Below are 122,430 nucleotides of genomic sequence, written 5' to 3'. Positions count from 1 at the left end.
GACCAGCCTCTTACGCCTTTCTGGACACATGGATGAACTTTTGGATATTATTTATTTTGCTCCTAAATTCACCAAAATTTAATTAACTGCACTTCTTATAAGTCATAAGAGGACTAACCACTTATATTTAACGAAGTTCCTGCTATATTTAAAAATTAAAAATATTGGTTTCAAATTTTTTATACATTTTTTAATGTTTCCGTTTGGTATATTAAAGCTTTTGACTTGCATAAAAATAGAACTGTATGAATAACCTCACGTAGACATAAATTCAAAAAACAAGTTTGCTTTCTTCCGGAAACAGCCCCTCCAGCTCTCTCTGCAACGAACTGCAGAAACTTACTTAGTCCTCTGCTGCCACTGCCGGCTACTGTCTGGCTATCTTACGGGAACCTCACCCCTGAGCTCCCGGGCAAGGGCTGGTGTCTGGTGAGCACTGCTTGGATGAACGGGTAGGTCAGCAGTGCCGTGTGGTTCCAGGACCTCATCACACTCTTACATATTACTGAGAAGCACAGAGAGCTTTTGTTTATGTGGGCTACGCCTATCAATATTCACCGTATTAGAAATTAAAACTTAAATGAGTCAGTAAATACTACAGTGTTTTAAAGTTAACTCTACACCCATTATACGCTAACTTTAAATAATCTTTTTATAAATAACTATTTTCCAAAACAAACTACATGTAGTGAAAAGAGGAGCATTGTTTTCCATGCTTGCAAATCTTTGGCTTTAATAGAAGTCAGCTGGTTCTCATAGCGCTGTCTGCACCCAGTCCGCTGAGCCTCTGGAAAACTCCACCAGGGACTATGGGGAAGGCAAGTAACAGTATTAGTATGAACACTGTTTTGATATAGCGGGGCCTGGAAAGGCACACTTTGAAGACCATTAGAGGGAAGACTTTGCTTTTGGATAAGGTTTATGCTTCAGGATTCCTCCTACACGGCTAGCGTGAGGTCAGTCAGGTGAAGGAGGGAGCGGAACGCCACAGAGACAGCCTTTTTCCCTTTGTGCTGACGCGGAGTCTTGCCGTAACACAAGATGGCCGCCGCCACTGGTGCTCCGTGCCGTACAATGACGTTACATCGCGCCGTTCCACTACATTTCCCAGAATGCTCTACCAACAGCGACGCCATTGGCCGGCGCCGACGGAAGTGTACTTGACTAAGCGGAAGTAGAGGGTCTCGCCGGCTGGGAAGGTGAGGAGGGGAGCTGTGAGGCGGTGAGTAACCGGCTGGGTGTTTTTAGTTGTCGGTGAGGGACGCAGCCGGGGGACGAACCGTCGGGAAGGGCGGCGTGGCCCCTTCTTGAAACTGGGGCCTCAGACTCCTGCGTCCTTCCGGTAGACCTGGGAGCGGGGAGACCGGAGCACTGCTGTGGCGGCGCCGTCTCCCTGTTCGGATAGTGCTGTTATTTTAAGTTTGCTCGGGACGAGCGGGGGCGAATTCGGGCTCTCGTCGCGACCCAAGGGTCGTTGGTGTAATTTTGCTGCTACCGAAAGGGTGGGGCTGCGACGCCTGTCTGACTCAGCTTCTCCCGCAGTGGTTCTCAGTGGGCTGCACATTGGAATCACCGGGGACGTCTTTTTAAAATGACAGATGCCCTAACCCAGCGACACCGATAAATCAGAATCTGTGGGGTGTAAAAGCTGGACTAAAGCGCCCCAGGTGTTACGCTGTGCCCCAGGGTTGAGAACCGTTCTTATTTAGTGCCTGATTTTGACCCTCACGGGGACCCTCATTTGGACCACCTGGGCCAGGGCCCCCCCTTCCACGGTAACCTGCACGGGTTCTGACTCTCGGATTGGGGTGAAGTTGGTGATCAGTTTGCATTTTGAGTTCCACCAGAAACTTACTCTTTTGGGGAGAAAACAAAATTTATGGGGCGCGAGGGGAACCAAGCTTGGGGGGCATATACAGACTTCCTGCTGCAAGGGAGGGGCCCAAAGTGGGTTACCCCAGAAACTTGTTCTTGACCTTCGTGTGGTGGTGCTGGAAAGACAGGGTGTAGTTTCTTATTTAGGGCCTGGGTTTTCATTCTGAATAACCTTCGGGTGACTTCATTTATCTTGCCATTGTTTTAGCTTCTGCCTTTCTTTTGCTATTGGACAACCACCGAGCATTGGAAAGTAGAAGTCACATTCAAATAGGTCCCTATTGTTGCTTATAAGAAGTTCTGAAAGGGATATCAGTTAAAATGGTATTTGGCATTATTCATGGGCTCCTGATACTCTGTTTATATATAATAAATTATAACAAAAGGAAGCTAGAGTGTGTTTTGAGCTTTGATGGAGAAGTTTGCTCGGGTGTGAGAGGATCGTGTTTGAATATAAGCACCATTGCCCAACGTGTGTTCCGTTTTTCCAGAACCAGCTTCACCTCCCTCACTGGTTCAGCATGGGGGAGAAGTCAGAAAACTGTGGGGTTCCAGAGGACCTGTTCAGTGGTTTGCGAGTTTCAGATCCCCAGGAAGCAGAATGTGCTGGTCCTTCAGTTTCTAATCCCAAAGATCACCAGCCCCAGAGCAAGCTGCTCAAGGAGGTGGAGGCCCACCCCCAGGAGGACCAGGGCGAAGAGGAGCACTTTCACGACTGCAGCGCCTCATTTGAGAAGGAGGAGCCAGGAGTGGACAAGGTTGAGAACAAACCTGAGGATGATGTGAATTCCTCCGAACTCGACGAAGAATACCTAATAGAACTGGAAAAAAACATGCCAGATGAAGAGAAACAGGTAAGTATTTTACTAACTGTGCATGATCTGCCACCTAAAGTGCTTTTTAAAGTGAATAAATGGGGCTGACGCTGTGTCAAACACCGCTGTGGTTAAGAATAACTTGCCCATCTGTGTCTTTATTGCTTTAGTAGTGATGCATCTGAGATAAATCAGTAGCATGACAGGGAAGCATAGAGGGTGTCTGCTTAGCAAAAAATTGTATTTTTTTCCTGTGACCTTTGATTTCTTATATTCATCTTGTATAATTATTTTCTAACCTTTTAGTTTTTGGGAGGACCTTATCTATAGTTGGCTGCTGAAATTCTTGGAATGGACATTGTTAGATTTTAAAATTATGGAATGCTACTTATTTATATTAGTACCTTGTTAGCAAAAAATGACTGCCTGAATATCCTGGTGGTGGTTCGGTTACAGAGGGGAGTTTCTGGGGCCTGTATCATTTACATAGTGTTCTCAAGAAACGGAATTGTGTATGATAGTAGCTATAATGATAGTAGCTATAATTTGTTAAGCATCTATAATGTGCCAGCTGCTGAGCTAAAAATGTTACTTGTGTTTTCATTTAATCTTCACAACACACCTTATGAAACAAATACTGTTAGCATCCTTTGTAAGAGAACCGAGTTCAGAGTGGTAAAGTAACTGGCCCAAGATCACCCAGCTAACAAATGGCAGAATTGATTCTCAAACCCAGATCTGTTTGATGCCAAAGAAAATATAATATAGAATTTAATAACAAAATTAGCTGTTTTCTTACAAAGCCAATACACTAATAAAATGTACACCTTCCTGCTTCTTTGCCTCTGGGCCCCCTCCTCTTGGTGTCCTCCATATATCCTTCTGATCTCATGAGCAAGGTCCTTTGAAGAGTTACCATAATATCTGAGCTTGGGAACAGATAAGGAGATATATGTAATATTTTTAAACAGGAAAGAATTTAAACTTAAAAAAAATATCTGAGTTTGTCTGCACAGAACTTGAACAAGACTTGCAATTTAGCCTTGGCCAATGTGGCTCAGTGGTAGAGCATCGATTCTCTGTCAAGGGCATGTACCTGGGTTGTAGGTTCATTCCCTGGCTTTGGTGTGCGGTAGGCAGCTAGGCATGTGGGAGGGAACCAATCCATGTGTCTATCTTACATCAGTGCTTCTCTCCCCCCCCCCCCCTCCTATCTTCTCCCCCTCTCCCTTCCACTCTCTCTAAAAATCAATGGAAAAATTATCCTCGGGTGCGGATTAACAACAACAAAAGACCTGTAGTTTAGCCTCTGAGGAGCTCACTTGCTGAACAGGTTATGATAGATTGGTAATGGGCCGAGATATTAAATCTATTGGTTTTAATATGCATGTGTTAGCTTTTGTGCTAGTGTATGCCACCAGTAGAGGAGGATAAAGGGCAAAAATGAGTCAAGTTCATAAACTACCTCAGCAGAAATGACTCGGAAAATTAAATCAAGTACTATTTGATGACATTAGGGAAATGATTTTCCAGAAAGTGAATGCTTGGTTCATTTTCCATATCACTGGTATAGACTTTAGAAAAATATGTATGTTTAAATGGTAGCAATTTTCTGATGCCTTAATATAATTTGCCCTGATATTACAGTGAATTTTCTAGTGTTGTTGGTTTGACAGTTGAGTGGTTTGGCTCAAGTGTTATACATAGTCTGCACCCCATTTCCAATTTGCAAAACTTTTTGTCTCTCCTGGCCAGGAAATCACATTTTAAGTTCTAGAAATATTTAAAATTTTTATTGCCTATCAATTATATATTCTAAACAGCACATACTTTTTAAACTTTAAAAAATTCAATATAATTTACATATAGTGAAACTGTTTATGTTCTATCCTGTACAGTTCATTGAGGTTTTTTTTAAATATATTTTTTATTGATTAAGATATTACATATGTGTCCTTATCCCCACGTTACCCTCCCCCGCCCCCGCTCATGCCCTCACCCCCCCCCCCTGTTGTCCGTGTCCATTGGTTAGGCCTATATGCTTGCATATAAGTCCTTTGGTTGATCTTTCCCCCTTACCCCCACCCTCCCCTACCTTCCCTCCAAGGCCCGACAGTCCAATCAATGCCTCTCCGTCTCTGGATCAGTCCTTGTTCATCAGTTTATGTTGTTCATTATATTCCACAAATGAGTGAGATCATGTGGTATTTATCCGCTCTCCAGTTCCATCCATGCTGTGACAAATGGTAAGAGTTCCTTTTTCTTTTTCCTCTTCTTAAAGAATACCTTTCAGCATTTCATATAATGCTGGTTTGGTGGTGATGAACTCCTTTAGCTTTTTCTTATCTGTGAAGCTCTTTATCTGACCTTCTATTCTGAATGATAGCTTTGCTGGATAAAGTAATCTTGGTTGTAGGTTCTTGGCATTCATCACTTTGAATATTTCTTGCCACTCTCTTCTGGCTTGCATGGTTTATGTTGAGAAATCAGCTGACAGTGGTATGGGTACTCCCTTGTAGGTAACTGACTGTCTTTCTCTTGCTGCTTTTAAGATTAGCTCTTTGTCTTTTGCTCTTGGCATTTTAATTATGATGTGTCTTGGTGTGGTCCTCTTTGGGTTCCTTTTGTTTGGGGTTCTCTGCGCTTCCTGGACTTGTAAGTCTATTTCTTTGACCAGGTAGGGGAAGTTTTCTGTCATTATTTCTTCAAATAGGTTTTCAATATCTTGCCCTCTCTCTTCTTCTGGTACCCCTATAATTCTGATGTTGGTACGCTTGAAGTTGTCCCAGAGGCTCCTTACACTATCTTCATATTTTTGGAATCTTTTTTCTTTTTTCTTTTTCGGTTGGGTCTTTTTTGTTTCTTTGTATTTCAAATCTTTGACTTGATTCTTGGGATCCTCTTGTCTGCTGTTGGATCTCTGTATATTATTCTTTATTTCAGTCAGTGTATGCTTAATTTCTAGTTGGTCCTTTTTCATATCCTCGAGAGTCTCACTAAATTTATCGGCAGTTTCCATAAAATTCTTGAAAAACCTTATAAACGTGGCCTTGAACTCTATATCCAGTCGTTTGCTTTCCTCCATTTCTGTCATTTGTGACCTGTTTCTTTGTCTCCGCATTTTTTATGCTTCCCTGTGTTGGTAGAGTGGTTTTGTGTGCTAGGTGTCCAATGGGGCCCAGTGGCTCAGCCTCCCCAATGACCTGAGGTGGACACTCTTGGTGCACCCATTTGTGGGCTTTGTGCACAGTCTTGTTGTAGTTAAGCCTTGATTGTTGTAGGATCACTGGGAGGAATTGACCTCCAGGCCAATTGGCAGTGAGAATCAGCTGTGTCTGCAGTTGGGAGAACTTCTGTGCTGAAGACACCCTTCTGGGGCAAGACTTGCGTCAGTGGGGATTTGGTGCTCACTGAGTCTGCACCCTGAGTGTGTCCCTTATGGATCTGAGGAGTTGTAATATGGATGGTCCCCCTCTGACCACTGGGTACACTGGCTCTTGGATCTAAGGAGGTGCTAATTTAGCCTCTGCCTGAGGTTACACAGCAGGAGCTACGAAGAGAACTGCAGATTCCCCTTCCTTTTTTGGAGTTTGGAGGTACCCTGATGAGGCCCAGCTGTGAAGCAATGCAAGCTGCTGTGGGGCCTTGGGCCTTCTCTTGGAAGTTCTGGGTCTGTCTGGCCCAGCTGCAGTTAGGTAATTTTCAGGTTGCAAAGGGCCGGGGCATTCATATGCAAAAGCCTCTGCCGCAGCCTGGGTGCGGCGGGGTCTCAGGGAATCAAAGGACGGAGCAAGCAGCTATGGCGGATTCTCAGCCCTGCCCTAAGGGGCCGCGCGTCTCAGTGTCCTGGTAATTGCTGCAGGCACCTCTGAGGTTGCCGACCTCAAGTTCCGAGTTCTGCCCGCTGCCAGACAGTCCAGTTTCTCCCCGTATGAGTCCTGGGTCCCCAGAGACTTCCCGGAACCGGAGTTCAGAGCAGTCGGGAGCTTGTGACTCCCTCCCGATTTAAAAAGACAGCCGCGTCCTCACGTACCAGCCCCTTTCCGCGTGCGCAAGCCTCCGTACCTCTGCACTTTACTTCCGCAGCTCCTCTGGCTCTCAGTGTGCTTTTCTTTCCTTCTAGTTGTAGAATTTCCACTCAGCCAGCTTTCCTGTAGTTCTGGATGCTGTTCATTTTGTCTTTATGTTGTTTTTTTTGAAGTTGTTGTGGGAGGCAGCAATTTCCCGGTGTTTATCTATGCCGCCATCTTAGTTTCTCCCCCAGTTCATTGAGTTTTGACAGCTGTATGTAACTCACACCCCTATTAAGAAAGAGAACATTTTTGCCTTGCTGGTGTTGCTCAGTGGTTGAGTGTTGATCTATACACTAGGACAGTGATGGCGAACCTTTTGAGCTTGGCGTGTCAGCATTTTGAAAAACCCTAACTTAACTCTGGTGCCGTGTCACATATAGAAATTTTTTGATATTTGCAACCATAGTAAAACAAAGACTTATATTTTTGATATTTATTTTATATATTTAAATGCCATTTAACAAAGAAAAATCAACCAAAAAAATGAGTTCACCATCACTGCACTAGGAGGTCCCTGGTTCCATTCCTGGTCTGGGAATGCCCAAGTTGCAGGCTCAATCCCCGGCCAGGGGTGTGGGGGAGGCAGCTGATCAATGTTTCTATCTTTCTCTCCCTCTCCCTTTCTCTATCAAAATCAATAAAAACATTTTTTTAAAAAAGAACATTTCCATTATGACAGAAACTCCCTTTATGTCCTTGACCATTCATTCCTTCTCCCAACCCCCCCAACCAGGGGAACCACTGTTCTGGTTCCTATCCCATGGGTTGGTTTTTCCTGTTCCAGAGTTTTGTATAAATATAATCACTTTTAAAAAACAAACATTTTATATACTTTATATATCATCCCATATGTTTTCATAGCTTAATTTGAAAGTTTATAACAATATCTCCTAGAAATAATATGCTAGTGATAGCCATTATTTTATAGAAATGTAAACCATTAACTTCACTGTAAGAAAACAACCTATGAGAGTGCAGACAGCCTTTAGCTAACTGTAGTACTACTGTTAGCTATTTTTTACGCTGTTTTGATAAATATCTTTGTGAAATAATTATTAGGAAACCAGCAAAACAGTTGAAGAAATGTCTCTTTGCTTGCTGCACATAGGTTAGGTTTTATAGGTCATTGGGAACAGGATATCTTTAAACTTGATTCTTAAAATGGACGAATTTCAGATAATTCAACAACAAAAATAAGCACAAATAGCCCAAAAATGTGAAAAGACTTTAATAATGTATATGTAAATTAAACATGTCTCATGTATTAGATGAGAACATTGATCTCATATTGACAAGAAGAGGATATAGGAACTCATGTTGGGAGTTAATATTGCTACATCATTTTTATGGGATATGGGTATCATATTTTATATGAACTTAGACCAGGGCTATCAATAGACCCTTCTGCAATGATGGGAATGTTCTATTTTTACACTGTCCAGTACGGTTGCCACTGGCCATCGGCTACTGCATTTTAACAGTCATCTGACCAATGTCATCCAATAAATTTAATTAAAAAATAAGTCATCTGGCTGAGCACTTGAAATATGGCTAGTACAGCTGAGAAACTGAATTTTCCAATTTTTTATTTTAGTTAATTAAAATAGTCACATGTGGCTAGTGAATACCATATTGGACAGCACAGCTTTAAACCTCTGATTCTCTTCTTGTCATTTATTTTAAGGAAGTTATTAGAGATATGAACAGATAGATGTTTATAGAAAGATGTGTTGCAGCATCATAATTTTGGATAACTAGAAATGTTAAATAGAGGGTATCACTTTAAATGTTTTTGCATATTTATGCAGTATGTGCAATGAAGTCATTAAGAAGGAGCCAAATCTTAGAAATGACATGGAAAAATGCCTGTAATGTAGTGTTAAATGAATTAAGTAGGGGTGATAATATGATTTGTAATAAATATATATTTGGTTATTGTCCAGTTCTTGGCACTGAGTACCTAAAACCCTTGGAATTTCCAAAGTTATAAGAGATAAAGGTGTATTTTATTCTTAGCAAGCCCCTTTCAACCACACCTAAGTTCATGTTAATAGGTGACTTTTGGAAAGCTCCTAAGGATGAGGTCTGGTTGTCAGTTTGGAGCTTTCAGTGCCACCACCCCTACCTCTTGAAAGGGAAGAGGGGCTGGAGTTTGAGTTAATGACTGATGACCCAAGATCTGGCCAGTCATTCTTACCCAATGAAGTCTCCATTAAAAATCCAAAAAAATGGGGTTCAGAGAACTGAGTTGATAAACACATGGAAGTGCTGGAAGGGTGACACACTCAGGAGCATATACTAGTATGTTCCCCTTCCCACATATCTTGCTCTATGCATCTCTTCATCTGACTCTTCCTGAGTTACATCCTTTATAATAAACCAGTTATGTAGTAAGGAAATTGTTTCCCTGAGTTCTGTGAGCCACTCTAGCAAATTAATTGAAACTGAGGATTAGGTCATGGGAACCTCCAATTTAGAGCCAGACGGTCAAAAGCAGAGGTCACAGCTTGGACTTAAAGTTATCATCTGAAGTAGGCGTGGAGTGGGGCCAGTCTTGTGGGGACTGAGCCCCTTAACCTGTGGGATCTGCTGCTGTTTCCAAGTAGGTAGTGTCAGAGTTGAGTTAAATTGTAGGACATCAGCTGGTGGTCCTCATAGAGTTGGAGTTACCCGGGGTGGGAGAAACGCTAGTCACAGAAGTGTTCAGTGTGAGTACTGAGCGTAGAGGAGACACAAGGAAGGTGTTAGGTCTTAGGACATCAGTGATGGTTCATTTTAATTAAAGACCTATGTGAAAATATGCTTATACATGAACATTTGGAAGGATATACACCAAATTAGGAAAAATGGGTAGCTTTGAGGGTCTGATTTGGGGGTTTTAATATAGTTTTGCAATAGTTACTTTTTATAGTCAGCATGTGTTACATTTATAATCAACAACAAAAGTTATTCCATTTTGAGAATGTAAATAAAAATTGATTCTTGACAACCAAGATGGACTTTTTACTGAAAGCACATAAAACTAACCTTTGAGGATTTGAGAAAGAAGTGCTATCATAACATCTGTATTTTGTTGAATGTCTCTCTTGGGCAGAATTATCAATAGCCAAAGTCTGAGGCACCCGGCTGGCTCAGTCGGTAGAGCATGAGGCCCTTAACCATTGGTACGCCATACGTGTCTATAGACGCAAGTGGAGGGCCTTTTTTAATTCAAAATATCGTAGCAGTTAACTGGTTAATAGCCTAAGTCTGTTATTCAAGCTGACTCGACTTGACCGATGGCTGAGAAGATAATCTAGGCTCAAGAGTGTGAGTTCTCAGCAGAATTCATTAACCAAGAGGAATTAAGGAAGAGGAAGGCAGTTACGATTTGGTAAAACAGGCAAAATCTCTTAAGGAAAGCACTTGTGAATGTGTGTGTTTATTTCAGCTACAAATTTTAACTGTTTGTGAAAACCTAAATGTAGGCATGATGACCCAGAGGAATGGGATTTTAGCTGACATTTGCGATGTAGTAGATCTGTGAAGCAAATAAATGATTCTGGAAGGCTTGGCTGAGGTAAAGGACAGATCTGGTAGGAAATGAGAATTATTGCTATAATCTTATGACACAAAAAGCTTATAGTACTGGGACCTATAGGATATACTGTATTGTGGTGCTATTGATCCTGCAAGAGACTCGCCTTTTATCGACTACTTGTCACAATGAAGTTCTTAGGCCTCAGTGGGGGGTTCCTGGGTAATTCGTATGCACACTAACAGTTTCAGGACCACAGTCACGGGACCTTGCACATACATAGTCTTTCTTCGTTAAATAGCTGTTGAATGGACCATATGGTTATCTTTCTCATGAGGGCCAGTAATTGGTCTTACAAGTTATAGAGATTTTTATCTCATTCATTTATTCAAGAAATATTTGCATTTCTCCACATGCCAGGCATTGTTTGAGGTCCATAGGGATACAATGGTGAAAAAGATGGAGAGGGGTTCTTTTCACTCATAAGTATATTTCAAGTGATGAAGGGTAGGGAGGGTTGGGAGGATGGGAAGGACTATTCCAGATCAGGAAAGGCCAATCTGGGGAAGGGGCATTTCAGCAGAAACTTGGAGGGAAAAAGGAGTCAGATGTGTTAACAAACATGTAAAGGCTCTAAGGCAGCCGCGGGGAAACTACGGCCCATGGGCCGGATCCAGCCCGTTTGAAATGAATAAAACTAAAAAAAAAAAGACCGTACCCTTTTATGTAATGTTTACTTTGAATTTATATTAGTTCACACAAACACTCCATCCATGCTTTTGTTCCGGCCCTCCAGTCCAGTTTAAGAACCCATTGTGGCCCTCGAGTCAAAAAGTTTTCCCACCCCTGCTCTAAGGTAACTATTAGCTTGGTATACCCTTGGCATGCAAGGAATTAAAGAGCCAGGCCAGTTAGCTGGAGTAGTGATTGAGGAGGAGGGTGAGGTGATGAAGTAAGTGAGGGTCTGATTATGGAACACTGAGTCGTGATAAGGAATTTCAAGCTTATTCCAATAGGAAACAGATGGATAAGCCATAGTAGAGATGAAAATCTGTAAGCAAAATGCAGATTTAGTCATTTTCATGGGTTTGCTCCGTAATGCCAGTTGCTATGTGTTCATTTACACATAGTAGATACATACATAGATCCATGTAAGTAAGGGATACAAAAGTCTTATTTGGTGAACATGGACCCAGAGCACATGGCTTCTGGGATTGTAAAACATTTTCCTTAGGCTCTGGAAAAGTAAAGGATTATTCTTTCCTTTAAGGCTGTTTTATTTTTAACCAGGAACCATTATTGCAGTATTGGTTTAGAACAGACGTTTTATATTCATCCTTTTCCTCCTCTCATTTTTCCTAAATCCTATGGTACTTGATCCTTCTGAATTCCATGTTTCTGCTACCTTACCTCATTGCATTATTTTTATAATGTTATCAGTGCTGTTAGAGTGGCGTGTTTGCAGAGAACATTCTCTTGGTTGGTTTTCTATAGTGGCCTGCATATTTTGTTAACCTCATAGGAAAATCTTTCTGATTTATTGTTTCCCTTTTATTTCATTTGTAATGGGCATTCTTTGGAACTAAGATTGTCTTATTTATTAATTTCTTAGAGTTTACCAGTATTAGGTTTATGAATGCTATTGACAAATGATTAAATGAAATCCTAGAATTTAAGAACTGAAGGGACCTTAGATTTCTGTTCCTGAGTTTAAACCAGGAGAAATAAGGCTTGTTTACTCCAAGACATTTGGAAGTTAATATCTTTAGATTACCTGCTGATGGAAGAGGTAAAATATCCTTCAGTACTTCTCAAACTTTATTGTGCCTAAGAATCACAGGAAACTTTGTAATCGTGCAAAGCCTTGAGAAGTGTCTGAGACCACAGGCTGGTGGGGTGGCAGCCAGATATCTCCTTTGTCAACAAGCATCCCCAAGTCATTTTGATATTGGGAGAACTGTGGCCACACTTGGGAGCCAAAGAGCCAGGTTGATACAGATGACTAAACTTCCAGAGCAAAGTAATGACCTAACCGGTATATTGACTGCATCCAACATCAGAAGAATAGTTTACTAATAGGATTTTTTTCTTTTAACCCTCATATGTGCTCAGTGTCTAAAGAGGACTTATTGGGTAGAATTTAAGCAATACCAAAATAAGGAGATTTATTTCTATTAATTGAGGTTTTGGAAATAGAATTTTTCTGAGTTAAAAAACAAGGGAATATTTCCAAGATTAATTCTTCATAGATCAATTATCTCTCCTCAGCAGAATAAGACAATGAGAGTCAGGTTCCCACTATAGCTTAAATCCAGAGATCCTCCCTCCAGGCTTCCTAGAGGGCTTCATTTGTGGAAAAAACAAATGTGTATTTGGAAAGCAACTGATGTCCAATTTCAAAGAAAACAAGACTTGAGCATTTGTTTATTTTTTAATGGTGAAGAATTCCCTTTCAGAATAATTTGTGGGGCTGGTGTCCTTGCAGTTTCAGTGTATAGTTTTCTTATCCCACCTAGATTGGACTCAAGCAGAAAGTTGTTGCATGTGCCTCCATTTTCCAGCCCTTTAACCAGTATGTATTTTTTTTCAACCCTTCCTTTACCACAGTGGTTCTCAACTTTCTGGCCCTTTAAATACAGTTCCTCATGTTGTGACCCGACCATAAAATTATTTTCGTTGCTACTTCATAACTGTAATGTTGCTACTGTTATGAATCGTAATGTAAATATCTGATATGCAGGATGGTCTTAGGCGACCCCTGTGAAAGGGTCATTTGACTGCCAAAGGGGTCGCGACCCACAGGTTGAGAACCGCTGCTTTACCTAGCTGTGATTGGTCTCTGGGTGACTATGCTGGACTTAAACGTTTCATTTGTAGCAGTTACTTTACAAAGCTGCAGGGGGCAGCAGAAAGCTGCTTATAGATTTACAATATGGAAATTGCTGGTGTGAACCTCTTGGCTTTCTCCCTGTTGTCTATTAAATACATGCTCACTGCAGGATTATTTAAGAGAATATTTTAAAATAAATTTAATGATCTTCCTTAGAATGCAGACTAAAAAATGTCTCTAATTTGGGAATTCAATTCTGCCTCAAAGGTTATTTTTAAATATATATAAAAGTGATAAAAGGCATATACACTTGTAAGCTCCAAGCTTACGATGAGTGAGGAGTACAGAGCCCAGTAAAGTTCTTTAAGTCAGTTGTATTCACTGACCTAAAGCATGCAGACAGACCCAGGCAGAGGCCCATGTAGATCCTGGAAGTGGACTGGGAAGATGTAGGCAGGAACTCCTGGAGCATGGTCTGAAAAGGGCCCATGGGAGGAAGATTGTGGTCAGAAGGCCTTCACAGGGGCCCCTCTTGCCCAGGTCTAAGGAGTGTGCAGTGTTTTACAACCCATGAAACTATTTAAGCATTAAGTACCATTCCAAATTTTTTTTGAGTGCTTTTATTATCTTACAATTAAAAATTTTTTTTGAAGCAGAATTGAATTTCCAAAGTAGAGAAATTATGTACGGTCTGCATTCAAAGGAAGATCATGTAGGAAGTGAAAGGTGGTCCTGGAGAGGAGGTAGATTTTGTGCTAGACTAGGAAAATAGGAAAATTTGGTTTGGACAGTCAGGAGAAGATATGGAAGAGAAACAAGTGCATTGTTTGAATAAACAAAAGAATTGAATGAAAATTAAGCATGGTGAGTTTTGAGAGACAACAAAGAAATCAGTCTGTCTAGAAGAGAGGACTTGTGCAGGGTAGCAGGAGGTGAAGTTGAGTAGGTTGCGGTAGAAGTTTGATGTAGTATAAAGAACAAGTGATTTCTGAATCTTGATTGCTTACCTGTAAAATTGATAGTTAAATACTTCCATGCCCTCCTCTTAGGATTGTCTTAAAAGCAAATGAGTCATGTATGTGATAGCAGATTTTAAGCAGTGAGATGCTATACTAGTGTATGTTGTACTGAACTTTAAATACCAGGCTGAAAAGTTTGAAGTTGTGGTAATAACTGTTGAAATAAACTGCATTTATCAAGGGCATTGTCTTTTTGGGGTTTTCCTTGACAGTTCCTGTGATGATTGTACAGTGCAGACTGATGTCACTATTTCCCCTGAGTTTTCAGTGATGGGGATGAGTGAGGAGTACAGAGCCCTGTAAAGTTCTTTGATTCCCACTGTCATGGAATGGATTTCTAGAGCAGATGTTTCTCTGTGAGGCCTCTCTGGAATGTGTTAAAAGGCATTGTTGAGCCCTTTAAGAGTCTCCTAACCGCATTAGACCAGAGTTTGGACTGATTTGCACCTGATTATGCTGAAGAATATCAGCAGTCATTTATGTGTGACTGCCCCTGCCACTTAGTATGTTAAATAAGACTTAACACTATAAAATCTGTCCTTGGATTCCAGTACCATTACACAGTATGCATGCCATCCTTTAGGAAAAGACTTCCAGCAGCAGAATAAACCCTAGTCTTTGTACTGGAATCAAGTTAGTCTCTTGGCACAGCTGGGAAATGGTGCAGCTTTCTCTGCAGAGTGCTATTTTTAGCTGTTTCCAAGGAGATGTTCAGCATGATATTGATAATTGCATTAATCCTCACTTTACACAATCTGTGGAAGCAGCGGCTTCTTTCCAGTGTTTACTGCTTCATAGGTCACCGAGTTGTGATTGGTCAGCCAAAAAAATGAAATGCCTTCCTGAGAATAATGGCCATAGAAATATGTTATGGAGCCCTTCTGCCAGTTCAACTCTTGGTGCTAGTTATAAAGACTCGGTGAGCTTTTCTTGGGCTGGCTGCTCAGGTTGGCCCTTAATCAATAATTCCTTCTGGGCGTGCCTTGCCCATTGGGGTCTTAATGTTCTAAATTTACTAAAGAATGATTAAACTCTTAACAGACATTCACTCACACACACTTTACAAGAGCCTGACCTGGTAGGCTGAGTGATTCATCAGTAGTCAGAACATTCCTGATGAGTTGGCACTTGAGAACAGATTTAGATCAAAAAGTAGCTGCAAATTAAAGTAGAGGAGATAGAAATTTCTTAAAAGATGGACATTAAACTCCGTTAACTTGAATTGCCCTTCTCTAAAGAATTTGTGTTTTTGAAATAACTTAAAAAATATATTTAAAAAGGAAGACCTATGTAATACTTTCAACAATAAAAATTAAAAGAAAAATCTTATATAATAAAGATGTAATATGCAAATTAACCCTCACACCATCACAAGATGGCTGCCTTCGATCAGGCCGGCAGGGGGTTAGTGAGGGACGACCTAACAACTGAACAGCAGACTGCATGGGGCAACCAGGCCGGCAGGGGGGGCAGTTGGGGGCCACCAGGCCAGCAGGAGGGGCAGTTGGGGGCTACCAGGCAGGCAGGCATCTGAGCAATTAGGAGCCAGTCAGACATCCCCAAGGGGTCCCAGATTGGAGCGGGTGCAGGCTGGGCTGAGGGGACACCCACCACCACCACCCCCCCATGCATGAATTTCATGCCCCGGGCCTCTAGTAAATAAATAATCTATTTAAGACCTGTGGTGCATTTATTCATGAGAACGTATCTTCTCTTTTAACTTGTTACCTTGCATTGATATATTTTCTAATGTGAAACCAGCTTTTCATTTCACTGTTAGAACTTTATTGGACAATGATATATGGTGTGTGTATTTGTGTGTTAAAATTAATGGACTGAATTTGCTAATAATTATAGGGCTTTATTTTTACCTTAATTGAAATTATTTCATAATTTTAAAATTAAATTTGTTGTGGTAACATTGGTTAATAATATTATATAAACTAGAGGCCCAGTGCACAAAATTCGTGTAGGAGGGTGGGGGTAGGAGCAGGTGTGTCCCTCAGCCCAGCCTGCACCCTCTCCAATCTGGGATCCCTCTCACAATCCAGGACTGTTGGCCCCCAACTGCTCACCTGCCTGCCTGCCTGATCATCCCCTAACCCTCCCCTGCCAGCCTGATTGCTCCTAACTGCCCTCCCTTGCCGGCCTGGTCACCTGTAACTGCCCTCCCTTGCCAGCCTGGCTGCCCCTAGCTGCCCTCCCCTGTAGGCCTGGTCCCCCCCAACTGCCCTCCCTTGCCAGCCTGGTCATCCCTAACTGCCCACCCCAGCTGGTCTGGTCACCCCCAACTGCCCTTCCTTGCAGGGCTGGCCCCCCCCCAACTGCCCTCCCCTGCAGGCCATCTTGTGTCCACATGGGGGCGGTCATCTTGTGTATTGGAGTGATGGTCAATTTGCATATTACTCTTTTATTAGATAGGATGTTATATTTCAGATGTACAACATTTAATTCAACATCTGTATACTCTTGCATGCTTACCCCCAAAGTCTAGTGTCCTTCCCTTACCATACATTTTGCCCCCTTTCCTCACTTTGCCCTCCCCCACCTCTCTTCCCTTCTGGTAACTAGCATTCCGTTATCTGTAAATATGAGTTTATTTTTGTTTTGTTTGTTCATTTGTTGCTTTTTGTTTTATATCCCACATGAGTCCATCTGACTTATTTCAGTTAGCATAATACTCTAAGATGCATCCATGTTGTTGCAGATGGCAATGTTTCATCTTTTTTATGGCTCAGTAGTATTCATTATATATATGTACCACATCTTCTTTATCCAGTCATCCATTGATGGACACTTAGGTTGTTTTCATGTCTTGGCTATTGTAAGTGTTGCAGTGAACATAGTGGTACATGAATAAATGTTTTCAAATTTGGGGGATAGATCCCAGAAGCTTGCTGGGTCATATTGTAGTTCTGTTCTTGATTTTTTAAGAACCTTCATGTTGTTTTCCATAGAAGCTGCACCAGTTTACACCAGCAGTGTAAGAGGGTTTTTTCTCCACATCCTCTCCAGCACTTGTTTTTGTCTTTTTGATAATAGCCATTCTAACAGATGTGAGGTGATATCTCATTGTGGTTTTGATTTGTATTTCCCTAATAACTAATGATGAACATCTTTTCATATATCTGTTGGCCATCTGTATATCTTCCTTGGAAAAATGTCTGTTCGGGTTCTCTTAATGAAAATTTGGGGGGGGAGGGGGTTTGCCATTAAGTTGTATGAGCTTTTAAAAATATATTTTGGATATCAACCCTTATCTGATACATGATTTGCAGATATTTTCTCCCATTCAGTAGATTGCCTTTTCATTTTTGTTGACGATTTCCTGTGCTGTGCAGAAGCTTTTAAGTTTGATGTAGACCCACTTATTTATTTTGGCTTTTGTTGTGTTTGCTTTTGATGTCAGATTCAGAAAATCAACACCAAGATCTTTCGTATGTGGCTATACAGTTTTCCCAACACCATTTATTGAAGATACAGTCCTTTCTCCACTGTATAGTCATGGTTCCTTTGTCATAAATTAATTGACCATGTATGCTTGGGTTTATTTCTGGTCTCTGCTCTGTTCCATTGACCTATGTGTGTGTTTTTATGCCGGTTCCATACTGTCTTAATTGTTATAACTTTGTAAAAGAGTTTGAAATCAGATAGTGAAATGCCTCCAGCTTTGTTCTTTCTCAAGGTTGTTTTAGCTATTCAGGGTTGAAATAACTCTTAACTAGATTTATTATGGAGTTTTCTTGGCTTACGCATCCAACCCCCCTTCATATTTGGAGGAATTTTTCTGTGTTGTAATCTTGAGTGACAGTACTCAGTGTCCCTCACTCCATTGTGTGACAGCCAAGGCATGTGACATACACTTGGCTCATTTGATGCCGCTGATCCAGACTTTGAATCTGGGTGGAGCAAAGAAAGAGGAATGGTTAGGATTCATTTGCTGCTATTACAAGCCTGTCTTGTCCAGACTCTTCAGCTAAAGGACACTTAGTGTCTTTTTACTTCTTGACTTAACTGAGCTGCCTTGATTCCTCTCTGTTTTCTACGCTTATATTTGAGTCCCATCACCACCCCCCATTTTATTTTTTTTCTACTTCCTTAGAATAGCCCTTCAGATATATTATATCTAAAAATGAATTATTGTATCTGCTGTGCATCTGGCACATAGTAGAGACCATAAATATTAAATTCAGTGTATACCTACCGTTTAGTCTCTTTATTGAGGTTCATCAAGTGCTCTATTTCATCCGGAGTATAATAACAACAAGGCATTCGGGAAGCACCCAGCAGCATATTTACAGATCTCCAGAGACATAACAGTTTCACTTTGGTTTCTAATCTTAAGAGTATCAGTTATTTAGGCTCCAGGCTTCTCTTGTAAGTGAAATGTCCTGCTAACTGTGTTTCTGCCTTTGGAATTTTTATTTAGTCAGAAGACTCAAGAATGAAGGAGATTTTGTTTTAAAAAAACAAACAACAAAAAAGACCACACTGTCAGAAGGCAGCAAGTGGGGGGCTACTTCTGCTGGTTCTGCTTGTGTTCCCCGATGATCGGGGCTGGAAACATAGAGACTCAACCTGTGTAGTCTTTGCTCTGCCGAGTAACATTCACTTGGCCTTTGAGTTTGATGGGTGCCTGCCATCCGTGTGAATTTCTGAGCTGTTAGAAGAAGCTAAGAAAAGGGAGATTTGTTTATCTGGGTCTCTTCAAATTTCCTCCTGTTAGCCTGCTGGCAGCATACTGCCCTGACCCTGCAGGGGAGGCATGCCCCCCACAATGCACTCTGCCATCATACCTGTGTCTCCTTCATGACACAAACCACAGTTGTAGCTAAGTAAGTATTAAATTACTTATTTTACAGAAAAATCATAGCTCATATTTAGTGAACACTTATTTGCTAGGCATTGTATTGGGAGCATTATGTGCATTATCACATTAGTCCATAAAAGTGTTAAAGCCTCATTTCTTAGGTGAAGAAAGTAAGGCTCAGAAAGATCCGGAAGTCGTCCAAGATCATGCGATTAATAAACACCAGATCCGGATTTTGAATTTACAGTGGTGTGTATACCAGTGGATGTGTTGCTTAGTTTCAGTATGCATAAATAGAAATTAAATGATACCTGAATTACCATTCTGTGCAAAAGATAGGAGCGTAAGAAACCTACGGTTTGCATTTTAAACACAATCAAGAATGTGTTGGTGATTAGCCAGGTAGTTGTGTTTTTTTCTATATCTGTTGAAGATTTAGATAGAACTGACCCAATTCTCAAAAGTTAATTGCTCGCCATGCCGGCACGGCTCCGTGGTTGAGCATTGACCTTTGAACCAGGTCACAGGTTCGATTCCCGGTCCGGGCACATGCCCACGTTGCAGGCTTGATCCCCAGCGTGGGGCATGTAGAAGGCAGCTGATTGATGATTCTCTCTCATCATTGATGTTTCTATCTCCCTCCACCTCTCCTTTCCTCACTGAAATATAAATATATATATATATATATATATATATATACACACACACACACACACACACACACACATACACACACAAACACACACATACATACACACACTCTTTTTTAAAAGTCAAATTGCTGCCTATTAAATAGGCTGATATGTAAAGAAAGCTGACCTTTTTGTTCACTTACAATAATATTGTGACAAATTCTGTCAATCTCTGGTCTCTTTTAGAAAAGAAGAGAAGAGAGCACTAGACTGAAGGAGGAGGGAAATGAGCAATTTAAGAAAGGAGGTAAGAGAACGGTTTCAGCACTGATGTCTTCTCACTCTTCTTTTTCTTTCGTAGAGTCTGGAGAAAGCCCCAAAGAACATTTGGAAACAACTAGCAAATAAACTGCTTTCAATACTTTCTGCCTTCCAGCATTTACAATATTGTTTTTTACCAGGTTCAAATTGTTCTCAGCTGACAGTGACCAGTTACCATGTGTCTCTTGACACAGGCATAGTTCTTCTTTTCTATAATCCAATCTCTATAAATCCAGAAATTGGGAGGAGAACTCTTCAGCTGTGGCTTTGGAGATCTTTAACCTGGAATGTTAAGAGACTCTCTGCTGCACTGCTGCAAAACCAGGGCCCCATTCCTCACTTTGAATAGCCTATAAAAACCAGCCGCGGGCTCTGGCAGGGCCCAGGGAGGAATCCTGCTTGTACTTGGGCTGCGCTTTCATGTGCCTTTTTCTTTGGATGCTGTAAGCAGAGAGGTGCTCTTCATGTCCTTCTGGGTTTCCTCCATAGGCTTAGGAATAAGTCGGGCTCATTCCGATACTTTGGGCAACTGTTTGATCTTATGATAGCCTTTGCCACATCGTAAAGGGTAGATGCTTTAAAAATCTAGGAATAGTAACATCTCTCCCTAGTTATTTTTAGGTTTAAAAATTTGTTTCTTACATCCTGGTTTAATCAGTCATCACTTCTGTTGTTCTAAGAGAACTAATGGTTCTGATTTTGAAAACTTATCTCTTTGTATTTTAGTATTAAGTATTTCTAACCTGAGAAAGGTGTGAATAGACAATTTTCCTTTAGGACCCTGATTATTCTGCATGGCAATGCATATATAAATTTATTACCACTTTCTCTTTTAAGGTCTTTAGTCAACAGGCCATTAATCCCAGACTTCAGTCTCTTTAATCTGTCCAGTTCCCAGACCCCTCTCAAAGCTCCTTACTAAATTGATAAGCCATATGGAAGCTGAACATTTGGAGTATTCTGTTGGAGACCTTTGTCCTGTGACTGGAAGCCTATGCACTCCGAGATCCTATGGAAGACAGTCTATCAGGAATAAAGTAATAACCTCTCACCTTTTACCTTATCCTCAGATTACATAGAAGCTGAACGTTCTTACAGTCAAGCCCTTCAAATGTGCCCATCCTGCTTCCAGAAAGACAGGTCTATTCTGTTTTCAAATAGAGCTGCTGCAAGGATGAAACAGGTATGTGACATTGTTTGGAAAGTGGCTACAGTGTTTGGACAGGTTCAAGCCTCAGACTAATGAGAGGGCACAGTCCTCTCATGGCCACGTGCAAGTCCCAGCTTGGAGGGCAAAGCCCTCCCAGCACAATTATAGCCAACAGCTATAGTTGTAGGCTTGAACCTATGGTCCGCACACGTGGCCCCACGTGTCTGAGTGATGTGGACTTGATAGAGTTCAGGTGCATGTAATTGAGTAGAATCGAAACACACGAGAATGTTGTAAACATCTTGACCACGCCCTTACTTTGTCTCGTGGCATTTGGCTATAAATTAAAGGCATGGCTTGCAGTCTGTGGCGCTCTCGCTAGCTCTCCATCAGAGAGGACAGTGTCCCACCCAAACCCAGCTTTCTTCTCTAGTCTGTCTTTTCTCAATCCTTTAGCGCCCCCTCTCAGGGTCACCGAACCTGGCTGAGCTGGCGTGGCACATAAGGCGCCCAACATGGGGCTGAGTATGCCATGGCCGTGCCGGCCCGGCACAACATTGACCTTTTCTTTTTTTAAGAAGCACACGGACTTGCAGTGTATTTGTAGGATAGCTTCTCTCCAAAAACTCACATAGGGCCTTAACGTTTGTATCTCCCTTTTCCTGCTCATATATTTCCCTGATATAAAGGGCACAAGAAAGATAGAAACATATTTTTAAAGCTTGAGTCAGATTACTGTTAACATTCCTCATTAAAGCGGCTGAGGGAACACTTTACAGAAAGAAGACTGTCAAAGTTTCCACCAAACTAGGGAAGGTTAATGAAGCAAAGACCTAGTGGCGCATGGCTTGCAATAGCTACAGCGGTTGTTTTAGGCTCTGGGATTCTAGATAAAGACTCGAGGGAAGCACTGGTTAAAACTTGGGATTTGTAGATGCTTCTTCCAGAGGGTCTGATTTTCCTGTTGAAAGTATGACGTGGAGAGAAATGTCCACCAGTTGTAATGAGTGGTGCCCTTAACAGCAAGATAGGAGTCAGGGAAAGTTCAGGAACATTTTGCATTTCTAAAGGCTCGAGAACCTAGTGTAGCAGGGTGAATGTAGAATAGAAAAGAGTGTAGTTGTATTTCTTTTGTACCATGTTGGTATTAAAAGTTAGATTTGTCTGATTTCCTATTTAGTTAACATAGTAGATTTTGCTGGATTGAAATGATAGGAGTCTTTAAAAAGCACTACACTTGTTTGGCTACTTGTGTCCAAAGTTCAAAGAGTGGGTTATGTAACATACCTGTACGCAACCACGAAGCAGGCCCTAGCTTGGGCAGAGTGGTCTTTTTATTTGTTTAGATCAGGTATCCACGTCACTTTCTCATTGACGTTGCCTGAAATTCTCTAGTGCTGCTACCGAAGTCTCTTTGGATAACCAGGTTTAAAAAAGGGGGGTGGGGGGAGGGAAATCCAGGATGGTTTAGTTGTGCAGAAAGATGTTGTTTTTTTAAAACCAGAACTTGGTTTGTTTTATTATTGGATGCCGGGAGCCGGTCCATCCTTGCTGTTTCAAGGGACCTGGCATATATGGCATACTGTTCTTAATATGTTTGCTCACCTTCTTGGCACTATGTGTTTTAACCAAGGTCTCTGAGAAAGGTTGTTTCCCCAGGTAGGGATTTTCCCCTGAAGTTAGGGAGGGAATAAAACCTCTTAACTAAGTGCCAGGCGGGTAGTTAATCACTTTAACTACGAACAATCATGCTTAAGCTACATAATCTTATCTCCCTGGAATGGAGATAAGAAACGCCCTAACCTTTGTAATAGAGATTGATAGGATTGAATCAACTGGTATAAATACAGATGTAATAAGACAGCAAGAGTCAGAAATTAGAATACAGAGCTTAGAACACAGAACTAAGAATACAGAACCTACACAGAACTAGAGACAGAAGAACTTCGCTGGAGAGAACATGGCAAAAGATCCTGGACTGAACCTGACTACAGAAATTGGCAAGAGAACCTGACTAGAACCTGGATACAGAACCTGGCTGGAGAACCTGGAGAACCTGGCTGGAGAACCTAGCAAGACAACATGGACACAGAACCTGTCTGGAGATCCTAACCAGAACTTCGCTGGAGATCCAGACCAGAATTTGGCTGGAGATCCTGGCTAGAGATCCTGGCTAGGCTGCTGATGAACTGAATGCTGCCTCCGTGCCCTTCCTTCTTCGCCGACTCCCTCCTCACCTATGGGGAACCCCTGGACCTGCTGGGGCTGGACCCCAGCAATTGGATTCAGTCTCCAAAGTGAAGTAGTTTGGGGGTGATGCATGTGGCATTAGAGAATAATTCCAGAGTATATAAACAGACATATTAGGGGAAATAAAATAATTAAGTGTATTTAAACATTACTCATTAATATATCCAGCATCAGTCAGAACTCACACCTAACTTGGAAAACTCTCCTATTTTGCTTTTGCTTGTTGGAGACATCTTGTCCCATTCTCAGACTGGAAGTTGTCACTGCTAAATGGAATCGAGGGCACCTTCAGTGTCAAAAGAAATGCACCATGCCCATCTGGCTCCTGGGACTGGGATTCTTTGTTTCCACAGTTGCCAAGTTATTGGTATTGCTAGGCTCGGGTAGTATAAGCACCTGGTTCTGAGTTAGGGCAATGTGTGGTCTTTGTCACATGCGAGGAGAACGCAGGAGAGAGTTGCTCTGTGACCATTTCCTTTACAAAAGATAGGTTTCCAGTGGGGTGGGTGGGTGATTGTTTTGTTCTTTTAAGTTGCACTCTTTGATATTTTTAAGAAGATTCAAAAATTGGTAACTTGGAAATGTCCAGGATTAATGCATTTGAACAATTAAGGACCATATTCTGAGTTTATTCACGGAGGTGATGGGTTCACTGCTTTAAGAAGAATTTCTGAAAGGCAAGTTTGCAGGCACAGCATCCCTGACTGAATGCGCCCTGCCAAGCTTTACACTTCATGTCTGGAGAGAGAAAAGGCAGACGGTTGAGGGCAGAGTGTCAGGTCTGTGCCTGCCTCCATAAGAGAGTCAGAGCCCTAAAAGAGCAGATTAAGTTTTTTAAAACTACATTCCTTATATATTATGTACTTTGACTTATATATGTATATAGACTAATAGAAGTTATAGAAGGGTGGTAAAGAAGTTCTGATTTTTTTCCACATACCCCACTTTGCAGATTTTCACTCTAAGCAGCAGGCAACACCTGGGTCCCCTGAGCTGTTAGCAGACTCAGCCTGAAGCAGAGGATTCTGCAGTAAAAGGCCACTGTTCCTGATCCGCAAAGGCGTCAACTGTTCCTAAGACGCACTGCAGCTTAATAAGGCTTACTTAGGGGCACAAAGAATACCATCACAGCAGATGTGCACATCAGTTGTAAAGAGCCACTCCTTTTCAGAACTTTAAGATATGAAATTGTGAGTCCTGGATTTATAGAAAGCTAATATATTGGGGAAATACTGACTTATACAAAGTTACACAGATTTCTTTACTACAAGACTTCTTTGAACTTTTAATATGTGAATTGCTGTGAACATTGGAAGAGATATAATGCCTTGTTTTCCAGATGACTCTGGAACCTTCTGTGTTTATTATGGGTAAAAGGCACCTGACAAAAAATTGACTGTTTTAGCCCTAGCTGGTTTGGCTCAGTGGATAGAGCTTCGGCTTGCGAACTTAGGGGTTCTGCATTCGATTCCGGTCACGGGCACATGCCCAGATTATGGGCTCGATCCCCAGTAGGGGGCATGCAGGAGGCAACTGATCAATGATTCTCTCTCATCATTGATGTTTCTATCTCTCTCTCCCTTCTCCTTTCCTCTCCAAAATCAACAAAAATATATATATTTTTAAAAATTGACCGTTTTGCCGAAACCGGTTTGGCTCAGTGGATAGAGTGTCAGCCTGCGGACTGAAAGGTCCCAGGTTCGATTCCGGTCAAGGGCATGTACCTGGGTTGCGGGCACATCCCCAGTAGGAGATGTGCAGGAGGCAGCTGATCGATGTTTCTCTCTCATCGATGTTTCTAACTCTCTATCTCTCTCCCATCCTCTCTGTAAAAAATCAATAAAATATATTTTTTTAAAAAAATTGACCGTTTTAACCTTTTAAAGCATATAGTTTAGTTCCATTAAATACATTTATAAATGTTATGCAACTATCACCATCTGGTACCAGAACTTTCTCATGACCCCAGAAGGACACCCTGCACCCATTCAGTCTTCACTCCCCATCCTGGAACTGTTTTTAATTAAATCCTAAAATTCAATTTGGTAGACATTGCTCTAAAATAGTCTACAAAATATTTAGTATTTGCTACAGTAGCTATTACAGAATTGTTGGACATGTATTTGAACTAACATTTCTGTAATATTGTAGAATACTAATTGGGGGAAATAGACATTTTAGAACTGGGGAGTTAAACAGCAGGTTGGTGTCAGAGCTGGAACAAGAGTCAGGTTCATTCGACATTGGTCTTCTGTCCGCTGTGCCATGCTTTTCGATTTAGCAGCTCAGTCAGTGAGGGGTCTCGTTTGGTAGGTTGTTGTGTATCTTTGTTTCATCAGTGGATACGTTGAGGTTTTAACTGAGACTGCATGACAAGCCACACTGTGTTATTGTAGACATACCATTTGTATACTTTCTAGAAGATCCTACTTTGGGTCAGCTAGCCAAAGAAGAGGGTTATTAATTCAGTTATCCATATTTTAGTCATTGCCCTATTTATTGATCACAAAGTTTTCTCAGTATCAGCATTTTGACGTAAAGCATTGTGCAAATCAAATAGATCCATGACAACAGTCTTTAAGATATTTAGGAAGAAGCTACTTGAATATTTTGTTAGCAGAAGACTTTCAAGTCACCATATTTGAATTTTAGTTTGGAAGTAAGTTGCATGTTTTTGTGTGCTTTCTTTGAAGAGCATTCTGCATCCCCATAAGCAATTATTAATGATCAGCTTTTTCATTGAGCCTTTGGACCATTAAGACAGAACCAGGGTGACACGTATTAATGTTATATTTCCTTTTAGGACAAGAAAGAGATGGCCATCAGTGACTGCAGCAAAGGTACAACTTTTTGGTCTTGTTACCTGTTAACATTAAGAGCCTCACCTCAGCTAGACCAGCAGAGAGAGAGGCTCTGGGTTGGGTGTGCACCTGTACCTTGCCCCCTTCCTCTGAGGCATTTAAAGAAGCAGCTTTTTGGTTTAGCCCTTCTCAGCGGTATTATGTTGTAGTCACCGTAGTGTAAGTGTGCTCTTGAATGGATAGTTGAGTCCATTTATCTTGGCTTATAAATAAATACGTGAAGAAAAATTCAGAGCTACCTTGGCAGCAGAATCTGCTGGAACAGAATTTACGTCCTATAGTGTCCAAATTACTTTACTTTGAAATTGAAACGGAAGATCTTAGCTGCTATCAGGGCATCTGGATCTGTGTGTTTGGAGGCTGAGGGAGTAAGGGGCAGTTTCTGTTGGGAATTGGTACTCTTCAGATGTAATAATTCTTCTAAATCTACTTGCCATCATTTTAATTACCCTTTCAGGTTCCACACACTGAATCAAGACTTTGCCACTTTTTATCTGAGTTCTAGCAGGGTCTTTCCATCCCACCAACTTAGAGACACCTAGACTTAGGATCACTATTGTTTTGTTTTCAAAAAATTTTTGATGGGCGTTTTTCTTACCTTTCTAACCAGCTTGGTATGGAGAACATACATAATCACTTTCCCTTGCATCTTACTACTCATGGGGTTTACTAGCTAATTATTACTCTTCGTAATTTGTATTTTTGTTTGTTTTCCTCTCTTTAGATAATAATTTCTTTGAGAAAACCATAGGGTTAGAAAGAACCTTATGCTGTCTAGTCCAACTCTCATAGTAAGCATGAGTTCTCTCTTCTGTTTTTTGTTGTTGTTTTTTTTCCTTTACATTAATTCATCATCCTCTATACTGGGTCTTTCTTTTCTTTGTATTTTGTATTTCTTTTTAGTATCTGAATTAAACTATGCTACATTAGAATGTAGCTAACTACTTCTGATCTATTGCTATCTTGGGCTGGAACTAATTCTGAATGTAGTTTTGTTTGGAAGAAGGAATTTAACCTTAATCTGAGTGTGATATGTGGCTTTGAAAAATTTAAATTAGGAACAAACTGCTGATTTTCAGAGTTCCTTTCTCTGTAACCAAATGATGAGAAAATTGTAAGCTTGGTTAGTAGGGTGTACACTGGACAACAGTCATTTCCAGCTGCGGTCCAAAGAGGAGGAGCCATGTCAGGAAAATGAGAGGAAGGGGAAGACAGTGTTTTCCAGATTTGTGTTTGGATTTGGTTAAACCAATATCCATGAGAAATAATATTTTGTGACACATGAGAATTATATGAAGGTTGAATCTCAGCGTCAGTAAGTAAAGGTTTGTGGGAACACACCAGCCTTGTTTGCTCAGGCACTGTCTGGTTGCTTCATGCTACAATAGTAGAGTTGAGTAGTTGTGACAGACTGTCTGTCCTGCAAAGTCTGAAATCTTTAGTCTTTCCCTTTCCAGAAAAAGCTTGCTGGCCCCAGGTATAGCCTTGGACAAATGGCTCTTCCTTTCCAGTGGTTCTCAACCTTCCTAATGCCACGACCCTTTAATACAGTTCCTCATGTTGTGGTGACCCCCCCAACCATAAAATTATTTTCGTTGCTACTTCCTAACTGTAATTTTGCTACTGTTATGAATCGTAATGTAAATATCTGATATGCTATATGTGTTTTCCAATGGTTGCAACCCACAGGTTGAGAACCGCTGCTTTAGACCCTGAATGATAGTTGATTAACCAGTTAATTGCCACGTGTCCAAAACGGAAACCATCCTGCTGTGTCTATAGGCTCTTACGTCGTACAAAGGGTTAAGAAACTTGATATGGCCAAGTATGTATAGGCCCTTTTCCTTCATGGTAACAATGACCTCTTCTCCTTTTACAGCCATTCAGCTAAACCCCAGTTACATCAGGGCCCTGCTGAGGAGAGCGGAGCTATATGAGAGCACGGACAAGCTCGATGAAGCCCTGGAAGACTACAAGTCCATTCTAGAAAAAGACCCATCAGTGCACCAAGCCAGGGAAGCTTGTATGGTAAACCTCATTCTTTTCTTCTTTTCCTTGTGTTGCTACGCAGTGAGTCTGAAAACATCCTTGGGACACAACTGCATTCCGTTTCTATACTTTTGAGGAGCCTATCATAATATATGGGCAACAGAACTTGAAAGTGGTAGCCAGAGACTCACCATTAACCATTTAAACTCCATTCTCAGTGTGTTACCTGTATAAACCTTTCGTCTCTAGGGCAGACAGAAATCTTACTTCATTGTTGGACTAGGACAGTCTTGTGCACTGTAGTACAGTTCACACCAAAGTGAGGCTTGGTGTTGTAGGTAAGGAATGTCTGGTTTCCTGTCATCCTTTTTCTTATTCAGTCACCAAGTTTCTACTTATTGTCATAGGCCTAACATATTTGCAATTGAGTAGATCCTAAACCAGTGGTTCTTAACCTTCCTCATGCCGCGACCCTTTAATACAGTTCATGTTGTGACCCCCAATCATAAAATTATTTTCGTTGCTACTTCATAACTGTAATTTTGCTACTGTTGTGAATCGTCATGTAAATATCTGATATGCAGGATGTATTTTCATTGTTACAAATTGAACATAATTAAAGCATAGTGATTAATCACAAAAACAATATGTAATTATATATGTGTTTTCTGATGGTCTTAGGCAACCCCTGTGAAAGGGTCGTTCGACCCCCAAAGGGGTCGCGACCCACAAGTTGAGAACTGCTATCCTAAACTAACCTTCTTGTCTTTCTTAAAATGACTTCGTCTTATCCCCAACACTGCGTTCCTTTTGCTTCTAGATGTTATAATTTTTTTTTTAAATATATTTTTTTTGATTTCAGAGAGGAAGGGAGAGAGAAACATCAATGGTGAGAAAGAATCATTGATCGGCTGCCTTCTGCATGACCCACATTGGGGATCCAGCCCGCAGGTTTCCTGACCAGGAATCAAACCGTGACTTCCTGGTTCATAGGTCAACACTCAATCACTGAGCCATGCCAGCTGGGCTAGATGTTATAATATTTTCATGTCAATTGTAAATTAGCTAAATGTTACTGCTTCCCCACTTTAAAAATAACTTCAGGTTTGTACTTTACCTTTAAAACCACTCTGTGATTGTCCCTAATGCATAGAGCAGCATATATTCTAAAGGATGTACTACTGAATTGAATGTGCATATGTTATTACCCCATAATAATGGTGTTCAAATCAATTTGAGAAACCTGGTTTTAACTAAACAGTTCTCTTCACTGCCACCCTCTGCAGAGAGCCGTTCGGGTGGAGGGGCCTGTCTTGAGCCCCACCTGGGAGAACATGGGCCAGCAGCAGACAGGAGGTGGGGGATCTACAGACATGTTTTGTTTAAGCCAGCTTTTTGTTTCTTTTTTTAATTGAGGCCACTTGTCAACATTGAAAAATGGGAAGATTTGACTAGATAAAAATCAAAGCATACTCTTCTTGAAAATAAATAGGAAGGCCTGGCCAGTGTGGCTCAGTGGTTGAGTGTCGACCTATGATCCAAGGAGGTCATAGTTCCAGTCCCTGTCAGGGTACATTCCTGGGGTGTGGGCTCGATCCCCAGTGGGGGGCGTGCAGGAGGCAGCCGATCATTGATTCTCTCTCATCATTGATGTTTCTATCTCTCCCTCTCCCTTCCTCTCTGAAATCAATAAAAATATATTTTTTTAAAATTGGAAGATGTGGACATACCGGGTTCTTCTTGAACTCCTGCATGCACCATCTGGCTAGAGCTCTCCCATCCCACTGCTGGCCACACTGCTCCATACTGCCTTCTGCCGATTCCTTCACTTGTTTCTATTTCCTGTCTGCCCTGCTCTGCAGGATTTCTCACTTATCTCTTGTAACGATTTTTCTACCGAGCAAACCGGAGAAGTGTTGACTGATCTTTTCGCATTAATATCCTAGGTGGTTTGCTCTGTTTTTATACTTACTTCCTTCCATAATAACAGATCTCTTATTTATCTAGAAATGGAGTAATGGGAGACAGCCTGGTTTGGATAATTAAAATACATAAGCAATTTGAAACCAGTTTTAATCCTTTATTTGACTTTTAACATATCTCTGAATGGTGGTAAGATCAACTAACTTTGACATGATGAAACGGAATACTTAAAACCTTGGCCAGATTCTTGGTAGCCTTTATCCTTGTCATATTAGCTTTAAGCCTTCTGTAAAAGGAAGCCTTTTATGCTAGTTTTTAGATGTATCAATAATTTATTTTAATTCTTATAATAGAGTTATTACTGGAATCCCAGAGTACTTGGGGCCAATTACAGAGCTAAAAGGGACCAGAGGAGACTCTAATCTAGATCAGTGGTTCTCAGTTAGGAATGATCTGGTTCCCAGGGACATTTGGCAGTGTCTGGAGACATTGTCATGACTAGAATGGTACTATTGACGTCTTAAGTGGGTAGAGACCAGGGTTGCTCTCAACATCCTACAGTGCACAAGACAACCCCCATAACAAAGAATGTCTTGGTCCAAAATGCCAATAGTGCCAAGGTTGAAAAACATCCATTATCGATCCGATTCTTTCTCAGTAAATTAGATTCTTTAAAGAAAGGACTTCAAGGTAAAAAATACATAAATGAGCAAAAATATTTAAAATATCACCCATAATCCCACCACCTAAGTATACATACCATTGTAAAATTCTGGTAGGTATCCTTTCAGACATTTTTTTGTGTATATGTTTGGTCACATCTTTATTGAGGTTTTCCTTGTGCCACTGTTGCCAAAAACTGGACATAGAGCAGTGAACCAAACAAAACTCCTATCTTCGTGTGACTCACCCACAAACAAAGACTTGCTTTTTTATTTAATATCACATATCTGTACTTTACCTTATCTCACATTCACATTTGTTTTTAATGTTTCTCAAATTCAGAATAAAGCTGAGGGATTTTTACCAATCCCGGTTTCTCCTCTTTTCCCTCAGAGATTACCTAAGCAAATTGAAGAACGAAATGAAAGACTGAAGGAAGAGATGTTAGGTAAGTTTGCTTCCCTTATTTCTCTTGACCATAAGGGTCTGGGAAGTGTGGGTCCCAGGGACAGCACCACAGTTTGAAACAACCTCTGGGCCTTTAATTTCAGTTCCATGGGGCTAGTGAGCTCTTAGCTGTTTTCACTCCAGGAGGAGCACTGTGGTTTACAGAGGGTGTCAGCTTTTCAAAACCCAAACTGCTGTTTATTTTTCTTGAAAATTTCCCTGCCTATAAGAATGCAAACACAGTTCCCAACCTGGGATACCACCAACCTGTATTTCAGATCATGAGTGTCATGAAAACAGTTGAGTTTCTTCACTGAGTAAACAGCTTAAGGCTTTAAATTCATTAGGATGCAGTCACGACCAGCCAATACCATGGCAGAATTGAGGGAATTTCTGTTTTGAAAATGCACTGAGTCTCTTTGAGGAGATGTACGTGAGAAGACAGGGATTAGGAGTAAACGGGGACGTGGGGAAAAGGCTGTGAGTGGAGGGCAGGGCAAGTAGATTCTTTGGATCCATGTTTTAGTTAGTTCTCTTGTTTGCCAGATTTATAGTTGGAATCAGAGAAACCCTCTCATGAACAGTCTGCCCAGCATATTCTGCTTATAACCTGATGTTTCCCTACTCAAGATCGAGTATAGGGTCTTCCTTACGAATATTTTCTAAATTTGTCACATGACTTATATTTAATATAATGCAGTCACATGTGCCTAAAAGAAAAATCTTTTATAATAAGTTGAGCCTGGCCTTTTATGAGCTGTAAGTGTTGGGACCCAGAGAATGAGAACAGATTTCCCCACGGTTCACTCTGACAGGAGAGCTGATTGAGAAGAGCCCATTAGCCTAGGCTAGTGGTCAGCAAACTGCAGCTTGGCAAACCATGGCTTGCGAGCCACATGCGGCTCTTTGGCCCCTTGAGTGTGGCTCTTCCACAAAATACTGGCTCTTCCACAAAATACCGACTTCTGCACATGGGCCACAAAGTTTCAATTGCACTGTACGTGCACGCCCGCACGTGGTATTTTGTGGAAGAGCCACACTCAAGGGACCAAAGAGCCACATGTGGCTCGCGAGCTGCGGTAAACTCATTAGTCAACAGAGCCAAATATCAACAGTACAACGATTGAAATTTCTTTTGAGAGCCAATTTTTTTAAACTTAAACTATATAAGTAGGTACATTGTTATTAACTTAATTAGGGTACTCCTAAGGCTTAGGAAGAGCCACACTCAAGGGGCCAAAGAGCCGCATGTGGCCCGCGAGCAGCAGTTTGCCGACCACGGGCTAGGTGATCCACAGCCCTCCGGCTCTGCTGGCTGGACACAGGCTCCAGGGAGAGCTGCTTCAGACTGGCAGTTTCTAGAGCAGGGGTGGGCAAACTTTTTGATTCGAGGGCCACAATGGGTTCTTAAACTGGACCGGAGGGCCGGAACAAAAGCATGGATGGAGTGTTTGTGTGAACTAATATAAATTCAAAGTAAACATCATTACATAAAAGGGTACGATCTTTTTTTTTTTTTTTTTTTTTAGTTTTATTCATTTCAAACGGGCCAGATCCGGCCCGCGGGCCGTAGTTTGCCCACGGCTGTTCTAGAGCCTTCCCCTGTTTCTCCCTAAAAGGCTTTCTCTAATTTACTTATTTAATTGAACTTTACACCATGTTTGAGCAGAAAAATTATTTTGGAGATTCTCCTTTGTCAAAAAAGAGCGTTTCTCTCCTAACGATGATGCTTTATTTTAGCCCCAAAAAAGTAAGTGCATTTAGTTGAGCTAGACTTCCTGCTGAAAGAGATGGCTTTATGGATGACCACAGTGGACATGGGAAAGACAACTAGGCAGTGCTCTCCAGGCTTTGTGCAAAACCGGGAAGGAATGAGTGCAAACTGAGCCTGATTGCGTCGTCAATGGCAGCTGGGATCAAAACTTCCATCTGTCCCCGTCACTGTAAATTCTAATGAACCCTATCTTCATGGCTTTGGATTTTACTTATATTGTTCCCTCCATGTGAAATATTCAAGTTGAATTAATTCCTTCAGTTGCTTCGGTAATGAAATCTCCCATCCGACTTAAACAATTTAAGTTGCTTGGTAAGTAATAACTGGTTTGTTGTTACACATGAATAGTATTAATAGCTGGACTCTTTTTTCTTAATGAATATAAGGGTCATGAACAAAGTATTGCTTGTGGGTGTTACCTGCCATCGGGGAGTGTGAGGAGAGAAATCACTCTGATGGACTCAGCCCCACAAGAGCTTTCTGGGTGTTCTCCCCTCCTTGTCACGGGTGGCGTGGCTGTGGTCTGTGTGCCGTGAGAGCCTTGGAGGGTGGTCATTCTGAGTGCAAAATAACGTCACTTCCTTAGAAGGGGAGCAAGCTTTTGCCATGGACTTGGCATGATTTTTTGTGCGAGTTTCTGTGGGAATGATAGCTTCTGCTGGAGCACTGGTAGTTAAAGATTTTAAAAACTGCATGGTGTAGGAAATTATGTGGTTATTGAACAAAATGAGCTTTTATTCAGGTTTTTCTTTTCTCTCTATAACTTGACTTTCTTTTGTTAGAAAGAAGACTTATATACCCCCCTCCTTAGGGGGAAAAATCCTGATTGAAATTCGGAATGGGTAACACATACTCTGCCCTCCCTTCTTAGCCTGTCATTTATAAATGTCATCAGAACAGGAGTGGGGACCCAGGTGGCCTCAGCCCCAGTGCCACAGTCCTTGCTGAGCACAGGATGATCCGATTGGCTTTATATTTGAGGAAAGTGGTCACAACGGGAGTGTTTGCTTTTGTCCTTTCCTCTGGAAAGATTAACCTCATGGCCACGAAAGCCAGGGAATCTGAGGTTTGAAGGATCTCAGGCATGTGGTCAGTGATGTGATGAGGTGGAAATAGGTGTCCTGGACAGAGCTCCCCAAAGTCAGGCTGAGTGATGGTGCCAGATTTGCTACAGGGGGAATAGGGAAACCTAATTGACTACTGCCCGGATGGCGGGGTGGGGGTGGAATTTGGCCACCAATGAAAAGTGTGGCACATACAGGCAAATGAGCCTGTCTTAGGCACAAGGAAGCTGCTTTTTGTCTGAGTGTCCAACCTGACTTAAACAGCAGGAAAATTCATGTGTGTGATTGTGCATCTCTTTAGGAGCATGATCGTTACTGAAGGTGCTTCTCTGCCATCATCTTAAACAGCAAAAGGTGAACTTTTCAGATGCTAGAAACTTGTTGGTCCAAACAGAAAGTTTTTCGCTGTTCCCTTAGGTTCGACTGGCCCCCTCTGATTTCTTAGTTGCTATATCCAACATCGTAGACATTCAGATGTTTGGTCAGTGAATAAATGGCCTCTTTCCCACAATGTGGCACTGCCTTTCTGTCAGGCCCCTCCAGGCTCTCCTCTTCTGGTCACAGCACTAACAACCCCAAAAGCTCAGTACTTAAGCCATCAGTGGCCTTCCCTATGACACAAGAACCATAGACGCTGGGCCTGGCTTGTGGGAACCTAAACCTGATGCCATGCACCCTCCCTCCTCCCTTTCCGCCCATTGGACACACTGCTCACTCCTGCCTACCTGGGGAGGGGCCTGCAGTGAATCCTCCACCCAGGTAGTCGCTCTGGACAGGGGTTCTTCCAAATGAAATTGCCCTCTTGGGACTCTCAAGATGCGTGCTCACTTGCTGTGTCAGAGGAGCCACAGATTATGCCAGCAGGGACATTTTATTGGGCTTCTTAAAATATTCATTTCCTCCCTCTCCTCAACACCAAGACAGACTGCCAAAGTTCTGGGTGACACTTTCCTGAGGATGCCCCATCTTGTCTCTGCTTGGTGTGGTCCCCAATTCCTGCATTCCTCTACCAATACCATGCTCTGTGCTACCCCCTGTGTGCAGGGACAAGTTCTACGCCAGTGATGCTCCTTAAAGAGAAGCACTGAGCGTGCGTTCCAGGTTTATGTTTGGGAAGCCTGCCTGGAGAATGGTTGCCCTGCGTTCCTGGAGCTTTCTCAGACTGTGATGAGCTTCAGAGGGATAAATCTTAGAATGAAACCAAAAGTTCTTTCCATGAGTTATTAGTACAGGCTGGACATTTGAAGGACAGACATCTTCATGTTCTTTACCTGGGCTTTACTTCAAGATGGGAGGCCTCAGAGGGACAAAGTTGCTAACAGGGATAAGGTGGGAGGACCCTGTACCTCTGGTGACTGGGGTTTCTTTCCTTTTACCCCCATTCTCATCTCCATTGGAAGCAGATCTGCAAGAAAAATTAAGAACAGTTTTAGAAAGGATTGAAACTGCTTTTTCACTCATCCTAGCCAATATTTTCCAAAACACTCCTGGTTTCAAATATTCCATCCCTTTGCCCCATAAATCCCTAAGAATCTCTCAAATGTTCTAGAAACTCCCTCAACTATTGACATACAAGCTCCATGACTTTCTTGTATATAGAATCAGCATAAAATCCCTTGGTTACACCATGTGTCTCAGTTCTGGCTTTAGGACAGGAAGTCGCCGGTAGTTAAAGCCTGAAACTTGGGGAGAGAAGGCTGGACTATTGAGGTTGACAGGCTTGTGCAAATGAACGAGATCACCCCTTCCCTGAGAGTGATGCGTTTGGTGTGGAAGTTGAGGCTTTATGTAGAAAAGTAGGAGGCTCTTGAATTTGAAATCAGGTTCAGTAGAAATCTGCTAAGTGGAATTAGACTCAGCAGGTGGCTGCTATTGTTTCTTAGAGAACAGACGTGGAGAGGCCTGTGTCCCACCGCCAGGCAATGGGGATTGGCAGGGTGCCCTTGTTTACCCGGGAGCAGCAGGTGATTTGGCCACCACTCACCCCAGAGTTTATGTCAGCAGTTCTCAGCCTGAGGGTCCGGACCCCTTTGGGGGTCGAACGACCCTTTCACAGGGGTCGCCTAAGACCATCGGAAAACACATATATAATTACATATTGTTTTTGTGATTAACCACTATGCCTTAATTATGTTCAATTTGTAACAATGAAAATACATCCTGCATATCAGATATTTACATGACGATTCATAACAGTAGCAAAATTACAGTTATGAAGTAGCAACGAAAATAATTTTATGGTTGGGGGTCACCACAACATAAGGAACTGTATTAAAGGGTTGCGGCATTAGGAAGGTTGAGAACCACTGGTCTATGTCCTTTGGTGGGTCTGGCCAGTTTGGACAGGAAATTTTGCTCTCGCAGAAGCCAGCTGGGTTCCCTCCTGCTCATGTACACACAGGTTCCAGGGTGGATGGCATCGAAGTGACTGCACTCCAGAGGGGTAGTTGGGGACTGAGGCCTCATCATTTAAAAGCAGGAGTTTGTCACTACCAAGAGATGCTCTTTATATTTTGTAATCGGATAGTAAGGCGAGCTCAATGGGGGCCTTCCTGCTTCTGTTCATTCCCCATATTTATTTGCGTTTTTGCTTTTACATTGCAGGTAAACTAAAAGATCTTGGGAACTTGGTTCTCCGACCTTTTGGACTCTCCACAGAAAATTTCCAGATCAAACAGGATTCCTCTACTGGCTCTTACTCCATCAATTTTGTTCAAAACCCAAATAATAACAGATAACAGAGATAACAGTAACTTTTAAAGCTGGCTAGAAAATTGTGTGCTGCTTGCTGGTAGCAAGGGGAAAGGCCCTGCCAATGTTTACGTTCTAAAAGCATCTTATCTCAAAGGCCATCCAGTAGAGCCCAGTGCACCCTTCCTTGTGTTTTGTGATCAGGGTGAAATGTACGTCCTGATGTAATGAACCTAATCTGATTTCCATTTTAAGTTGGTGTCTGTGCAGCTCTTGTCCCTGGTTCTGGCTGTCCTTTGTTTTGTCCAGGAGGAGCCTGTTAAGGCTGACCTCCTAAGCCATACAAACATACAAGCCCAGACGCCAGCTCTCCTGGCCCCAGCAAACCTGCTGGTCAGAGACTGCCCAGACATGACTGATGGGGGTCCTGCCTACTGCCCTCTCCCAATCACACACACTGCCCAGGCTGCCAGGCGTGGGCTCCTGATTTCCTCTGTGGTAATAAATGCTTTCTGTGACAGTCTGCGCCTGTGAATTTTGTCCCCATGACAGCTGAAGCAGGCTTCTCTGGCTCTGGGAGCAGTGTTCAGGCAATGTCATTGTTACTGGACTCCACAGATTTGCCCGAAGTCTTAGTTGCCACCTTGAGGATGACCTTGAAAGAGTTGACCATTCTACCCTGTACTTGACTTCAGAAACCACCTCAAGCGTTGGCCCTCCCCAGGTTTCCAGATACTATGAAATCTTTTTTTTTTTTTTTTTTTCGACCAAGCATCTCTTATTTTCAACTTAAAATAGCTTCATTCAGGAATGGTGATATGTGAATCCCAGAATAAAATATTCTTTTAGACTACGTGAACCCAGAGGTTTCAAAGGTAGGTGTTTATTTGGGGTTTTTATATTCATTAGTTGATGCTGGTGAAAAGCTTCCAGTTTTACTGGTTTGTGACAAAGGCAGTGCCACGTTTCATCTCAGAAATGAAGTACATGCATAACTCTAAGTGACATGTTAAGGATTGTGCTGGTTCTTTGATCTCTTCTCAAAGCCCTTTAGGCTGTTGCTTTGTGGATAGTGGAATTATGCACAGTATTGACTTTGATTTGCTAAGCTTATCTCCCAGATTGAAAAGAAATTCTCCACAGAATTTACTAGGGGAGAGGGAGAAAGAATATTGCTAATTTTTTTTTATTCTTTTATGGTAAATTTTCCCCAAAAGGTTTGAGAAATCCTGCGTGTGTACAGAAACATAAAACTGGGTGGTGCAGCATCAGTGGCAAGTGCTGCTTGCACGTCCATGTCAGGCTGGAGTCGTGCTCAGACCCCTTCCCACTCCAAAACATTTAAAGAGTATTCTGTTGATATGTACGTTAGAATTAAAACAAATTTCTTAAATATTTAGTCAATTCTTTAAAAGTAAATACATTTCATGTTAATATAAAAATTTCTAGAAAAAGATCTTCCAAATCAAAACACATTTTAATGAGTGACATCATTCTACATATTTGCAAATCTCTTAAACATTAGGCTTGATAGAAGATTCTCATTGTCACAGTATCACATCATGTCGTCTGGAAAATTCTGCATGCTCATGACAGAATGATGGTGAAAAAAGCAGATAATCCCTTAATATTACTAAGAAAATATTATGGACTATATTTTGCTTAGATTTGACTTGAGTTCAATGGCCGAGACTGAGCAAAGGTTGGGACTGAGATTCCTGAAGGACTAGCTGAGCTCCAAGGAATAGGAATCTTGTTTGCCTAGAAACAGCCCTGGTGAAGACACCACCATTCCTGCAGGGTGTAGAGGTGTTGCTTTTTAGGCCTCCCCCCACCCACCCCAACACACACACACACACACACCCCCTCCTGAAATCATACAGGATACCAAACAAGGCCCACATTAAATGCCTCTAGTGAGTGGGCCAAGTAATGTATATGGAAAGAAATGAAGTTTGCTTAAGCCTAGAAGTTTATATGTACCACTGTTATTTCTCTACTTCCAAAATCTGGGGGAAACGGTAGATTTAAACGTTTTGAAAACATTTGACAATAGAAGAACCTTTAAACTGTTGAAAAGTAGATATTAGTGGAAGGAAAGAAGGTAGCCTGTTTGCCTTCTGCTGCTAAAGTATGATTTAAAGTTCAGTGATGCCTTCCTCCAACCAAAACAAGTATGCCAAAATTTACAGTAATCATACTGTGACATTGCATGTATTATCCCAGTGCTGTTGCAAAGGATCAAAATAATTTTGGATCTCCTTCTAGAGCAGTGGTTCTCAACCTGTGGGTCGCGACCATTGGAAAACACAGCATATCAGATATTTACATTACGATTCATAACAGTAGCAAAAGTAGTTATGAAGTAGCAACGAAAATAATTTTATGGTTGGGGGTCACCACAACATGAGGTATTGAAGGGTCGCAGCATTAGGAAGGTTGAGAACCACAGTTCTAGAGTATTTTTGAAGGCTCAAAGACACTTTGTTTTTTTAACCTATTTGCCTCCATGAATAGACCAAGAGCTCCTAGAAGGTAAGGGTCATATTTACTTTGAAAATAGCACTGCTACTCTACTAGAAACGTAGTAAATTAGTCTGAAAGGACATTGCTCAGTAAGTGGTCTCAATGTGAACTATCACTACCCGAGTGTTCAGATTCTGTGCTCTTTATTTAGTACTGTTTTAAAATGTCTCCTTTGCTGCTAACCAATATGTTATCTCAAGATAAGTAGCAACTAGCTTTTCTCAAAATATTAAGATCCAGCAAGTGATTCAAATGTCAGCTTAGGTTTATGTGCTGCTTGTCACCTCCCAAAGAATGTGTGGGAGGCAATGAAAGACAACCTGTTGTCTTCACCTCGTCAGGGCCCTTGTCTTGGGTTCCAGAGTTCAGTTTCTGCAGTTTTTTGTATGCACAGGTGTGCAGCTGTGGCCACTTTGGAGGGCTCAGCTAGGATTTCTCAATAGTGAATTCAGTAATCGCAGCTTAACTTGTATGCGTGCATATGAGCAAAACCAATGGACACAGATGGTGGGGGGGGGTGAGGGCTTGAGGGTGGCGGGGGAAGAGGTCAATTGGGGGAAAACAAGAGACTCATGTAATACTTTAAACAACAAGGAACTTTAAAAAAGAAGAGTTTGTAAAGAAAGCCCCTTAAAATCAGGTGAGCCCCATCCTGTGTAGCCATGTAGAATGTCCTCAGATACTGAAATGTTCAACCTGGCTTGTAAGCATGTCTTCTGATTTTTAAATTTTCAATTTTGCATCTTAGATATTTGTGAGGATTTGTCTTTGGACTTTCAAAAATCCCCAACTTGTCCTCTAGTGTCAGCTTCCCCCCTTTCTCCCAGGTCACATTTCCATTGAATCTCATGTCCTCTATGTGTCCGCACTGTCAATCACCTCTCCAACTTTCACATGAGCAGCTTTTCCATCCACTGGAGCCTCTGTACAAGGCTTACCCAGGAAACTAGGACTATTACTATAAATTCACACCAGCTAGTGGTTTCTGTAGTTTTCTTCACATCATGGAACCAAAATTCTATTCTTGAAATCCAGCCTCTTCTAGAAACGACCTTCTGCATGCGTTTCCCTTCCATCACAAACAGTTCATCTGGGTTATTTCTATCCTCTGGCTCCACTACCCCTCTCCCCCAATATCCTATGATTTTACAAGTTATTGTGCTTATAGGAAGAGACTGTCACACTGGGTGAGGAAATGCGAGTCTGAGGAGTGGCCGAACCTACTAGCTAATGACCTGGACATCGCAGCCCTGGGCCCACATCTGAGCTTCATTAAAATGACAAGCCCTCACACTTGGACATTCAGATGGCTCAGGTATTGTCAAAGTCACAAATGTTTAATTCATAAATGCCGAGTGTATTTCTAATATTTTGTGTAGTTGAAGTAGGGCACAGCCCCCAGGAAATGTTGCTAGGCCTGGGATTATTTGTGGTGTGCCTCTGGTCTCTGAGCTGATCTCTACACGATTGCTGAACACCTTCAAACAGCTCTTAAGCTAAAATCCAGACAGAATCAGGAAGAGCAGACTTGGAATTTTTTAGTGCATTTTACTATTTGATTAGTTTCCTGGGGGAACCAGCAGCAGGTGTTAAATGTAAACCTGACTAAAGATATATCAGCTCTGATGCCCCAGCTAAGCAGATCTGTAAATCTTGTCTTTTATAAACTGGTTTAGCAAAACTTCCTGTTATCTTAAGCTTGCCCTTTAAATAAAGGGAAAGCCTAGAGCCCCAGCAGTCTCGTGGGTGCAGCCTGTGAACCTGCAGCCAAGGTGGCTGCCGGCCTGGCTGCTGTTCATGTTGCCTTCTGTGACCACTTCCCTCTCGCTCCCTAACTCACCCCTGACTTCTCTAATACTCCTATCGGTCTATGTTGTGTGCTTGGCACATAGCTGCCACCTTCGAAAAACCTCCTTGGAGCAGTTTGAGCAACTTGTCTTTCAGCCTGCCCCCTCTGCACCACAGAAGTCACGGGCTGTCCTCCTGTCATCTGGGTCCTTTAAAAAAGGAAATGTGTGCACGTTCTACCAGAAGTGACTAGAAAACCTGTTCCTTCAGGGAACTGCAAAATTAAAGCTGTACAGAGGAGAGAGGCGATCATTTTCCATTCACTTCCTATGTTGGGGGAGAGCAGCCCTTAACCAACACTAGACTGAGAATTGGAAATGGATGACTTGCTACTAGCCAGCCCAAGTGCTGTGGTAAAAAATAACCACAGAGCCTAAGAATAACTGCTTACAACCCTTCAAGGGGCAAACTAGTTATAAAATTAGTTTATGAAAAGTAGTGACTAGGCTGCCCTCATCTTTCAAAGCATCAGAAATTTCAGTCTTCCTTGCTACAAGCTGGTTGAAACTAGGGATGGGTACATAGTTTGTTATACTGCTGTACCTCTACAAATGTCTGAAATATTCCACAACAAAAATATGCCATTTTATTCTAATTTTCCAACCCTCACATCCACCATCTAGAAATAGGCTCCGCCGGAACCGGTTTGGCTCAGTGGATAGAGCGTCAGCCTGCGGACTGAAAGGTCCCAAGTTTAATTCTGGTCAAGGGCATGTACCTGGGTTGCGGACACATCCCCAGTAGGAGATGTGCAGGAGGCAGCTGATCGATGTTTCTCTCTCATCGATGTTTCTAACTCTCTCCCTTCCTCTCTGTAAAAAATCAATAAAATTAAAAAAAAAAAATAGAAATAGGCTCCATCACACGGGTTCTGTCAGCCAGAACTAGAAATAGGACGCCCCACCTTCTTCTTCCTTTCACTCAAGGGGAAACTGGAAGCTCACATTTTCTTTCCCCTTAGCTAAACGCAGGGCTTGGTGCCCTACTGCCAAGGAAGCCCATAGCTAACAAATTGTGGCCGTGACTCAGTCCCAGCTACTAGTTTCTGGCTTGCTGAAAAATACGGCCTATCTCAATGGGAACTCCTATCGGGCACTGGGGCTGCTATGCTCAGGTATCACAACAGATGTAGACAAGACTTGTAGGAATGGTTTGATGGTCCCAAAATAGAATGCTATTTGCCTTGTGAAGTCAACTGGAAGGAAAGGTCTGATAACTTCCTAGGGCTGTGTAACACTTGTATTGGGTTCTGCCATTGGCGGAGTTGGCATCAAAGGCTGGAGCTTCAGCTGCTGCTGCAAAAGCTTTTCCAGTCCGTCTTCTACAGATGTGAAAGCAGCTGCATTTAAACATGTGAAGGATGGCCCCGTTCACTGCCTTCTGTAAGGTGGTTCTGTCTTACTAAAGGCCAGCTATGCTCTTCTGGGGCCGGACACAGTCGTCTCCCTCCACTTCTTCACGCTGCTGATCCCATTCATCATCTTTAGAGCACAGGTTTCTGCTTTGACTTAGGATCCACAGGAGTTAGGGGATGAGCTTAGAATTCAAAAACACAGGATTGTAGAATATTTCGTTCAAGTAAAGATTCCCTTGTCTCCCATGTTTTGGGCCTTAGCTAAGGAGAAAAGGAAGGGCTTGAGTGAGACACTTCTTTTCCGCACCCCATTTTGGCCAGTGCGGCCAGGCCTGGTTCTTTTGCAGGAAGATCTTGGATAGAACTAAGATTAGAACCCATGTCATCTTTCTCTTAATATCACCAATGTTAGAAGCTTCTACTCACATGCCTCACGAGGGAATAATGAAAGGGCTAACCCAGAAGTGTTTTTAACTCTTAAGGACAATAACCTAGCCTGTGTTTGGCCAGCTCTTCCTTCCTCTGGCACAGTATTCCTGAGTTGTATCTTCTTTCAGCCCAGGTTCATTACCTTCTTGACATCTAAGCAAAGGTGTTGTTAGGTCATGAAATTTCATTGTGAATAAGCAGAGATTTGGCAAGACACTCATCACTAGAGAAAAGTATGCTTTAAAAACACAGCATGCTCTATTTGACTACTGAGGGAGGCATCATTACTTGAAAGAGAAAAATGAGCTATAAAAGCAGTAAAACAGCTTCTAGCCACAGTGCATATTTGCAGTGACATACCCACCATGCCCAGGGAGGTGCTGGTACAGTCCACACGATTCCAGGGCATGAATAAGATCCTAAGTGTATGCATGGGTTGCATCCCTTATTCCCTGTATCTGGTAGGAATTGTGTCTGTAAACATACTGGCACACGTCATGACACCATCAGGTGGTCAGGTGGATACCATGGTATGGAGGTAGGGGGGAGAGATCTCGTGTAGGCCTTCCAGATCCTGAGCTCATGGCTTATTTATCTTCCCTGGTTCTCTCTACCTCTCTTATCATTAGTGAGAAACTTGAGGAAGAAAAGATATTACCAGATTCCAGTGGCCTCCTTTCTACACTCATTTAGATAAGCTGAAATGGGAGAATGTTTGCAATTAAAGACTCCATGTATACTCTGGAAAAACTGGCAGCCTTCCAAAGGATTGCTTTACACAAATGGGGCGGGGGGACACTGACCTAAGTTTTTGGGTCAGTGCAGAAAAACTTCAATTGTCTGGTAAGTTTTAAGAGGCTACTTTTTCCCTGACAGCTGAGTGGTTTCTGATCAAACACTTGACCTCACTTTCACATTGAATGTGCTGGGCTTTTAAAGAAGCAACCAATTATCCGTAAGAGCAGGACTCCTTTAAACAAACAACCCACCAGTAGATATTTGTTTCCATCATTCACACTCCTCCAGCCTTAGACATAAAGAAGTCCCATAAAATCCCTCCAGTGATGAAGAACTTACAGGCTCTCCTAAGGAAGCAATGCTACTTAAAACAGCTCCTTAAAGGACAACTAGTGGTTGAATTTCAATAGCCTTTAAAACCTAACTCCTAGAAAGTAAATAGTTTATAAATAACTAAATTTTTAAAAATATCAAGACTTTATTGGATGTTACACAACATTCTTTTAACATTTATGTCTCAGCATACTTTAGATGAGAAATTTGTCATTCAAGTCTACAAAATGAAATAGGCTTCTGAAGATTTGAAATACAAAGGTAGCATGAAGCATAGCTTAAATATTAAGCAACTAAAGCAATGAAAGTGAAATAGCAACATGGTATGTCCTAGATTTTAAATACCAAGTTTCATTTTTTTTTAAATGAAAAATCTGGTTTATAACAAAACACCTTTTGAGAATTTATCATGAGAAAAAATAGGTCCTTAAAGCCTGATCTCTCAATTTTTTTGCCTTTTATCATTTCCATCACTCTGCACAAATAATGCTAAAGCTTACTTAAAACTCTTGATTATACAACTCACATGGCATGAGTTGTCTGGTTCTTGAAGGGAGTTTGGAAGGTACTGCTGGTGGTAATACAGCTAAAGACAAGATGGGCAGAGAGTCTGGTGCCACTGAGGCCTGTAATCTTTAGACTCCCTGCTGGCATAGTTCCTGAGCTTTTTCAGATTTCATCATATGTATAATGACTTCATGATAAATACTTTCCAAAAAAGACAATTTTAGAATGCAGTCACAACTTTTAATTACTTACAGTGTAATTAGGATTTGTATTCAACTCACAGAAATGAGAGTGCCTACCTTTTCTTCTTTGAGTTGTGAAACAATTCCTTAGTCAGGTATATTAAATGTTCTAAAACTCCCCCCAGAACCTTTTATTAATCCTGAGTGTGGAGTTAAGTAATTCCAAACCTATACAGTAAGATTATGGAAAGTTTGAACACTTAAGCCAAATGCTGTTATGTTGCGTCAAATGAATTGTTTTTTGGCTTTTTTTTTTTGTATTAAGTAATAAGGATTATCTTTCAGGTTTAAAAAATAAATTGGTATTGCCACTAAAAAACTTCAGTATTTATTATTAAAAGTACGGCACCATCAAATATAAAATACCTTAAAAATGTAGCACTAACAGGTCAATCTGGTTATCTCTGCTCATTAAAAAAGAAAAATTAAGGGTTTTTATAATACGTATTTTCCAAAGGTAAGAATTCATGAAAAGCCTGACACCATCTTTTATGGGTCTGTTTCTGCTGCCAGTTCCCCAGGCACAAGCCCCACCTGACACCTGTAAGAATTTCTTGCACTTACACAGAAAGAGGAGCTCTCTGGGGGGAGAGCGTCACATCAGAATTCAGATTTTTCACCTTTTCGGATCTAAATAAAATTAATAATGATAGGAAGAGTAAATGCTTTTTCAGCTCAGTAGATTTCAGAACTAGATCTCAGAATATACATCACTCTGAGATCAACACTAGCCTATCTACTCTGACTCAGAATTTAAAAGTTAAGAATGGGGTTATGAAAATGTGCACAAAATGTTAAAATACTGGTGGCTAATAAATACATCTTAATATGTATTAAGGTAATACAGCCCTGCTTTATGAAAGAAAGGTCCAAATTTTCAGGGTGGGTAGGGTGGGGGTACCTTACCATCCTTTTAGGATGATGTTAAATCTTTCCTGTCGTTTCCAGGGGCACCCTGAAGGGAAACACTGGCCTCAGCACATGTGACCACTGGTTTCACAGGCGAGTCATTTTAGAAATACCTTTGCTCATATCTGAACTGAGTAACATAAACCTCGGAGAAAGAACAAAGTTTTAGTATGAAAGATAATTCAACATTTCTGCCATCATCCCATGCCTTTTAGGTCTGTCCAAACTCCTGATAAGAACTTCACAATCAAAAGAACTGTCTTCGCACATAAAATGAGTTCTTGTGTGCGTATTTCACATCACTTTTCTCCTCATCTCATGCATAATTTATTGCAATAGTTTAGTTTGTTTTAGAAAACATTCCCCTAATACCTCTTCTTCGGTTTACTATAGCACAATTTACAGGTGCCCTTTAGAGACTGTTGGTTTTAACCACTGCCTGAACATTTACTTCTTAGTGCAGCTTTAAAAATCTGAGTCTCCAATTTCATTCAATCCTGGTGCTCTGGTGTTCTCTGTGTCACTGTGGTACAGGTCCACGAAACCAGCAGCCTGCTAATGTCTTTGTGCTGAAATATAGTAAAGAAAAGGAAGAAAATGTAGTTAAGCACAAGTAATTATATGAGAAAAGTGATGTCCTTGTTTAATTAAGCCCTATATAGTTTAATTAAGCCCTATATAGATTTTGTGAGATCACAACTGATTTTTTTCTTTAAAATCAGTAAAACTTGACCAAACAACTTACTGCCACTCTAAACCAGCAGAAGCATTCATGTTCTTTCCAACAGAAATAAAATGGTTGTCATCTTCACATTATCAATCTGCACTTGAAAATTTCTAAAGGGAACTGTAGCTTTGTTCTTTACACTGCATTTCACAGGTTACAACACGAAGCTTTATGAGCCAGCTTAGCTGCTGTGCACTGCTGTGAAGCACCAGCAGCCTGGCTGTAGCACCGGCTACCTGCAGACCTTAGAAGCATTTATATACAAAACTTGGCTATGTCAAAGTCCGCTGCAGATCACACTGTCCAAACAGGTACCAATAGCAAAAAAGAGGAGGGTGGGGGGTGACTCCCCAGAGGTAGACACGAACATCAGAGGCATCAAAAGAGCACCATTGTGTCCTAGAAGACAACTTGTACGCACTGGTTAGACCAGGGGTGGGCAAACTTTTTGACTCGAGGGCCACAATGGGTTCTTAAACTGGACCGGAGGGCCAGAACAAAAGCATGGATGGAGTGTTTGTGTGAACTAATATAAATTCAAAGTAAACATCATTACATAAAAGGGTACGGAAGGGTACGGTCTTTTTTTTTTTTTTTTTAGTTTTATTCATTTCAAACGGGCCGGATCCAGCCCGTAGGCCGTAGTTTGCCCACGGCTGGGTTAGACTGACCAGTCCTCCTACAAAAAGCAGGACTCTGAAGAGAACATTAGAAAGGACAAGGCTTATGAAAATTACTACCAATACCATAACCAGAATGCCTAACATTCCAACCTGCCTTTAATACCAGAAGTGGAAAAAACACCACTGAAATCCTCTACAATCCCCAGTATCAATAGGAGTTTGACTTCCAAAAGAGGTGATCTGTGGAGAGAACAATGAGTTTTTTGGTCAAATGTATTTTTAAACCAAAAATGAGGTATTTTCAGTGTGATAACAGACAAAACAAATACAGAATGTAAAAATAAAAGAAAAATCCCCATTTTTCCCAATATTTAACTTCCAAACATTTCACAATAGGCGTCTTTCCCACTCTTAAAATGGAGAAAGAGTTCTGGTAAATTTCCAACGGTTGCCATGCTTCATTCACTTACTGAATCAAAGCCTATAAATAAATTCCACAGGGCATTCTATCTTCCTAAGAAATGAAAAATTACTTCTAGCCATAAACACAGCACACATCAGAGTGGAAGGTGGGTATAGTCCTTGCTTCTAAAGAACCAGAATGATTAACACTTAAAATTTCACACTCAGCTAAGAGCAGTGTTTATTTTCTAAAACTATTATAATGTAATACTAATATTCAGAATTATACTAATATAATACTCAGAACTTTGGTAGTAAGTATCTTTTATAAATTTAAGGAGAAAAATAGTAACTAGCCAATCCCATGTACACTTCCATTTCCTATTTATAACTTCAATCTGAGTGAGGCCTATTCAGGCCGGCAGGAAAGTCAAGGATTGTAGCAGATCTTACTATTCATATGACAGGTGCAGAATAAAAACAAAGACGCTATTCCCTCAAGAGATCATTTTAAGGGTAGCTGCCACCCCTATACAGGTAAGAGTCCATAATTCTCCAGCCTCAACCTCTGATCCAAAATGTGCCATTCTGACCCAGCTTGCACATTACAGCTCATGCAGCAATACAGCCCAATGAATAGCCTTAATTCAGGCAAACAAAAAAAAAGATCACAAATTCAAAAGCAGCACAACGGAATCCCGAAATCTTTCCTCCCATTTAAGAGACCAAAATAAGCCTTTCAGGCATTATCCAAAGTTTTCATAAATGTGCTTAAATAGATTACAACTACACTGCCACATTCTTGCCACCCACTGAGTTGTAAATGACAGTTTTGAGATTAACTCAATAAGAATATATATATGAATATATATATTCTTATATATACAGTAAGAAGAAATGACTACAAAATTAATGAATATAAAAGTGAGAAAGGTTGAGGTAGTGAAAAGATAAAGGAATCCACTATTTGACCATCTATGGAGGCTCAGTTGCCATCTGGCATAATTCTACAATCTGACACCCAACTTCTACCACCGTAGGAAAAATTCCTCTCAATTCATGGAAGCTCGAAGGAGGCTGACTCTACTTTTTAGCACAGCAGGTAACACGAAATGAAAAGTTATTTTGACTCATTAAAACGATCGCCTATATGAGGGATACGCAGCTACCAATGAAAAGCTAAGGAAAAAGAACTAATGAATTTTTACATCTAGCCTCATCTACTTTGGAAATGATCAAGTGATGATATGGTGCCCTCTTCACTCTGGCAGAGCTGAACACAGACAGACCTGCCCGTCTCACTGTTAACGTCAATGCTCCCAGTCTGAATCCACAGTGGTCTGTCAGACACTGTAAGGGAGCAGCAGGATTCGTCACTGTCTGATGTAATAGCTGCCATTTGTTGAGACCTATGGTAGAAAAAACCAAGTTAACAAAAGTAGAGAAGTCATTTGAGTTCTTTTTAATCCATTTTACAAAAAAATTTTTTTTAATCTGACCAAAATTCAGTGGAATTTTCATAATGAATTTATTCTACATAACTTACTGGCTGCACAAAATGTGAAGCTCTGGTTGTAAACCAAGGAAAACAGAGGAGGTGTATACACGCCAGCCTTAGCCAGGCGAGGGCACTCTCCGGCCCAAGTCAATTCAGCAGCAAACTGCCTTCAGGCACAACCAAGATGCTGCCCTCCACTGCTAACTTGCACTTAACGTTCCTGACAAAAATTTTACTAGCCTAGTATTGGAATAGTCTTGGAATAGTCCTGATCTTAGCATTCAACAAGGGCTGAAATCTCCATCCCTACCACATCACAACATTAATGAGACCGTTTTGCAGAATGACCAAAACGTGCCTAACTCCCTTTCTCCTTTAATGCCAATGACCACTTGTGCATACTATTCAGGGACCTGAATCAATGACTCAATATATACTTAACACAAGTTGAACAAGATAAGCTTTCTCACTTAGGCATTCAGAACAGAGTCTTCAAATACTAAGCATAATTCAAAAGAAAGATTGCTATTTCAAGCCTTATTTTTTAACAAAGTAGTATTCGCTTGTCTGCTTAATTCCCTACTTTAAGTATTAACAGATCATCTATCAAATCACTATAGTTAACTCTGGGGTCATTGAGTTAGAGAATGTTTGGTCCTTAGAATATTTTTTAAATGCTAAGTTAAACCAGAAGCAGTAACATATCAAAACTTTTAAAAAAGCTTTTCTGACATTGAAAAGGATAAATTTTATACACCTAATCTATAAACATAACTCTGAATTTTAACAGAGAACTATTTCCTTAAATGAGGCTTAACAATGAGATTTTTAGCCTTTTGTTCACAGGAAAACTTAAATATACTACTACAACCCAACAGCAGTCACACCAAGAAGAAAAGGAATCTGAATGCACAAGAGAATTTCTTTTCAACCTCTCCCTCCGTAAGTAGGTTTGAACAATCATTCTAAAGAACCTCCTATTCCATTTTAGGCCGAAGTCAAGAATCTGCATCAAAGAATGACCATCTTTCCCTGTGCATTGCTACCCCCCCCACCCCCCCACACACCAAGGCTTTTGGGGTCTCAAGGTTCTTTAGATATTGACCACATCTACAAGATCCAGTAGGAAAAGCCAGGGAGCCCTGACTGTGGTACAGTAAATGGAGGGACACCCTCCTGAAAGCCATTTCATTGGAATGACTTATTTTGTTCATTAAGTCAAAGCTTACATGCAACAATGTAAGGCAACCGTTCCTGGGAGGCAGCAGAGATAAAAGGACAACTCAGAACAGGGTAAGTAAACACTCGGTCTCCTTTTTGGATGCATGAAAGAAGGAAGCAGAGCAGGTCACACTCTTACAGCAAAGCCCAGAATGAAAAACTAAAGAATTAAGATTATGTACATGCACCTATCATCTTGCTGAACACTCAACATGAATTTTCTCTTAACACTTTAAGCGCCAAGCCTATTTTATCTTCCTTTCCGTTTAGCCCACGTTACCCGATTTCACCGATATGCTGGCGGCACCAGTGACTGACCGGTCCGGCGGAAAGTATAGTGTCAGTCACCAGTGACTGACATGACAATTTAGCATGCTGCAACAAGAACAAACAGATAAAAGCATCAACACAACAGACATTCTGGCGTCTAGCCTTAGTATTTTTCTAACCAGAACATTAGGAGTCACACCTAGATGTGCTACTCCCAGCCAGATTTCCTTCAAAAAGCTAAATTGTGGAGGAAAATCAGTTTTGGAATCAGCATCTCAAAAATGAGCCATGAGTAAAAATGACTACACTCCGGAGAATGTGGCCACGGATCAAGACCTTGGAATGTGAAGTATTTCCCTCCTAGAAAGGGGAAACAGCTCTTACTAAATCATACCAAAAGCAGTAAAAAATGAGGGGGGGGGGGGTGAGAGGAAACGTTCAAATTCATGTCCACTTTTCACCATTCCGCAAAATATTAAAATAATGAAACACCATGGTCCCAGGGGAACACAGCATCTGTGCAAATCAGCTAGTTTACAGTACCCAGAGCTGACAAGGGTAGCTTTGTGGTTCTAATACTTTTGGAAAACTCTCTTAGGAGGACCTCTACTCCACTGAACCCCACCTGCTCATTCAAGCCTCTCTGAAAGGATGTGGGAAATGCCAGGCTTCTGAAATGGTGACAAGTCCTTAGTACACATCAGTGTCTGAACAAGAACCCCTCTTCCTCACTCACAAGTGGGCTATCTCTGCTATGTCAGGCCCTGTGCTTGGCATAAAAGAGGAGAAAACCCGCAAGTAATAGACTCCTGGGATTTTATGCGACCCGAAAATGAAGGGGGCAAGTGTTGAAATGTTAATCCACTTCTCCCTTCACCATAAGTCCCATGACCTCCAACCCAGCAGCCCTCCACATGCCTGCTGGAAATAATTCATACCTACTTATAGATATCTGTGGATGATTACACTATGATTATTGTTATTTTCATTTAATGTTGCTATAACATTTCTCTCATTTATATTCAGTATGTTGCAGGATATCAAGTTACCTGAGCTCTGGCTGGTGTTTCTCAGGGGTTAGAGCAGGGGTGGCAAACTTTTTGACTCGAGGGCCACAATGGGTTCTTAAACTGGACCAGAGGGCCGGAACAAAAGCATGGATGGAGTGTTTGTGTAAAAAGCATGGATGGAGTGTTTGTGTAAACTAATATAAATTCAAAGTAAACATCATTATATAAAAGGGTACGGTCTTTTTTTTTTTAGTTTTATTCATTTCAAACGGGCCGGATCCGACCCGCGGGCCGTAGTTTGCCCACGGCTGGGTTAGAGTGTCAGCACAAGCACCAAAGGGTCTCAGGTTCAATTTTCAGTCAAGGGCAATTACCTGGGTTGCAGGTTTGAACCCTGCCCCAGCCAGGGTGTGTGCAGGAGGTAACCAATCAATGCGTTTCTCTCATGTGATTTTTCTCTTTCTCCCACTTCCCCCTTCCCTTTTGCTCTCTAAAAATCAATAGAAAAAATATCCTCAGTTGAGGATTAACAAAAAAACAAACTACCTGAAAGGAATTTCTATCCCATTCACAGAAAGTGGTGGTTGTGGTAATGACAGCAAGTATTTATATATAGTGGGGCCTTGACTTACGAGTTTAATTCATTCCATGACGGAGCTCGTAACTCAAATTACTCGTATGTCAAATCTTATAGTGAACGAGTGAGACACGTGATGCTGGGCTGATGTTGTGGCGTTCACTGTGAGTTCGCTGTGACGTTCGCTGCGCCAACTAGCGGTGGGGTATCTGAAGCTGGCTCGTAACCCGAATTTTAGCTCGCAACTCAAAGCAAAAAGTCGACCGAGAGACGGCTCGTATCTCGAAAAACTCATTAGTCGGGACACTCGTAAGTCAAAGCCCCACTGTAGGTCTTCTACCAGGCATTTTATTGGTTTAATGAGAAATTACGTTATGAGGAAGTACTATTATTTTCCGTTTCACAGGCAATGACATTGAGTACCCTGCCTAAGATTACACAGCTTGTGATAGACCCAAGGCAGCCTTTGCATCTAGGAAATCTGGCTCAAGAGACTATACTTTCAGCTGTGCGCTTGGAAAGTGGACGAGATTGCCTTTCATCAATAAAAGCCTCATGTTGTCAAGCACAACCGGCGCCAAAATGTTAATGAACGCTCAGACTCACCTGCATCGGTCAAGTTATACGCTCATAGCTATCTATCCATTTCCATCTTTTACACTCACAGGATTGACACATTTCTACAACACATTCTCACCAAGCAAGCACCATGCTTCTATATTTCACCGGGAGGGGCATTGGGAGGGATTGTTCCTCTGGACTTGTTCAAAAGCTTTTAGGTGCATCTGTTGGAGGGCACTAAGGGACACGGGATTACAAAATTATCTTAATTTTTTTTTTGAAAGCCCTGGCTAAAGCTTGATATACATTATAATTACAAGTTTTTTAGTTTGTGTAAAAGGAAAAAAGTGATAACAGCCTAACACTTTAGCTATGGAATATCTGGTTTTCCTTCTAAATACTCACTACAGGGTAGAAAAAAATTTTAAGAAGTTTTAAATCATGATTTCCGGTTAAGACTCAGATATCTAAGGCAATAAAAGGAGGTCAACCGTTTCATTCTCATGATACAAAGAAAATTGAAAAAATAATTCATGTTTAAACCAAGTTTTAAGACCAGGCATTTTTAAACAAGCCTATTATCAACATCAGTTTTAAAAAAATGTTTTACAAGCAAGTGTCCAATAAGAGGCGGCCTGTAAGTTAGATAACATATACTACAAACATCTCATTCAGTTGGAAAATGAGAATTTTGACTCACAAATTCAGTATTTTGATAAATCCTGATACCATTTGAGTCTAGTTTCTTCTTTTACTTTACACCTCCCCGCAACCAATCTTTAATTTGTGCCAGAACATAGGAATCTATAAGAAAAAAATTCAAGTTTGATCATTAGTTTTTTCAGAGATTAATTAGATGCATGAAAATTTTGTTCAATTCATCCCAAGATGGACTTTAAAGACATAAAAATTCTTGTTTCCTACCAAAGTGTGGTACACAAGATCTTAGAATTGTATTGTAATTCTCTACCTGTGTCAAGGCAAGTTTGTTTTCCACTACTGTACTGACATAAAAAAAAAAAAAAAGAAAAGTACACAAATTTGAAAATATGGGGCAATTGTGATGGTATGTAAATTAAGTTTTGGAAACTAATGTAATTAACTTCATAACAATTTAAATGGATTCCATATTCATAAATGTGTCCAAGCCCAGCCAATGTGGCTCAGTGGTTGAGCATCAACCTCTGAACCAGGAAGTCATGGTTCGATTTCCGGTCAGGGCATATGCCTGGGTTGAGGGCTGAATCCCCAGTGTGGATCATGCAGGAGGCAGCCAATCAATGAGTCTCTCTGATCGATGTTTCTCTCTCTCTCTCTCTCTCTCTCTCTCTCTCCCCCTTCCTCTCTGAAATCAATAAAATTATCTTTTTTTTTTAAGTGTCAAAAACAATTTATCAGTGAGAGAGGATGGTTTTAATCTAAAAACCTACTCTTAAAAGAGTAATGGATAAATACAGTCCCACTAATTCACCTAAAAAGAGTTGAACTGTTTCTCTTCTGATCTGTGTCAACTATCCATGATAAAGACACCAAGACATCCTGGAAAACCAAAAATATATCGACCACCTAGATCAGCAGCTCTCAACCTGGGGGTCGAACAACCCTTTCACAGGGGTCACCTAAGACCATCGGAAAACACATATGTAATTACATATTGTTTTTGTGATTAATCACTATGCTTTAATTATGTTCAATTTGTAACAATGAAATTGGGGGTCACCACAACATGAGGAACTGCATTAAAGGGTCACGGCATTAGGAAGGTTGAGAACCACTGACCTAGATGCTCTCTGACTTTAAACTTACTATTCTTTCATTTAAAATGGCGTAACATTAATTGCTCAAGCTTTCATTTTTTAATTCTACTCACTTTGTTGAAGAAATATGGTAATTGCACACAAACTATACATACAGAATATGAAGAGCCTATTAACTAAGTCAGAACTAGGCAAAATTAATGCAGCTTAGCTGATTTTGTTGTTTTTCCATTGATTTTTTTTCAGAATGGAGGGGAAGGAAAGAGGCAGAGAAACATCTATGTGTCTCTCTCAAATTGATTGGTTGCTTCCTACACCTGTCCCAACGGGGCCAGAGATCAAGCCTTCAACCAAGGTACATGCCCTTAACCAAAATGGAACCCACAACCCTTCAGTCCGCAGGCCAATGCTTTAACCACTGAGCCAAAGCAGCCAGGACAGCTTAGCTGTTTTATTTTCTCCTAGCAATGCATGGATGACACCAGACTAATGTTCTATTTCGGAATTCCCTATCGGGCATTTCAACAGCAATAATCCCAAAGCAAACCCTAAATTTCCCACACTTAAAAAAAAAAAAAAAAAAAAAAGGGTCTTCATTGTCCCTGCAAATTCCCTATTGGAGGCCATCACCTGGCCCAAATCAAAACATCCTGAATCAAAATATTAACTTTTCTAGACATTTGCCAGTCCTTAACAAAAGTGAATTAATGCAGAATGATAGAGAAATTCAAAATTTAAAAGAAAGCTAATTTTAAATGCAAATCAAAGGTTTTTTTAAAGTATTTCCAAATTCCAACTGTTATTCTATATAAAGGATGTATATCTATCAAAGAATGTAAATGTGTATCTTTCCTTCCACAGAACCAGTATGAAGTACAACCTCAGAGGTGGCAACTCAGTATTTTATAAATTAGAAACTCACCCACTAAAGTATAGTTGATTTTACTAACAGTTCCATATTCTTTGCCTGTAGTTCTTTATAGCTATAATCCTGTCTATTCCACTTAGTACTAATCTAAAATTACTATTTATAAATTGTCCCATCAAAACCACATCAGGACACACTATCAAACCATGAAAATGGACTTCAGACTAGTGAATTCTACTTTACTTCATCATTTAGGTATCTGGTTCTAATTCTATAAATGGGTTGAACAGATATTCTTTCCAAATGAAGTCAGCTTTCTGGCCTATAAATCCTAGAAAACTAAAAGGGGGGAAAAACTCTAACACTAAATTTCAGATAATTTCTAGAAGTAATTTCATCTTTGGCTTTTACAGCTCTTACTTCACTTGGTTTCTCCCCTTGCTAGTCCTGTTTTAGCCATTTTACTCAGACCACTGCAGACCTGGCCCGCACCTCGTTTTCTCTCTGCAAGGGTAAAAATTACCCATTTCGTTATCTCCATACAAGTAAATTCTCATTTTAACAAGAAGTGAAAGAAAAAAGGGGTTGCAATCACTCAATTCTACTGTATCTCCATCTGCAAATTTAACTCCTTAGGAAATTTCTATTTGAACAGAACATTACTATGCAACTACTGAATTAGTATTCAGAAAATCTTTAAAACTTGTTTCCCTATTGAAACTTCAGATGAAATGACCAGACTGCCAGTTCATAATGGCATGATTGGAGATCATGCACATTTGTCATTGTGCTTCAAGCCTTTCCTCAAAGGTATGGACTACATAAAATTCTTTTTGTACTCAACAAATATGACTGTTTTCTTTCTTTTTCCTATGGCTTCTGAAACCAAATTTGGTTTATGCAACAAAAGCACATTTGCCAAAGCATTTGACTATATTAGCAATATCACTGTCTAAACCACCACGTTCGGATGAAACTCACCTGGAATCATTATATGAAACCTTGGAATTACATATTTCAGGTGACTTTAATGCTCCCTTGTTTAAATCTGAACCTTGGATACTCAAACTTTCAAAAATATCTGAACAGTTCATTAATCTGAAACAAATACTCAGAAAATCTTGAGATACTTCCTGAAAACCCTTCAATCATGTGAACTTCTTTCAACCTGTTATCAAAAATAAATTGTAAATAGTTGTTTCTGTTTGCAGGAAAGAATATGTTCTATTCAAGTGAAATATCTTGTTTTTTCAATTGTGTGTTTATTATAATCAAAAAGCATTGACTGAGTTCCCCAGAAGAAATTCTTTCTTTTGCAGAAATCAGTATATAAATCATAGAAGTCCATAACCTTAAGGAAGCTAACATGAAAACTATTGATTTTAAATCTCCATTAATCTTTTCATTATTAAGTCCATAAAACTAAGGTATTTCAAATTGGATTACATAGAAATCCATGAAAAGTTGCTCTTCAAATATTTCAAGTTTCCCAAAGTGTCAAATTGACATATCAAATTTAAAAGTTAGACACAAAAAGTATGAAAGCAACATTACCTTGGGATAAACTTGCCTTCATAGGCGATCTGATATATTTTTCACTAACAATACAAAGCTAAAAATGGAAAATAAAAAATCGAATCTTAGGGACATATGGACCATGTAGAAAAAGGATGAGCTAAGTTACCGGCCCCAAAAGCAATGATACCTGAGGCACTGGAGCCAGAAGAGACTGGTTGTAATTACTCAAATATTTTTTTTAAAAAAATCAAGCACATGATGAAATATTAAGGTTAGAAATGAAAAAATAAAACCCATACATTTAGGAGAAACTAGCAGAAGGGTCAAATCTAGAAGCATATTAGACCTCTGTACTACAACATCTCATTTTAAGACTATCATCTATGCTCAGATATTATATTCTCTGATAGGGCAAATAAGGAGTTTGATTTTTCACCTCCTCTACACAGTTACAAAGATTAATTTTCTACCATCTTGAAAATTTTCAAAGCTTTTTGAGAAACACACACAAATAATTTGGATTTAGTCGATTTTATTTACAGCTTGTTTTTTTACATTTCAGAGCATTACACAATTACATTTTCTCATTTTCTGACCTGCAAACAGATACCTTAAACGGAAATATTTTTTAAAGTTATCAAATTAGGTACATCCAAAAGGCAATAATTACACATGACAATTCACAAAGTGTAATTCATCAGGACGTATCCTAAGAATTTAGGAACAGCCAGTCAGGAGTAATCTGACCAAATTTAGCAACCAACTATTTACATATCCAAAGATAAACAAACCTATCTGAACTCCCAAACCAGAAGTTTGAAAGTTTTTATTAAATCCTCATTGAACAAAGGAGAGAGATGATTCAAACCTAGCCAGCCTTGACAATCTTAATCCCAAACACTTGAGCTATTTCCCCAGTCTGAAACTGAATAGCAAGCATCTGTTTGTTAAACACCTAAATATGAAGCTCTTGCATCATTATGCACATAGAAAGGTTACGTATTCATTAATTTAAAAACAAGTAGTCATTAAATATCCACACTATTTCCCCCAGCTCAGCAGCCCTTACAACAATCCCAAAAATGCAACTTGTGTCACACAGTGACAGGCTAGATTCTATTTATATATAGTATGTATGTATAAACACACACATATTTATGTGTATATATGCACACATACACACAGTACTAGGTACAAATGGCAAAAGTCCCTGCAAAAATTCATTTTCAGTTGAGGCTATGGCTCCTGTGCCTTAGGGTGGTTTTAGACTTTAAAACTGAAAAATACTACTAAAATCTCACAACCTTAAGACAAAATTTGATTGTTCAGTTTAGCTTCTCAGTCTAAAAATGGCTATAAGGTAAGTTTTTATTTTAAAAAAAACAGCCAATGAGTTCAATTTCTCTCTCCAATTTGGCCAGGCTATTTTGCAGAAGTTCCTCCTAACTAGACTAGAAAAATCTGTGGTACCCTTCAATGGTTCTTGCCTACCTTACTGTCCGTGTTCACGTTTCAAATTGTGTCAACAGAGCCCGTACTTCTGGGGTCAGCTGCTTGGCAGCCTTAGCTGCCTCTGTGATAGCCTTGCGATACAGGCCCTTTCTCTTCTTATTAAAGCGTGACTGGAAGTTTTCTAAAAAGGGGGACAGTTGCGATAGAGCAAGGAAAGATGTTGTTGGAGACCCGAACCATGAAATACGGGCCTCCTGTCGAACTAAGAGGCCGTTATCTTTCCGACTCACAGTTATAGTAAGAATACGGGCTGGCCACCAAGGGAAGCCATATATCTTGGCCCAAACAATGTCCCCTACACAGATGGTCCTGCCATCTGGTGTGACGCATTTAGAGACGTTTTTGGAAAAGACTTTCATTTTCAAGGAATTACTGAGCTTTTTCTCTTCCTTTGAAGAAGAGGATGTGGAGGAGGTGGAAGGTGCATGCATACTGCCTGGAGGAAAATCAAAGCTTTCAGAAGAACTACACTCAGAGTTGGAGGATTTCAAATCATCTGTGCTATCAACGCTACACACTGAAGCACTGGAAGAGTCAGATTTCTTTTGATTTAGGGTCATGTAAACAGAGAGATTGCTTTTGCTGCCCTTTTTGCCCAGTGTCTCTGGTTCCTGCTCACCAGGCACAAGCACTTCATTTGTGTCCTGAACCTCACTGCTGGCCTCTTCAGGGCCTTTTGAGGGACTCTGATTTTCTGAAGGGGCCTCACCTGCTGAGCGGGTAGAGGTGCAACGAGACTGGGGCTTGGGTGCCAGCTTGCCACTCCGCATTTTCTCAAGTCCCGTCTTCAGAGAAGAGTCATTTTCTTCATTCCTGTACCTCTGTGGTTTTAAACGAACCCGGGGTGGAAGGGAACCTGAGCTAGGATTCTGATATCGACGTGTGAAATGGACTTTTGAATGTGCATTTCTGGATGCAGAGGTTTCACTTTGCTTCTTTTGTGCCTTTTCTTTGGCAATTTTCAACACTTCCCGAGCTTTTGCATGATCCATGTTCTTGCTCTGGAGCACTTTTTTAGTACTTAACTGAGCTTTTGATGTATTCGCCTGAGCAGGAACTTTGACTACTCTACCTCTGCTGTGAGCAATATTTGAAACCTTAACCACAGCATTTCTTTTCTGGCTTTCATTTTGGTTTTTCCCATCCACTTTATGGTCAGCTTTCAGTTTTTTGTTCACAGTAGTTACGCTTTCATTTCTCCGTTTCCTATCTTCATATTTAGAAGAGTCACTTGCACTACTACCTTTTCTAATTTCTTTTTTTTCAGCAACAACACTGTTTTTACATTTGTCACACAGGACTTGCCTGGGTCGTAGTTTAATAGCATTCATTATTGAAGTAGATTCTTCCCTGTACATTTTTCGTTTGGGTCGCTTAATTTTCCGAGGAGGTGGCTGAGGTATCGATTGGTTATACGTGTCCCTGATAAACAAAGGGGGAGGGTAAGGTGCTCCTTCATGGAAGAGTGGTGGTGGTTTGGAAGTCCACAGGTTTTCAGCCAAGCTCGGCTCAGGTGGCGGGACAGGAGAAGGGTCGTCGGGAACAGCACCATTCACTTCACACTTGACTTCTGTCCCTTCTTGGAATGTATTACTTTGGAGCTGCATGGCTTCCGGTTTATCCTTATATTCCCTTTTGGGAAATACTGTCACAGGGATCCCGTGGGGCCCAAACCTTTGAAAGAAGTGAAAGAAAAAGAAAGCCATTAAGTTAATGGCTATAATACAATTTCTTAAACAATACCTAATATTTACTCACATGATCTTTCCTGAAAATTATTTCACATTAAAGAACAAAAATAAAAAACCACTGACCACCTCCTGCCCCCAAATCCCAAAGCCCTCCATATTTTATAATGGTCGCTCTAGCCAATGCCAGAATAGTTGAACTTATTTAGAATAGACCTTTCCAGTCTTGAATCAGAAAGGATACTAGATATCTCAGTATAAAGCATCTGACTTATGTTCACTCAAATATACATAACATGTCCAAGCAAATGCAATTATAAATTTGTAATATACTTATCTTCTTCTGGTTAGGATAGCTTTCAAAGGCTTCAGAAAACAAATTCAGCCTTAGCTACCCAAAAAATATTGAATCTGTAAAATCCCATTTCTACTTTATTAATCACTAAAGTTCAAAAATAGTTGCCCCTTGACTCTTACATCCCAACTCTTAAGCCCTTCATCACACCACTTTCCTACAACAATACTAGAAATTCAGTACCTCGAAAGCAGACAGATACAGAGCTGTGGATCCCTACCTTTTTAAATCACATCGCACAGGGTGGTCCCTAGCTGGTTTGGCTCAGTAGATAAAGTGTTGGCCTGCAGACTAAAGGGTCCCAGATTCGATTCCAGTCAAGGGCACATGTATGGGTTGCAGGCTCGATCCCCAGTGGGGGGTGTGCAGGAGGCAGCCAATCAATGGTTCTCTATCATCACTGATGTTTCTATCTCCCTCTCCCTCTCCTTTCCTCTCTGAAATCAATAATATATTTAAAAAAATAAAAGGTTGTTCTAGAAAAAAAAAAAAAAGATTCTAGTAGGGCAAAAATAGGTTTATAGTTTTGAGTCCAGGAAAGTTTATTTTTATATTACTTATTAATTATTGAAACAGAGTTTATTCTTATATATTTATTGTCTTTTCAATACAACTGTAAACCTTCTTTTGCCCCCCCCCCGTATTTTCACATCATAATCCAATAAAAATGCTTTAAATATAAATGTTTGCAACTATATCTACATAAATACACACACTCAAGTAAAAGTTTCACTGACTACTTAACCTTGTATTATGTGATATATGTTAGTCACATGCATCAAATGGACTTCAAAGCTTACAGGTCCAGACCCAGTTTGCAAAGCAATGGCATGGAACACAAATCTTTATACTATTCTCAATTTCTAATAAAACGGTCAAAAATCTTGTTTCTTATTTAGAATTAGAAATAACTGTGGCTTAATCTGCCGGGGCTAAACATCAAGAACCTTTAAACTAAACTCGCTATCCACAGATTCCTCCACATAAAAATAAAGTCACACTATCAAATATGTACATGTTAATTTTAAACACTATTTGAGTCAAATAGCATTAAACACAATCCTATCTAATAGAGATAATATGCTAATTGACCCTCACACAATCGCAAAGATGGGGGCGCACACAGCCAATAAGGAGGGAATATGCTAATTGACTGCCCTGCCATCAAAGGCGGCGCCCAGTACCCTCAGCCCCACCGGGGCAGCAGGTGTGCAGCAAGGCTCCGCACGCCTGCCTCCAGAGTCCTCCAGTCTTTCAGCCCTCCAGCTGCCCAGGGCCGGCCCAAGTCGCAGGCAAGCGTCAGATGGTGGCTGCCCGGGGCTCAGGTAACCAGGGCTGGCCAAGGGTAGCGCTGCCAGCAGTGGCAGCAGCAGCAGCAGAGGTGTGCCTTCCCCAACCACCAGGTCACCTCCCGCCCCTGAGAGCTCCTAGACTGTGAGAGGGGGCAGGCCAGGCTGAGGGACACACCCTCCAGTGCATTAATTTTCATGCACTGGGCATCTAATACAATTTATAATGCCAATCCTTTAAGGCAGAAATGCTTAGAAACCAAGGATTTGCTTCAGGTAGTCAGGCAGAACCAGACATTAGATGCAAATGTTTTATATATGTCTGTTTTCCTAGAGTCTTTGGTTCTCAGATTCTCCAAAATGTCCTTATGTCCCCGCAAAAGGTTCAGAATACCTTTGCTGGGAAAACTTCTTGACATTAGTAACTCATAACTAGGCTGTAGACACTCCTAAAATCAGGCAACAGAAAGAGCCAACATTATCAGGATATCTGGATCTAACATATAAATAGTTTTCTTCCTAAAGTCTTTATTAGCTTGGCTACCACAAACCAACAACTTATAGCAAATACTTAGAAACCACAAAGGGAAGAAGACAGCCTTTTTTTTTTATCTAAGGTGGGGCAAGTTTGGGTCTGGGCCAGTCCACAAAGGACACCCTTCTCACTAAAATCAAACTTTGCAAAAAGTGGGTTTTTATTCTAGCATTGCAGCTGGTCCCTATTTGCTTCCTGACTACTTAACTGCAAGGCACTTTGAGCATTTAGCCTTTTCTAATATATAGGTACTCAATAACCAATTTTTCAAGATACCAGGACAGAGGAGAGGTGATTTTAGATTTTAATGTAGAGCTACATAAAACAATACAACTTATCTGAGGTACCAACAAGTGCATAAGTGGAACAAAAAGATGTTTCTCTCTTCCTTCCTCTCTAAAATCAATAAATTTTTAAAAAAACTTTTAAAAAGAGCCCTACCTGGTATGGCTCAGTGGCTAGAGCGTCGGCCTGTGGACCAAAGGGTCCCGGGACAAAATTTTGAAGAGGGAAAATACTTAGGCTTAACAGTTATTTTGTGTCCAGGCAAGAGAAAAGGGGCCCCACCCAGCATGCTGGGCGGAGGCACAGGTGGGGCTGCAGGAAGCAGGATGCCCCGCGAAGAAGGGTTCAGTGGGAAGGCAGCGGCCCCACAGGCGCAAGCTCCTAAGAGTGCACCCAGGGCCAGGCTCTTGAGGCAGCCTCTGGCCCTGGTTACGGCAGACCCTGATGTGTCGCTCACCGGACAGAAAGCCATCTTCATTCTGGCACGTGCCTCGGAACTGTTTGTGGAGACTATTGCAAAAGATGCCTACTGCTGTGCTCAACAAGGAAAACGCTCCAGAGGAGAGATTTGGATAATTCAATCAAAGCTGTGGATGAATTTGCTTTTCTGGAAGGTACTTTGGATTGACTACTAAGCTGGACACTTGTGAGCCTTTACCTGCATCCTTCAGCTAGCCCTCTGCAGGCCTCAGCTTTGAAGGACAGAGTCCTTGGGAAGTCGCACATATATTTTCCTGTTCTAACTTTACCTAAGCCAGAATAATCTGTTAGTTCTTCGCTACAAGGTGTTCCATGGCTGTGTCTTCCGTTTCTGTCTGGATGCAAATGCTGCTGCTTGAGGCAGAGAAAAAGAAAATCATTTTTGTTCGTTGCTTAATGAACGACAGGGACCAAAATGAAGGTCTCTGATCAACTTAAAAAAATAAAAAGGCCAAAACCGGTTTGGCTCAGTGGATAGAGCGTCGGCCTGCGGACTGAAAGGTCCCAGGTTCGATTCCGGTCAAGGACATATACCTGGGCTGTGGGCACTTCCCCAGTGGGGGATGTGCAGGAGGCAGCTGATTGATGTTTCTCTCTCATCGATGTTTCTAGCTCTCTATCTCTCTCCCTTCCTCTCTGTAAAAAATCAATAAAATATATTTTAAAAAAATAAGAAAGAAAGAAAGAAAGAAAGAAAGAAAGAAAGAAAGAAAGAAAGAAAGAAAGAAAAAGAAAATCACTATGAAAAAGAATCCTCACCTAAGAATCCTATGTAAAGGTGAAACAAAAGTAAATGTGGAGTATTTGAGCCAGAATTCATGATGTGACTGTTATAGGAAGTAGAAGGATATTTTCTATTATTTGTGTTCCACTTGACATATGAATTTTACTGATGATTCTGGCTTTGATTAAATGAACCCTGTGTTTGCTCACTGATAAGCTTTAGAAAATTATGGTACTTGGTCAGAGATTTCTAGCATTACCAATCAATCCTATACCTAAATAGGTATCCCTTCTATGAGTGAAGCTCATAACCATCATCCAAATCCCCTTTCCAAAGGAATACCTCAAAGAAAACTAAAAATGTTACCAACTATTCGATTTTTTAAAAGCCAGACATATTGATAATTCCTACCTCTTATTCTGAAACTGTTTTTTTAAAATGCTAATATAGTGTTCATCAGCATTAACTTCACAGCAACATCAAGCAACTCATCTCTAACCTAGAGATGAGTTCTTTTCCTTCCTGTTTACAACAGTTTTATAGTACACATGATTCTAATTCTGATTGTTGCACCCTCCAACTGCAGGAGATTCTTTTTAAAATATTATACACTGGAAATAATGCAACAACAACAAACAAGGCATTGCAAACTTTTAGGCACACAAACAGAGGTCCTGGGGAATTCAATGCTCAGGGGTCTTTGAGATATGCCTGTGTTCTGGCTGGACCAAAGCTCTCTCCAATACAAGATCAACCTAACACAAAAAGAAAACTCCCTCCCAAACTTCCTTTCCCTTAAAGAATTTACAGTAAGAAAAAAAAAAATTATATTCAATTAACTTAAAAAATAATATCCAGATTTATTTCATTTCAAGGATAATTCCTTAAATTAGCAAGATAAACCATGGAAGAAGGAAAACAAAGCAAGCTTATTTTGGTTCACAGTTCATCTCTGTGACTGGTTATATCCAAGTTAATCTCAACACAAAAAAAATTCAATAGCCATATGCAATAGAAAATTTTACAAAATAAAAATGTAAATCTATACCAGTGATGGCGAATCTTTTGAGTTCGGTGTGTCGGCATTTTGAAAAACCCTAACTTAACTCTGGTGCCATGTCACATATAGAAATTTTTTGATATTTGCAACCATAGTAAAACAAAGATTTATATTTTTGATATTTATTTTATATATTTAAATGCCATTTAACAAAGAAAAATCAACAAAAAAAATGAGTTCGCATGTCACCTCTGATACGCGTGTCATAGGTTCACCATCACTGATCTATACCCTCAAAAAATTAAAAATACAAGCCAGGACATCCACTCCTGGGTAAATATCCAAAATAATTGAAAACAAGGTCTCAAAGAGATATTTGTACAACTAAGTTCATAGCAGCACTATTCCCAATAGCCAAAAAAGTAGAAACAGCCCAAGTCCTCACTGAGGGGACAAATCGATAAACCAAATATGTATATAAATTTGCATTATTCATCCTTAAAGAGGAAATCCTGTCACATGATACAACATGGATGAACCTTGAGAACAGTATGCTAAGTGAAATAAATCTGTCACAATAAAACAGATACTATATAATTCAACTTAACTGATCTAAAGTAGTCAAATTCATAGAATGAGAAAAATAGAATGATGGTTGCCAGGGGCTAGAGGGAGGAGGAAATGGGGAGCTGTTTAATGGGTATAGTTTTAGTTTTGCAAGTTGACAAATTTCTGGAAATCTGTTTCACAACCATGTAAATGTGCTTAACATTTACTAAACTATAAACTTAAAAATGGTTAAAACTGTACATTTTATATGTTTACCACAATTTAAAACATTTTAAGTTCAGTGAGAAGCAGTATATTTTCATAGTAAAGGAATTATTAGTCCAAGAAAAGTAATAGCAACTACACTGGGGAATGACAGAACACCTTGACCTGAGGGAGAATCCAAGTGAGCATCCCCAATGAGAAAAAAGACTATTGTGTGCCTGCAGATAAGGTACCCTGAGAACACAACACTCTGAACCTGACCCCCTCATGAGCAAATATAAGACAAACCTCAATTGAGGAATAGTCCCTATTACATATGCTTTACTTGATATTGCAACTAAATGCAATACATGATCATTTACAGGAGGAAAAAAGCTTTAAAGGACATTGGAAAATTTGACAAAATAATGAAATATGGGCTGCATATTAGATAAAAGTACTCTATCAATGCTTCCTGAATTTGAAAACTTATTATATTGTGGTTATGTATGAGATTATCTTTTATCTTAGGAAATAAATGCTCAAGTATTAAGGGGTAAAGGAAGAGGATGGCCCTGGCTGGTGTGCTCAATGGTTAGAGCAGTCTGCACACCAGAGTTTCAGGTTCATTCAATTCCCCATCAAGGGCATATACCTGAGTTGCAGGTCTGATCCCTAGACCATGGCTCCTGCCAGGACTCGTGCCAGGGACAACCAATCTCTCACATGATGTCTATCTATCTGTCTGTCTCCTGTCCTCCATCCTCCTTCCTGCCACCTCTCAAAAAAAAAAAAAAAAAAAAAAAAAACAATGGGGAAAAAAATATCCTCAGGTGAGGATTAACAAAAAATAAAAAATAAATATTAAAAAAGGAGGATGTATGAAAGTAATTTCGAAGAGTTCAAGGCAACAATCTATACTAATAAAGGGGTAATATGCTAATTAGGGCAGATATCTTCCAGGCGTCCATCCCGACAAAGCTACAGCAGCTGCAAGGCCTGGGGCTCAGGCAGCCTTGGGTTCAGGCAGCAGCAGTGGGGTGATGGGGGCAGCACCTTCCTCTGATCAGTATGGTCGCCTCCCGCAGACGGACACCCCCTCAGTAGGACACCCTCTGAAAGCTCCCTGACTGTGAGAGGGGGCGTCCCAGGCTGAGGGACCCTGCCCTGATGCACAAATTTTTGTGCACCAGGCCTCTAGTGTTTCTATAAAGAATAATAAAGCAAAAATTAGTGAATCTAGATGGAGTTTATAATATTTGAAATGATTAAAAATAAAAATTTTAAACGAGTTTTTAAAAAAGTATATATTTAGTTTACCTTAGTTCCACCAAAACATTTAAGCATATTAAATTTGTCCTATTTTAAATGTAAAAAGACAAAATGCAAGCAAACCCACCCCAAGTACTGTAAACACAAAATCTTTATTTTGAAAACAAATATGCTAATTGTAGTAAAAAACTAGGTCCCAGCCTTAGGACCCAACTTCAGGAGGTGAGACTAGAATGCTATCGTCATTACCAAGAGGCTCCCAACTTCAGTGGGAAAGAAATCACTGAATCGTGATCAGGCATTGGGCTCTGCAGGAAGTGGACTACACCTATAGGGCCGAAGCTGATTAGGTGAAGAGTGAAGTAAGGATTGTTGGTAACCAGTTAAGTTAAACCCTAATAAAATAAAGCATTAAGCATGTGGGTGAAAGCCAACACAGGACCTGCTGCAGCCCAGGAGTCACCAGTTAGCAGTGTGATTCCCTCCCCCATGAGAGACAGACAAGGATTCAGGGGCTTAAATAAGCAATAAAAGAAAGGTAATCCATCTGGTAGAAAGAGAGGAGTGTGTTATAAGGTTGGGTTGGTGTGATGGAGGGAAATACTAGTCTCAACAAGACAAGGCCAATAAAAGGATTGAAAGTGCCTAAATTACTATTAAAAACTTCAGCTCAGCCCTAGCTAGTTTGGCTCAGTGGATAGAGCGTTGGCCTGGGGAATGAAGGGTCCTGGGTTCGATTCTGGTCAAGGGCACATGCCTGGGTTGTGGACTCGATCCCCAGTAGGGGGCATGAAGGAGGCAGGCAATCGATGATTCTCTCTCACCACTGATGTTTCTATCTCTCTCTCCCTCTCCCTTCCTCTCTGAAATCAATAAAAATATATTTAGAAAAAACTTAAGCTCAGCTATACTACTCAGGTCCCATCATTTAATAAGTACAAAGAGCACAAAAAAAATTTCCTTTCCTTAATTTTGAAATATGTCATTCTCAAAAGGGAGCCATTTTCGATTAAGTTTTAAAAGAATATACCGGAAGCAGAAAGATTGTAAGAACAATTTCCCTATTAAGATTTTAACTTTCTCTTCATGACAAAGACCAGAATTTCCTCATAAAGCCATCTGCCCCAGGGTTAGTGAGAAAAACTACTGAGAAGCATCTCCCACCTTCCATTTTGCAAGGAACTCCTAGTTATCTCATCCTTAGTAAAACATCATCTTTCCTTATTAATTTAAAGAGGAGAGTTATATTTTGCCAGTATTACCTGGTTTCTATAGATTCTTTCAAGATATTTTAAAGATGCAAATTATACTATAGCCCACAATACAATAGGGTCTAGGTTGATTGGCTATTCAAGCCAACCCATATTAAGTGACTACATTAGCTGTTGTCACATTCATCCTAGTTCTACCACTTAGTAGCACTTACAGCAGTATGTGGCGTGCACTATTCTAAATACGTATTCATCTTCAGTAACTGAGAATCATCACAACCACCCTATTAAAGTGCTATTTCTATCCCATTTTATAGTTGAACGAACTAAATAAAGAGGGTAAGTGATCTTCCCAAGAACACACTGTTGTAAGCAGCAGAGCCAGGATATGAAACTAAGCAGTCCCTGTCAGGTTCCTACCTACTGCCTCTCCTCATCCTCTCCCCCACCCCGCTTCCCCACTAAGGGAGCAGAGCAGCTGTCCACATGTTCTTTTCTGAATTCCATGGATGTAGACAGGCTTCCCAATTCATGATTTTTCTTGTTTGCAAAAGATAATAAGCACCCTATTATCAAGCATATCAATATTTCACTAGTGAAATGAAGAACCACACTAAATGGGACAAATAGATCTAATAACCTCACATAATTTCAGGTCATGATAGGTTTTGCCACCAAAAAAGTAACAAAAATTTCAGTTTTCAGAGCTTTAGGATGTTAATTGCAATTAAGTAACTTGATAGAATTGTCACCAAAATTAAAGAATATACATAATAGCTTACTACAGGGCCTACTACACAGTAAGTAGGCACAATAGATAAGAACTATACTATATTAAAATTAAAATGTATTAAATTTTATTAAATGTTAAGTAAATGGATAATGTTCTTAGTTAAAAGCCCCAGGTATTACAAGGACAATCTGCAAGGTCTATGAGCACTACAATAGGTGAGAAGAGAGGATGACTTTAGCAACATAAAAACAAAGCATACACCAATTATGAACAAAATACCAGGTAACACCTTTTTAAATTAATGGGTGGGGAAGGCAGCAGCATAAAGGTCTTATAGAACATCTCTCTAACAATAAAAATTTACGCAATCTTTTAAAAAGTCTATTCAATCCTCTTTAAAATCACATGTAGCTTTGGAAGGTGGGGGTAAAGAAGTTAAACTCTAATAATTTAGATTTCAAGCTCCCAATCATGTACCTTCTAATGATCCTCTTAAAAAATTTACCTTGCTGAAACCGGTTTGGCTCAGTGGATAGAGCGTCAGCCTGCAGACTGAAAGGTCCCAGGTTCGATTCCGGTCAAGGGCATATACCTGGGTTGCGGGCATATCCCCAGTGGGGGGTGTGTAGGAGGCAGCTGATCGATGTTTCTCTCTCATTGATGTTTCTAATTCTCTATCCCTCTCCCTTCCTCTCTGTAAAAAAATCAATAAAATATATTTTTAAAAAAATTTACCTTGATGGTCTGTGTGTGTGTGTGTGTGTGTGTGTGTGTGTGTGTGTGTGATTGAGAAAAATAAAAATTTACCTTGATAATGGAAACTATAGAGAAAAACACTTATGCTTCAGTCTTTTTGAAAGCAAAAATAGTAGTAACATCTGTATAGTGTTCAAATCATAACAAATTATTAAATAACCACACAAAAATGATAATGGCCACAAAAATAGCAAAATATATTTTTCGGAGCAGACACTTATTGACTCACATTTTTGTGTATCACTTATTGCAGCAGTTCTCAACCTGTGGGTTGCGACCCCTTTGGGGGTCGAATGACCCTTTCACAGGGGTCGCCTAAGACCATCGGAAAACACATAATTACATACTGTTTTTGTGATTAATCACTATGCTTTAATTATGTTCAATTTGTATCAATGAAAATACATCCTGCATATCAGATATTTACATTACGATTCATAACAGTAGCAAAATTACAGTTATGAAGTAGCAACGAAAATAATTTTATGGTTGGGGGTCACCACAACATGAGGAACTCTATTAAAGGGTCGCGGCATTAGGAAGGTTGAGAACCACTGACTCAGAGCAACATACTTGACATTTTCCCAGAAATGCTGAAGGACCTATTTAATTATTAACGTAAATACTCATCACAGTTTTCAAACACTTGGTCCTGGCTCTAAGATACTATTACAAGCAATTTTAAGTTTCCTATGTTTCCATTATGATTTTTACGTACTTTCAGTATTTCTTTTGTTATTATGTCCAGTAGGGACCATCACACAACAGTCTAAGTATGTCAACAGATGAACTTTTTAAAAAATGGAATGTAACCCATTTGTATCCCTATTCCTATCCTATATAATAAAAGGGTAATATGCAAATTGACCCTAACAGCAGAACTACTGGGAATCACTGGTCACTATGACACACTGATCACCAGGGGGAGACGCTCAATGCAGGAGCTGCTCCCTGGTGGTCAGTGTGCTCCCACAGGGGGAGCTCTGCTCAGCCACAAGCCAGGCTAAGGGCTGCCAGTAGAGCGGTGGTGGTGGGAGCCTCTCCCGCCTCCTTAGCAGCGCTAAGAATGTCCAACTGCAGCTATGCCTGCTCCCCGCTAGCAAGTGGACATCCCCCGAGGGCTCCCGGGCTGCCAGAGGGATGTCTGACTGCCAGCTTAGGCCCAATCCCCTGGGGAGCGGGCCTAAGCCAGCAGGTGGTCATTCCCCGAGGGGTCAAAGACTGCGAGAGGGCACAGGCTGGGCTGAGGAACCCTCCCGAGTGCACAAATTTTTGTGCACAGGGCCTCTAGTTTTACAATAAACAGGTTTTCCAGCAACTTATTGTATGTTAGTCTTTGAAATCCTTTTCTAATGCAATCATCCAACACTTAAATTCTGATCTTGTGCTCTAGGTGCTCCAAATCTGACTGCTCTCAAAAACAAGTGGGACTCCACTGTTGCCAGGGCCAAGCCAACCAAGGCAAAATGAAGGACACCTAATCTAAGATCCAGGACCATATATGAAGAAGAAATGCCATTTCCAAAATGCCCAAAGAGGTCACTAAACTGAAGAGCAATTCACATCTTCAAAGCAGCGGCTGTTCCCTGGTTCAGTGAGGAACAGGGAGCTCTATCATTTCTACCTACCAAAGTAACAGCCCTACCAAAATCATAAGCTAAAATGGTCGTGATAAAATATAGTTAAATGTACTAGAACAGGATTGTTTTCAAACCTTAGAGAACAGTCTATCATTCAAAATATCACTGTCAATACACCTACTAATATCTGTCATCTATATTTTAGGCAATTTATTTAAATCTCCCTTTATCTGTGAAATGAGATTAGAATTTAACTTCATTGGATGTTCCAGAGTAAAATGAAACAATGTATACAAAGTGCTTGGCACAATGCCTGCATAAGAGTGGGAAATAGAGCCCAAACCCAGTGGATCAGTTGGTTGGAGGGTCTGGTACACCAAAAGGTTTTAAGTTGGATTCCTGATCAGGGAACATTCGCAGACTGCAGGTTCTATCCCCTAATAACCATCGTGGAGTGCATAAGAGAGGCAGCCAGCCAATCAATGTTTCTCTCTCACAATCAATGTTTTTTTCTCTTAAATCAATGAAAACATAACCCTGTGTGAGGATTAAAAAATAAAATAAAAAGAGTAGAAAATACATAGTAGCTATTATTAATTACAGAAAGGAAAGCGTGGCAACCTTCTTAGATGTTGGGAATATGCAGAAAAGTATAATCAATTATTCTAAGAGGTCCAGTTTTCAAAAGCTGAAAAACACTATTCTGCAGTAAAGTGACCATACAAAATTGAACCAAAGATAAAGAGGTAAAAATTATGGTCTCCCGAAATTTCTAGTGGGCAACCAGACTTAAGAAACTATTTGCAAGTTTAGTTACCAATTCTGTAATAAGGATTTACATCTGCCACCTAAGTGGCCCATCCCCAAATGTATTGCTTTTTTGTAATTACATTCATTTGAAATTAACCAGTAACTTTTAAAACAGGTTTAACAATTTATCATTCTGCTATTTCGGCAAAACAATCCCTCACCCCCTAAAAATATTATCTCCAAATATGGTCTGAGAATCACCTTGTTAAAAATGCAAAGTGATGGAGAGGAGCTCAGAAATCTTATGTACATTTGTTTTGAGGCCCACTGCCCAAAAGTGTTTAGCAAAAGCATTCTATATTAAATCCACCCAGAGTATAACTTAACCTCCACTCACTTTCTTGCAAGATCTGTCACTAGGGCAAGCTGTGTTCTTCTGGTAATGTGTGCCTAAATTAGTTTGGGAATTTAAGAACAGGGTGAATAAATATAAAGAAATAAGGATATGCTTTATAGGCACAAATAAACCACTAAGGACATCTTTCATTCTCTATCAATGTGAAAATAACTGTCTTAACAGAGAAGATGAGGACATGCTACAACAACCTTTTTAAAAGCCCCACTAAGTTGCATCAAGAGCACAATACACAGTGAAGTATGGTCTTATTTACACACAAAAAAGGTTGAAAATTAACCTCATTAAATATCCCAAGTCCAATTAAACATGCCTGGCAGTTGGTATAGAACACATCTAGTTATCCAGTTTATAAGGTTTAGTTATAAAATTTAATGCCATGATATTACAGGATTCTTTACACTCAGATTCAAACTAGGCTTTTAATATCCAACAATTAATCACTTCCAAAAAATCTTTTCAGTCCAACATGCAATCGAAGTGCTAGCTCCCTCAATACAGCACATGCACACGAGCATGGTACTAAGTGTCCTACAGCTGTCTGGGCCAGAAAGTGGTCAGCACTTTCCTCCATGCTATTTTACTGCGTGAGGCCTTTCTCAACGCCTCGGGATATGAGCAGAATAATCACCAACAAATATTTAAGTGTTTCAAATATGTACAACTCCACATAACCCTTCAAGCATACTACTTGAGGGCCTAAATTCTCAACCTGGATGCTTAGCATAAGCTACTGACACCACTACTCACTGCTTCACCAGAATGGCTGTATATTTTTCCCACCAAAAGTAGGGCTATTGCACCATAGGTTTCATGGTCTCTGTAAAGAAAAAAAATCATTGTCTTGGTTTTTATTTTCTTAAATAACAAGTAAGTTTTCTACAAATTGCTTTAAGAACTTAGAGAAATCTGAAGTTTTCTAAAGAAATTACTTCCAATTCTTTTTTTATGCAACAAAATACCACTTACACACACAAAAAGTCAACATTTGTAAAATGTTATGATCTTCCAGTTCTGAACTACAACCTTTAATAAACATGTATCACAAAATTAAAATGCACAAGGATTTTTAAGTATTAGCATTTATTTCATGATTTCTTAAATTTATGTCAGGTCCAAAAAATGGAATTCAGAAAGATTTTTCAGGATTTCATATAATTATTTTATAATTATTTTTAAGATATGGAAAAGAGTACTAAACAATTTAAATGATCCCTCTGCATAGACAGAAACCATAGGTCCCAGGAAAATACTGTCCCTGTTGAGAAGGCTGAGAAAACTTGCCTTTGCAGATAATCTTGACTGGTTAAATTTTTCTGTTTGGAATTACTGAAGTTGGAGGTATATTTAAGGGATAGGTCTAAAAGTTTGCCAGTAGGCAAGAGACTTCCACATCATTTCTAATGACTCAAAACAAGGGTTTCAAAAGTGACCCTCCCAGGACTGTGGCTGTCCCTTCAGTTCGTTCCTGAGGGAAAAGAACTATTTTAAAAATGTTATGGAAATGCATCGGAAAAAAAATTCAGAATATGGAAAATTCTACCAAACTATGATTTAACAAAAAAACTACAAGCGAATAAAAGTAGTGACAGAACTGCAGAAGAAAAATCTTATAAAACTTACCAACCAATTGCAATGTATAAACTTTACTTAGATCCTGATGTAAACAAAACAGATGTTGACTGCAATGTTAATTTTAAGACTTAGCTGTGAAATTATAACCCTAACTGGATATGATACAAAGGAATTGCTGTTATTTTAGGTGTGGTAATAGCAATACAGTTTCAGTTTTTAAAGTCTTTATCTTTTTGGAGATCTAGACTGAAATATTTATAAATATTTATATTCTAAACAAGTGGTATGTTTAGAATTTCTTCAAAATAATCCAGGAGGTGGACATATGATGACACAAGTTTAGCTAATGGTTGAAAAATATCGAAGCAAGGGTAATACATACATGGAGGTTCATTTCCCATAATAAAAAATTAAAAATTATGGTACAATCACTAATTTATTATTCTATCCTAAAATAACCATTAAGACAGTTTAGCAACTTGAAGGAATGCTTAATATAGAATGCTAAATGAACAAAATGTACCTGTCAATATTTCAAAAGCATAAAATAAAATATGCCCTGGAAAAAATTTTTTTAAAGTATGTTAAGGAAGAAAAGGAAATACAAAAACCAAATTAAATTTGTGGGTTAGTTGATTTTTTTTTTTAAATATATTTTATTGATTTTTTACAGAGAGGAAGGGAGAGGGATAGTTAGAAACATCGATGAGAGAGAAACGGATGTGCCTGCAACCAAGGTACATGCCCTTGACCGGAATCGAACCTGGGACCCTTAAGTCCGCAGGCCGATGCTCTAGCCACTGAGCCAAACCGGATAGGGCTAGTTGATTATTTTTATCTGCTAGTATTACACTACTGTCATTAGACATTGCTAATGAATTCAAAAGTAGTCAAATAATTTAATCTACCTAAGAAGGCTGGGTATAAAATAGTGAAGGAGCCTAGAGTAAACTATAAAATGCATGCCTCACCTTAAAGGCATTTATAAAGTTTCAAATACTATGCTACATAAAATCTGTTCTAACCAGATATTCAAATACCCTCACTTTCAGGGTCATTTATTGGCCAAAGCAACCTACATTGAAGAACGAAAGGAGGAAGAAGTATCAATCCCAGATGAGACAGGAAAACCAGACCACTGGTCACCCTATTCACTTCACACACACACACATAAACTGAGGCATAAAATTTGTTTGCTTGTTTATGCTTAAGTAAACTGCCAGAAGTCAAAATGATTTAGCCTCAAAAGAACTGGAGACTAGAGCCCAGAGGGGCAGATTTGCCCGAAGTCACAGTGTTAATTGGAGGCCAATACTAGAACCCAAGAAGCCTGACACTGTCCATATTGAGCTACTACTTACTACCACTTTCTTTTCTTTTCTTCCAGTTTAATTACGTGTGTCCTGCTCATTTTTCCATAAAGAGATTCTCCCCAAAAATGTGTTCTTCAATCAACTTACTCTAAAAATAAGACCAAAAAATAATATAATACAATGACAGGAAAGAGAAGAATGTCAAATGCTTAACAAAAGGAGACTCTTTATCAATCGATGTGTATGTGAAATCCTGTACTCTACAATCACTTCCTATATGGTAAACAACTCTTCCAACAAAGATATTTCTGCACCATGCATAATATTAGAATAATTAATAAAAGCAATAACTGGCCCTTTTTTTAGACTGAAGAAAAGCGCATACATTGATGCACTTAGTAGTCTCCCAAATGTTAATTTTTTCCTACCCACCTCACTGTACAGGCAAGAACCAAAACTTCAGAGCATACTTTGCATCCCAATATACAGCTAAGAAAATGGGGAATCTCCAGGCAGAAGGCTCTATGGCTATTAGCTGACTAACGAATCTGCCTGGCCCTGCCGGTGTGGCTCAGTGGTTGAGCATAGACCTATGAACCAAGAGGTCACGGTTTGATTCCCGGTCAGGGCACATGCAGGAGGCACCCGAAGAATTCTTCTCTCATCATTTATGCTTCTATCTCGTCTTCTCCCTTCCTCACTGAAATCAATAAAAACATATTTTTTTAAAAATTAAGTATCTACTTGGCTGTAACAACCATAGTCTATGGATTACCCATACTGCTACTGAAATCAAGATAAGTACTAAATTTCAGAAATATACCATTTTTTACTTATTACGTAAAAGAAAATTTGCCAGCCCAACTAACTTTTTAACATGGAAGTAGAAGTATAGGCTTTTTAGATCCATTTATAAGCAAAATGACTAGTAACATTAAATGAACCTCAATTTTCTCCTATATAAATGAAAGTTATAAAGGCTAAATAAAGTATGTGGTGCAATGCCGGATACATAATAGGCACTCAATAGGAAGCTCTTATTTATACCTAAAGGTTTAACTCAATGGCCAATTCGAGAAGAACACAAACTATTTTTAAAGCAACTGATAACTCCGGTCATGGTCTTGGTAGTCTATAAAGGGTATCTCGTAGATCATCAGCTAACCCTGAAAGTGCCTGTGAAAATACTTAGTCACCGTGGCTGGTGTGGCTGGTGGAGGGTTTTGTCCTCAGTTTGTAAAAACCACACCACCTGTAAAGCGCAATGAAGGAGGAATACCTGGGAGGGTGTCTTACACACAGATGCACTCAATAAATATTGTTGAATGAAAAGTTGATGTTTCCCTTAATGGCTTTATAAAAAAATACTTTAAGATTATCCTTTTAGCCAAAACTGGTTTGGCTCAGTGGATAGAGTGTCGGCCTGCGGACTGAAAGGTCCCGGGTTCGATTCCGGTCAAGGGCAGGTACCTGGGTTGCGGGCACATCCCCAGTAGGAGATGTGCAGGAGGCAGCTGATCGATGTTTCTCTCTCATTGATGTTTCTAACTATCTCTCTCCCTTCCTCTCTGTAAAAAATCAATAAAATATATTTAAAAAAAAAAAAAAGATTATCCTTTTACATTTTCACTTCAAAAACGTTAAAGAGTAAAAGGTTAATAATAAAAACAGCTTCCCCCACAAAAGAAACTGCTGCTTATAAGAAGCACTAATTAGCAAAATACACCAAAACTCAAAAAATAAATTGCAATTCTCTACCAAAGAAATTTTAAAAAGTAAAATACAATGAGCACCTAAAAAAAGGAAAGCACTATCCATTCCATTTCCAGAAACAACTTACCTTTTCACACCTTCCTTTTGCAGATTTGAAATCCAGATTCTCACACAATCACCGGCCTTCACTTCTGTTTGATTCAATAGCATACACACTACTGAGTCTCTCTTTTGCTATTAAATACATAGGTAGAGAGCACACTAGTCTTATTTTGCTTCCTAACTATGAAAACCAAAGTGCAAAAGTCCTAAAGTCAAAATTACAAAAAAACAAAACTTGAGATTAAACAACGTGCAGAAATAATTGTAAAGACTCCCCATTTTTCGCCAAAATAACTGTAAAGGTTCCACATTTTTCGCTCCAAACATCATACTTCGAAATGTATTTTAAATAGATTTTCCCCCCGCAAATGGGAAAGGACTCTTGCACCTTAATGGGAGGGCCAAGGAGTTAAAAGTAAAACATACTAAAATAAGCCATTTCCAAACAGGTGCGATACCATCAGTGTGTGTGCTGTTGCAGGAAACAGAATGGAGAGCCGTGAATGGGAGTCTGCACTTCATGTCTGCAAAAGAAGAGTAAAAAGGTTAACTTAACTCTAGACTATCTTCTTTACCTACTTAAAAGCAATGCTCATAAATATTTTAAATCAAACGATGAAAATGTGCTGGATAAGACGGAGGCTTGTGGGTGAGCTTGTTTAATACATAAACTATATCTACAGTGTTAGAAGTCCGTACGCGAAACACATATCACACCATCTTGATATTCAAGGTTTTTAAAAAACCCAATCTCTTCTTTAGACTTTCCTTAACACCATCATCATAATGAGCCAAATGTGTTTCCTGTTGAACAATTATCTAAGGAGAATTAGCTCTCACTGTAAGAATAACCGTCAAACGGCTCATTTTAAATGCATCCTCTTCCCCCATAGGGAGTGACAGGTAACCTTCTGGGAATCCCAATGCGCACACCCCTTCCCCCACCCTGATCAAAGTTACAGGCTAATTGGCGAGCAGAAGTGCCTCCCAAGCAAGCTCCGCGGCCCAGCACCCGGTTCTCGGCAAAAGCCCTTTGCATTTTGCATGAACGCAGCCCCCCGCCCTAGAGTGGCTGAGCCGCGCGAATGGAGGCTGGGGGTGGTGGGTAGGATCTGCAGACCCATCCGCACCCTGCGCCCCCCACCTGGTGGCACACCTGCCCTCGCAGGCGCTCACCTGGGGCAGGGACCGCCCTCTCCTGGCCTCGGCGCGCCTGCCCCACTCGGAGCGCGCGCCACGCGGGATTCGAGGGCGGTGCGGGCAGCGGGGCGCCGGCAGGCAGGGGTGAAGGGGCCGCCCTGGCTCCCTCCCTCCCGGGGGACCGAGCAGACCCGGGCGCCCCAAGGGCGTGCTGGGGATGGGCGCGGTACCTTTTGGACAGATCCATGAGGACCCCGGAGAAGAGCTTCTCCCCCAGGCGGAACGACACGACGAGCGCGTCCTCAATGATGTGGTCCAGCGTGACCCGCACCTCCGAGCCGGGGATGAGTTGCGACACCGCGGAGTCCCCGCCCGCCGGCGGCACCAGCGCCGGGGCTGCGGGCTGGGGCAGCGACGGCTCCGGGCGCTCCTCGGGAGCCGGGGGCTGGTCGGGCGGCGGCGCGGAGGAAGGGGGAAGGTCGGGCCCTTCCTGAGGCGCGGCTGCCGCCGGCTCCACCAGCTGAGCGGGCAGCTTCTCCTCAGCCTCCAGCTTCGGCCCCGCCGCCTCCGGGCTGCGAGTAAGCTCCCGCGGCGGCGAGAGCGGCGGCTCGTCGGCCTGAGGAGCGGACGGCTGCCCGTCGGCCTCGCCGTCCGGCACGGATGCTTCAGTGGCCGTGACCGGGAGGGTGTCAGTACCGGCCTCGCTGCCGGGGATGGGCTCCATCTCCGGCTCGGCCTCGCCGGCGCCCCCCTCCCCGGGGGACGCTGCAGTCGCTGCCGCCTCTGCAGCCACGGCCGCCATTTTCTCCCTGGCTTCTCCCTCCTCCAACTCCGGTTGCAGCGGCGGTGGCGGCAGCGCTGCTTGGTTCCCTGGGCCTTCCCCTCCCTCCCGCGAACAGTTTCGTCCCGCCCTTCAACTGATGCTCGTTATTGGCACCGCGCCATTGGTCCCGTCCTCCACTCCTGCCTCACTTGTGATATGCCATTGGCCAGAGCCGGACGTCTATTATCTAGTCAGTCCATCCCTCCCATGCAGAGTAGGAACTTCTCATTGGCCGGGTGAGTTGTCAAATGCCCAATGGGAGTGGAGGGGCGAGCTCAAAGTGGGCGGGGAAAGTAAAAAAAACTGAGCCATATACTTATCGCTTCTTACTATTGGCTACAAGAGGAAATAGAATTTTATGGTTGGCCTACGCTCTTGCCCGTTATCAGCCAGGCTTTCAGGGGGGTGGAGGGGGAGAATGGAGGGAATCACGTGGCGTGCCAGTTCTTTCAAAGGCAATTTAGGGGAGGAGAAACAAGCGAATGAGGGAGGGGGACTGCTTCCCAAGAATCCCTGCGCAGTGGTCTTTAGAATAAATGTTATTTCTAGGCGCGGACCTGCTTGCGGCCGCTTGTGGGCACGACAAGTTTCCTTGGGAAAGACAACTAAAGTTTGAAAATAATTCTACACTTTTGAGTCCCTGGTATGCTAGGTACTGTGCTAGGTGCTGGAGAAAAAAATGATGTGCAAAACAGTCTCTATAACCGCATGGTAGCTACTCCAGCCCCACCCCAGGAATGTTTTCCTTGACTTCACTTTCTAGGAAAATGCTAATGAAAAGCACAATAGATGAAGCTAATGAAAGTTCCAGAAAGCAGTCTTTAAGGCTCCCACGCTAATACTGCTTGTTCTTCCAAAATCACTAGAAAATGGGTGTGTCTGGTTCCTTACGCGTTTTTTCTTTCCTGTCCTCTCCTATGCCACTGTTACAAAAGTCTCTCTTCAGTGTCATAATGCTCCTACTTACTCTATTCTTACTTTAAGGCTCTTGGTTTGGATGTCTGGAAGAAGCTACTGAATCCATTTCTCCCACATTGCATTTCAGAGTCAGCATTCTCCCCAGAAGAGATTGTAGGCACTGAGAATATCTACAAAAGGAAGAGGAGAAAAGTTGCCAGCATTAAGGAGAGTAAAATAAAGTCCTAAAGGATTACAGCTAACATTTGAGAATCTACTATGTACCAGGCACTAGTACAGACACTCAGTGTACCATCTCATGTAATCCTTACAATATTCCTATGAGACAGGTACTATTATTATACCTATTTTATAAAGAAATTGAGGTGCCTAAGGTCACTCAGCTAGTTAAGTTGCAGAGTCACAATCCCAGCTTTACACGGGAATGACTGAAAACAGCAAAAGGTAAATATCACCATATGCTCTATTTCCAGCCACAAGACTGTTGGGAAAAGGCCAGTAGGAAATCCCTGTCAGGGTAGGTTCAGCATCTCCAGAGTAACAGAAGGAAATGAATTTACCGAGGTCTACCCTGTGCCTCAGATTTTCTCATAAGCTTTCATTTAAATGCCTGAGCTAAGTCTTCTTTCTCTTTACAGATAAACTGACCTTAGCCAGGTTAAGGATCTTCTTAAGGGTCACACAGATGGCTATTAGCAAAGACTATCTAACCCAGGTCTTTCTGAACAAATAATTTACCTCCTGCAGGCCTGACTGCAATAAATAGACATGGATCCCACCTTATAGGGTCTTCACTATGATCACTTTATAGATCACCATTATCAATTAATTGAACACGGAGAAAAATACAGCTCAGGTCCTAGATCCTAATTACCTCTTGTAGTGATTCATTACAAGACACTGCAGTGAATTATTTAAATTAAGGATTTATGGCAGATTGTGGCATACCAAGTTACCCCCCTAAGTCATTTTTCATTCTGCAACTCAAGAACTTCTACTAGCTTCCTATGTTCCCATCAAGTGTACCCTCTTCTGCTTGTCTTTCAAGGCCCTCTCTGTTCCTACGCTATCTTTCAAGGTCTGTTTATATGGTCATGAATTTTTTTCATTCATTTATTCAACAAATAAATATTGAAGGCCTACTACTATGTGTCTGTTACTGGGCTAGGAAGGCAGAAGTCATGCAGGAAAAAAAAAGCACAAAAACACAAACATGAAAGACTTAGTACCTGGCCTCCCTCGACTTGTTTCTGGTTAAGAAGTTAGAAAATAAACAATAAACAAGATTGTGACCAATGCCTTAAAAGAAATAAACAGGGTGAGGTGATAGGGAGTAGCTGGGGAGGGGGAAGAGAGCATCTACTTTAGATAAAGTGGTCAGAAAAGGCCTCTCTGAGGACAAGACATTTACTTAGGTTGCAAAGGATAAGAAGGAGCCAGCTATTAGCATTGCTTGATGAATATTTGGGTCAAAAGGAACAGCAATTGCAAAAGTCTTGAGGCAAAAGAGGTCTTATTCCAGAAATGGAAAGGAGACCAGTATAATTGAATAAGTGGGTAAGATTGAAAAGGAAGACAGGAGCCAATCATATTTTATGCTCTACAGATACAAAAACTAGAGATACTATCCTCAAGGAATTCTAAATCCAGTGAAAACCCAGCTTTCATAAGTTTTGTTGTATTCTGGTCACTTCTGTATTCAGCTTCCTCCTGGCATAAAACCAGCATAGAGAAGGCCCCTGGTATTTGTGGAATGGAGAGCTCCATGGTATTTGTGGCTGGCTGGCTGGCTGGCTGCAGGACTGGATGGGTGACTGGATGGTTGGCGTCTTAGTCTCTTCAGAGTGCTAGAACAAAATACCACAGATCTGATGGCTTAGTAACAACAAAAATTTATTTCTTACAGTTCTGCAGGCTGGACGTGCAAGATCAGGTCACCAGCATGGTGAAATGAAGGCCTTTTTTCAGGCTGCAGGCTTCTCTTTGTATACTCACATGGCAAAAAGGGGCAAGGGAGCTTTCTTGGAAGCTCCACAGGAGGATGGGCGTGGAAGTGGGGGTGGGGGTCTTGGAAACGTTTCCACCCTGCTTTGACCTTAGGAAGTCCTACTTCATCTCCCACACAGTGGACTTCCCAGGAAAGCTTCATTTGAAATAAAATGCCCCATTGCTCACAAGGTCACACCCTATGAAATCCTTTCACTAGAGAGGAAGTGGTGAAGGTGCAGACATTAAAAGTCTGAATCCTTCTCACTCATTACTGATGTTTCTATCTCTCTCTCCCCCTTCTTCTCTGAAATCAATAAAAATATATTTTTAAAAAAAGAAAAAGAGTCTGAATCCTGCCCAGCTGGTGTGGCTCAGTGTTTGAGTGTCAACCTATGAACCAGGAGGCTATGGTTCAATTCCCAGTCAGGGCACATGCCCAGGTTGTAGGCTTGATCCCCAGAAGGAGCATGCAGAAGGCAGTCGATTGATAATACGCTCTCAACCTTTATGTTTCTATCTTTCTCCCTTCCTCTCTGAAATCAATAAAATATATATATATTTTTAAAAAGGTATTAATTTCAATCAAGAGGGTCCTGTCTTCATTACCTAATCACCTCCCATATGCCCCACCTCCTAATACTAACACCATAGGGGTTAGGATTTCAACAAATAAATTTTGGAGGGACACAAATATTCAGACCATAGCAGATGGATAGTTGGTTGATTGGAAGATGATTGAAGGAATGAATGGGTGGCTGGATGAAGGGATAGATGAATGGCAGGGATAAGGAATCCAGCTGACTACTCAAGCACATCTTTACTGTCGCAGCAGACTTTGATCTCAAGCTCTGTGGAAGGTACCAAAGTTTAGTGATTAAAAACTCATCGATGGAAATGAATGAATGAACCTGTATGTGACTCTCAGTCGGCCTCCAACTAGCTGTATGATATGGGCAGAACGCAGTCTTAGGCAAGTTGTTTATTTTTATTTTTTTTAAATATATTTTATTGATTTTTTTACAGAAAAGAAGGGAGAAGGATAGAGCATTAGAAACATTGATGAGAGAGAAACTCGATCAGCTGCCTCCTGCACACTCCCTACTGGGGATGTGCCCGCAACCAAGGTATATGCCCTTGACCGGAATCGAACCTGGGACCCTTGAGTCCGCAGGCCAACGCTCTATCCACTGAGCCAAACCGGTTAGGGAATAGGCAAATTGTTTAAACTGTTTCCTCATTTATAAAATATCTTAATAATAACTAGCTTCCTGCCGAAACCGGTTTGGCTCAGTGGATAGAGCGTCGGCCTGCGGACTGAAAGGTCCCAGGTTCGATTCCGGTCAAGGGCATGTACCTGGGTTGCGGGCACATCCCCAGTAGGAGTTGTGCAGGAGGCAGCTGATCGATGTTTCTCTCTCATCGATGTTTCTAACTATCTCTCTCTCCCTTCCTCTCTGTAAAAAATCAATAAAATATATTTAAAAAAAAATAACTAGCTTCCTATCAGGTTGGTGTGTTTGTATATAAATTATGTAACATATAAAATGCTTAACATAGACTCTAAGCGTAGCTTCATAACTGTTAGCAACTAGATTTAGAAATTCCATTTTATCACTGCATCTGGGATTGATCATCCTCTAGGGCTCTGACTCCCAATAACCAAACTTGTGAAAAGCTAAGTAAAAACCCAAATACTGGGGTGTTGGTTCATAGAGAAGGATAAGTATCTCTAGTTGTGACTTAGTGGGTTTTTTCTTTTGTTTTATTTTTCTGGGCCTCATCTCTCGAGAAATCAAATTAGAGGGTAGCATGGGGAACAGAGACTCAAGACTCAGAGCACGTGGCTGTGAGTGCTGGCTGAGTGAATTACTTGTCCCATCCTACACCTATTTCTGTCCAGGTAACCATTATTTCTCTTCTAAAATCAGTCATTTATTCCCAGACCAAGACTGTGATGGATAACTCCTGGCAAACATGTCAATCACTGGCTCTCTCTCCATGTGTCTCAGTGGTTCTCAATGTATTAAGGAATCTCACTGAGAATCTGCTAAAAAGCTATTTTTTACATACTGTGTGATCTCATTTATATAAAGTACAAAAACAAGCAAAACAAATGTATGCTGGTAGAGGCTAGCATTTATTTTATCACTGTGTCTGTGAGCAGAAATCCAGGCATGGCTTAGCTGGGTCCTCTGCTTAGGGTCTCTCTCTCTCTCTCTCTCAAGGCTAGACTCAAGATGCCAGCAGGGGCTGCAGTCTCATCTGAAAGCTTAAAAAGGGAAGGGTCCACTTCAAAGCTCATTCACATGATTCTTGGCAGGATTCAGTTCGTCAGTGGCCGTTGGCTAGGGGCTGCCCTCAGCTCCTGGACACATGTGCCTCTCCTATGGACACTAGTTACAGTTTGCTTCGGCAGAATGAGCATAGGATAAGAGCCAGGAAGAAATGGTGCAAGAAAGCGAGAAGCCACAGCCTTTTATAGCCTAATCTCAGAAGAGACATCCCCTCACTTACACTGTATTCTGTTCAGAAGCAAGTCACAAGGTCCAGCCTAAGCACAAGGGGAGAACATTATACAAGGGCATGAATGAATACCAAAAGGTGGGGATCACTGAAAGCTGATCATCACACAATTTAAAGATTTTAAAAATATGTATTTCAGAAAATTTTCCCTAATGCCCCCACCACATACTTATCCACAGGCTGTTAAATGCCTTATAGCTCATCCTATCTGGCCCCTAGTAACAGATCCTCACATAAGTGCACCAAGAGGGAAAGGGCATCATATTTCAAAGGCAAATCCCTCTATTGAGCACAATCCCTATAAGGAAAGCCATCACTGATTGAACCATTTAGTGAGCACCTACTGTGTGCCAGCCAGAGACAGCAGCCAGACGAGCCTGGGGGGATCAAGCCTATCAAAGGTGGGCACTCCCCTGAAACATATTCCTCCACAGTCTAGGTGTTCTTTCACATGCTTCCCCTCTCCTTGTATAGTCTCAACAGATGCCATGTCAACATGGTTCCGTAAAAATGGACTCTGTGAGCACAACTTTGGAGGGAGTGGTTTTAGGTTGACCATCTTGGGTTGTCTGGGACTGAAGAGTTTCCTGAGATGCAGGATGTTTGGTGTTAAAAATGGGGCAGTCCTGGGCAAGTTGGCCAGGCTTCATGCTGTGTCTTGCAGAAATGAACAATGATCCTTGCAACCACCCAGCAAGGAAAGAGAGCCTCAGATTGGTCAGAGAAAGCTTCCAAAGCTGTAGACAGGGATTAGGATGGGAACTGGACCTGCCAGTCTCCAAAGAATGTACTCTTGACAACTTTGATCTTTGTGCTGTTTCTTAAATTTCCTTAGCCATCCCCTGGGACAGGATCCTTGGGTAAATGCATATCAGTGTGCATTTTTGTCCTGCCTTCTAATCCCAAGCCCACAGGTTAAACCTCACCTTAGAGTCTAACCACCCCTGTTAGAGCCCACCCTCTCAAAAAAGTTCTAAGAATATTTATTGACATTCCTCTCAGTTGAGTTCTCCCATCATTTCAAATGTGGTAGCTATTAAATTATCAGACCTAAAGTAAAGGCTTTATTTTATAGCTTCCTTAGCATTGTGCTGGGCCAAGAAATAACACCCAATATTGATCAAGTGCTTACTTTGTATCAGGTATTAATTAAATCAATTAAACCTTATTATATCCCTATAAGGTAAATCATATAATTATCACCAATTCAGACTAGGGAACTGATGCACAGAGATGTTAATTAAGTTGCCCAAGGTCACACAGCAAGTAAGTATAGGTACCAGAGGTTGCTCAGTGATTACAAAGAGCTCCTGCGTTTTCACTGGGAAGGCTATCGTTTGCTCTGACAGCCTTAAGCGAAGTCTTCTGAAAAATGGGTGGAAACCTCAGCTAAAGAGGTGCATGTGATCTGAGAACCATCCTTGAAAAACCACAAGCCCAAGATCATGTTGACAGAATTGTTTGTGTGTCATCATAGTTTCTCTCTGTCTTGGTTTTCTCATCTGTAATATGGGAATAATAATAATCAGCTCTACCTCAATTAGTTGCCGTGAAGGTTACCTTAAATTGGATCATGGCTGTTAGGCAGTAACTGTTCCTACTATCCCTCCCAAAGGTCTGGAAGCCTGGGTGGGAGCGTGGAAATGATCTGATTCATCCTCGTATGTAAATTCTGAGCTAGAAGCTGAAGACCAAGGACTGTTCTTCGCATTTACTTCATGGCTGTTCATTTCCAAGTAACGCTTTCAGTGTTTGCCCCCAGTTATCCCTCTGACTGCATAGTTGCTACATATGCAAATACAAAAATGACCCAAATATGCAGTTCTAAGTTGCTTTGGTTCTTTAATTTTATTTAAAGCCAAATTTCTACTGTCTGTTTTATTTGTATTTGTTTAAAAAAACAGCAGAGATTTTTTTTTTTTAAAGGAATGTGTGTATACCTATAAAGTACTTAGAAAAAAGCCCCTTGTTTGGTCTTGTTCATTATCGCACCTCTCTCAGGTAGCACAGTGCCTGGCATACAGTAGGCCTTCAAAAATGTTTGTAGAATTCATAAACAAATGACTCAATTAGTGAATAGTTATTTCCAAGGGTTTGGATCACTGTGGATTTTCTTTTCTTTTTGCCCATCTACATGTCCCAGTTTTCCTAATTTTCTCATTTTTCTACAATGAACATGTATTTCTCAAAGGAAAATGTTTAAATTCTTACTTCATCAAAGAAATATATAAACAAATGAATAAAATGGGGCATGGGGCCAGCGTGGCATGGTTCAGTTGTTGAACACTGATCTATGAACCAGGAGGTCACAGTTCCATTCCAGGTCAGGGGACATGCCCAGGGTTGGGAGATCAATTCCCAGTGTGGGGTGTGCAAGAGACAGCTGATCAATGATTCTCTCTCATCATTGCTGTTTCTCTCTCTCCCTCTCTGAAATCAATAAAAATCTATTTTTAAAAAATGGAGCCTGGGTAATCTTGTAAGAGGAGGATTTCCAAACAATAGCAGGTGTGAGGAGCCCCAGGACTGACAGGGTTGCTGGGCATCTGATGTGGAGGAGGGACAAGAGAGTCCCCTTTCTAGAACCCAGAGACTGTAGCAGCTGCTGTTTGTGTTCTCCTTGGAGTCGCACGTTTTTGCTCTGGTGTGTTTACTGGGTAAAGGCAAGCAGCGAGTCCCAGAGAGCTTTTCAAGGATTCTAAATGATTCACAAGGATCTCTCCTGCTGCCGCGGAGGCCAGGTCTTGGCTGTCTCCACGGCGGTGTGACATTGGAGATAGGGGTGCTCCCGCCCCTGCCCCAACACCACCGTCCCTGAACCTCTAGAAGTGACCCCCTTCTCTGTGAGTTGGCTCCTCTATCCAAATCCAAAATCCTTCCACTCAGCTTACTCCACCCAGGTCTGTAGATGCTGACAAAGAAGGGAACAGACAAGCCAATTTAGTTGTCGTCCTCTCTTTGTTCCCTTGACCTTGAGGCACTTCACTCAGCAGAGCACGCTGTTCGGGAGCCCGGCAGAGTTCTGGAATGAAAGACGGGAGACCTTGGAGGGCTCTTGCAGCTCGCACTCGTCCTCTCTGCTTTGGTCACCATAGTGACTTCTCTCTGAAGGCTCACCGTGGTGGTTTTTGCTCGATATTCATTCATAAGGCCACCTCTGCGTTTTCCACCCACTGGGGAACAGAGCACCGCGTGCTTTCGCAGTCACGTGGCTGACACACTGGGCTTTTAAAACTGTGTGTGTGTGTTTGTGTGTGTGGCTGGGGAGGGTGGGGCAGCCCTCAGCTGCAGAGGGAAAGGTCAGAGCTAGGAAGGAATTCCGATTTCTCTGGTCCTGTCCCCTCCGTTTACATAGGAGAGGGATTTGCCTGAGGTTGCTCAGCCCCTCTGAGGGAGAGCCCCAACTGGCACAGGAGTGCCCTGACTCTGGGCCCAGTATTCATTGCACCCCTTTATACAGGAGAATGCAGGGTCCACTGGCCTCATCCCAGATTTTCTAATTTACTGGCCTTTGGTGCCAGCACTGGAGTCACATTTCCTGGGACTGTCACTAAAGGATCCTGAGATTTACGGTAATTGGACCATGAGCCCCTGGTGAAAGGCCAGAATAGGGCTCCTGTAGTGAGACAAAACACTTCCATTTCCAATACAGATTTGTAAGTAAATTAGCTCATTTAATTCTCAAAATTACTCTGCAAAGTGACTATTATTCCCTTTTAAACGGAGAAACCTGCAGCTGCGGAGAGTGGTTGAATGCATCAACTGGGAGTCAGGAGAATTTGAGACATAACTGCAATTCTCTGATGATAAAGAATGGCATAATCACTCATTAGTATTGGCATTGACTTCAGATTCAATGAGATCTCATCCTGCTTGTTTCCCTGCTGTGTGACTTTGGACAAGTTGCTTAACTTCCCTGAATCTCCATTTGTAAAAATAGCATAATAATAAAAAAAATAGCATAATAATAGAACCTATTTCATAGGGTCATCGTGAGGATTAAGTGAAGTAATGCATGTAAACACTGACCAGTATTCTCCTGCTAGAACTGCCGGTAATCGGACAAAGGGAGAAAATTTACATCGCACTTCCATTCCAGGCTCACCCAGAGCCCAAGGCCTTCCTCTGGGTCAGCCTAGGAACTGAGAACTTGGGGGAAAAAAAAAAAAAAAGACCATCTAAAGCAGTGGTTCTCAACCTTTCTAATGCTGCGACCCTTTAATTCAGTTCCTCATGTTGTGGTGACCCCCAACCATAAAATTATTTTTGTTGCTACTTCATAACTGTAATTTTGCTACTGTTATGAATCGTAATGTAAATATCTGATATGCAGGATGTATTTTCATTGTTACAAATTGAACATAATTAAAGCATAGTGATTAATCACAAAAACAATATGTAATTATATATGTGTTTTCCGATGGTCTTAGGCGACCCCTGTGAAAGGGTCATTTGACCCCCAAAGGGGGCGCAACCCACAGGTTGAGAACCGCTGATCTAAAGAGAGGAAAGTGAATTTGAAAGATGCTTTCATAGCTTGATTTTGCATTTTTAAAAGATTCAGATAAGAGAAAAGAGGGGAAGTGTTGTAATTGCTGTCTCTCTATAGCTTTGCTGCTGCACCCTCCAAAGCTATGCTGCTCAACACAGTGGCCGCCAGCCTCATGTGGTTATTGAACACATGAAATGGACCTGGTCCACATTGAGACATGTTGTAAGTATAAAATATATACCAGGTCTTAAAGACTTAGTGGGATAAAAATATTATAAAATAGCTCACTGATCACTTTTATGCTGATGACATGTTGGAGTCTTTTAAATAAAATGCATTATTATAATTAATTGTACCCATTTGCAGGAGAGATTCAGAGCTAGGAAGGGAATTGAAGTATATAAGACATTCTGAGCTAGGGATGAGCTAGGAATGTACCGTGGGGGCTTTAAAAGGTCATTGCAGAATGATAAGAGCAGATGTTTAGTAAATAAAACTTTGCCCTTCCATATCATAGGTCAAAAAAGGTTATCTCTGATAATCTCTTATTATAGGCAAGGCTCCTGACTCAAGTTCTTCTCTAGGTAGTTAAGTTTCTCTTGAATCTGAAGCTAAATCTGCCTTTAGCTCAAAGTCATCTTACTACCACTGAGGCACACCTTGGTGTGGCTCATTTTGGATGCCCCTCACACTGGTCAACTCTAAAGCCTGTTCTCCTTCATATCTACCTCCCCATAATTGTCCCAGGAAGTGATTGCATTTGGCTATAAATTAGATGAGTTTGGAGTTTTTGTGTGTGTATGTTTTAGAATTTCAGGCTCTTCCTGGAAGGGTGCAGATGAAGCCATGAGGGAGGAGGAGGCAGGAAGCCCAGCTAGAGCCTGGCCTTCACTGGACATGGGGCGCTAGGGCCTTCTCCATGGGCTCGGTTTAGTAGCCAGAGCTTCTTGACATTTCCCATCAGAAGGGAAAATGAGAAGGGCTGGTTAGAGAGAAATCCCTCTTCCATATTCATGCAGGATGAAGTCAAATGTGTTTGATTTCTTTTTAAGTACTCCTATCACTTCAACGGTGATTACCTTTTCCCAAATTCAAGTACAGACTCGGGTGGGAGCCGTCCAAGGCGGCCAGTGTCTTTTCTACCTGACGGGTTTTAAAACCAAGCCCCCTATGCCTGAGTTACAATTGATTTCTGACTTGTCCACCTCCCAGCTTTGAGCTTTCAGAGCTCAGCCCTTAGGGAGAACTTCCTGACTTCTAAAGCTGAGGGGAAATCTGCTCAGCATTCACCTTCTCCAATTCCAAACTCCAGTCCCGAAGTTGCAGATTTGCAGGCATTAGGGGAGCTGGCATTTTAAAGCCACAAGTATGGGGGGGGGGGGGCATAGTAATCATGTCTTTTAGTCATATTGGGCTTTGTGACTATAATGACTGTTACTTTGCTAGATGCTTTTGCAAACACAGTATCATTTAGTCCGCAAGCAACCTAGGAGGTCAGTCTTGTTCATCACACATATAAGAAAACTGAGGTTGCCCTAGCTGGTTTGACTCAGAAGATAGAGCGTTGGCCTGCGAACTGAAGGGTCCCAGGTTCAAGTCCAGTCAAGAGCAATACCTTGGTTGCAGGCTTGATCCCTGGCCCTGGTTGGGGGCAGGATGTGATGATTCTCTCTCACATCGATGTTTCTCTCCCTGTGTCTCTCCCCTCCCTTCCACTCTCTAAGAAGCAAAAAAGAAAAGAAAACTGAGGCTACGAGAGGTTAAAAAACTTGCCTAAGTCCACCCAGATAGTAGGTGGTGGAGCCAGGATTCAAAGTGAGAATTCTATGGTTTTCATCCCTCACTAAGCATGAGAAAATGGAGATTACGAGACCTACATAAGGTCACCAACTCAGGACTTCTCAGAGTGTGGCCCTGTGGTACTGAAAAGAGTCCACAGGTGACTTAAAATCCATCAAAAGTTTAAGACCTAGGCTCACTTTTTTATTTTTTTATTTTATTTTATTTTTTTTAAATATATTTTATTGATTATTTTACAGAGAAGAAGGGAGAGGGATAGAGAGTTAGAAACATTGATCAGCTGCCTCCTGCACACCTCCCCACTGGGGATGTGCCCGCAACCAAGGTACATGCCCTTGACCGGAATCGAACCTGGGACCCTTCAGTCCGCAGGCCGACGCTCTATCCACTGAGCCAAACTGGTTAGGGCAAGGCTCACTTTTTTAACTACTCACTTGCCTCTGACCCAGTAGTAATCATATTTTGTTACTGCCCCACAAGAATCTTTGTTTGGTAGAACCACTCATGGTGTTTGTGAAGGCTTTGGTCCAATGACCAACTTTTAAAAAAATATATATATTTTTATTGATTTCAGAGAGGAAGGGAGAGGGAGAGAGAAAGAGAAACATCAATGATGATAGAGAATCATCAATCAGCTGCCTCCTGCACGCCCCTACTGGGGATCGAGCCTGAAACCCGGGCATGTACCCTGACCGGAATTGAACTGTGACTTCCTGGTTCATAGGTTGACACTCAACCACTGAGCCACGCCAGCTGGGCCAGTGACCAACTTTTAAGATGTGACTTTGCCTTTGAATTCATGGAAACTGGCACACAGCTCATGTGATTTCAAAACCCAGATGATCTAGTTAGTATCTTCTGATCCCAGGGTCTGAGCCTTTCACTCAGCCTGGAGCCCTGCGCCCTCCTCCTTGTCTCTTTAGCGTCTACTCATTTATCTTGCAATCACAGTTTCCTACCTAGGCATAGGAGCTGTGTATCACTCACATAGCTTTTTCTATTTATTTGTGTGATTATTTAGTTGCGGCCCCTTGAGCGTGGCTCTTCCACAAAATACCACATGCGGGTGCGCATGTACAGTGCAATTGAAACTTCGTACCCACACTCAAGGGGCCAAAGAGCCGCATGTGGCTCGCGAGCCGCAGTTTGCCGACCACTGCACTAGACCAAAAAGAACAAAGACCAGGCCTTCTTTTGCTCATCCAAACCCAAGCCCCAGGTCTAGCATGTAATAGGCACTTAATACTTAATCTTTTTTTAAAAATTGATCTCAGAAAGGGAGAGATAGAATCCTAGCTACCTTGGAGAAAGGAAAAGGACCTTGATGAGAGATGAGCTAGGAATAGCAGGGAGCAGGCACACATGAGCGGAGGCTCCAGCTGCCTTTGTATCCCAGCTGGAGAATGTTCCTTGGAAAAAGCTAGAGCCTTATTAGGATTGTCTTTAGACTGAGATGACAGTGATGAGAGAGAATCACAGCCACTCAATAAGCTTACAGACCGCCAACTGTGGGTCAGGGATTATGCTGAGTACTTCATATACATTCACTCACTTAGTTCTTACAACCCTCCAATCCCCATTTCACAGATGAGCAAACTGAGGCTTGGAAAGGCCAAGTGGTCACTTAAGCTTAAAAGGCTCAAAATATACCAAGCTAGTCGATGGCAAAGCCCAGATTCAAACTCAGGCAGTGAAACTCCAAATCTGAAAGTCCTGATTGATAGTTTAATTAATAGCTTGTGGAGCAGCCACACCCACAATTCATCTGTGGGAGACTAGAGCTAATGCCTGACCAGATAGGGCTGATCTGTGTATCCAGGCAACATGGCCAGAGCACCAACCCTCAGAGAGATGCCAGGTACCCTGGGAAAGAACGGGCTTTGGAGGCAGTCTTCAGATTATATTCTGGCTCCTTCACTTACCCCCTAGTCCCCAGTTCTTCCATCTGCTATGGAGGTAATAATTCCTACCCGCAAGAATATTATGAAGATTGGATGACCTCATGTACATGAACTTGCCGTGATGCATCACATCTGGCAGCAGGTGTTCAACACATTTGTTTCCTTTCTTTAGTCAATCTCTCTCTCTCTGTCATCTCAGTCTAAAGCAGTAGTTCTCAACCTGGGCTGCACATTAGAATCACCTGGGAATCTTTTTAAAATCCTGATTTCTGGGCCTCATCCTCCGGAAATTCTGTTTCTTTGTTATAATGTTGTGGCCCCATCCCATAACAAAGAAACAGAATTTCCGGAGGATGAGGCCCAGAAATCAGGATTTTAAAAAGATTCCCAGGTGATTCTAATGTGCAGCCCAGGTTGAGAGCCACTGGACTCTAAAGACAATCCTGATGAGGCTCCAGCTTTTTCCAAGGAGCATTCTCCAGCTGGGATACAAAGGCAGCTGTGGCCTCCGCTCAAGTGTGCCTGCTCCCTGCTATTTCTAGCTCATCTCTCATCAAGGTCCTTTTCCTTTCTCCAAGGTAGCTAGGATACAGACTTGTTAGGCCTGGCCCTCAATTCCCTGAGGCGGCCAACACAGGGCCTTGGACAGGCGGACACATGGGGAAGCCAAAAAGGACAGAATCAATAGGAAAAAATTTATCCTGAAAATGGGGCAGAGCTTCTGCCTCCAATGTTTCCACCTTTCATGGATCCAAAATTTTAAGAATAATTTTTCTATGCCAAAATCATTGTAGCTTCCACCACCTCCAAAACTGCTCTCGTTACTACCAAATCCAGATAGCCACCCCACTGCCACCAAATCTACCACTGCCACAACTGCCACCAAAGCCAGCTCAACCAGGTTCATCCAGGTTACAGCATAGAATATTATTTGGCAATAAAAATAAATAAGGTACTGATGCATGCAATAACCTGGATTATTCTATCTGAAAGAAGCCAGGCCTACATATTGTATGATTTTGTTTATATGAAATGTCCAAATTAGGCAAATCTATAGAAACAGAAAGTAGACCAGTGACTGCCTAGGGCTGGGGAGAGTGGGGAAGAAATTGTTAGGGACTGCTAATGGATAGAGATTTCTTTTTGGGATAATGGAAATACTCTAAAATTGATTTCGGTGATGGCTGCTCAGCTCTGTGAGTATATGAAAAAGCACTGAACCATATACTTTAAATTAATGACTGTTATTTAAATTATATCTCAATAAAGCTGTTATAATAAAAATTAATAATAAGGCCTATGTTACCACATAGCTTCTCAGGGACTCAGTTCCTCATTCAGTCATTCATTCATCCAGTATTCATAAAATCCAACCATGTGCCAGGCACCATTCTGGTCCCTGAGCATACAGTGGTTTACAATCCAGACAAGGGCTGGACCCTCACAAGGCTAACATTCTAATGAAGGGAGGCAGAATATAAACAAATAGATTTTAGAGAGATCATTTCAGATAGTGGTACCTGCCACAAACAAATTAAATGGGTGTTTTAAGATAGAAAGTGACTGGGAGGAAGGGGGAAGTCAGCTACTTTAAATAGGTTGTCAAGCAAAGCTTGTTTGAGTTGCCCTGTAACTGAGTCATTCATTCATTCATTTGTGCAAACATCCTTTGAGCTTCTACAGGCATTGAGATAGGAACTTGTTCCATTGCCAATTCAGCATCAACCAATCCTTTTTTGGGTGGACTAATCTGTTTCCTTGCTCAAGTCAGTGCCCATCTGATTTGTGATAAGTCTTTATGGCATCTTTCCCTTTCTCTGTCTATAGGAGGGTGGAGGTAGCAAAAATTGTTTCCCCTTGAGACAGTGAAGTAAAAATCATTCAACGGTTACAGAGAAAACCAGAATATAAAACAAATATTTTCTCAAAGTCAGTGCCACAGACTAAACATTGGTTTTGTTCAAGCCTCTGGGGATTTCCCTATATCTTACATAAAACTGGTTGACAAATGAGAAATGGAGCCCCAACGGGTGAAACTGCTAGTTGGTCGGGCTGTGGTCTTGGCTTAACAATTCCAGTGGGCCCTCCGGTCCAGACTTGGGTGGTTCAGAACAGTTCTTTGAGTTTCTTTACAAACTAATGGCTTTCCCTATGAGGACCCTAATCGCAGTCCAGTGATCAGAGAGCACTAGGTGGCTCAGAGACCCCTGACTCCCAAGGGCTCACCAACAATGTTGTAAAATATTTTATTTATTGATTTGAAGGAGGGAGAGAGAGAGAGAGAGAGAGAGAGAGAGAGAGAGAGAGAGAGAGAGAGAGAGAGATTGACTTGATGTTCTACCCATGTATGCATTCATTGGTGCTTCTTCTATGTGTCCTGACCAGGGACCAAACCCACAACCTTGACACATCAGGACAATGCTCCAACCAACGGAGCTATCTGGCCAGGGCTTCACCACCAATTTGAATGCCACCCAAAGTGGGTATTTGTGAGCTTACATACAGCAAACAGCCCCTTTGCCAGGATCTGAGGCAGGTCACAAAAGGCAGACTGAGCCTTTCCCTCTTGCGGCCACCGTAGGAGCGCCAGCGGTCAAAATGAAGTTCAATCCCTTCATGACTTCTGACTGAAGCAAGAACTGTAAAAGGTATCTCTTTCTTTTTTTTTTTTTTCTTTTTTTCAGAAACATCAATGATGGGAGAGAATCATTAATAGGCTGCCTCCAGCAGGCCCTCAGGCATGTGCCCTTGACCAGAATCAAACCGGGGACCCTTCAGTTTGCAAGCTGACACTCTATACACTGAGCCCTACTGGCTAGGGCTCTTTTTCTTTTTTCATTGATCCTCATCCATTGATTTTTATTTTTTATTTATTTATTTATTTTTTAAATATATTTTATTGATTTTTTACAGAGAGGAAGGGAGAGAGATAGAGAGTTAGAAACATAGATGGGAGAGAAACATCGATCAGCCGCCTCCTGCACATCTCCCACTGGGGATGTGCCCGCAACCCAGGTACATGCCCTTGACCGGAATCGAACCCGGGACCCCTCAGTCCGCAGGCCGACGCTCTATCCACTGAGCCAAACCGGTTTCGGCGTCATCCATTGATTTTTAGAGAGAGTGGAAGGGAGGGGGAGAGACAGAGAGAGAAGTATTGATGTGATTGGTTGTCTTCCACACACTGAGGTTACGTGTCCTTGACGACAATTGAACCGGGGACCCTTCAGTCCACAGGCTGATGCTCTATTCCCTGAGCCAAACCAGCTAGGGCTGTAAAAGGCATTTCAATGCACCTTCCCACATCTGAAGGAAGATTATGTCTTCTCCTCTTTCCAAAGAGCTGAGACAGAAGTACAATGTTCAATCCATGCCCATCCGAAAGGATGATGAAGTTCAGGTTGTTCGAGGACATTACAAAGGGCAGCAAACTGCCAAAGTAGTCCAGGTTTACAGGAAGAAATACGTCATCTACATTGAACGAGTGCAACGGGAGAAAGCTAATGGCACAACTGTTCATGTGGGCGTTCACCCCAGCAAGGTGGTTATCACTAGACTAAAGCTGGACAAAGACCACAAAAAGATCCTTGAACGTAAAGCCAAATCTCGCCAAGTAGGAAAGGAAAAGGGAAAATACAAGGAAGAAACAATTGAGAAGATGCAGGAATAAAGTAATATCATATACAACTTTCATTAAAAACTTAAAATGAAGTAGGCAGACTGATCTCAGGAGACAAAGGGAAAAATCCAAATTTGTATCTTACTTGAGTCTCATCACTTTTTTGGGCTGTAGTTTTTCCATTTGCGACACGAGGAGGTCAGACCAGTTCTGGGACGACTAAGACCAGACCTACATTCTGCCACACGTACTCTGGTCATGGCAGATGTCACTAATTGATCAGGTACTCTTGGGAATCAGCCTCAGAATTTTTCTCAACACAGTCTTCTAGTCATGTATCACCAATGGATCAGCATTGGCACATAGCTTAGCAGCTACTAGCCATGTCCCTGAACTGGGTTGCTTCTAAAGGGCCCATCCAGCCCAGATAGTCAGAAGCATTAGAGCTTCTAGGTTTGCAATCACAATAGGAGGCCAGTATGGGAGCGGTAGGAAAGGAAGGTAGACATTAGGATCAGAAAGTCCTTGGTTTGAATCCCAGCAGCTCCACTTACTAGTGATGCAAACTTGTGTGAGTTAGTTCTCATTGAAAACAGGATCAGAGTTCCTGACACGTAAGGGTTGTACAAATTAAATTAGGTAATACTTATAAGGTGCCTATTGCTTGCCCACGAAACATAGACACACTCAGCAAACGTGTACACCCAGAGACTTGCCTTCTACTCTCTCTGTACCACACAGCAGAGAAGCCCTGACAAGTGGCTTCTGACTTGTGCTGCCTGGAGTCCCCTCCTCCACAGGCTGTCTCTTCTGTCAATGTCAGATTGTTCTCCGCCCTTCCAAAGCTCCCTGGGGCCTGCTGTCACACCAGGGAACTCAGAGCAACCTGGCAGTCGTTTGGGCATGGCAGAAGCTTGAGAGAACCATCTGAGGTCAGTGAACTGTGGGCTTTCCGTTGGCTCTCACGCTTGGCCTCTGCTTAAGGACGACAGCACCAGATGCTGGGTGCAGATGGGAATGTAGTATCCTAGAAGCAGGGCGGGAGCTGGGCTGTTTTTCATCTCCCAGTTTAGGTACCAGGGGCCATTATAGGAAAAGTTGGTGTATAATTTCTCTAGACCCCAGATGGCAAATTCATGGCCCAAATATCAGCAATCCCTCCACAGATACCACACTGCTATTACTGTGCTGATTGAGACCTGGGCTCTCTGGGAAGTAGATTGAGAGATCTGCATGCAGGAATTTTACTGCGGATACTTTCCGGACCAACAGCTGTGGGGAGGGAGGGAAGCAGGATGAGGCAGGGGAGAAACTGAATTATGATGTAGGTGCAAAAAAGGTCACTACTGGGAGCTCAGGAGCTGGAAGGACCTGTGCGAACTTGCCTCCTTTAGAACAGTTTCATTACTGTGGAAAGGTCTACTGGACGGCACTGCCCTGGACCCACGCCCCCATGATGCCCCTTTATCAACTTCCAAAGTTAGGGCATCCCCCAAACACCTGTGTTTCCCTTAGCAACCCATCTGCCAATGGGTGGTGATGGTGAGCAATGATAAGGGATATGTAAATGTGGGTGTTAACAGAAATAGCTATCAAGTGCAAGCCCTTCTGGGCAACTAGGGACCCACAGATGGATTCTTCTCCTCAAAAGTCCGTATTTGTAAGGTCAGATGTACAGTTCATACTTCACTTATTCATTCATCCAACAAACCTTTATTAGGTTCAGTCTAGAGCTGAGCACTGAGCTGGACGCTGGGGATATCAAGATGCATCAGAGATGGTCCTTGCCCTCAGGATGTTTATGCTATATATATTTTACCACAACACCAGCAAAAAAAGGTTCAATAAAAAAAAAAAAGGTTCAATGAGGTCATTGTATAAGGCCTCAGTACAGGGCCAAATACTTATTATTATCACTTTTTTTTCCTAGAGGTATTCTAAGAAAGAAAGGAATCAAGAGCTAGGGGAGAGGCATGTAAGTTGGCTAACTCTGTCCGTGGTCTGAGTCAGGGACCCTTTCACCGCTGAGGTGACAATGGTTGACACTTGGCTGTAGAGTTGGAAGGGGGAGCCTGGGGAGGCCAAAACTGCAACTCCTGTAACTTCCTGCAAGGCAGCTCCACATGCTTAGCAGGAGCTGGAGCTGGGTATGGTCCACCTGGGTGAGCCCTTCTCTGTGACTGCCTGAGTCCTGTTCTTTGTCCTCACAATTTCCGGGCCTGAGACTTTTGCATTTGGTATCTTGACTGCTGACCTGTTCCAACAGCTGCTAAACCACTGACGGGCTTTCTTTGAAACCCCAGTGGGCGGGCAGAGAATAAGTAAGCCTGGCCCTCCCAGCTTTTTCCAGAGAGAAAACAGCCGGTGCACCTGCTCTTAGAGGCCTCAGTTGCTGCCAGATCTCCTTTGTACATTCTTTGTATCGATATGATTTTAGAGGAAAGACCTTTAGGAGTCATCTTCATCTAACCCACTCATTTTACAATGAAGTTAATACAATGCCAGGGAAGGAAACAGACTTGTCATGAAAGGCTACGGTTCGAATCCCAGCCAGCTGCTTTCAAGCTTTGCAACTCAGGCAAGTTATTTAACTTCTGGAAGCCTCACTTCTCCTCCGGAAAGTAAGGATAATAAGACCTTTCTTTTGGAGATCTGGGGAACGAAGGCCACGGTGGAGCTGAAACTCACTGACAGCCACGTGACAGATGCTGAGTGGCACCTACTCGGAGATCACTCTCTACACCAGCCACATCTCTTCACTCCCCATCACTTGCCCAGTGTTACTGTCTCCTGACATGTATCCTGACCTGACACTGTTTATGTGTGTACTTCTTGTTTCATTCTTCCCCCTTCCTCCCCTGGAGAGTAACTCTGGCCCACTCTGGCCCCACAGCTAAAGCTGTGTCTAGCACATTACTGGCATTTATTAAATGTTTGTGGAATAAATGGCACTCTAGCATCACTCTGGGATTAGATCAAGCTTGTTTATTCGAATGCCATACAACAAAAGGCCCCTTTAGGTAAATTATTTCAGGAACTGTTAAGAAGCCAGCAGCCTAAGAGAGAGAGATTTAGCTGTATGAACAGGAGGTAGTTAATCTCTCCAGGGCCTGAAAGAGTAAATGAAATGAAGGCTTTTTGTGCCAGTACCTCCTTTGCTGGAACCCAGTATCCAGGAAACCCAGGAGAGGCACTGGGTGCTGAGGGTAGAGGTGGGAGGAAGATGGATATGAGGTGGGTAAGACAGTGAGACAGTGGGGGGACTAAAATTACACAGAGCTAGATTTTTTTTTTAGGATTTTGAGTTCTTAGAAATCATTGTGTTGAACCAGGGCAGCTTAGTGGTGGAATACATAGGCTCTGGGTCCAAAATTAGCTTCATCCCTACTGCCTGTGTGATTTGGAGTCAGGATGGTTTCCTCTCTGAGCCTCAGTTTCCTCATCTGTAAAATGGGATGATAACAATACCAGGTACTTTACAAAGTTATCTCCTGGTTAAATGAGAACCATCACATAAAGATCAGCATAGTGTACTGTTGAAATACATCTTAAGGCTCAAAAGGGAGCCATCCTTGCGTGGGGTGTCAAGTCAGTAGACCAAAACTTAGGTAACTTCATATCATGAACATACTCTGCCTGACCAGATATGCAGTATATCTAGTCAGTCAATCCCCAAGCGCCAAGCTACCTCAGGGCTCTATACTTATTTCCTTCTTCCTTCTTCATTTTCTATCTTTCTCTTCCCTGTTCCTTATTCTTTATTCTATGAAAGCTTCCTGCCTTTCTCCCCCTTTCAAAGTTCTCTGGATCCTTGGGAATGAAGACTGCCCACTTCATGAAGTATTAAATAGTTTGTTTATATTACCTAATTGCCTACTTTAATCATTTTTAACAGTGCTCAGTGCAGGGGAGTGGCTGAATAATTCTTAGCTACGTTTTCATCCAAATGAAATGTTAAGATCCAGAGCAGAGACATGCCTGCCAGTTGGTGTCAGAGCGTAGGCTAGAACTCAATGCTCTTGGTCCCTGCTCTTCATTCCACTATCTGTTGTGGCTGACAATTCTTGTCCCCAAGAGCCTTAGAGTCTAAGAGGGGAACCTGAATGTGTAAAAAATAAATCTCAGGAACATAGAAGAGTGACCACTGAGGCTTAGTACGTGCAGTGACTTCAGGATCTTCAGAAAGAACCCCTTAACCCAGAATGATGGTGATGAGTACAGTTTATTGAGTGCTTTTTTCTATATGCAAGACACTGGATGAATGCCTTAAATGAATCATGTCATTTAATCTTCAAAGCAACCCTGGGAAGTAGGAGCTCACAGGACTCCCATTTTATAGATGTGGAAAGTAAGGCCATAAGAAGTTTAGTTCAAGGCCATGTTAAGAAAGTTCTAAGCAGAGCCATTCTATGCGGCTTCCCCTCCTTGCCTCACCATAGAATGAAGTTCCACTCTTAAAGAGTCCTGCCTCTGGTTCACAGCTTCACCCCCTGCAAACATTCAAGACTATACACGAAGCCTTGCCTGTTGTGTACACATCAGAATGTATCAATCTGTTCACAGTAGGCTCTCAGAGTTGAAAGAAATATTAGCAATAATAATAGCTAATACTATTGTTGTGAGTTCACTTAACCTTTAAAAACAAGACCATAAAGTAGTACCATTATTATTCTTGTCTTACAAATGCAGAAACAGAAGCAGAGAGAGGTTAAGTAAGCGGTCACTGGAAAGGCATAGCTGATAAACAGAGCAAGGCCTTGAACCTGGGCTACAGGCAACCTTGTGCTCCTCACTTTACACTGTCCTGCCTCATGGCTGACTACCCACCCACTTGCTTAATACCTATTTGCAGGCTCAGGTGCTCCTCTGTGAATCTGAAAAAAAAAAAAAAAAAAAGCCACAAATACTCTCAGACACATACCTCTGTAATTTTAGGGGATTCCAAAAGCCTCTGGTATTTATCAGAGAATCTCCAAATCAGGGGTCCTCAAACTTTTTAAACAGGGGGCCAGTTCACTGTCCCTCAGACCATTGGAGGGCCGGACGATAGTTTAAAAAAAAACTATGAACAAATTCCTATGCACACTGCACATATCTTATTTTGAAGTAAAAAAACAAAACGGGAACAAATACAATATTTGTATTTGCATGTGGCCCGTGGGCCGTAGTTTGAGGACCCCTGCTCCAAATGGTCAACTCAACTCAACCTATACTCTCTACCTCATATCTTTTTCCTACAACACCTCCAGCAGTGCCTTTAGCCTTGCTTGACCATCGCTAAAAGTGGGAGCTTCCTACTTCCCTGGCAGCTCATTCCTCAAACAGCAAGACTTAATAGAAACTTCTCTCTGGTGAGATGTCTGCCTCTCAGAGGTCACTGCACAGAGCCTGGAGCCTCAGAGAACAAGTCAACACCCAGACAGCTCTTCAGATGACAGCCCACAGTCACCCCATTCCACCCCTCCTTCCTGGAAGGCTTCTGAAAGGCAGGGACCCAGACCTCAGCCTGCCGCTATCTCCTCTGTGAAGGCTCCTTCTTAAAGTGAGAGGCACTGAGTTTAGGGCCTTGCTGCTTCCAAAAGGATGTCCTCACAGCTGCAGAGGGCAGGCGTTGCTGGAGAGAGCCTAAAGCCCCTTTCCCATCTAAGAGCAGGTGTGGATACCTGAGACTGGACTGTACATTTCTGGGCCCAGATTAGTCCTTCTGCAAAATTATGGGTGTTGATTAGATTGGGGTTGCAAACTCAAATGTTCACTGGGACCAGGCTGATGGTAGAAACATCGAGGACTATTCATTACTTCTACAAAGAGGTAGGTTCTCTTCTGATTTCCTTAAAACATGCCGCCCTCGTCATCTCTCACTTTCTATTTCTGAAGGTGCCATAGAGGCAAACCATCTAAAGCAGGGGTGGGGAACCATTTTTCTGCCAAGGGCCATTTCGATATTTATAACATCATTTGAGGGCCATACAAAATTATCAACTTAAAAATTAGCTTGCGGCCTGGCCGCCATGGCTCAGGGGTTAAGCATCAACCTATGAACCAGTGAACCAGGAGGTCGTGGTTCGATTCCTGGTCAGGGCACATGCCACTGCAACCTTCATCCCCACTGTGGAGCCTGCAGGAGGCAGCCAATCAGTGATTCTTTTTCATCATTGATGTTTCTAACTCTCTCTCCTTCTCCCTTCCTCTCTGAAATCAATAAAATCTATATATATAAAACCCTAATACGTGAATAGACCAAACAGCGGGACAACCAAACAACCGGTCTCTATGACGTGCACTGACCACCAGGGGGTGTGCGCGGAACATGGTGGGCATCAGCTGCAGTGGGATGGTGAAGCAGGTAAGCAGGGGCACCAGACCAAGGTGGGGTGCCAGTCGCTGTCATCGGGGCAAGCCTCTGGTAGTTACTAAAAATTCTTTGCTCCCTTTCGCCCTGGTCCCACCTGGCACTCACACCTGCTGCCAGCACCAGCCCCGCTCACACCCACTGCCAGTGCCCAGCACCGGTCCTGATCACCCCTGAGGGCTTCTCCATCTCTCCCTGCTCCTGAGGGGTGATCAGGGCAGCAGCCGCCGCTCACACCCGCTGCAGCGCCAGCCCCAATCACTCCATGACATCAGCGGGTGCGAGCAGGGCCAGCACCGTCAGCATGTGGGAATGGCGCTGCCTGCAGACAGAGAATCAGGGGCCATGGCGGAAGGGGCCGGGCAGGGGTGCAGAGGATTGGCTGAGACCTGCCCCTGTACCTACTGCAGCCTCAAGTCCCACAGTTCCTTTCAAGGTGCACAAATTCGTGCACTGGGCCCCTAGTGTGTGTGTGTGTGTGTGTGTGTGTGTGTGTGTGTGTGTATATATATATATATATATATATATATATATATATATATATATATAAATTAGCCTGCTATATTTGGTCAAACATTTAATTAACTCACCCCCTAATGCCTTGGCAGGCCAGACCAAATGATTCCAAGGGCCTTATACAGCCTGTGGGCTGGATGCTCCCCACCCCTGACCTAAAGTAATAAAAAAATGCCAAGGGTGAAGTAAAATGGTAAGTGGCACTTGGTCTCAGTGGAAGGGACAAAAGGGGACTGTGGCCCTCTCCCTGCCCACAGGAGCAGCTGTGGGCAGCTGTCTACCTGGGCAGCTGACACTCAGCATCACAATTGGTGCCATGTGCACACGCAGGCCCAGTGTTAACAGATATTACGAACTTTCTAAAGAAGTTGGACACATGAATTTTTATGTGAAATCTCCCAATTTTTAAAATGTTGGCTCAAATTTTTCTTAAACCGTGGGAGAGCGAAATACAATATGTTCTGAACACTGAGCCGCCAGTCTGCAATCTCTAGAGTGGGTGTTTTTAAACCTTTCTGCTAGAACGTTCTGTGGAGGGACAAGTGAAGAGGGAAGGAGGACAGGAAGGAAGGATGGATGGCAGGAACCACGGGGACACCTCTTTCAGTCCTGGCTCAGCAGAGGGGGGGGAGAGGGAACGGCCTGGCCTTTCCATGCTGTAAGGCTTTCTTTAGGTTAACCATCCTTCCCTCTAGCTTCCAGCTTTCACTTGGGAGAAATATAATGGCCCCAGGCCTCAGCAGTGTGTGAGCAGGTCTGAACAGCATGCTCTGGTTTGTGGTTGGAGGGGAGGGGCCCTGGCTCCCAGGGCTGGTGGAGGGAAGATAGGGGAAGGCATCCTAGGCCAGAGGAGGGCTCTGAGCTCCAGTCTCAGGCTGGGCTGCTCCCGGCCTTGCTTTTAGCTCTCCAAGCACCCCGGATGTATTTCCGACGAGGCCTCTATATCAAAGAGGGAGTATACAACCCATGGATGATGTGGCTGACCGTCAGCCTGGCAGACTGCCAGAGCCCAGAGCTCGTTGGAAAGGAGCATAAACAAGGCCTCTGGTGGGCAGCTGTGACCCAGAATCTCGCAGCAGAAGAGCAGCGAGGAGAAAGAGGGAACACCACGGGGACCTCCCCCTGATCCCTCAGGCTGCCTGGGACCCAGGCATCAGTCAGGGACGGGATGGGGTTCCCCGGGGCACCAGGCAAGCAGCTGTCACATAAAAGGCTGCCTGAGCCCACTTTTAAGGAGTCTTTCTGTTCCAGCCTTCTGAGGCGGTGATTCCACAGTTCTATGATTCAGCTTTTCTCATCCTGCAGCCGTCTCTCTGCATGAAGGACATCTGTGGTTTCCCCTTGCTTGGACTCCACTGGCGCTCCTTCTGTTAGCAGCACCCTAGCTATCCCTCTGGAAACCACCCCTCCTGCACTCTCAGTCCACGTGCTTTGGGTGAAGCTGACCTGGCCTTTCTACCGGCCTGGCTCCAGGGTGGGCACATGTGCCAGGCCTGGACTGGCTGATCAGCCAATTTCTTCCCTTGCAGAGCCCAATGAGACCAAACCCAAGGAATTTTGCTAGAATTCTTGGGAAAAGAGAAGTTGCCAGCCACTGGCTTGGTGCACATCTGGAGGGGCTGGAGACCATCTGGCCATGATATGGGAGGAGCCATTACAGAAGATGACAGCATGGAAGGGGAGGGAGAGAAATAGAAAGAGAGGAAGGGAGAGGGGAAAAGATTTCTTATTTGCCTAAAAGCACAGACTCCCCAGAAAAACTCAACTGTCCTAAATGCCCTCCCTGGGGAGCAACCTGGGAAGACTGACTAGAGACTAGAATCACCAGCCTGAACAGACATTATCATAAAACTATCATATCTCCCATCTATTCTCCTAAGGGCCCAATTAGCTTTCATAAAAGTCATTTGTTTTCCTTTAAATGCCCTTCTTCTCTCTCCTCCCCTTTCTCTTTTAAGATAGTATATAAACCCCCAATTCTAACCACCATTTTTCTGTAAGCTCCTGTATGTATGTAATTAAATGTCTTTTTTCTTGCCAATCCATCCATTTTTAGTTTAATCTGCAGGCCCTCAATTAACAGAACCAAAGAGCAGAGGAAACGCTTTTCCTCCCCAACCTCAGTTACATAAGCAAAAATATCGCCCCCCCCCCCCAACATCAGCTTCCATGACTCCAATATTCCACACAAATCTATGACTTACTGTATAATTTACCTAAGAACTAAATTCTACTTTACTTTTTATAGGGTGTAGAGAAGCCAGCAATGACGTGGGCCTCTGTCTGAAATCAGAGGAATTTGCCTATGTAGCCTCAAGGATCCTGTTTGTATTCCTGCCCTGCCTGCACCCCCAATACACCCTAGGCAGCCCTGGTCAGTGCCTTAGCCTGCAAAAGGGAATGTCCCTTTATGCATTCATTTGTTAATTCCACATACATTTATGGAGCACCAACTGTGTGCAGAAATGAAGTTCTTATCCTCAAAGATCTTATGACTTGGTGAGGAAAAGAGACCAGTGAAAAGAATTTTACCAGAATGTGATTAGTGCTCTTAGAAAAGGGGCCTCTAGATCAGGGGAGAGAGGTATATCATAGAAGCTTCCTGAATGAACTGATCCCTGAGCTGGATTCCACGGGGACGAGGAGCCAGCTGGGCAGAGGGTAGAGGAAATGCTTTCCATGCAGGAACAAGGAGCAGCAGGAGACACAAATGCCAGGTGGGAGAGGCTGTGGCCTGTCAGAGGAGCGGGCTGGGGGGAGGTGCAGGGCCTCCCATCAGGGAACTGGGTGGCTGGCCACCTTTGACAAGCTGGCTTTGAGGAGGGCCGCTTCTTTTGTGTACAAAAACATAGACAGCAAGCAATGCAGCTCAGCCCTGAATCTGAGGCCAGGAAAAGCCTGACTCATGCCCACAGAGAAGAAAATGAGCTGGAGGATCCCTGGCTAGGGTCCTGAGTTAAAGGGGTATGACAGAACTATTGTACACAATATATTGGTGAGCTCCCTGCTCACAGAGAAACCTTGGACCTCCCTATTGGAAATGATGATAAGCCAGTGAAGCCAGGGCCCAGGGCAAAGTCTTCCATGGTCTCTCCCACTCCTGATTCCTCCTGGATTCCCCCCATCCCTCCTGTGTGTCCTTGAGCTCTGCAGGGCCTGTGAGGACAGGCACTACCATGGATAAAAGTAGAGGTTTTTAGAGTCAGGCAATCCTGGGTCCTAATCCTGGCTGGGCCATTAGGTGTGACCTTCTTCCTTTTTTTTTTGTTGTTAATCCTCACCAGAGGATATTTTTTCCATTGATTTCCAGTGGAAAGGAGGGAGGGAGGTGGGGAGAGAGAGAAAGAGAAACATCGATATGATAGAGACACATAGATTAATTGCCTCCCGCATGTGCCCTGACTGGGGCCAGGGATCCAACCTGCAACTCAGGTACGTGCCCTTGACTTGGAATCAAACCCGCAACCCTTCGGTGTGTGAGCCAACACTAACCACTGAGAACACTGGCCATGGCAAGTGTGACCTTCTTACTCAACCTCTCCATTTGTCTCCTCTGCAAAATGAGACCAACAATAGTACCAATTAAATAAAGTAATGCACATATGGTGACAGAGTCATGAATTCATTCCTATACTCTTTCTTTTTGTATTGTCTTCATAGCACTCCTTTCTTTGGGATCCACACCATTCTATGCACTCTTCTGAGACTTTTAGTCACAGATCCTGGGCCTCTTCCTGGCCACAGGGATGGGACACTGACCATGCCCAGACAATCATGATATCCCCCCTCTTGGCAACAGCAATTGGTCTCTAGGATGAGCTCAAGATTCCTGCAGGCCAAACAGAGTCTACCTTGGGAGAGGATCTCTCCTTCCTGGAGTTACTGAGTTGGAAAAGAGAGAGCCCATCTATCAGTGGATGAAGTCATTTCTTACAGGAAAATAGAACCAAGATGATGGTGATGGTGGTGGTGGTGGTGGTGGTGGTGGTGGTGGTGATGATGATGATGATGATAGTTATCATCATACATTGCTGGAAGCCAAATCCACTCCTGGACTTCCCAGTTCCATGACCCAATTCATTAGCATATTTCTTAAGCCAATTAGTTGAGTTTCCTTTACAGGCAGCTATAAGAATCTGAAGTCATTTGGCTTGTAAAGTTCTGAGCACAGTATCTGCCACCAGAGGAAGAGCTCAATGAATGATTATTCCAACGAAGAGGGTGAAAATGGTCTCATGCTCCTTCCCCAACCACTCTTCTCCCTCCCAGAAAACACTCTCATCCCATGTGTTCTAACTTGGGGGGCAGCCTGCTAGCTGCCTTGGCTTCCCATTTGCAAGAATGGGCTGGATGGGGGTAAGGATATGGTGACAGGCAGGCCAAACTTCCGGAGTCCATTCATTGTCTTCACTAGCTGAGTTTAGACAGAGACCCCCCAAAAGCTAGTAACCTTTGAAGTTCTAGCAAAGGTCAGAACTGTGCACCACCCAGTTAATTTAGGTAATAATAGTTGAAGCATCTCCACCTTAGTTCCCTTAATTCCTTAGATACTTATGTAGATCCTTGTTGATTATTGTTAATCAGATACTCTGCCTACTCCCGGAAATCTATTGATGAGCTAATCAGATACTTTGTCAATTCCTGGATATTGTTTGCTGATCTGTGTGTCATTGAAACCTCCTTACCCTAAGGGCTACTCCAGATCAATAAAAGATTGGAGCAGCCTGAGCAGTGGAGGAAGTCCTTCGGGACTTGCCCGCCTGGTCCCCCAATATTGCAAAATTATCTCGTGTCTTTTTCTCTCATTTGTTGTGCGGCTCCTCTTTCAGATACCGAACCCTACTCCACGCAGAACGTGGAGGGAGTGTTACTCGACACCAAACCACTAGGTTCCCACCAGCCAGCTTGGAAGCTGCAGCAGCCCCACTGAGGTCTCCAGCCTGCCCACTGAATGTGATTTGGATTGGCTGCAGGGCAGAGCGAACATAAACTGGAGTCCCTAACTGAGACTGAATCTTGTCGCTAGAGCTGAGTAACTTTAGTCACTTTATGTTTCTGGGCTTCTGTTTTCTTGTCTCTAAAACCAGGATACTAACAGACCTTGTTTCTCAGAGAAGTTGCAAAAATTAAATGGGAAAAAAAATAAACCTAATATTAATATTATGCTTAATATGTTCCAGTCATTGTTCTAAACACTTCACCAACTATTAGTTCAATTAACCTTCCCAATACACCAAGGAGTTAAGTGTTATTAGTCCCACTTTACAGATGGAGTAACTGAGGTGCAGAGAGGTTAGTAACTTGCCCAGGGTCTTACAATAGTAAGTGGTAGTGCTGGGATTTGCACATCCAGGCATCTGACATTCTCACCCACATCAGTATGGTCTAGGCAGGACCTAAAAACGTATACCAGAGAGTTTAAGAGAAGGAATATACCTGTCACCATATCCCTTACCCCCATGGGCAGTTGCTGGAGAGGGACTAGAAGAGATGAAAACCAAGCAAGGGGTAGGGGTAGAGATTAACAACTGTAGAAAAACACTATTTCTCCAGGGCTGAAGGGACAAAGGAACGGGTCGGAGTCACTGCAGCCTGAGAGCCACAGCCGCCTACTGAGAACTGGGACACTGGAGGAGGAAGCCATCCTCCAGAGTCACTGCCAGAGACTGCAGGATTGTTGGTGTGTGGGGTGGGGTGGGGTGGGAGGACTACATCCTGTCTTTTCCCCACCCCAGTCTCTAATCTGCCATACCTCCCATTGGCCAAACTTAATAGGAACCCAGTGGGTGGGGGAGTCTGGGAAATGTAGTTCAGCCGCCTCAGTGTTGAGCCCAGCAGGGGAAGGGCAGGGAGTGGATCTAAAGGCAAATAGTAAATGACCAGCATACAGCCTCCCCATCAAAAAGCAGGGCACACAGGGGCAATTGTGCTATAAACGGCAATGGAAGGCATACACTGCTAGCCCAGAATTTGGCTCCCTTATACCTGGTTCAATGTGTGTCCAGCACAGGAGTAGAAACCAGCGGTTATGGGCATCCTGTGATACTTGAAAAGCAGGGAAGGGCAACTGGGGCTCCTGATGGTGCCGCCTCCTCTTGGCCTTTGGGCATCTGGAAGCTTCTACAGACAGCTCAGCACAACTTGGTGCTGATCTGCCACAAGAAGCAAGCTCTTTTTTTTTTCTTTAAAGTGAGTGGGAGCAGCCTCAAGTTCCTCAGCAACTGCTCTGGGGTCTGAGAGAAACAGATGCAGCTGCTGCTAAAAATCAGGAGGCCATTAAGTGGGATGAGGAGCCCCCCCCCTCGCCCCCCGCCAGCTCCTTTTGCAAAGGCTGTCATCTCTGTCCCTGTGGAGTCTTCCATCTCCTCTCCCCTGCAGACCCCTATGTGACCTCAGTGAGTAACTGGGAAGCAGCTGCCACCTGCTGCTCTGGAAACAGGCAGGATCCCACAGGTGACAGCATGAGCAGGGGCTAGCTAGAGTCAGGCCAGAGCATAAGAGAAGATACAGAGTCTGAGCCTGTCCTGCCAGGATGTCATAGAGATGGTTTTGGGAACCCTTCCCTTTGATCCAGAATTCTGCCTCTAGGAATTTATCACACAGATAATCTTACACAAGTGCATGAAGACTTCCAGACAGGCTACTCACTGCAGTATGCATTGCAATTAGAAGAAGACTGGGAAAAAAAAAACAAACAAGTAGGCAATAAGAGGTGATTTGACTAAACAAATTATGGTGTATTTGAACAATGGAATACTCTGTGCTCTTATAGGGAATGAGACGCATCTGTATGTGCAGAAACAGGCTGATCTTCCAGATTAATTCAGTGAAAAATGCAAGGGACAGAACAGTGTGTCCAGTATGCTCACATTTGGGGGTGGGTAGGGAGGAAGAGGTGTTTTATGTATATTAGACAAGCATCTCTTGCTATCCAAATCTGTTTGGTTTCTGAGTTTCAAAAGTGAGGGCTCAGAAAGCAAGGGATGCCACCCTTATTGGAATCTCTGATTCCTGCATTTAATTTCAGAGAGCAAATAACAGAGCTCATAGGTAAATAGTTCATCCGAGAGGCTATCAGAATCCACTTTGTTCCTAGGTTGGAATAGTGTGGGGATACCCTGAGCAGAGGGTAGGGATATCTGTATATATAAAATTTTCACCCCATGTATGTGTGGACTTCCCTCTGGGAAGATACACAGGAAATTGGTCAGTAGTGGCTGCTGCCAGGAGGGTAATTCAGCCCCAGGGAAATGGGTGGAAGGGAGACTTATTTTGCAGTTTACATACATGTTGTGGGGTTTTAAAATGGCCCCAAGTTCTTTGAGAGGTGGGTCTATGTTCCCTCCTGTTTGATCTGAGGGGGTTTGCATCTGCTTAGAGCAATAAAGAATGGTGCAAGTGACATTATGTGACCTTAAGGCTAAGCCATAAAAGTTCATGCAGTTACATCATGCTTCTTGGATTGCTTGCTCTGGGACAGTCTCTCTCAGACCCCAGCCACCATGGTGGGTGTGAAGCCAAAGCCACACCAAGTGGCCTGTGTAGGCTCTGTGGTCCCCAGTCCCATCTGAGCTCCAGCTGAGAGCTCATGTTCTAGGCCAGCCACATGAATGAGCCATCATAGAATTTCAGCCCCAGTCAAGCATGCAAATGACTGTACCTTCATGCAAATGACCACAACACCAGGTGCCCCAGGTGAGAACCATCTGTGTGAACAAAGTCAACATACAAAACTGCAAGAGACAATAACACTTCGTTGTTTTCAGCCATTAAGTTTTGGGGTAGGTGTGTGTATGTGTGAATATTATCACATGTATTACCTAGCCAAAATCGAGAGTATCTTCCTTGATGGTGCAAAATGTGTAATGTGCAGTATGTACTTTATTCCTCACTAGGTGCACGGCCATTATGTCCATTTCATAGATGAGAAAACCAAAGCTCTGAGGGGTTCTTTGGTTACTTGTTCAAGATCACAGATCTCTTAAGAGGCAGCTCTGGGGTATGAAACCAGGAGGTTCTCTCAGTCCCAGGCTAACTGTCACGCCTGGCTCTCATTCCCTGCCCACTGTGGGCCTCAGTTTCCCCCGTGAGGGGTTCAGAATGAGGGAGGTGGACAACTCAAAAGCCTGTGCAGTAATGTGGAGGGCTGAAGCGGGTGTGGTGGGCTCTGTCTGGAGCAGCCTCAACTCAGCTCTGGGAAAGCCAGCTCAGAATTATCAAATCTTTGCATTTTTAAAGGGAAGCCAAAAACAGATTTTTATGTGTAATCTATTCCTGTTCTGATGCTGGCAACTAATTCTTCTCTCTCTCTTTTTTTCTTTCTACACTTGATCTTAGCCAAAAGGCCGAGAAGCCATCTTTTTTTCTTTTCTTTTCAGACTGAAAAGCAAAACAAAAGCAGCCAATTTGCCTCTCTGGACTAGAAGATCTCTAAGGAGGCTTTGGCTCAGACATCTCGACTTCCAGTAGTAGAACCTCTCTGGGGAGACAGCTCACATTCCAATCCCAAGAGGCTCAGATCTAAGAAAGGAGAGGGAGTGTGAAGATAGATGCTCCTTCCTCTCCTGCTACCCACCCTGCCAACAGTGGTAGGGAGGCAGGGGGTGCCGGGAAGCCAGGCCACGGGGAGCTGAGCACTGCAGGAGGGCGGTGAGCTTGTGATGAATCAGCTGCCATAAGCTGTTGGCCTCCCCAGAGTTGTCAGGCTGTTCCCTGGGGCTGTGGGAGCAGACAAGGCATCGGGGGAGACTGAATTTCCGTTGCAGCGGGAAAACTGGCCCACACTAGCCATTGTCTCCACCTCTCCTCCTCACCCCACTGCTTTTCCAATGGGAACCCTGCCCCTGCAGCCTCCTCTAATCGACCCTCCTTATGTGGAGGGAGCATCGATCCAATCCCTGCTGTCTTTCTGGGCCTTTCCTCCACCCCTAGAGTCTTCGATTCCCTCCTGAGCCTGGGTCTTCAGCTGACTTGTCTTCCTCTGAGACACAGCCTGACAGAGTGCACGGTGTGATTGATGAGCTCAGAAGCTCTGGCTGGCAAGCAGGTGGGCAGCCAGCCAGACACACGCTTTCACAAGATAGCAGAGACCCCCGGGGGGTGGGGGGTGGGGGGCAGGAGAGCTCAGAGCTACTAGGAGGCTCCCTGGGGTCACCCCACTGCTGACCCCCCTCCCGTCCCCTGGGCAGAGCAGATAGCCACATGGGCCATTGGTACAGCACCAGACACACAGTCAATGAGAATGCTCCCGCCTTTTCCCACTTCGAGACACACACACAAGGAGGTGGAGATGGGAAACTTTTTAAAGCTGGGAATGTCTGTCACTCAGCCATGCCACTCAGTCCAGGTGTGTATAATCTGCCCATTCACTCATCCATTCATTCGTTCATGCAAAATGAGGGATTACTGTGGGGATCGGCACTTTGTTGTAATTGCTAGGTGGTCTGGGGGGAGGGGGGAGGGCGGGTTTGAATCCAGGCTTCTGTGGCTTTCTAGCTGGGTGACCTTGGGCAGGTCACGTCACTTCTCTAAACTGCTGCTTCTCCCTCGGGGTTGCCTCTGTGAGATTCAGTCAGACAATACATGTAAGTACTTAGATGATACATGTTACAAATGAGGAAACTGAGGCCCAGAGAGGAATGGATTTGTGCAAGCGCACACAGCAAGTCAGTGGCAGAGCTGGGGTGAGAGCCCTGACATCCTGCCTGCTGGTTCAGGGCCCCTCCCACCCTGTCCCCACTTCTGTCAGTCCGCCTTCCCTCTCCAGCCTTCTGCCTTTGAAGGTGTCAGGAGCCGGCAGATTGGAGCTGACAGGAAATCCCTGAGTGCCTTTTACTAGGGTGAAGGCATCGAGTTACAGGGGGGGCAGATGGGGAGACCCATTAGGGAGCTAATGCTGAGTTCCTGTCAGTTCCATTAGTGTGTCTGATTAACCCATTAGCACCCACTGGAAGCAGGAAGCACAGGGACCCCGGAAGGGATGAGTCACAAAGTCAGTCAGCTTTGATGAGGCCCCAGGGAGCAGAGCTGGAGAGACTGAAAAGGAGTCTTGCCTCTTTCCTTGGAAAGTGGGCTTCCTTAGAAAAGGTGTCAGGTCGGTCAGGGATGACAAAGACCAGGCAGGACTCAGAATCAGGGCGATTGGGAGCTCAGTGGAGCCCCTTGAACTGACCCTTTGTGCAGATGTGACAACTGAACAACAGAGAAAAGGAATTTGTGTCTGAGTCACTCATAGAGAATCCAGGGTTCCCGCCCATCATACCACTTTACAGGACTCAAGTGTGTTACAGGAACCATGGCTAAAAAATACAGCCAACCATTATTAGGGTACTGCTAACTACTGTACATGCATTATCCTATTTGTTATTTATTTATTATTTTACACTGTGAAGTCTATAGAACGGCTTGTCTCAGAGGAGAGAGCACCAGAATAGGTGGGACTTTCTTGCTACAGCGAGCTCAAATTGCATCAGATAGTTCTGACGATCTGCTACAGTGTTGCTTGCAATGCATTATTTTATTCTCAAGGAAACCCTGGGAGGTAGGTACTATACCCCCAATTTACACGGCAAAACTGAGATTCAGAGCACTTGAGTAATTTGCCCCGTCAGACCGGTAACACACAGAAGAGCCAAGATATGGACCCTGGCAGCCTGATCACCAAATCCTCATCTTTGTCATCCTGCCATCCTACTGAGCAGCTAAGACAGACAGAACCACTATTTGATAAAAACTTCCTACAGAGTCCTTCACATAGTGATGCTGTTGTAACCAGGAGCAAACTTTCCTCTATCCTCAAGGTTCTTTTGGCTGGTCTAATAATCAAATAGCCACATGGAGTTTAGCAAGAGAAAATAACCAAATTTAATACACACATACGTATGGGAAGCCTGCATACACGGGAGTCAGAGACAAACATGCAGGAGAAGTTCAGAGATAGAAAGAGAACATGGGTACATAACATCCTGAGCTAAGGATGAGGTAAGGTGCTGTGGAGGCTTCAAAGAGCCACTGTAGAATGATAAAAAGAGCAGATAATCAGTCAACAGAAGTTTGCCTTGCCATACAGGTGGGCCAAAAATGTTATCCCTGGTAATTTCTTATTATGGGCAAGGCCTCTAATTCAAATTTTTCTAGGGAGTTAAAGGGAGGGGCAAAAGTTTCTATTGAGCCTGAAGTTAAAATTACCCTTAGCTCAAAACAATCCACATACCACAGAAAAACATATTGGGGTGAATAGCTCTGACCCCAACACCAGCAACCCATGGAGAGAAGCAGAGGCAGAACTGGAGATTCCAGAAGTGGTTGGAGTATGGACTTCATCCCTAATATAGGACGGTGGGGAGCCACTGCAGGAAGGATGCAGTGGGGTGGGGATAAATGCCGGGGCGGGGGGAGGGGGGGGGCTGGCTTGGTGGAGTTTCCAAAGATAAGGAGGGCTTTGGTGATTGATTAGATCTGCGAGTGAGGGGGCAGGAATGTCAGGCAAGTGGCCAGGTGGGGGGTGGGGGGGATGAGGAGCCAGAGAAGAGAAGTCTGGGGAAGAGAGACAAATTCCCTTGAGCTGTTGAGTACAAGATGTCTAAGAGGCATCCAGGGGGTTCTGTCCAGAGTGTGGCTGGACTTACTGGCTTGAATTTTAGGCCTTACTTACTGGTCTTAAAGTTCTGCAGAGAATAGACTGCAGATCTTTTTACCCTGTGCCTCAGTTTCCTGATCTGGAAAATAAATAATAACATCACTGCATAGAGTTCTTGTAAAGAGTTGATGGATATAACTTATAATGTATAAAGCACTTAACAGAGTACCAGGCACATGGGGATACTTAATAAAGGTTAGCTAAATGACTATATGAATGGATGGTTCTTTGCCTGTGGCTGATAGAAGTTATTTAGAAAAAGAGGTGCTTTAGCTGGTTTGGCTCAGTGGATAGAGCGCTGGCCCATGGACTGAAGAGTCTCAGGTTCAGTTCCAATCAAGGGCACATACCTCGGTTGCAGGCTCAATCCCTGGCCCTTGTCAGGGCTTGTGTGGGAGACAACCAATTGATGTGTCTCTCACATCCATGTTTCTCTCTCTTTCTCTCTCTCTCCTCCCTTCTACTCTCTCTGAAAATCAATGGAAAAATATTCTCTGGTGAGGATTAATAATAATAAAAAAAGAGTTGATTTAAAAACCCAAGGACCTTTTCCTCCCTCTTTAATGTTCAGGGCTGGTTTGGAGGGTAAGGGAGAAATATAGTAACACAAATGTTACCTGGAAAGGATTGAGTGGGAGAGGGAATGGTGCCATGTTTCATCCTTACCCCCACCCTGAACACACACACACACACACACACACACACACTCACACACACACTTCTGCTAGGGATGCATACCAGCTACAAGAAGAAGAAGAATGTCATTCCATTCATATGGTAGCTTCATCTGTGGTCTGACTCATCCTACAATCATTCTGACTTTTGTCCGTATTTTGCAGATGAGGAAACAGAGTAACTAACCTTCCAGGACTCTTCCTTCCCTTGAACCCATGTCCAATAGCAGGTTGTTCTGAAAAATCCTTGAAAATATAACCTGAATCTATCCATTCAGGGGAAGGAGGAGAGCCATCGCATTCTTTGTTTGGAGCTACCATGATTTTTAATTTTTTATTATTATTATTTTTAAATATATTTCTTTAGTGATTTCAGAGAGGAAGGAAGAGGAAGAGATAGAAACATCAACGATGAGAATCATTGATCAGCTGCCTCCTGCACGCCCCCTACTGGGGATCGAGCCTGCAACCTGGGCATGTGCCCTTGGCCAAAATCGAACCTGGGACCCTTCAGTCTGCAGGCTGATGCTCTCCACTGAGCCAAACTGGCTAGGGCACCATGGTTTTTTAGAAGTGCAGATAGGTCCCCGCCACACCCTTGCTTAGAACCTTAGAAGGTTTCCTAGTTGACTCGAAAAAAAAAAAAAAATCCAAAACCTTCCTTTGCCCACAGGGTTCTGTGCCATCAGGCCCATCTCTCTCCCCTGTCTCTTCCCCCTCAACCCCCTGCCCCCGTACCCTCATTCCCAGCCCTCCAGCCTCAGTGGCTTTCTTTCTGTTCCTCCATCTCCACAGGGTGCCCTGTCTCCTGCCCTCGTCTGACCTTCTGCACTTCCTGCAGGCCCCAGGGACACATCCCTAGCAGGCTCCCGGGCCACCCCTACCTCCTCCCACCCTCTTAGCACAAGCCCCGTTTCCTTCTCATTCCAGCTGTCATCCTATCTGATATTCCGCCCACAGTGTCTCCCCCAGTGGAATGGCAGCTCTGCCCCAGCAGGAACCTTGTTAGCTTGCTCTCTCCTTAATCCCCAGTGCTCAGCCACATCTGACACACAGTAGATGCTCAACAAATATCTGATGAGCGAGTGTGTCATTGTGCCTGGATCTCTGTCCTCTCGGTGGGAGATCATGAACTTGCAACAAAACCAACCAGCAGACATGGAGCCCTACCCTGTCGCTGGCCCTGGGCTGGCCAGGGGGCAGCCACAGAGACATGCCCCTGGGCAGAGTGACTCACTGGCCCCGCAGGCAGAGACATTGCTGGGGTCCAACCCCAGCAGGTCCAGGGGTCCCCAAAGGTGTGGATGGAGTCGGCGAAGAAGGAATGACACAGAGACAGCGTTCAGTTGATCAGCAGCCTAGCCAGGATCTCTAGCCAGGATCTCCAGCCAAGTTCTGGTCTGGATCTCCAGTGAAGTTCTGTTCAGGATCTCCAGCCAGGTTCTGTGTCCATGTTCTCTTGCTAGGTTCTCCAGCCAGGTTCTCCAGGTTCTCCAGCCAGGTTCTGTAGCCATGTTCCCTCGCTAGGTTCTGTCCATGTTCTCCAGCCAGGTTCGGTCACCAGGTTCTAGTCAGGTTCTCTTGCCATGTTCTATCCAGGTTCTGTAGCCAGGTTCTGTCTCTAGGTTCTTCAGCCAGGTTCTCTCGCTAGGTTCTGTCTCTAGGCTCTGTGGCCAGTTTCTGTCCAGGATCTTTTGCCATGTTCTCTTGCTAGGTTCTGTCTCTAGGTTCTGTCTCCAGTTTCTGTCCAGGATCTTTTGCCATGTTCTCTCCAGCGAAGTTCTTCTGTCTCTAGGTTCTGTGTAGGTTCTGTGTCTAGGTTCTGTGTCCTGTTGTCTTGTTACATCTGTATTTATACCAGTTGATTCTAATCCTATCAATCTCTATTCCAAAGGTTAGGGCGTTTCTTATCTCCATTCCAGGGAGTAAAGATTATGTAGCTTAAGCATGATTGTTCATAGTTGAAGTGATTAATTACCCGCCTGGCACTTAGTTAAGGGGTTTTATTCCCTCCCTAACTTCAGGGGAAAATCCCTACCTGGGGAAACAACCTTTCTCAGAGAAGTGACCTTGGTTAAAACACATAGTGCCAAGAAGGTGAGCAAACATATTAAGAACAGTATGCCATATATGTCAGGTCCCTTGAAACAGCAAGGATGGACCAGCTCCCGGCAAGACATGAGCACACTCAGTAAGGCCAAAGGAGGCTCATGTGCCTGGCCCTGCTGGAGCTGCCTGGGTTCAAACGTAGCTGGAGAAAATGCCTCCCGGCTCCTGAATCCTGTACGAGACCTCAGAGCTCTCTGGGTCCCGGAGCTGGGCCTCTCACCAGGGACTCCCACTGCCTGGAACACCGTCCGCACTGCACCCCCAGCCCTCCCTGGCTGTGACTCATTCTTCAGGCCCGAGTTTCTACATCACTTCCTCTAGGAGGCCTTCCCTGATCCCTGATGTCCTACCTTCATGGTATCTCTTTAGTGGATTCCAAGCCTGGCACTTATCACTTTTCACTGTCGACCAGTTTCCCTGTCTGGGCTTTCACCTCCCCCTACTCCCCCCAACCCATTGGGCTGTTTGTTCCAGGGAAGCAAAGACCTTGATCTGTACTCGGCACAAAGTAAGAGCTCAAGAACTATGTCTTCTGTGTGAACAAACACATGGGCAGAGGCTTTCTGGGAAGCAGAATTTCAACTTTATGAGGCCCAGACCAGAGCCCCCTGTATAGTCACAGCCCATTCTGTGTGTCTGCAGCTGGCGGGGCCGCCTCCTCCTCCTCTAGGGGCTCTAGTGCCAAGCACCGAACTGATTCTGTCTCTGTTTTCTTTAATAGGTCTATGATGGTACACATTTCCACAGGCACAAAAGTGTAAACACTGATGCTCCCCCCCGCCCCCCTCCACCCCCCCCCCCACCTCCCGCCCCTCCTCTGGGTGGTACATGCCCCAAGGGATCCCTGCAGCTGAATTTCCAGGCCTCCGGAGCCCTGGTGACCACTTCCTGCTGGAAAGGAGGGTGGCAGCTCTGTCCTCCTCTATAGCTGTATTGGGGCAGAAGCCATGATGGGGTGAAGGCAGAGGGGATGTGAGCCAGGATGATTCATCCCCAACTGAAGACTCCCAGGCTCCAGGGCATCTGGGGAACCCCCTGCTGAGAGAAAAGACAGTACCGGCTGTCCCCCATTACAGGGTCTCTGCAGGTCTTCCAGGCTTGAGGCGGGGAGGGGGGGGGGCAGGGGGGACCTAGCTCTCAGGGTGGACCTGGAGAAGAGACATCCCCAATCTGGCTCCTTCTGCCAGTTCTAGCTCCAAACCTTCCCCAAGAGTGCTGTCAAGACTGTATCAACTATAGCCCTTCTCTCCCCAGACATATGAATCCAGGTAATATTAGATTAAGGTGAAGAACAGGAGGACCCAGCAGGGAACCTTGACGGGGCGCTGGGAAAGAGGCACAGCTGGTTCCCTAACTCCTGGAGGCTCTCCTGGGGACTGGCATGTACAGGAACTTCAAGTCTAGTTTTCAATGGAGGCTGACAGCTCCATTTTTGAGTCATTACTGAGTTGCAAAGAGTGGGAGGGACAAGATATCTCCCAGTCAAATCCAATTTTCTATTTCCCAAATCTTAGGACAGGGAAGGCATTCACAGCCACTCCCACACCCCCTTCCCGCTCCAGACCTCATTCATTAGTCTTGGTACCTGTCTGCTAAGCCCTGCACATTTCGGCCCTGGAGGAAACCTTTTTGTAGCCCTGACTTCAAGGTACTCTGCCTTAGCCCTATCAGTATCCCCAGGTGGTCAGGCCTCCCCTGCAGTTTTGCAGTCACAACCTGGGCAGCCCTACTCCTGGCCCTGCCCGGTGGAGAGACAGCCTTGGAGGATGGGAGTGGGGGTGGGGTCCTTGGGTACGCTTCCACCCTGCTTTGACCTTAGCAAGTCCTACTTCATCTCCCACACAGTGGACTTGCCAGGAAGACTTCATTTGAAATAAAATGTCCCATTGCTCACAACAAGGTCACACCCTATGAAATCCTTTCACTAGAGAGGAAGTGGTGAAGGTGCAGGCATTGTTGAGTCTGAATCCCAGCTCCACCTCTCATTGCAAGGGTCAGTTACACTCCCTCCCTCCCTTGGTGGCTGGGAAGACTGAAGAGCTGATGCAGGTATAGCGCAACCACACAATTCCCGCCTGATAAATGGCAGTGATGACAGGGGGACCACAAGGAAGAGGACAGGCCCTTCTCGCTCTGATGGCAGAGCCTGGGCAGGGTCTCAACCGCAGCACTACTGACATTTGGGGCCAGGTCATTCTTTGCTGTGGGCCGCCCTGTGTCTCCTGGGGTGTTAAGCAGCATCCCTGGTCTCCACTCACACTCCCTCCCCAGTTATGACAATCAAAAATGTCTCCAGATATTGCCAAATGCCACAAGGAGTCAAAGTCGCATCCAGTTGAGAACCACAGGTCTGGGAGGCCGGATAGAGGCTTGGCTCCTGCAGGACCAACAGGAAGAGGAGGACAGACTCTCCAGTCAGGGCCTCTTGCTCTGTCTCTGCTGGAGGCCTCCTTGTGATAAGGCTGCAGAAAACTGTGTTGGGTGTAGGGATGGGGAGGGAGCCAGAGAGGTAAGGACGAGAGAGAAAATAATAGTGAGAGGGACCCAGACGGTGTGGCTCCATGGTTGAGTGCTGACATATGACCAAGGAGGTCATAGTTCAATTCCTCGTCAGGAAGCATGCCCGGGTTGTGGGATCGATGCCTAGTAGGGAGTGTGCAAGAGGCAGCTGATCAATGATTCTCTCTCATAATTGATGTTTCTATCTCTCCCTCTCCCTTCCTCTTTGAATTCAATAAAAATATATACTACTATATTTAAAAAAAAAAAAAAAAGAGAGAGGGAGAGAGGAGGAGGAGAGAGGAGAATGACAGAGAGAGAGAGAGACACGACAGATGGATGGGGAAAGAAGAGACCTACACAAGGCTGAAAGCACCTAGGGCCCCAGGTCCCTGGTCTCTGAACACACCCTAGATTCACCCCTGGGCCTCTGGCAATGGAGTCTAGGGTTCTTTGTCCCTCCTCTAAGCGATCAGTGGGCCCACCCCCAGCCTGGTCTTGCTCTCCCCATTCCCTCCCAGACAATCCACCCACAGGTGCTGTCCCTCAGGCCTCTAAGATGCACCAGAACTTGACTCCTTCTCCCCACCCTGAGGGGTCAACCACCATTTCTTTGTATCTGGACATCAGGAGTCACCATCTGGCTGGCTTCCCTGCTTACACCTTCATTCTTCCTATCCTTTATTGTCTACAAAGCAGAGGCATGACATATTGAAAACACAAATCATCCCTGACCCGTGTGGCTCAGTAGGATTGTGGGTTCAATTCCTGGTCACGATACATACCCAGATTGTAGGTTGAATCCATACTGGGCAAGAGCAGAAGGCAAATGGTTTTTAAAAAATACATATTTTTTATTGATTTCAGAGAGGAAGGGAGAGGGAAAAAGATAGAAACATCAATGATGAGAATCATTGATTGGCTGCCTCCTGCACGCCCCCTACTGGGGGTTGAGCCCACAACCCGGGCATGTGCCCTTGACCAGAATCGAACTCGGGACCCTTCAGTCCACAGGCCGAAGCTCTATCCATTGAGCCAAACCAGCTAGGGCAAAGGCAAACAATTGATGTTCTCTCACATTGGTGATATTTCTCTCTCTCTCTCTTTTTAGAATCAACTGCAAAAAAAACCCCCATACAAATAAATAAAAATGCAAATCAGATCATGTCATCTTCATGCTCAAAGCCCCCCAATGGCTTCCCTGGCCCTCATTATCAAATCCAAAACCTTGGCATGGCCTTCAAACAGCGTATGTGGTCCCCAGCCCCCAACTTATACCCCAAGTTCCTCTGTCCACTATCCCCAGGCCTGTCTGTCTGTGTCTGCAGCATTAAGGTGTCTATACAGATGTCCCTTTATCAGATAGGACTTCTCTGCCCATCCAGTCTGAAAATTACTTCCTCAAACACTGATACTTCATCCTGTTGTGTAGTCTTCACAGTACTTTTGACCATCTGAACCACCTTGCTTCCTTGTTGTTTGTCTCTCCTCGCCTGGAGTCTCAATTCCTAGAAGTCAGGGACCTTGTCTGTTATTCATTTCCACATCCCCAGGGCCCATGTGTCTGGCACATAGTAGGCCCTCAATAATTATTTCTTGAATAGACAAACGAGAGAATGATTAGATGGTCTCCATAGCCCTTTCCATATTGTGCTGTGGCGAGGCTCACAGGAAGAGGCCATGGTGATGGGGAGTCAGGGGCTGACATGGACATGGTGCAAGGAGGTCATCTGGGGCAAATGCAAGGATGTCCCAGGCCACAGTGGGGAGGACACTTTTAGGATTTTTTACATCTTTTCTGTGACTCAAATGATAGACAGTGGTTTCAAGAGCCCTTTTCCTCCTTTCAACAGTCTCTTTGTGACTCTTTGTGAGTGCCTCATTGTTATTATTATTAAGCTGGATTCCCTCCAAGGCAGGACACTCCTGGGGAAAGTGGCAGGCCCTAGGGATGATAGTGGGGGAAAGGGACAGCCCCGCCTCCCCTGGGCCCAGCCCTTCCCAGGCCTCCCGAGGCCAGGTGACAGAATTCGCCACCAGAGGGCGCTCCAAGGTCCCACATCTGGACTGGAAATCAGAGGTGGGTTGTGCTGGGTGTGGTTGTCTGTGATACCTCTGTATCAGCCCACAGTGAGCTTTCTCTGAACTCTTCATTCATTTACTCATTGATACACTTTTCTTCTTTCTTTTTTCCTATGAGATGCTTGTTCACAATTTATGCTGAATTTGCTTTTAGGTCCTTTGTCTTTCTTCTTCTTCTGTGTTTTGTTTTGTTAATCCTCACCTGAGGATGTATTTCCACTGATCTTTTTTACAGAGAATGGGAGAGGGAAAAACAGAGAAACATCAATGTGAGAGAAACACATCAATTGATTGCCTCCTGCATGTGGCTGGGGCCGGGCTGAGGAGGAGCCTGCAAGGTACGTGCCCTTGGCCAGAATTGAACCTGGGACCCTTTGGTCCGCAGGCCAACACTCTATCCACTGAGCCAAACTGGACAGGGCAGTGATGGCGAACCTATGACCAACTCATTTTTTTGGTTGATTTTTCTTTGTTAAATGGCATTTAAATATATAAAATAAATATCAAAAATATAAATCTTTGTTTTCCTATGGTTGCAAATATCAAAAAATTTCTATATGTGACACGGCACCAGAGTTAAGTTAGGGCTTTTCAAAATGCTGACACGCCGAGCTCAAAAGGTTCACCATCACTGGGGTAGGGCGACACACTAGGGCGATATATTTGTTCACCACATGTGCTCTGCGACAGAA

The 122,430-nt window shown here is 42.8% G+C and overlaps 2 protein-coding genes, 1 non-coding gene and 2 pseudogenes across 24 annotated transcripts; 3 read left to right on the top strand and 2 right to left on the bottom strand.

The window, feature by feature from the left end:
- The first annotated feature begins 1,107 nt into the window (after nucleotides 1–1,107).
- TTC1 (tetratricopeptide repeat domain 1) lies at nucleotides 1,108–37,224 on the top strand. Of its 2 annotated transcripts, none has more exons than XM_036314003.1 (8): nucleotides 1,108–1,199; nucleotides 2,367–2,729; nucleotides 19,818–19,878; nucleotides 20,963–21,075; nucleotides 26,096–26,132; nucleotides 28,033–28,181; nucleotides 31,122–31,176; nucleotides 36,618–36,751. In XM_036314003.1, the coding sequence occupies exons 2-8, from the start codon at nucleotides 2,397–2,399 to the stop codon at nucleotides 36,749–36,751; spliced, it is 882 nt and encodes a 293-aa protein (XP_036169896.1). In that variant the 5' UTR covers nucleotides 1,108–1,199; nucleotides 2,367–2,396. The 2 variants fall into 2 exon arrangements, with proteins under 2 accessions (XP_036169896.1, XP_036169895.1); XM_036314002.1 differs by having other exon boundaries at nucleotides 1,119–1,222; nucleotides 36,618–37,224.
- PWWP2A (PWWP domain containing 2A) lies at nucleotides 17,436–78,743 on the bottom strand. Of its 21 annotated transcripts, none has more exons than XR_004968324.1 (5): nucleotides 78,034–78,740; nucleotides 58,844–59,808; nucleotides 48,551–48,751; nucleotides 46,042–46,159; nucleotides 32,720–35,418 (listed from the first exon to the last, which is right to left on the bottom strand). XR_004968324.1 is itself a non-coding variant. In XM_036313998.1 (4 exons), the coding sequence occupies exons 1-3, from the start codon at nucleotides 78,603–78,605 to the stop codon at nucleotides 35,312–35,314; spliced, it is 1,644 nt and encodes a 547-aa protein (XP_036169891.1). In that variant the 5' UTR covers nucleotides 78,606–78,738; the 3' UTR covers nucleotides 17,436–18,028; nucleotides 35,285–35,311. The 21 variants fall into 21 exon arrangements, 11 of the variants coding, with proteins under 11 accessions (XP_036169891.1, XP_036169890.1, XP_036169892.1 ...); XR_004968326.1 differs by having other exon boundaries at nucleotides 32,721–35,418; nucleotides 48,632–48,751; nucleotides 78,034–78,738; XR_004968325.1 differs by lacking the exon at nucleotides 32,720–35,418 and adding an exon at nucleotides 47,095–47,180 and having other exon boundaries at nucleotides 42,000–46,159; nucleotides 48,632–48,751; nucleotides 78,034–78,739.
- Nucleotides 61,591–63,281, top strand: LOC118658448 (annotated as a pseudogene).
- A 16,104-nt stretch (nucleotides 78,744–94,847) lies between the features above and the next one.
- On the top strand, nucleotides 94,848–95,958 carry LOC118658636 (annotated as a pseudogene).
- Nucleotides 95,959–113,118: 17,160 nt separating this feature from the next.
- Nucleotides 113,119–113,239, bottom strand: LOC118659477. Its single transcript, XR_004968590.1, has one exon. It is a non-coding gene; the product is annotated as a small nucleolar RNA SNORA28 (small nucleolar RNA).
- Nucleotides 113,240–122,430: the final 9,191 nt, after the last annotated feature.

This window comes from Myotis myotis, unplaced genomic scaffold, assembly GCF_014108235.1.
Source record: "Myotis myotis isolate mMyoMyo1 unplaced genomic scaffold, mMyoMyo1.p scaffold_m19_p_6, whole genome shotgun sequence".
Lineage (NCBI taxonomy): Eukaryota > Metazoa > Chordata > Mammalia > Chiroptera > Vespertilionidae > Myotis > Myotis myotis.
Note: the sequence above shows the minus strand (reverse complement) of the source record. Positions and strands in the feature narration are given on the sequence as shown.

Excerpts from the sequence above, each read along its gene's own strand:
- TTC1 (XM_036314002.1), top strand. The coding sequence starts at position 2,397 with ATGGGGGAGAAGTCAGAAAACTGTGGGGTTCCAGAGGACCTGTTCAGT. Across the intron at positions 19,879-20,962 it reads TGAGCAATTTAAGAAAGGAG|ATTACATAGAAGCTGAACGT; the intron begins GTAAGAGAACGG and ends CCTTATCCTCAG. Across the intron at positions 28,182-31,121 it reads AAGCCAGGGAAGCTTGTATG|AGATTACCTAAGCAAATTGA; the intron begins GTAAACCTCATT and ends CTTTTCCCTCAG.
- PWWP2A (XM_036313990.1), bottom strand. The coding sequence starts at position 78,605 with ATGGCGGCCGTGGCTGCAGAGGCGGCAGCGACTGCAGCGTCCCCCGGG. Across the intron at positions 59,809-78,033 it reads CTCATGGATCTGTCCAAAAG|GTTTGGGCCCCACGGGATCC; the intron begins GTACCGCGCCCA and ends CTTCTTTCAAAG.